We start from the raw sequence: 144179 nt of genomic DNA on the forward strand, positions 1-144179 counted from the left end.
TTCTGAGCGACCACTATGTATTTACCAGCAGGTCTGTTATGCATTGGGGACCCACTTTCTGAGTAGTTTAGTAAAATTATGTAAAATTGTTTAGAAAGTGGCTGAATATCGCTGTGTGTGTAGGGCCCATACAGCAGACATTATGGACCTTATTCTTGTCCATTCGCAGCAAGCATTTGCTCGCACAGGGACCGATGTTTGGTGTATGCACATGTGCAGCCGCATTTCTGTGCATGCGCATACGACAGGTGTGTGCGACCCCGGTGGGATGGGCTGGGGAGGAGTGGGGTGGCAGTGGATAGTCGTGCCCATGTGAACGGCCAGCGTTTCATGGATTTTCCCATGTAAGCTGAGCATTTCCATGGTAATCGGTCCATGACATCAGTGCTGGACAGCTGACAACACCAGATGTCACCTGCCTACTTCCTCCTGCGGGTGCATGCAAATCTAAGTTACCTGATAATCACTTAGATATGCGTGTACGTTCCACATCATTTGATGGACGGCAACCATCGAATGATGTGGGTGTTCCCCCACAGCCTGCGAATGGATGTTTATGTTAAAGATCCATTCGCAGGCCCTGCGTGCGAACACACGCTGCGAGGGGGGCGGGCATACCACCATTTGCAGGGCAGGTTCCGGTTGACTCGCAAGGGTGTGAATTCACAACAGGGTTAATAGTCTCGCCCGGGGTTAAACTAACAACCCCTATATGCCGGTATGAGCAGTAGCTTATCAGGTATTTGTTTCAAATGCTGCAGATTAGCGAAAACACACAGGTTTCACTGAACTTGTATGTTTTCGACTGAAGCTGGTATTTTTTTTCCATCAGGCAATCCAATAGAATATCCCAATAAAAAAAAATGTCGAAATGTTGGGAAAAGAGCAAAAAACTGACAATTTTCACTCCCACTTAGTCTGTGCATATATAGCAATTTCAAGCATTGATACAGTACCACACAAGATGTTGATAAATAAAATGGAGGACCTCGGATTAGGGGCATACATTTGTAGATGGGTAGGGAACTGGCTGTGTAATAGAGAACAAAGAGTGGTTGTGAACAGTGCTGTATCAAATATGTCACCAGTACTAAGTGGAGTGCCACAGGGTTCGGTATTAGGGCTCATCTTATTTAACATATATATTAACGATATTGGGATGGGGTTACTCAGCAATGTATCCATCTTTGCTGATGATACAAAATTGAGTAGAGTTATTAAATCAGCAGAGGATGTCATCGCACTTCAAAGTGATTTTAACAATCTAGAGGAGTGGGCTAAAAGGTGGAAGATGAGGTTCAATGTGGATAAATGCAAGGTTATGCACCTTGGGAGGCATAACCAGTGTGCTAGTTATAACTTAATTGGGGAAGGCATTGGGTATTTCAGTACTTGAAAATGATCTTGGAGTCCAAATTGATAACAAACTAGGGTGTAGTGCTCAATGTCACATACAACAAAAAAGGCCAACAGAATTCTAGCATGTATTAAAAGGAGCATGGATACTAGGGACTCAAAAGTAATTATGCCGCTGTACAAGGCATTGGTTAGACCTCACCTTGAATATGGAGTACAGTTCTGGGCCCCACACTATAAAAAGGATACTGTATCATAGAATTCGAAAAAAAAACAAAGAAGAGCAACTAAGCTTATTAGGGGAATGGAGCATTTAAGCTACGAGGAGAGATTGAGCACTTTGGGACTATTTACATTAGAGAAGAGACGTTTAAGGGGGGACATGCTCAACATGTATAAATACATTAGGGACCAATATAAGGAACTGTCAAGCACATTTTTTTACTGCAAGAAAATAATCTAGGACGTGTGGGGACGAGTTTAGATTATAAACATAATGATTTTATCTAATTTATATATTGGGATGTTGCTAAATAAAATTGCATTTTAAACATATATTATCAATTAGCTAGTTTATCGATGTGTATCAATGTTTTTGCGAAATCAATGTTTTTAGTCAAATTTTAGTCTTTTACTATTTATTTTATATGGACAATTAGTGTTGTATCATCATAAACACATATTTATTGTACACTGTTTACTGACAAGGTATAATATATTTAGAGGTTTACACTATATTGTATGTAAGAGCCGGGTTCCATAGGTTTCAGGTGTGATACGTGATTGGTGAAAACCTGATCACGTGACACCGCCGCCGGGTATAAATCCCAAATTGAGAAGGATAGCAGCACGTCTTGAAAAAGGAGCAATCCGAAACGCGTTGACGTCAGTGCTGTCTGCTGGCGCACCTCACTCCAGCGTGTCTTACAAGGAGAACGGGAACCGTCTGCGTATTCATCCGTCCTAGCGTCTGCAGCGCCGAAGACGGGAGAACAAACTTTCCATCTCGCAGCAGTGTCCCGACCTCTCCTTTTTAACTTTTTACCTTTTGTGTGTATACTGTTCCTGTAATAAATACCTGTGACTTTACACCGGAGGCTGGACCGTGATTTTGAAAGATACCTTTATGGGAACGCGGGTCAGAAATAGAAAGTAAGTTACATCCCATATGTATTTGTCTGCAATTTATATTAGAAGAACAAAGATACCTTTCAGTGTACTCGTGAGAGAAAACTGAAGTAAGTGTCCATCTAAGTGGGGAGAGGATTAGACTTTCCTGTTGAAAGAAACTGTTATGTGAACACGAGACAGAACATTAAAGTAAGTGTGGTTTATTAGCCCACTGCCGCAATCAGCTGTTCTCTGATCTCCTGCTCACAAGCAAGTCTCTACCCAAGCGCTGGTTATACCTCCATTTGTGTTTGTCCACGAGGTTAGATTAGAAGAAAAAAGATTTTGTTCCCTCAAAATAAAAAATTCTTTACGATCAGAGCAGTCAAACTGTGGAACTCTCTTCCTGGAGAGGTGGTGTCGGCGGACAAAATAAATACATTTAAATTAAGGTTGGACAAACATTTATTGGATAAAAACATCCAAGGGTACTAATTTGAATCATATTCTGTCTTTAAAAATGACTCATATTCTGTCTTTTTACAAGGGATAAGCTATTAAAACCCAGGTTGAACTCGATGGACGCAAGTCTTTATTCATCCTTATCTACTATGTAACTATACATCTTGTGATATACAGTACAGGAATTTTCATTAACAGGTAAGACTAGTACAAAATCTTCACTAATGTTTCCATGTGGTGTGATAGGGAGGATGGTACATGAGATACTACAGCGGGTAACACAAACCCAGGTAATGTGAAGCAATTTACATTTGGATTAGTAGCAGTAGCGGCTCTTACCTCTGGCTGCCTCGGGGTGCTGCGGAACGGGCCCACTTCGCTGCTGCTGCTGCCACCGCCACTGCATTCCAGGTCCCCTCCAGCTGCCGCATATTAGCCTAGGCCGCCAGTCCCGCTCCTCCGTCGTGCATGGAGTGTAGCTTCTTCGGTACTGTGCATGCGCTGGCCCCCAGCCTCTATGAGCTGCTTTTGCCCTGGGAGGCATTTTTTAAGGGTCCTAGGTCCGGCGCAGTATTGTCCCCCAATGTGACTGCCTTGGGTGACTGGCAAGTCGGACTTCCAATAGGAAGTCACTGCCAGTCACAGTGAGGCCAGTGCAGTCTCACAGACTGCATCTGGCTTCACTTAGTCAGAGACAGTGGCGGATTTTACCTGGGGGTCTGCAGCCCTTAGGTAAAAACCACCACTGATTAGTAGTGTTAAAACATTCAGCTTATATGGTTCTTTCTACACTAACCGATTGACGAAATATATTTTAATATATAAAGACTATACAGCAGCATGGCAACAGTAGACTATAACCCTCCTGTATAACCTAGTACCAAGGTTGCTCATTCTCCCTGCTGCTTCATGTCCTTGCCATCCTTACCATGCTCACTTCTTGCCTTCATGCCTCCTTGCCTGCTCCTCATGTCACCTGTCTGCCTCCCCCTCCCTTTAGATCAGGAATGGGGAACCTTTGGCACTCCAGCTGTTGTTGAACTGCACATACAGTACCAGCATGCCCTGCTACAGTTTTGCTATTTGGCTATGCTAAAACTGTTGCATGCTGGGATGTGTAGTTCAATAGCAGCTGAAGTGCTAAAGGTTCCCCATCCCTGCTCTAGACCTCTTCTTGCATTTCAATTTTTTAACCTACCATTTATATTGCATCTCTTCCACGGGTAAAACACCTGCCTTCTGTGACCCTTGCATGTGCTCCCTTGTCATTTCTGCCATAGCTCTTGTAGCGGAGGACCAGGGCTTTTCAACAAGCCCAGTCTCTCATTGCTTGCCCCCAGGAAACTAGAGATACCACCGGGCAAACCTGAAACATTTTCCCCATAGGATAACATAGGACCCGCTAATTCTGACCCCCATCCTGATCCGACAGCTGCTGGTTCCCCCACCCCCACCCGGCATCACAGAAGCTCATGGTTGATCTCATTCGAACCCAAATCACCAGGCCATTAATCTGATACCTAGTCCATGTGGGTCAACTGGTTCTAGAGCTATTTCGGGTAAACCAATTGTTTTATTTCTGAAATGTAATTTCATGGCTGTTCATTTTCTCTGAGGGCATATTTCTCTGGAACCAAATTGCCCAGTATTACAGGACCAGTATCAATCAAAGCCCACTAAAAAAGTTATTTTATATGACACTGGCCTCATGCAGGGCCGGATTATAATGGGGGCACAAGGGGTCAGTGTCCCTGGGCCCCCCTCTAGCTAGGGGCCCCTGTGGTTGTGTTTTTTTTTTTTTTTTGCATTTTATTTATTTATTAACAGTTTCTTATATAGCGCAGCATATTCCGTTGCGGTTTACATAGGGGACAGTGATACAACAAAACAGGGTATTTACAGACAGTCAAAATGTAGGAGGGCCCTGCTAGCAAGCTTACAATCTATAGGGAAATAGGTATTGATACATAAGGATGGAAGTGGGGTAGTGCTGCAGCTTCACCTATCTGCCAATGTGACAATGATGAGCATTGGGAGCCAAGTGTGCAGTGCATTACTGGGAGTTGACTAAGTCCTATGACACTTTGCACCAGAGGGCAGAGACATTTGTGCTGAGCTCTGGTTGGTGGAGCTCATTACATGCTTCTCAGGCCCATGGATAACAGCAGCAGCAGCAGCCTAGTCATGGGAGGGTTTTTAATCAGAGGCAGCAGTGGGATTGTGAGGTCTCCCACAGAGTAAGGTGCAGAGGGACAAACACAGGCTTTTTATGTGGTATGTATATGTGTGTGTGTGTGTGTGTGTGTATGTATGTATGTATGTGTATATATATATATATATATATATATCCCCTAAAGTTACCCATTGACCAAGTTTATACTGCCTTTACTCTGTGTTTTGACAGTGTAATATTCCTCCATGCAGTTTGCGGCCAGTAATGACAAGTGCCCCGGGCCCCCCGAAGGCTTACTGGCCTCATGTACAGTAAATGAGTCAATTGGTATTGAAGATATAGCCGGTTAAGCAATATAGCTGGTTAAAGGGGGGTGGTCTTCTCTCCCCATGACGCCAGAAAATGCAGGGACTCAACTGGTGGGAAAGGTGCTGCATGCAATAGACTTGCAGTACTCGGGACAGGGCTGCGGTGTCTCCCGGCTGCTTGTTCCCCCAGCCCCGGTGTCACGCTGCCTGGTTGCCCAGCAACCAGGGACGCCGGAGGACGAGGCGGCCAGGCGCAGCTTCCACCCACGGCAGCTCTGTTGCTAAGCAACCGGTGCCGCCGCCAGGAGCAGCAACAGGAGGCGCATAGATAGGGCCGGGCAGCAGGCAGATCTCAAGTGTCCAGGCCGCAGCTGAGCTTAATGGAGCTGGACTGGCCTTTCATAGGGATTGGCCACAGTATCCCATTTAAGGAAGCCAGCCCATTACAGCCCCGCCGGTGATAGCTTCAGTTACTGAGCAATCCACCTGCCTCCGTTCTCCAGTGCCTGTCTGTTCCAGGGAGGTGCTTCTCTGTGGTGTTCCAGTCTTGTTAAGCTGTTTCAGGTCCCATGAGTACCCCTGCTAGGGGCTTGCTTTATCATTTGTTACTTGTGGCTCTCCTGAGCACATCTTTAGGTTTGCACTCTCTACCAGGTGAGCAAGGGTGTCTTTTCAGTAGTACACTGTTTGCTTTTGTCGGTGGGCCGCTTCCGGCACCTTATTCTGTGTTCCGTGTGTATTGTTCGTTGTGTGCTTTTTGGTGTGGTGTTTATTATTCTTGTGCATGCGACGCGGTTGCTGGTGGTTGGCGACTAGGTCGCGGGCACAATTAGTTGCGTAGTTAGTTTTGGCAAGTTGCCTTTTTTTCCTTAATTTTCAGTTAGGCCTCCGTAGTTAGTTTGCCCTTTTGGCCGTACCCTGAGGGGGTTCCCGGTTCTTTGTCCTTACATAACACCTGGCTACACCGGAGCTAGGGCGGGCTTAACTCGCCCTTTCAAACGTGGCGGCTACAGGCGAAGCCTAGTTCCGACAAGAACCGGTCACCCAACTTGGGGGCTCAACAGAGTTAGTATAGGGTTCTGCCGTGGCTGTCCTATACAGCAGTCCCGGCTGCGGGTTCACACCCAAAAAAGGGCTTTCCCTGCATGATCCAGGGACCATATTCTCGAGTAATACCCTGCAATTTCTGGTTTGAAAGGCGTATTATTTAAAATAGCCGGGACCTGCAGTGCTCTGAATACAGCCGGGTAGCTCCCCCCGGTCTCTGCCCGATGGCGGTTGTCCCCCAGTTTTCCGAGAGCCGGCAGAGAGGGACTCCATCAGACTGGGACACATGGGCGTCCCAGTCTATCGGCGGCTGGGCAGCGGGACCCTGCCTGTCTCCGCTTCAGGGAGACGGGCAGGGTTAGGGGGGTCGGGGCGGAGAGGGGGACCGTCGTTGGTGGTGGGGAGCTCCGTTGCCACAGGGCACGTGAGCGTTTCTGGGGTGCACGCAGGCAGCTGGCGGGGGCTGCCGATAGAATCACCAGCTCCTGCAAAGATGACAGCGGCTACATCTGTATGTAGCATAATTTTTAATAGGCATTACAGTGTGTGGCATAATACATAATGGACATTATGGTGTGTACCTTAATGTGTAATGGGCATTATGGTGTAAATTTTTGACAAGTGCCTTTGGAGCACAATGTCCCTGTTTATTAAGCATATTGTGAATTTTGGATTAATCCGTGTAACATTATGTGAATTTTGACTCAATACATGTGGCATTATGGCCCTTATTCTGATCGGTGTGGATATATCCGCGTGCGTTCGGGCCGCCGATGTTTTGTGTCTGCGCATGTGCAGAGGCGTCTCTGCGCATGTGTGAGTGGGGCGTACGGCCAAATCCCGCATGATCTGTGAACACTCCGAACAGGGGGTGGAGAGGGGCGTGAAGGGCTATTTGGGCTCATTACCATATGCATACGCCCCGCGTTTCATGGGCGTTCCCATGCAAACGCTGGGCGTACGTATGGTAATGCAGTCGTGACGCACGTGTAGGGGCGGACATATGACATCGCCGGATGTCAGCTGCCCGCCCAGATCCCTGCTTTTGCACGGAAACATGTCCGTGTGGTCTGAGGTTGCGGGAGCTGGTGGAGCATTCGGTCCTGCATTCTGCGACCATCGAATGATGGGGGAGGTTCCCTTAGATGGAGGAGGCGTATTCCGTGTAAAACACACGTGCGGTCCGTTCGGCCAGCTTTTTACCGCATACGGACGGAGTTGGCGATCCGTATGGATGGCGGGGTTTCGCACGCACGGTCCTGGCCGCATAATCGGCTCCGGCCGCACCAATCAGAATAAGGGCCTATGTGATTTTTGGCTTAATCCGTGTGGCATTATGTGAATTTTGGCTCAATCCATGTGGAAATCCAGCAATCTAGACCCCTGGAACCTGGAGGTGTGCACTTTCTGACGCTCACACCACCTGATATAAATTTTCCAGACTTGATGATAATTTGCAGCAGACACCGGCTTACGAGCCCTTAGCATTGACTGAATAACTGCATCGGACAATACTTTTTTTGTCAATAAGGTGGTTTCATAAGCCAGGCCGTCAAATTGAGCCGAGCTAGGTCCAGGTGTAGAAATGGCCCTTGCCTTAGAAGATCTTGTCGAAGAGGAAGAGGGCAAGAGTCCATTGACAATCTCAGAATGTCTGAATACCACGACCTCTTGGGCCAGTCTGGTGCAATCAGAATGGCTTGCACTTGCTGAGACTTCACTCTATTCAGCACCTGTGGTATCATCGGGAATGGGGTAAAAATGTAAACCAGGTGAAAGTGCCACGGAACGGTCATGGCATCCACCGCCCAAGCGGCTGGGTCCCTGGTCCAAGAACAAAATCTCGGAACCTGACAGTTGTTCCTGGATGCCATTAGATCAACTTCTGGGAGCCCCCAGCGACTCCCAATCTCCTGGAATACCTCCTGATGTAAAGACCATTCCCCCTCCAGCAGGTCCTCCCTGCTGAGGAAATCCACCTCTACATTCCGGATCCCCGTAATGAATACAGCTGACAGAATAGGAATGTTGATTTCTGCCCAACTGAAAATCCGCGAGGCTTCCTGCATCACCATCCTGCTTCGGGTCCCGCCCTGATGATTCAGGTAAGCCACCACCAAATTTTTTCCAAACCGCTCAAAGTTCCAATATATTTATTGGCAGTTTGGATTTGTGCCTGGACCATAGACCCTGCAATCATAGGAGAAGGGCCACTGCCCCCTGACCCCTGAGACTGGCGTCGGTTGTGATCACCACCAAGTCCCAAGAGCGAAGGGAACACCACAGCTGCAACAAAGGATTCCTTTGTCTCCTGAGATAGGAGTTATCTAGCTTGTTTCGTGGTTTTCGCATTCCCTGACCAACAGGAAAGGATGTTCCATTGAAATGTCCTCGAAGGAAACCTGGCAAACTGGAGTGTCTCGAATGTCGCCACCATTTTGCTGAGAAGTTTTACCCCCTGCCAAACTGTAGGACTTGTTGCCTGCAAGATCATCAATACCAGTTGACTGATGTCTCTTGCTTTGGACTGTGGTAGGAATACCCAATGTAAATGGGTGTACAAAATTACCCCCAGAAACAGCAATCTCTGTGTGGAATCAAATGAGACTTGGGAAGATTTAGAACCCATCCCATGTCCTGTAAGAACCATGTTGCCACTGTTAGGTGTTCTTGAAGTCTTTCCTCTGATTCTGCTTTGAATAGCAGATCGTCTAAGTAGGGAATAATCACTATCCCTCCCAGTCTGAGGGCCGCTGCACTGACAGCCATCACCTTTGTGAAGGCTCTTGGAGCCGTCGCCAGACCAAAGGGTAGGGCCTGGAACTGTAAATGCGTCTCCCCTATCGCAAAGCGAAGTAACGACTGATGTTCCTTGCATATGGGTATATGAAGATACGCATCCTGAATATCCACTGATGCTAGCTATTCCCCTGGTTCTATGCTGCAAAGCACTGAATGCAGAGACTCCATGCCGAAATGATCCACCCAAAGATGCTGATTTAAAGACTTTAAATTTAGAATGGGTCTGACAGACCCGTCTGGTTTGGGTACCAAGAAGAGGATTGAATAAAATCCTTTCCTTTGTTCCTCCTGAGGAACCGGGACCACCCCCCCCTTCTTTCTGAGAGCCAATGCTGCCCCATTAGGGCAGTACGTGAGCTGGCTTCCCTCGGCAAAGGAGTGGTGAGAAATCTCCATGGGGGACCACCCCTGAGATTTATCGCTATCTGCTTCCCAGGCTTTAAGCCAAAGCACTCTCCTGGCAAAATTTGAGAACGCTGGAAAGCATCATAACTGCTTCCTCTCATGCTTTGCAGGTGTATTCTACTGCTGCTTTGAGCATCTCAGCACATGCGAAATCCTCAGTATCAGCCTGTAAATTGGTAGCAAGGGTATTTGCCCACATTATCATGGCCTTTGACACCCAAGCTGAAGCGATGATGGGTCTGAGTGCGAGACCCACCCCTTCAAATGTGGCCTTTAAACAGCCTTCCAGTTTCTTGCCCACTGGATCCTTGAAAGCCCCCCCCCCTTCCCCCCCTTGAACAGGAAGGATGGCGGCTTTTGAAAATCTAGCCACTGAAGCATCGACTATAGGAACTTTTTCCCATAATTTGACATGATCCTCAGGCATGGGGTAAAGATTAAGGAACCTTTTAGGGCATATAATCTTTTTATCTGGGGTTTTCCAAGCCCCACTTAGCAACTCTTGCATTCCCTCATCTGAAGGAAAGGTGACTGCCTCTTTACGCTGGCGTTTGAAAACTGCTTGAGTCTGAGTTTTATCCTCCACTGCCAGGTTTAAGGCCTGTTTTACTGCCAGGATTAAATCCTCCATGCCTGGTGCCGGAGTTTCGGCCCCTCCCCCAAAATCCTTTGGGACACATTCTCCCTCTTCCTCAGAATCCACATTTAGGATAGGGAAAGAGGTTACTGAATGTCTGGAGGAGAAGTCGGGACTGGACAACTGTTCCATGAGGGTGTTAAAATTTTTCATGCCCTGTGCTATGTCCTGCATGACTTGCAACAGGGCTGGTTCCCCTTGTGATAAAGGAATGGAACCTATTTTTGTGAGATGAGGTTGCTCTCAGGTGAATATTGGTTACCAGGCCGTGTTGATTCGTGAAAGAGTAAAAAGAATAAACAATAATTAAAATCTGTGTATGTGTCTTATTATAAACACTCCAGTGAGTGGTATTATAAATGCTGAGATGAGTTGAGTTCCGCAGGCGTACCAAGACTCACGTTGGTTTTGGATGTTTCCCTCTTATAAAGGTTTCTTTAGGCACAGTCTCGGGGAGCTCAGCCTCTCAGCATCAGTGGGCATATTCTCATTTGTGACGTAATTTCACACGTGCTCAAAAGAAGGAAATGGGGTCTCAGATTGCAGAGTGACTATTAATTAGGTAAGTGGGGGGCTGTACAAAAATAGTATATCTTGACAGCATACCTCACTTACATTTTAATCAGATAGAGAACACATATAAAGGTTTCTTTTTGTTGAATTTATAGAAAGCGTACCCCTACTCACGGTGTGTTTTGGGGTTTTCAAACCTATAAAGGTTTATTTTTTACATGTGTTCCTCACTGGTGCAACAGACTAGGTGCTTGTAAAAACCGGATGTGCATCTGCTGGCCTGGTAGCTCCAATATTCCGAGGTATATAAAACATAAAAGGTTTTGCCAATGTAATTGGGTGTAACAAGTTATGCCTTATATAACAGGTCTATCCACCATACGAAATGGCGTACCTTACTCACCCCTTTTAGAGGGGGGCAAAAGCCCGTAGCGATTTCTTTTCCTATCAATTGTCAATCGATGGTGTTTTACAGGAATAGAGCCAGAGATTCAATTGGATAAAAAATCCTCCACAAAATTTAATCCATACAAAATATTTTACACATGTCCCATGAACAGACCATGCGGACAGGATCCTGTCAGAGGAAAGTGAGCAGCCACACTCCTGGATGTATGTAAGTTTTATTCATGTTTTAAAGCCTTTTTGATCCTTTTGGACGTTTTTGTTTTATGTAGGGTACACACCAGGACGACCACCGACGTATACGACCGATAGACGACCATGGAACGATTTCCCTTGGACTTCCCGGGAGCTCCCAGGCAGTCCCCAGCAAATGATTAGCAAAAAATTTGTTTTTTTTGCGGAACGATCTAGATCCGATCCCGATGCGCCCGCGATGGTCGTTAAGACGGTCAGATCGCTGGTTTTTGTTTTTTTGCAAGAACACATGCGACCGTCGTCAGATTGGCCTTTGAAATTTGAATGAAGGGGCTGGACTAGCAGAGGGGGATAGGAATAGCAGCAGCCATTTTAAACCAGTGTATTTCTGCTTTGTTACTAGTGAGGCTTGGTTTATACCTGCTGAACGCTGGACATAGCTATTTACACATTACTTTGTTTTGCCTGCCATTACAAAGTGTCTTTTAACCCTGCACTATGGAGAATGCAGTGATGGGTAGTCACCAGCAACAGTACCTGCTCTATTATGCAGTGCTGAAGCTCAGGCGTCAGAGAGCCCAGCGCAGGAGAGAAAGATCATGCTGGACAAAGCAGTGGCTACTTCAGCGTCAGACTCGTTCGCACATGCCACTGCTCAGGGACATCAGGGAAAATAACCCAGACGATTTTCGTAACTTCTTGAGGATGGATGATGCCACATTCCAGGAATTGCTGCGTCTGGTGACTCCCCAAATCGAGAAGCAGGATACCAAGTATCGCATGGCTATCCCTGCTGAGGAACGGCTTGTGGTGACCCTGAGGTTTCTGGTGACAGGACGGTCTCTTGCTGACCTAAAGTTTGGATCCCTCATCTCCCCGCAAGCTTTGGGCCTCATCATCCCGGAGACCTGCAAAGCCATTGTGAAGGTGCTACAGTACCAGTATTGCAAGGTAAGGATGAAAAATACACCGTACACTTTATTGTGCAAACAAAATATTTTTATTTATAATTTAGGCCTAGGACAGAAACAGGTTTTTTAGGCCTTTCATATGTAAAACATGTAAAATAGTAAATAGATTTATTGTGTCAACACAAATATATTATAATACCATATATAAAAGATATTGTACAAAAACACACACTATATATAAACATTTAAGTATGTATGACCCAGTTTAAACTTTCCCAATAAGTACGGGCTACTGTGTGGCAGAGGATGTCTGCCACAGATATGTAAAGGCTGCGGCCCACATGGCGCATGGCGCAGATGCAATGGTCCCGGCCCCATTGATGTGCGCCATACGACATGTGAGCAGTGGCCATCACATACCTGCAGCTGAGACCATAGGCCTTGTTCTAGTTCACTCTTTCTGACAAAATCCTTCTTAGATGGACAAAACCATGTGCACTGCAGGGGGGCAGATGTAAAATGTGCAGAGAGAATTCGATTTGGGGGAGATATTTTGTTTCTGTGCAGGGTAAATAATGGCTGCTTTATTTTTACACTGCAATATAGATCTCACTTTGAAGTAAAACCCCACCCAAATCTAATTCTCTCTTCACAAGTAACATCTGCCCCACCTGCAGTGCACATGGTTTTGTCCATCTGAGAAGGATTTTGTCAGAAAGAGTGAACTAGAATAAGGCCCCATGTCTGCCGCACAGTACCCCATACTATTGGCAAAGAAAAAAGGGCAATAAATGGAGTTTGCTCTCCAGATTGAGGAGAATCCTGTTCTCCCTCTGGTAATGCAGGTACAGGTAGCAGCATATAAAAAGAAAAAAAAGACACTCTGGTAACTTCTGAAACAGGCCCTTACAACAGTAGGGATAAAGTACTGTGTGGCAGAGGATGTCTGCTGCAGATATGTAAAGGCTGCGGCCCGCATGGCGCAGATGCAATGGCCACGTCCCCATTGATGTGCGCCATACGCCATGTGAGCAGTGGCCATCACATACCTGCAGCTGAAACCATGTCTGCCGCACAGTACCCCATACTATTGGCAAAGACAAAAGGGCAATAAATGGAGTTTGCTCTCCAGATTGAGGAGAATCCTGTTCTCCCTCTGGTAATGCAGGTACAGGTAGCAGCATATACGTAGAAAAAAAAGACACTCTGGTAATTTACGAAACAGGCCCTTGTGTGGCAGAGGATGTCTGCTGCAGATATGTAAAGGCTGTGGCCCACATGGCGCATGGCGCAGATGCAATGGCCCCGTCCCCATTGATGTGCACCATACGCCATGTGAGCAGTGGCCATCACATACCTGCAGCTGAGACCATGTCTGCCGCACAGTACCCCATACTATTGGCAAAGACAAAAGGGCAATAAATGGAGTTTGCTCTCCAGATTGAGGAGAATCCTGTTCTCCCTCTGGTAATGCAGGTACAGGTAGCATCATATACGTAGAAAACCAAGAAAAAAACACTCTGGTAACTTCTGAAACAGGCCCTTACAACAGTAGGGATAAAGTACTGTGTGGCAGAGGATGTCTGCTGCAGATATGTAAAGGCTGCGGCCCACATGGCGCAGATGCAATGGTCCCGGCCCCATTGATGTGCGCCATATGCCATGTGAGCAGTGGCCATCACATACCTGCAGCTGAAACCATGTCTGCCGCACAGTACCCCATACTATTGGCAAAGACAAAAGGGCAATAAATGGAGTTTGCTCTCCAGATTGAGGAGAATCCTGTTCTCCCTCTGGTAATGCAGGTACAGGTAGCAGCATATAAAAAAAAAAAAAGACACTGTGGCCCTTGTGTGGCAGAGGATGTCTGCTGCAGATATGTAAAGGCTGCGGCCCACATGGCGCAGATGCAATGGTCCCGGCCCCATTGATGTGCGCCATACGCCATGTGAGCAGTGGCCATCACATACCTGCAGCTGAAACCATGTCGATGGTAAATGATAAAATAGCCTATTTTTTAAGACAGATCCTCAAAAACAGGAGACTCTGGATCTTCTATCAGTAAAGAACTGTAGAATTGACGGTACTGGGGGGGTTGAGAAGGCTGTGTAGGTGTTGACTGGGTATGTGTTGGAAGTGTGCTCGACTGGCCTGGTACGGTGGTAGGTGGTATGGTGGCAGGCGGAGTAGGCACTGGTGATTCTAATGACAGTGGTGTGTCTGGTGCACTACCCATGCCAACTATTTTAGTGCCACTGTTGAGATACCCTAAACTGCCATTATACACCAACTCCATGCATAACTTTTCAAAAGTAAGTTGCTGGTCCGGAGCCATGTTGCGAACACACTCTGCCACATAAGTGAAGTAGTTGTCATGTTTGTCCGGGTTTCTTTGCAGGACTCGCTGTGCCCGCATCATAAATTCTTCATGTGCTGCTGCTTCTCCTTTTTTTCCTTTTCCACGCATTTTTTTTGCACGGGGAGTGGTGGAGTGGGTTCCTGGGTGGGTGGCGGAGTGCGTGCCGGAGTAGGAGCTTCGCTCGATGTGCATGCATTATCAGATAGGACAGATTGGTCTGGGGTTGCAGATGGGTAGTCACCAAGCTGTAAAAAAATTGAACATGTTTACTAATCAATTCTATTTACTTCTAATTTCAGTTCCCTACCAGCGTGAATGAATGGAAAGTCATCGCAGAGGAGTTTGAACAGCGATGGAACTTTCCAAATTGCGGTGGAGCCATTGATGGCAAACATGTCCGCATAGCCCAGCCTATCAATAGTGGTTCCTACTACTTTAACCCCTTCCCGACATTTGACGTATATATACGTCATGGCCGGGATGTACTTCCCGACACATGACGTATATATACGTCATGACTTTAAACTGTCACCGCGTCTATAGACGCGGTGACAGTTTAAACATGTCTGCTGTCCCTGACAGCAGACATGTCCCAGCATGCCCAGGGGGGGCGGCGATGCCTCCCCCCCGTCGGCGATCGCTGCGATTGGCTGTTCAATGTGAACAGCCAATCGCAGCGTTTTCCTGTGTTACCGGCGAATCAGACGCTCGGTAACACAGGGATCAATCACCGCCGGGTGTGAGGGGGCGTGAGGTGGTCACCGGTGATGACCACACCTCACCCCACCTGCCCTCAAGGCTGTGATTGGTCCGTCGGACCGACGGACCAATCACAGCCATGGCGCGTGATTTAAACTAACGGTGACTGCGCTGCAGACGCCATTCCGGTCTGGAATTGCGTGCAGAGCGGTCACCATGCCAATCTGTCGTGATATACTGACCTGATCCTTGCCTGATACTTACCTGATCACCGCTGGTAGCGTGCTGCCAGCAGCTGGATGCTTCCTGGATCTTGTGACTTCCTGTGTGCTGCTGCTGCAGTGTCATAGAGTGACAGATAGTGAGAGATAGTGAGAGATAGTGAGAGATAGTGACAGAGAGTGATAGAGAGTGCTATATTTTGTGTCTGCTGCCCCCCCTTTTGTGCTGATCAGTATATCTGTGCTGATCAGCAACTTTTTGGGGGTGCAGGTTTTTTTTTTTTTATATATATACCTGTCAGTTGCACCCACAGTTGTGTGCCTGCTGCCCCTTACTGCTAATCAGTGTTGCATCACTGCATCACTGATCTGCAGTTTTTTTTTTTGGAGAGTGCAGTGGGGTTTTGTTTTTACACCCACGTTGCTTTTGTGGGTGTCCTGTGGCCGCTGAGCGCTGATCAGTGACGTACATCACTGAACAGCATTTTTGGCACAGGGTTGATATAATTTTTTTTCTGCAGTTTTTTTAAATTGTTTTTTTTTTGGAAAGTGCTGGGGTTTATTTTTTTTAAATTGTTTTTACACCCACGTTGCTTTTGTGGGTGTCCTGTGGCCACTGAGCGCTGATCAGTGACGTACATCACTGAACAGCATTTTTGGCACAGGGTTGATATAATTTTTTTTCTGCAGTTTTTTTAAATTGTTTTTTTTTTGGAGAGTGCTGTGGTTTATTTTTTTTAAATAGTTTTTACACCCACGTTGCTTTTGTGGGTGTCCTGTGGCCGCTGAGCGCTGATCAGTGACGTACATCACTTATCAGCATTTTCGGCACAGGGTTGATCTATTATTTTTTTTTTGGGATCAAATTCCTGTTGCCTTTGAGCGCTGTTCAGTGACGGACGTTACTGACCAACATCTGTGCTCAATTTTTGGCGCAGGACCTTTTTCTTTTTTTTTTTTAACCCCTTCAAGGTTGTACCAAAAGCTGCCTTGAAGTTGCTGAGTGACGTACATCACAGATCAGCATTTTTGCCACAGGGTTGATCTATTTTTTTTTTTTTTTATTGGGATCAAATTCCTGTATAAAGTATTTTTTTTTCTGCACTACATACACACTACACACTACATACCCCCCGTGTTGAAATAAAGTTTGTACCCCCCCTACACTATACACGTGTTGAAACATTACACTTACAGAAACACAAAAATAAAAATGGCATCCCAAATGTCATCCCAGTCATCCAGAAGAATGTATTCAGCTGAGGAGGCATATGCCATGCTTCCCTCTGACTCTGACACAGCCAGTGATGCAAGCGGGGAATTTGAAGGATTCGTCTTAAGCTCCTCTTCCTCCTCTAGTGATGAGGGACCCCCTCAAAGACGCCCCCGTAGAGCAGCTGAGACCCCCCCCCCCAATGATTGATCTCGTATGGACCCCACCACCAGACAATTTTGAGCCCCAGGTTCCTGAGTTTTTGGCCATCCCAGGAATCCAATTTGATTCAACAGGTCTCAGAGAAATTGACTTTTTCAAATTATTTTTCTCTGATGATTTTATAAATTTAATGGTGGACCAAAGTAATTTATATGCCCAGCAGTTTATTGCTCAAAACCCCACGTCATCATTTGCTAGGTGGACCCCTGTAGATGCAGTAGAGATGATGACGTTTTGGGGTCTGGTGTTACATATGGGCATAGTAAAAAAGCCAGAAATTAGGCAATATTGGAGTACAGATGTTCTGTACAGCACCCCACTTTACCGTATGGCCATGACTCGGACTCGTTTTGAGACAATCCTTAAATTTTTACATTACACCGATAATGCACAGTGCCCACCCAGAGATGATCCCACCTTTGACCGGCTATTCAAAGTCAGGCCGGTCATTGATCATTTCAGTGCCAAATTTGCAGAGATGTACATCCCTGAAAAATTTATTTGTATCATTGAGTCCCTTATACATTTTAAAGGAAGGGTTAAATTCCGCCAGTACCTTCCCAGTAAGAGGGCAAGGTATGGCATAAAAATGTATAAACTGTGTGAAAGCACCTCAGGGTACACCCACAGGTTTAGGGTATATGAAGGGAAGGATTCAAGAATTGAACCGCCAGAATGCCCCCCCTCCCTCGTAGGTGTTAGTGGAAAAATTGTCTGGGATTTAGTGCACCCCTTCCTGAATAAAGGTTATCACCTCTATGTGGATAACTTTTACACTAGCATCCCCCTGTTTAAGGCCCTTGGTTCAAGAGGTACAGCAGCTTGCGGTACTGTGCGCAAGAACCAAAGAGGCCTCCCAAAAACGCACATTGCCCAAGTACTGAGAAGGGGTGAAAGCAGGGCACAATCCACCGAAAATATGTTGTTGGTCAAATATAAGGACAAGAGGGATGTCCTTATACTGACAACAATTCATGGAGACAGTACCACCTCCGTCCAATTCAGGCGGGAACACCCGAGCCGGCTCGGATCTGGCCCGGATCCCCGATATTCGGATCTGTCGGATCTCGGGGATCCGGGATCTCATCTCTAGTTTTAAGTATTTAAAATGTTAATAAACTTTTATGAAAACCACTATACATTTTATTGTGCAGAATTCTATTCACACACACAGGTGAATGGGGCCTAGCAGAGAGGAGTGCATGGAATACTGCAATGGTGGACAATGGTTATATGTATATATCTATATATACACAAACACACACACACACACACACACACACACACAGGTGAATGGGGCCTAGCAGAGAGGAGTGCATGGAATACTGCAATGGTGGACAATGGTTATATGTATATATCTATATATACACAAACACACACACAGGTGAATGGGGCCTAGCAGAGAGGAGTGCATGGAATACTGCAATGGTGGACAATGGTTATATGTATATATCTATATATACACAAACACACACACACACAGGTGAATGGGGCCTAGCAGAGAGGAGTGCATGGAATACTGCAATGGTGGACAATGGTTATATGTATATATCAATATATACACAAACACACACACACACAGGTGAATGGGGCCTAGCAGAGAGGAGTGCATGGAATACTGCAATGGTGGACAATGGTTATATGTATATATCTATATATATACACAAACACAGGTGAATGGGGCCTAGCAGAGAGGAGTGCATGGAATACTGCAATGGTGGACAATGGTTATATGTATACACACACACATGGGGCCCACCCGAGCAAACAGTGACATGGTCGGGTGCACGGTTGCCAAAACAGTGCTCTATACACACTATATACATTGGTGGCAACAGTGGGCATGCATAGGAGAGCATTGGGAGTGCAAACATACCAGGTTGTTGTGAAGGGAGATGAGACAAGAAGGAGAGTCCAACTGCTGCGCCAGCACTGTTTGCTATGTGGAAAAACATGGCGCCGGGGAAGTGGTTAGGAAATGCCACTCAAATAGGCTGGATCAAACGACGGACGCACCGACGGACGGACGACGGAGGCGGCAAAAAACAATCACGATCTGCATACGATTGACGGTCGGTCGGCCTGGGATTGCCGGATCCTACCTGCAGCACGTAGGACCAAAGATGCGATCAAACGAGTGGCGTGTACGCGCATTGGATCGGAACAAATAAATGACAAAAACACACAAAAGTACATACAATCTGCATACAACCGGTCGGAATTGGATCTAAATTGACAGAATCGTGCCCTAGTCGTCCTGGTGTGTACCCAGCATTATGTCTGCATGATCTGTTCATGGGACATGTGTAAAATACCACTCACTGGAGTGTTTATAATAAGACACATACACAGATTTTAATTATTGTTTATTTTTTTTATTCTTTCACGAATCAACACGGCTAGGGTGGCCAATCCCGGGATCGGGATCGGCGGGATCCCGGGATTTGGCCCCCAAAACGCCGGGATTTCAATCCCGGGATTGGAATTTCCAATCCCGGGATTTCGGGATTAAACTGCGCATGCGCAGTTTAATGCCGGGCAGCGTCTGAGCACTCAGACGCTGCCCGGCTTCCCCATACCCCGCAGTGCGCAGCGTGACGAGGTCACGCTGCGCAGGGCACACGGCACAGCCGCACATCCACGGCTGCCCGCCCGCCCGCCCAGCGCTCCCGGCCACCCAGCGCTGACGGCCACCCGCCCTCCCACCCAGCACTCACGGCCGGCCACCCGCCCGCCCACCCACCCAGCGCTAAAGGGCACCCAGCGCTCCGTAACAACCACCCACCCAGCGGTTCCTGACAACCACCCACCCCCCCCACCCACCGGTCCCTGACAACCACCCACCCCCCCCACCCACCCATCGGTCCCTGACAACCACCCGCCCACCCACCCAGCGGTCCCTGACACCCGCCCACCCACCCAGCGCTCGGGCAGCCAGGGTGTTTTTTATTATTAGGGACGCCAATCCCGGGATCCCGGGAATCCCGGGATTGAGCATTTTTCAATCCCGTATCCCGTGATTGAAAAAATGCCCCGGGATTGGCATCCCTAAACACGGCCTGGTAACCAATATTCACCTGAGAGCAACCTCATCTCACAAAAAGAGGAGTTTGAACAGAAAAACTTCAAGTATTTTCTTTATTTGCGCCATTTTGTCTATATCCCATTCTTTTCCTACCTAACACAACAGCCCACTGAGGCTCTGGCTGATCCCCTCTCTGAGCCTGTGCTTAACTGGGTCCAGCATTACAAACAGGGCATACAGTATGTCACCTTTAGCCATCTGTCCTGGTGTTAAATCGAAGCCACAAACTCTGCAGCAAGATCCCAGGGCGACTGCTTTGTCCCCCACACCAGCAGACTGCCTATCTGTCATGATAACCACTCACAGTGCAAAATGACAGGCGATATTACTGAGTAAAAGTATGCTGTGTACTTAGCTGTCTGCCTCAGCGATCCTCCGATTAGCGGGGGTAGCATGGCTCTGCCAGGAAACCTTCAGCTCCGCGTTCAGTGCTTTCCAAAGGTGCCAAAATGCACGTTGAAGGAAGAGACCAAAAGTCCCTGCCACAGCGGGGTCTGTAGCTTTTGGCGCCAACTTCCCCCTGTAGGCCGCTCCTATGTGCTGCCTCTCCTCCTCCAAGTGCCTCCCCCTCTGCCGGGGATCACTTGGGACGTTCCTGTGACAGGCTGCGCCCTCCATTAGGAGTCCAGCCTGTAAGCCCATTTCCAAGATGACGTCCGTCATCGCTGGAACCCCGTCCCCTACGATCCCCACCTGTGGGGAGCCGGTTCAGGGATCCCCCAGGCCCAGGAGACTTCACCGCTGTGGAAGTCTGAAGCGCTGCGCAGGGAGACCAGATAGTGTCTCCCTGCGAACAGGATGCTGACAGGACGCGCCTTTGTCAGCTCCTGCTGCGCTCTCAGTGTGAGGATTCTCATAGAATCCTCACACTGTGCCTGCCTAACAGCTAATGTAAAAGTTTAAAATAAAAAACTCCTAACTGTCTCCATACCCTCCAACATCTGAAGGGCAGGAATCTGTACACATTCGGGAAGGGGGTGTGGCCATGTGTGAAGTAGGCGTGGCCACAGGGGAAGTGGGCATGTTCACACCCTCTTTCCAAATGTGTACTGTGCATTTTTTTTTATTCCATGCTCCTTGCCTGGCTGCCCCATCCCCGTATCCCCTGCTCAGCATGATTTGATATTCTAACCATGCCGCCCTAACCCCGGGGAGGACTCACCAGTGCTCCACTCCCCAGCACCCAGACCTGGTCACCGCACATCAGGTGCGGGGCGGCCCTCACACCCGACCAGGAAGCCGCTAGTATGTCAAGGTATCAGCGAGAAGCTGGCGCAGGGCACTGGCATCTCATCCAGCTCTTTAGCCATGTCCCGTATCCGCCTGCACAGACCGATACACCCGGCGCAAAGTCACAGTGTGCGATACTCGGCTGTTGTCACCAAGTCTCACACGCGCCCACGCAGCCTACAACCAGTGGTGTAGCTAGGTGCCACTGTGCCCGGAGCAAGGGCATGTTTCGCGCCCCCCCCCCCCCCCCCGATTTATAGTAGGCGGGGCTCTTGCACAGCAAACAGGGTCAGGGCCTAACATTATAAATCACATTGTAACGCCCATTGCACATTGGGGGGACACGGACCTGCAAACAGCAGAGCAGCAGACAGCAAAAAAAAACCAGATAATAAGCGCTAAAAAACACACACACACACACACACACACACACACACACACACATTATACGCACACACACATCTATCACATTATTGGCACATACACACACCTCTATCACATTATAGGCACACACACACACGCACATCTATCACATTATACGCACACACACATCTATCACATTATACGCACACACACATCTATCACATTATACGCGCACACACCTATCACATTATACGCGCACACACATGCACATCTATCACATTATACGCACATCTATCACATTATACGCACACACATCTATCACATTATACGCGCAGACACATGCACATCTATCACATTATACGCACATCTATCACATTATACGCACACACACATCTATCACATTATACGCGCACACACACGCACATCTATCACATTATACGCACATACACATCTATCACATACGCACACACACATCTATCACATTATACGCACACACACATCTATCACATTATAGTATAATGTGATAGATGTGTGTGTGCGTATAATGATTATACGCACACACACATCTATCACATTATACGTGCACACACACACATCTACCGCCTATGCTAACCCCTCCCCCTCCCCCGCAGTCTTACCTATTGCGCTGGTCCCGGCGGCTCCGTTCTTCTGCTGAGGACCACCACAAAATGGCCGCCCCCATACAGCAGACAGTTTCAGAGAACAGTGTGCTATATGGGGGCGGCCATTTTGTGGTGGTCCTCATCAGAAGAACGGAGCCGCCGGGACCAGCGAGATACGTAAGTCTGCCGGGGATTGGGGGGGGGTAACTATAGCACCGCAGCCCCCGGCGCCCCCACATGTACAGCGCCCCCCCCCCCCCCCGCGGTGGCGGGGGCTGCGGTGCTATAGTTACGCCCCTGCCTATCACATTATACGCACACATACACACGCACATCTATCACATACGCACATACACATCACATTATATGCACACACATGCGCACATCTATCACATTATATGCACACACGCGCGCACATCTATCACATTATACGCACACACATCTATCACATTATACGCACATACACATCTATCACATTATACGCACACACACACACACACGCACATCTATCACATTATACACACGCACACATCTATCACTTAATATACACGCATAGCACTATATATGTGCACACACACTTCTTTCCCCTCAATCACTTAAAAAATGTGCTTGATGCTCATAAACAAAATTAACAAACACAAAGAGACCTACTCACATTTATTACAGATAGCCCCCACCCCCACTCTGAGATGATGTCAACTTTTATTTTAGTGGGGGCAGACTGGGGGTTGGGGTGCCCAGTGCTCAGCCCTCAGCAGCATCAACCTCCCCAGCAGTTAGCTGCAGCCTTCCTCCTCCTAAGCAATAGTAGTGCAGCACTCCACATACCCAAGCCCTTAGGAGTACCTCACCTCACCTCACCTGCAAAGAGTCCGCCGCCACACCAGATGCTCCGTGAGTTCCTCCTCCCCTCGCTCCCGCCGTGGAATGACAAAAGCGGCAGCTCTTCCTCTCCTCCCTCCCTCACTATCTCCCTCCCCCCCCCCCTTCCCTTTGATCAATGCGTTGCAGCGGAGCGTACCTCCCGGCAAGCGGCAGTGTGCCCAGGGGACTGCTGTTGCCGGGATACATACAGCTGGCTGACAGTGGTGGCTGGGTTTTATGAGGAGCCAGGCCAGAAGCCGACTAACTCCCCCCACACCGCACACATACAGCTTCTGCTCCCGCTGAAGCCGGCTCCTGGGTGAGTTCAGTTGCCTGATGCGACTTCGGCAGCCAGCCCCAGCATTACTGAGCAGGCATCAGCGGGAGCAGAAGCGGTATGTGTGCGGTGTGGGGGGAGCGAGTCAGCTTCTGCGGGGGGAGGGAGGAGAAGGGACAGCCAGGGAGAAGCTGTCACTTTCTCCCTGGCTGGCGGCGGCTGTCTGGTCACAGCCTGCCGCCCATGATAGGTGCCCTAGAAATCCGGCCCTGACGGGGAGCGGGCAGGGGAGAGAGCAGGGAGCGGGGTTCACGGCTCCGGCGCCAGTTGCTGTCTCTGCGCCTGGAGCACGTGCTCCACCGGCTCCGCCCTCCCTACGCCTCTGCCTACAACTAGCCGCTTCATTGGCTGCAGCTCAAATCACTCTTCCCAGCACAGCCCTCATTGGTCAAGTCGCTCGCACTTTCAGTGGCTCACTGTAGCATCCTCACTCTGATTGGATGCTGACAGTTTCCAAAACTACAGCTCCCAGAGGCGCTGGCTACAAAAAAAATCGGTACATTCGGTACAGTTAGATTTAGCCAGTACAGACCATTAAAAAACGGTTGGAGGGTATGTGTCTCTACCTGGGCCTCCGGCAGCCTGTTCAGCATAGCACCCACTCCAGTGGGCACCTAAACAAAACTGAAGCATGATGGGATGTGGAGGGGAGGAGCCAGCCCCCTGAAAAGTTTAGCATAGGTGCCTGGCTCCTGTGGAGCCTCCCACATCCCAAGGTTGAGCTGCATCACCAGGATAGATGATAGAGAAATATACATTGATGGCATGGGCCAGCAATGTATATATTACTGGCTAATATAGACATTGGTGGCAGTGTTATATATTTGGGTGCTGCTGCGTGCGGGGGAGCTGGTGCTGCCACGGGCAGGGGAACGGAAGACCCGTTCCGTGCAACGGAAGAAAAGGCTCCCTGCTCTGTGTGACACCCTGCGCCCGACGATCTCCCTGAGAGAGACACATTCTCCCAGCTCTATGTGGCGGCGGACAGATAACCTGCGCCGGGCAGACTCCAGTCCCTACACTATTAAGCATAAATATACAGAGCAGGGGGATGGAGCAGAGGGAGGGAGAAGGGGAGGCAGCGGGGCGGTCCACCGGGCTGAAAGTGGCTAATCTTTCAGCCCGGCGGCTGTGGCAGCGTACACACCTAGCGATGATGGATGGAAACCAGAGATGGTCGCTGATGAAAGGGAACCTCTGCTGGGGGAGACGCAGAGGGAATCAGCTGGTCGCAGGAGCAAGCTCCTGCGACCATAAGGGGGATAAAAATGGGAGCGCGCACACTCCAGTCGCTGGCAATATGGTCACTCAGCAACCATATTGGCAGCGATTTTTTCCCCGTGTGTACGCACCTTCTATGTATGATTACCATCACCTGTTTTGAACATGTTATCTAATAAGAAAGGTACTTCAACTCAGGTGTTGGCAATCATAAATTAAGAGGGAAGTCAATGAACAGAGCATTGTGTCCCTCCTGGAGAGGGGGTCATGTTGGGATGTATGCGAATGCTCGTGTCGAACAAAAGCCATGTTGACCTAGAACCATGTCGACCTAAATGTGTCGACCAACATGCTGTAGACCAAATTATCCCAACCCGTCAAAAGGGCCCTAAAGAGTGCCCACTTTAAAGGGATAATGCAATAAGCCTAGATAGACAGAAATATATTCTCACCACACTATCCCTTTAAACCTGTGTAATTCATACGTGTCTTTGTCTAGAGCAGGCATTCCCAACCACGGTCCTCAAGGCACACTAACAGCGCAGGTTTTAGTGATATCCAGGCTTGAGGGCACAGGTGACTTAATTAGTACCTTAGTGATTCTGATTAAACCATCTGTGCTGAAGCCTGAATATCACTAAAACTTACACTGTTGGTGTGCCTTGAGGACCGTGGTTGGGAATACCTGGTCTAAAGGGTAATCTTATATATAACTCATGGTTGCCTACCTGACCCTCTGCTTCAGGGAGAAAATGAGGGACTAAGTAAAAACCGGACCCGGATAAGACACCGGAACGCCGGACCAGACATCAAACTCTGCATTCCGGAGCTTATAGTGTCTGGTCCGAGGGGTGTCCCATGCGGGGGGTGTCTTGTCCGGGGGGATGCCTGTGATTGCTCACACCAGGGACATGGGGAAGGGGAGATTACAGCCTCCCCGTGTGGTCTGGACCGTTCCAGTTTTTATTACACCCCCGGACCATGCGGTGAGGCTGTATTCTCCCCCCTCTCCTCTCCCAGGTGACAGGTGCGAGAGCAGCCTCATCAGATGGAGCACCCCCGGACAGGACACCCCCGGACCGGATACTACAAGCTCCGGAATGCAGAGTTTGATGTCCAGTCCGGCATTCCGGTGTCTTATCCGATTCCGGATTTTACCCATACCCAGAAAATGATCTGTTCCTGGACTTCCTTGGTAATGTATGATTTCCATCACCTGTGGGGAGCTAAGTAATTGATAAGAAAGGCGTTTCACCACAGGTGATGGCAATCATACATTACCAGGGAAGTCCAGGAACAGAGCATTTTCCCCCTGAAGGAGAGGGTCAGGTAGGCAACCCTGATATAGCTATAGATACGTAATGTTATGAAGTATATGAACGTTTCAAAATAACATCACGACGTCGCATTTCAAATTTGGCGCTCAAACAGCAACCCGCGCTCCTGTGTCTAGTAGTAATCTACAGTATATAGAGGAGGTTTCAGACTACAACTCCCGGCAGCCTCTGTCCCCGCCCCAGTCGCGCATGCGCTCTGCCTACTGATGCCGCCATTTTGTGAAGCAGGGCTCGGAGTGATTAAACGGTGAGCTGGTTCCCATCGGGCGCCTCCGGTCCCGTTTCCTGCTGGTAGTCTGAACTGGATCACTGGAATCTGCCTGAAAAGCAGAAAAAAACAGAGAAAAAGCCGCACGGGGGAGGTAAGGAGAAAGAAAAAGGAGATTTTGCAGGAGCTTTCTCCGGCCTCTAGGTGTCACGATGGGGCTCCGGTGCGGGCGGCTGACGGGGGTGTTTGTCTCCCTCTATCGTTATTGGAATTTGGCAGCACAAAAAAAAAAAAAAAAAAGATCTGTAGTTGGGGCCTGTAAGACTCCGTCCCTGTCCCAGTGTGATTATGCATACCGCCGCGCTGGCAATGGCAGCGGGCTTCTTCGGGCGGGATATTTCGGAGTTGGCCGTAGCGTTAGGCCTGTCCTCCATTTTCTTTCCAGTCGCTGCGTCTCTGGATCCATGGCGGGCTAGCTGCCCTTAACAGCCATCTGTGTGTATCATACCAGCCTGGCGAACCAATACTACTTTAACCCGCTTACTTCCAGCTGACGCTACTGGTAGACGTGGTACCGATTCCCGGCGCCTTATTCTACACTGGCTGGTACATTTCGCCTATCCGTAACTATTACACGTCTCTGGGTGTGCGGGTGGCGGTTGATAAAACTCGCGGCTGGTAAAGCCACGGCTTTTGGCACCGCTGTCCTAGTTGATGGCTAAGCTCCCTGTTGTGTGCGATTGGCACCTGAGCAGTATGTGGTTAAATATTTCTTCCTTCACCCGCTACCAGTCAATGCTTAGGCGACCAGGCTTCCTCCCATCGACCGCGGCGCGCAACAGCTCAGACAGCTCTATCGCTTTGCTTTAAGACAGGCAGGGGGGATGACTTTAACTAGGGATAAAGTAGCTGGGAAGAGCTCCCTCTGTGTTCCCCAGTCCACAATAGCTATGTAATATACAGATTTAAATTGGGCAGGCTGTAATTACACAATGTATACATTTCTTCACAATTTCTTCACAATGTATACAATTCTTCCATTCAAAAGAGTATTGGAAGGAAACAACCAAAAGTGTATTCATCTGCGTTATAGTGCTGCCTATTAAATTTGGAAGCAAATTTTAAACAAAGTTCAGCGATTTATGGGTTTCCCAGTCAGCACTCTGTTTTGTGTGAGTTTCTAAAGTACTTAGGAAGTTTAAAGATATGGTTGTAATGTGTGGATCTAAAATTATACATGTGCTGCTGGCACTGCAAACTTGTGACATAGAGGTGCGACAAAACTTGTGCTACTGTAAATGGACTTTATCCCAGTGGCATATTTTTTAATTGAGTCCCACGCCCTTCAATATTGAGGTATTGAATAAAGTGAAAGAACTTAAAGTACAAAATAAAAACAAATCATGAAATATAAGAAAATAATAGGGCTAAAATCGCTTGATGCATAGGCCCCATTTGTAAGCGTTCTTGCTAGAAATTAAGCACGGATCACTCCCTGTGTATACCTTGTAGAGATGGCATGCGTTTCTACATCACCTGACTGGATGAATACTGCATGCAGTATCTAGTAATATTGCCAGTGTAGTCACAAGAGAACAATGGACAGCATAGATCGCTTACACCCCTTTCACACTGCAAATGTCGTGTCACACGCAAGATTTGGACACGGGTCTGTCCCAGGAGCAATCTGGCAGTAAGCTCGGTTGCTGACTTAGAAAGGGGGTGGAACAGCGGCACATAATCAGGGGGCAGGGAGGAGGAATCACTTGGAGCTGATGCTGCATCCTCCATTAATACCACTTTCACATTGCACAAATAACTTGATTCCGACCCATGTTGTTACCTGGTTGATGTTCGTTGTGAAATTGCATTCTCAAATTACCCAGGTCCAGCTATCTGGCATTCTGACGCGGATTAAAAGGGTTAAGGTGCATACACACTGTACAATTTTTTGACCAATTTTGTTGAAAGATATTTCCATTGAACCCATGTCCTGGACGAAAGATGATGCGCATACCCGCCAGTTGTTTATCAAGATTGTTCGTCAACTGTGCATGCAGCTCAATTTGGATATCTTTCAAAAAGAGTCTATAAACTGTAGTTAGATCTGTTGTCAATATCTTTCATCAACCTCTTTCGTCCAGGACACTGGGTTCAAGGGAAATGTCTTTCAAGGAAATTGGTCCAGTGTAATTGTACAGTGTGTATGCACCTTTAATGCAGTGTGAATAGGTAACCTGGGTTGAGCGCCCCAGCTCCCAGTCACACTAGACAGAAGGCAGCATCTGCTCCATATGCTGCTTTCTCCCGTTTCCTCTTTTTGACATCAGCTTATTGCGAGGTCGCTTTGGGGGGGACTATCATGGCAAATGCAGTGTTGCTCCCAGGATGCACTCGTGTCCAAATCCCGGGTGCAATGTGAAAGGGGTAATAGAGTGAACAGGGTACTGCACAGCAACCCAGGGGGTGGGAGGGGGCTTCTGTGGATACTGCTGATAAACCGATAATCTGGAATATCTGTCAGTGTCACATTATCTGGTGTACTTGTGTATGTATTTCAGTACTTGTATGCCGTGCACAGGCATCCATTCACCTCCTCCGCTGCTGCTGTCTGCAGGGTATAGCAGACAGCAGCGCAGGCTGTCTGTGTCCCACGTCTAACCTGCGGTCGATGCGGTCCGCAGGTTGCACGTCCCCCATTGGTGTAAATGGGAGCCGGGTCATCCGACCCGGCGTACCCATTTACACCGCCCTCTACCCAGATCCTGGCCGTGTTCTTCCTAGGTCAGGACCTGGGTAGAAGTCCCGTGTAAAGGGACACTGCGTGTCCCACTTACACCGCCGATGATCCGGGTCTGACCCGGGAATTTTTCGGCAGTGTAAAAGGGGTATTTCTCCTTCATTCACAGGGGACACTGAATGCTGCATACGGTGGGGATAGAGTGGTTGTTAGGAGTCAGCACTTTCATTGTTTTTGGAGTGTGACAGGCTCCTCCCCTCTATCCCCCCTCCCAGACCTCAGTCTTAGAAAAGTGCCGGAGGACTCGGCTCCCCGGAACTGGGTCTCCTTAGGAAGCTTTTATATTTTTTATACTTTTATATTTTCTTTTTTTGACAGGCAGACAGGGAGCTGCTGTCTGCCTGCATCGCTTGATTCCCTGAGGTGTAAAGTCGACACAGCTTGCGGTGTTCCTCTGGACCACAGTCATCAGTGCCACCGCGCTGAAGGGTCACCGTCGCAGCCGCACGCGGCTTGCCTCGGGTTCCGCGGCTGACAGCCACACCGCTCAGGGAGGATTTTGGCCACAGCGATGCGGCACTGTGGCGCCAGTTGGAGTAGCGATGACCGTCAAGAAACGGTTAGATGTCTGGGCTGCCGTAGCCAGCCCAGACATCTAACCCGGAAGAAGCTACTGCGCTGAACCCAGGTGCCGTCTTACCCCACGAGGCAGCTTCAGAGACTGGACGGCTCTTGAGGTGTTCCAGGACCTGCGCTATTTCAACACCACAAAACCGTGAGTGCTGCGGGTGTAGTGTGTTGTGGAACAAGTTCGGTGGGGTCAGGGCTCATTGTGGGACGGAAGGCTCCTATCCCCTATCTGCCTGTCTTTTTCTTGTGCATTCCTGCTCTCCTGCACTATTCTATACTGCAATGTGGTTGGTTTTGTCAGTATATCCTCCAAGGGTACCTCTTCAAAGGGCTCACAGAAGCTTTTTATATGTAAGCGCTGTGAAACCCAGTTTACCCAGCATAAACAAGGGGTAAATCTGTGTGAACTTTGTTACAGAGTCACCATGGGCTGAAGGGATTCCAGCAGGGTCGGAGACACCTGCAGTGGATATGGCATCCATTATGTCAGCTTTTTCTCGCAGAGACAGAGGTTTTATAATCACATGGCTTATGTCTCGTCAGCTGAACCCTCATGGGCCAGGGCTCTGGTCCAGTCTGTGGATTCACTGGTAAAAACTGTTAAGGTGCCAAAAGCACAACAAATGGCGCCTTTACTAGGCTTGCCAAAGAGGTTTTTTTCTCCTGTTACACCACCTGTCTGAGGGGGAGGGGGAGGAGGTACACTTACAAGTAGACCGTGATGTCTATTTGCAGGATCCAGACCCTGATATACAGGTAGTGGAGGATCAGGATTCAGGGGAGCTTCAGGGTATTGAGGCTTAAGCAGTTAAGATTACTTTGAATATTGAGGAGAATGATTCCCTTGCACAAGTATCCTTGTTTAGTAGGAAGGTAAAGTCGTCAATTACCTTTCCATTTTCAGAGGAGTTGGAATATCCTCTACTAAAAGCATGGAAGACACCTGATAAAAAAATCTCAGATGTCAAAACGCTTCAATATCTCTTATCCGTTTCCACAGGACTCACGGGTTAAGTGGGAAACACCTCCCCCAGCGTATACGTCTGTTTCCCGTCTATCAAAAAAGACGACTTTGCCTGTACCAACGGCAGTGGCGTTGAAGGAGCCCTATGACCGTAGGTTAGAGGCTACTCTCAAATCTATTTACACCACTGGCTCGTGGGTTAACAGGGCAGTAGAGGTATGGGCCGAGGAATTGGTCCAGGGGCTTCAATCAAATCGGCCAAGGTCAGAACTAATTCCTTTAGCTGAACATATTAAGGAATCTGCTACTTATCTAGAAGAAGCAGCAGCCAGGGATTCAGCAGAGTTAGCAGCAAAGATCTCGGCTTCTTCTATCTCAGCAAGACGCACCTTATGGCTTAGGTCTTGGCAGGCCGAAGCCGAAATAAAAAAGGCAGTGGAGGCCTTGCCTTTTGCTGGTGATTTTTTTGTTTAGCCAGGAGCTAGACAAGTTAATAGCCCAGGCTACGGGGGGGGGGGGTCGGTCCACTTTTCTTCCCTCAGCTCCGCCTCCTCCGAAGAGGACTTTCTCTGATCCCTCCTTTCGGTCCTTTCAAGGCACCTCTAGATTTAGGGGAAAAACCAGAGGCGCTTCTGCCTCAGCCAGAGGCAGAGCCATGTCCTCCTTTGCCTTGTCTTCCACAACGGCCTCTCGCCGTCCCGAGAACAAGCCAGCAGACAAGCCCTTGGCATGACGGCTTTCAGCCCACCTGGGGGACCCCAGGGTAGGTGGTCGTTTACAGGCATTTCGAGAACAATAGCTTCAGACTTGCAGGGACAATGGGTACGAAATATCATGATTTGAGAATACGCCTTGGAATTCGCTTTCCCTCCACCAAATCTTTTTTTCACTACAGGGTTGCCAGTGGAGCCTGCAAAGAGAGAGAGAATTCAGAAGGCAGTGATTCCCTATCTAGACGACCTCTTACTGAAGGCAACTTCAGTGGAGCAGCTCTGAAGGGATGCGTTCCAGACTTGTCAGTTTCTTGTTTAGCACGGCTGGAATTTAAACTTCAAGAAATCACAGTTGGTTCCATCCCAGAGATTGATATTTCTGGGCCTTATCCTGGACACAGTGCAAAACAAGGTTTTCCTTCCTTTAGACAAGATCTTGTCCATGCATGATATGGTCAGGAAGATACTCCAACAACAACAGGTGTCGGCCCACCTGTGTATCAGGCTGCTAGGAAAAATGGCGGTATCTTTCGGCCGATTTAATTCAGACTTTTCAGCTGGATCTGCTGTCTCAGATTCCTGGCCTCTGTCTCCTCTCCGGCACAGTTTTCTAAGACTGAGGTCTGGGAGGGGGGATAGAGGGAGGAGCCTGTCACACTCCAAAAACAATTAAAGTGCCGACTCCTCCTAACACCCACTCTATCCCCAGCGTAAGCAGTATTCAGTGTCCTCTGTGAACTCTGAGAAAAGGAATTATCGGTAAGTACCAAATTCTTAGTGCAAATAGCTTAGTGCCCTATTCAGCGTAGTGAGATCGCAGCGCATGCAATTTGCGTGCGATGGTACTAGTTCATTTTCACTGCACCCCTGGCCGCAGATCGCATCGCATGCAATGCGAGTTAGCACACCCCCACTATCCACGTCACCCCGAAGCGTGGCGAGCGCACGTGGAATGCGTCCTACCGACCTTTTCATACCCCCACTATCCATGTCGGCGTGGAATTAATTTTATAAAGTGTGGCGAGCAGCCGCGAAAAACGAGCCAGAAGCGTGGCAAGCGGACGCGGATTACTTGACCTGTATTCTGCGTCCCTTCGTGGGGCTCGCCATGCTTTGGGCTCATTTTCTGCAAGGCTCGCTGCGCTCACCACACTTTATAAAATCAACTCCACCCCGGCGTGGATAGTGGGGGTATGAAAAGGTCGGGAGGATGCGTTCCGCATCCCCTCGCGTGGCGCGCTGGGCTCGCCACGCTTCAGGGTAACGAGGATAGTGGGGGTGTGCTAAATCGCATGTGATTCGATCCGCGGCCAGGGGTGCAGTGAAAATGAACTAGTACCATTGCATTACGTAGTTAAATTGGCCACCGTGATAATACATAAGTACCGATTGTTCCTATTAACCCTTTTCAGTGCCAAAATCTCAGTGATTTGCAAAATATCCCCGAGAAATTCTATCATCACTCACTTGCTAAATTCAAATAAAAAATGTTGTGTTAAAAGATATTAAGGGTTAAGTTCCATACATACAAAGTGATATTTTAAAACATTTCATTCATTTTACCCTTCTGAGCAATATTTAAAATGGGCCTGGGGATCCTTTGATCCTCCAGCTCGTCATTGAACTATACATCCCAGCATGCCCTTTTACAGTTTTGCTATTTGGCCAAGCTAAAACTGTTGCAGGACATACTGGAATGCATAGTTCAACAACCGCTGGAGGGCCAAAGGTTCCTCATCCCTGGTTTTAAAATGTCATTGGTGTATGCAAAGGATTTCCTCAGCATATACACAGAAGACAGAGTACATTGATCACTTTTTATAGTTTAACTTTTCTTTCTCTATCGTCCATCCTGGTGACACAGCTCAACCTTGGAATGTAATGGGGTTCGCAGGAGCCAGGCACCTATGCTGCTACTTTAAGAGGCAGGCTCCTCCCCTGCTGCATATGCTATGGGCTGCATCTTGCAGCCGTTTTATGAGTTAGCTAGGATTTTTTTTTTATTAATATTTTCGGTACTTGTTTCCTAGCACGGCGCCCGTCGTATGCCATCGCATACCATTAGTTAAGGTATGCGATGGGACCCGATATTAGGGTTTTAAGAGTGCACTGTACAATTTTAATATTGCGTCGCATCGCATGTTATTATAATGGCATGCGATGCGATCAGACCTGATTTTACATTGTACAGCCACCCTGATGGGTGATTACTATGTTAAATGCACCCCCATTCTTAACGCCACCCCCACTATCAACGCCAACCCGAAGCGTGGCGAGCGGCGGCGGTACGCGTCCTCCAACCTTTTCATACCCCCACTATCCACATCGGCATGGAGTTGATTTTATATAGTGTGGTGAGCGCAGCGAGCCACCGAAGCGTAGCGAGCGGATGCGGAATACATGTGAAGTTACCACGTCCCCTCCCAGGGCTTGGCCACGCTTCGCACTCGGTGGCTCGCTGCGCTCGCCACACTATATAAAATCATCTCCACGCCGACGTGTATAGTGGGGGTATGAAAAGGTCGGAGGACGTATACCGCCACCCATCGCAGGCTCGCTGTGCTAGTCACGCTTTGGGTTGACGTTGATAGTGGGGGTGGCGTTAACAATGGGGATGCATTTAACATAGTAATCACCCATCAGGGTGGCTGTACAATTAAAAATGCGATTCGATGCGACCCGATGCATAAGATAAAAATCGTGGGCGCCGTGCTAGGAAACCAGTATATTTTCTTAGCTAGTGCAGCCTACAGTGTGATGTTTCCTGGGGAAACTTCTTTACACTGTGAAAGCGCAGCAGAGGCTGACAGAAACATTTCGTAATCAGAACTCTGTGTGCTGGGGAGATAAAACTGCTTTCGCCGAGCACCAAAATTTGGGGGTGAGCTCTCCTAGGTCCTGGGGAGAGACCTAGTCCGGCTCTCTGAGGGAGATCATGGGTGACAGCCCCCCCACTATAGTGCCACCATTTTAAAAGCACTTACAGGCAAACTCCATTTTTGGAGAGGAAGCCTGTAACTGTAGCCCTGCAAAGCAGGGCACTTCCAAGTAATTCCTTCTCAAGGGTAGACACTGGGAGCCTTAAGAAACAGCAGATGGGAGCGGCTGAAGGGGGAGGGCACCAAAAGGCTTTCCCTCCCCACTGGAGCATGTACTTGGTTTCTTCCTCATTGTAGTCTGACGCCCTTTTCGCCACACTGTGTGGAGCTGAAAAGGAGTTTTCTCACTGCAGGCTACTGTGAAAGTTTCTTCTGGGCAGTGCTTCTCCAGTGAGGGTCTATTACAACAGCAGCTGACAGAAGTACACTGGTTACATTATTCTGTATAGCGCCTGACATTTGCACTGTGATTTTTAAGAAATGACAGAAAGGTGTAATTCTGCCGTTGTGGAGATGGGAGCTTCTGCCATGTTAATATACTGCAGATTTTGCGGTGTCAATTAACTTATGAACAGATGGACCCGGGGTATTTGTGCACTGCATGCAATTCTGTTTCAAGTGGGACTCAAATATAGATGTCTGAGCAGCCTTAACCGGCGTGGGTGGCTGCCCTAGGGAGATCAATTGCTGACTTAGTGCAAGCTCTTAATAGGCAGAGGGATGATCTCAGTAGGTCCACAAGGCTTTTCCCATCCATACAGCCCTCTTGAGTCCTCTTACACCCTCACAATGGGACGCAGAGTTGCTACAGGCTATGCAACACTCTGCACAGGGTGTGCAGAAAATGAGTGCCTTTATGGAGCAGTTTATTAAGGTACTTGAGGATACCACTCCCAGACACCACTTATCTACCCCACCTCCACTTAATGTTGACTGAGGAGGAAGGATGAGAATGTCCGTAGGACATGTTTTGGAGACAGGATTTTGAAGCCTCTACCTCTGGGGTTGAGGATTTGATATTGGCTCTAAAACAAGCATTGAGTCTTGCTGATGTGGATAGAGTGCAGCAAGAAGGTGTTTTTAAGAAGCAGCGCAGAGATGCGGTGACTTTTTTCCCTGTAATGAATGAAGGAGCTTTTGGGGGAAGCATGGAAAACACCTGATAAAAGACTATGCCTAAGTGGTTTGCAAATTTGTATCCCATGCCAAAGGAGCATGCAAAACTATGGGAAAAGGTTCTGTTGGTAGATGCCAGGTTGTCTAAAGCCACACCGTTGCCTGTTCAGGGGGGTGCTGCTTACAAAGACCCAGTTGATAAAAAGATTGAAGGTTGCCACCCGGTTATTGCGTCAGCCTGGGTCTCCAACTTTGTGTGCTCAGCTTCAGCCTGATACTGCTGCGTCTTCCTTAGCGGAAAAATTGAAGTGTGCAGCTGAGTATGTCTGTGAAGCTGGTGAAGAAGGCATTACAATGGCGTCTTAAGGTGTCGGACATTTCTGTGGCTGCTAGGAGAGCTCTCTGGCTAAAGGCATGGGAGGCAGATAGCGAGTCCAAAAAGTCACATGCAAGGTTTCACTCAAGGATGTTCCAATGGAACATTCTTACCAGTTAGTTAGGGGATCCAAAGACCATGGCAGAAGGAAAAGCTTGTCCTGACTCAGGAGAAAAGGGAATCCTTAAGGTGCGTACACACGGGCTATAATCGCTGGCAATATGGTCGCTGAGCGACCATATTGCCAGCGATTGGAGTGTGCACTAACGATGAATCTCTGGGTGCACGCTCCCATTTTTAGCCCCCTTAATCGCCAGCAACCAGCTGATTCCTTCTGCGGCTCCCCAGGCAGAGGTTCCCTTTTAATCAGCGACTATCTCTGGTAGCTGATGAAGAGGAGCACTATATATCACAGCTTTAGTCTAGTGCATGGGTCCTCAAACTGCGGCCCTCCAGATGTTGTGAAACTACAAATCCCAGCATGCCTTGCCACAGTTTTGCTATAAGGGAGTGTTAAAACGGTGGCAAGGCATGCTGGGATTTGTAGTTTCACAACATCTGGAGGGCCGCAGTTTGAGGACCCATGGTCTAGTCCATGGGTCTTCAACCTGTGGCCCTCCAGATGTTGTGAAACTACATGTCCCAGCATGCATTGCCCCGTTTTTTCCTATGAGAGCATGCCAAAACTGTCAGGGACATGTAGTTCTACAACATCTGGAGGGCCACAGGTTGAAGACATGTGGTCTAGTGGATGGATCTGGAAATGCTCCAGCTGAGTCGCTTTCTGCTAACGTGAGAGTGGTTTGTAGTCGCGACTGATGCGTCTTGGGATGGGGAGCAGTAGCTCTACATCTCAGGCTGCAGGGGCTGTGGTCCAGCACAGAATAGGCCTGGACAATAAATATATTGGAACTCTGTGCAGTGGAGGAGTTGCAGATGGGGTTACTGATAAGGATATTGTCAGACAATATCTCAACTATCAAGGGGGGGGGCACCCATAGCAAGATGGCGATGCAATGTCTCGGATTTTTCAGTGGGTGGAATCTTGTGTTCCGGCCCTGTCAGCTGTGTTTATTCCAGGCATCTGGAATGTGGAAGCAGACTTTCTCAGCAGATCGGATTTGCTGGGAGGGGAATTGGCATTGGACCTGGAGGTGTTTCAGGACATTGTGGCTCTCTGGGATGGACTTAATGGCAGAGGTGGACTTGGTGGCATCCAGACACAATTGTTAGGTGGCCAGATTTTGTACATGAACCAGGGACCCAACAGCGTGGGCAGTGGATGCCATGACTGTTCCTTGGAACTTCAACCTGGCTTATGTCTTTTCTCCTTTTCCCATGATTGCTTGGGTCCTTAAACGTGAGGGCACAGAGGTAGTGTCATTCTGGTAGCACCAGATTGGCCCAGGATGGTCCTGGTGTTTGGACATGCTGAGGTTGTCCGTGGCTTCACTGTGACCTCTTCGTCCAGACCTGCCCTGGCAATTTCCATTTCTTCATCAGGAGCTAGCTTGTCTCCGTTTGTTTTAACTTGCTGATTGTTGCATGTGTATAGCAGTGTTCGCGAAAACCACCCAAAAAAACAGGGACACTGCGCGCTAAAAATTTAGGGCATGTTTTTTTGGGGGAAGTGGTGTGGTCACATAGTAGTACCAATTCACATTACAGTACACACAGTTATACCCAGTACACATTCCAGCACCGTAATGCCCAGTACATTCCAGCACACACCGTAATGCCCAGTACACATTACAGCGCACACCGTAATGCCCAGTACACATTACAGCGTACACCGTAATGCCCAGTACACATTACAGCGTACACCGTAATGCCCAGTACACATTACAGCGTACACCGTAATGCCCAGTACACATTACAGTAGTAAAATCTACAGTGATTGGCTGCCAGGCGGCCACTGTTCAATGATTGGGCCCCGGCGGCCGCTGCAGTGATTGGCTCGCGGCGGCAGCTCAGGGCCCCCTTTAGTTTTAAAACCTGAGTCCCCGGGGACTGTTTTGGGGTAAAATACGTGCTATAGCGCGTTTCTGCGAACCCAGCATATATATATCTATAATTGTATTTCAATCACAGTTAGCATGGCAGCCGCCCCAAACACAGGACTGCTTGGGCCTAGCATCTCATTGACGTCATGTCACGCCTGTCCTCTGAGCTTAAAGCTTCACTTATACCCCATGCCGATTTTAAATGGGTTTAAAACGTTTCTAGCTGTAATGTGAAAGGTCCAGAGAGAATTTACTGGTTTCAAAATACCAGTAATTCAAAACGGGTTAAAAGCAGAGTCATGAGCAAGTCACAGAGGGTGACAGGCTATCTCCCTTGTGATCTCACCAGGAACAGGCAGGAAGTAAAGAGCAGAGAGCGGAGACTTTTTAACCCAATGCATACTGTGCAGGTGTTGGGATCATTTGGTCAACAGTCCTTAAAAAATAAAGATAAAAATTAAATAAATAAAAGAAAAATGAATAAAAATAAATACAATTCCTTTGTGGGAATGGGTAAGGAGGATAACAGTCCAGCTAGTCTAACTCACCCTAGCTAGTCCTGCCTGGGGTCCGTTTTAATAGTCGCTCCGGGCTGGACTGTTATCCTCCCTACCCATTCCCACAAAGGAATTGTAAACATGCTGCAATAGTTATTCTCTTTATTTATTTTTATTCATTTTTCATTTATTTATTTAATTTTTATATTTATTTTATTCCATTATTACTCTTCTTTCTTGCAGTAACACTTGTTTTGTTTAACCCTTTCTAATTTTCACCCACTATTCTCAAACAACTTATTCACTCTACTTTATCTCTCACCTCTACCACTCTGCAGCAAAAAAAATCCCCATTTTTGCCACAATTTGCTCTATTTTTTACAAGCGCCCGATATACTCTGCAAATATTTCAGGTCTGAATTGCGCCCATATTGCTTATCACATCCTCCAAAAGGTGCTGAACAATGCAGTGTTACACCTCAGCCTTAAAGCTGTTTCGAGCTCCACTTTCCTCCATTTTGTGTGTGTGAATTTTATTTCATTCCTTTTTCTTCTAGTTCTTTATAATGGAAGGGGAAATAGCAGAAGCCATTGTTGAAGATTCTGAGTCCTTTATGAAAAGGAAAGAAACAAAAACTTACCAGAGACGTCGAGAGGGAGGTGGAGATGAAGATGGCTGTGTTATAGTGCAAAGTCAGGCTGAAGTGAGTGATGTTAATAGCAATGTTCAAATGGTTATGATGGAACAGCTTGATCCAACAATCCTGCAGATGAAAACTGAGGTACTTGAAGGTGTTGTTCCCCAAGATGGAGATTCTACTGTGGATGATACACAGATTATAACTTTGCAAGTTGTTAATATGGAGGAACAGCCAATTAATTTGGGAGAACTTCAACTTGTGCAGGTGCCTGTAGCTGTTCCTGTTTCTGCCACATCTGTGGGGGAGCTTCATGCAGCTTATGAGAATGAAATATCCAAAGAAGGCATTCCAGAAGGGGAGCCAATGATATGTCACACATTGCCTCTACCAGAGGGCTTCCAGGTTGTTAAGGTTGGGGCAAATGGTGAAGTGGAAACATTAGAACAAGCAGAGCTTCATTCACCAGAAGAATCTACATGGCAGAAGGATCCTGATTACGCACCACCTGTCAAAAAGATGAAAAAGACTAAAAAGAGTAAATTGCGCTACACAGAAGAAGGGAAGGATGTAGATGTGTCAGTGTATGACTTTGAAGAGGAGCAGCACGAAGGATTGCTTTCTGATGTTAATGCAGAAAAAGTGGTTGGAAACATGAAGCCTCCAAAACCAACAAAAATTAAAAAGAAAGGTAAATTGTAGGTCTCACATTTTTAGACAATTTAATGTGAACTCCCTATATGTGTGTGTGTGTGTGTGTGTGTGTGTGTGTGTGTGTGTGTGTGTGTGTGTGTGTGTGTGTGTGTGTGTGTGTGTGTGTGAAATATATATTTTATTATTATTATTATATAACCTCAATGGTACAAGATAGCTAGCTTTCATGTTTAAATATGTAGATGTAGTTGCACATTGATGTCGGTCTGTTTTGTTTTTCTTTTATCTTTTGGGGAGTCCTATTTTTATGATAGCAAAATGTATTTAACAAAAACATGAACTTTTCCTGTGAATGGTACAGGAGGTCTTGTACAAGATTCATTAGTTTATTTTTTTTCTACCATACTGCAATTGGTAGTGCAGCAGGATGTAGACAAAATTAATCTTTTACTACGCTTTTTCTTAAGTTTTTGTTTATGAAATGATCAATTAGTAGATATTTCTTTATTTTGTGGATGAATCTTGCAGCTGTAACTAACTTGATATTTTTCGTTTAGGAGTGAAGAAGACTTTCCAATGTGAGCTTTGTAGTTACACTTGTCCCAGACGGTCAAACCTTGATCGTCATATGAAGAGTCACACTGATGAACGACCTCACAAATGCCATCTGTGTGGTAGAGCATTTAGAACAGTTACTTTGCTTAGGAATCACCTCAATACTCACACAGGTTTGTTTTCCACTTGTGAAATGTTGACATTTCCCATTTAAAATTATGGATGTTACATTTTTTAAATATACAGATTATAAATGTTAATATTTTGACACCTGCATTTGTTGAAAAATAATTTTGTGGACATTGGAACACTAGTGAAGCAGCTGTCTTCGCTTTCATTGGTTCTGAGATGAACCTTGCTAGGCTATCATTGCCATTTAAGATGGTCACTATTTTACAAACCAGAAATGCCACTCCCTTCTGCCGCAGGTGATACTTTGGGGCAATCATGTGTCCAATGGCAAGCCTGCCTAAAGTGGCTCTAGGAACATCAGCAAGGTGTGACGGACAAGCTGTTGATTCCAGAGTGTGCTAGGTCCAATGCTCAAGTTATTGATGAGTTTTCAGAGCAGACTGCCAAACTGAGGTCTTTGTGGGTCAGTAACATAGACACTTTGGGAAAAATCAAGGCCTCTCTATTGACCCGCATTCTAGTTTTCACTGTCTCTGTGAGGAGATCTTTTGGGTCAGTTCTTGGGAGGCAGAGGTTTCTCAGGCTAGCTCTTTAGGCATAAAAAGTAGCAGTTACCAACCTTTTCACTTCTTGCCTGGCATTCCCCATTTCTGAAATTTCAGGTAGGGATGGCAGCACTCTCTGGGAGGTCCCACCCCAAGTTGAGCCCCCCCCCCCCCAATAGTCAGGTTGGCCAATGCCTCCATTATTCTTACTGTACAATGTGTACATTTTTAAAGATCTACAGGAATTGTGAGGTCCTCCATACATCTTTGTCTTTTCAGGTGCTTCTTTGCCCCATTTTAGAATTTTTTTGGGGGTTGACAAGATCGCTGCAGGACCCCCAAACAAACAGTTAGTAGGGAACAGCTTGCCTTACTGGATCAGGTCTGTTCCACTTCTCTCTATTGACCCACATTTTTTTTTTTTTAGCTGTCTCTGGGAGGAGATCTTTAGGTCAGATTTTGGGAAGCTGGTACGGAATCAAAACATGTGAAGGCAGTGCCCTTTTTGTGGGAGAAATTCTCTCAACTGAATTTTCTAATGGTGCCCATACACTGTGTGTTTGCACCATGCGATGTGCGATCCCGCTGCACATACATTGCATCTCACCCAAATCACATGCTATTCGATCCAGGCTATAACGGGTGCGGGCACCTTAAGATAATCTCTTTGGCTACTGGGGGGGGTGTGCCTGTTGAAACTGGGGTTGCACAGCCTGCCACCGTCCTTACAGGGTGTTGGCATAGATTAAAACTGGTTTCAGTCCCGCCCTCAGGTGTAGCATGGGCTCATTTACTCAAATTGCAGAGTTTCCATCTCAACTAAAATTGAGCTCTCTGTGTAATAGGGTTTTTTTTCCCCCAGGGGATCAATTCCTAGATTTGGACACTCATGACCCTCTTGACAGAGATGTGTTGTTTTTTTTTTCCCAGTAGGTTATTCTATTCTAGATGTCATTATTCCGCTACCTTTACACCAAACAAGTGGAGGTTCTACTCCAACATGTTTGTGATGGACTAGTCCAGTGGTAGCCAACCCTAGCCTACGAGAGCTACCAACAGTTCACATTTCCAGACAACTTAGCTGCTGCACAGCTGCACTCATTAATCACTGACACATTTTAAAAGATACACAGATGGAGCTTATTAGCTCACTTGTGATTCTGTGAGGAGTCCTGCAAAACATGCACTGTTGGTAGCTCTCGAGGACTAGGGTTGGCTACCCCAGGACTAGTCCTTTCCTCTAATCAATGTAAAGCGGCTGAATCCTCATCGGTTACTTGCAAAATTTATTAAGGAGTTCCTGCGCTCGGTAGTCAGTGCAATGGAAGGCAAGGTGTTTCTAGTGTCCATAGACATCAAGGATGTTTATTTGCATTTCTCTTTCGTCCAGTCCGGTGACACAGCTTATGATGGGATGTACGAGGGTCCACCAGGAGCCCAGGCACCTATGCTTCTAATTCTTTGGGAGCAGGCTCCTCCCTACTGCATCCCATAATGCTTCAGTTAGTTTTAGGTGCCCACAGGAGTGGGTGCTATGCTTTGCAGCTGCGTTTTTTTCTTTAGATTGGATGGATGCTAGGTGACAGTCCCTGGGCCACCAGGGCAGTTCCAATGAAAAGCGCTGTTCAGGTGGGCGATACTGACAGCCGGCGCCAGTATAAATATTAGCATAAACCCAGTGCCATTGCAGAGGCGGGGCTTGCTCAGAGAGGGAACAGAGAGCTCTGTGGGGGCAAACACTGCTTCCTGCTTCTCCCTGCGGCGCCATTATTGTCTCCAGACAAGATCCTATCAAGGCTGATGGACTTCCTGGGAATCAAAACTGCACATCAATGTCTTGGAATTAAGAAAAAAGGTCCTGACGTCACACTGACTAATTTACAGAAGTCCTCCTTGACACCGACAAAGCGTCTTCTCTTTTTGGGAATACTGGACACAAAACCTGAGTGTTTCTTCCCCAGGAGAAAGCAGAGGACATTCGAACTCTGGTTCTGGCACTCTTAGCCAAGCCTCAGGTGTCGGTTCACCAGTGCATCCAGTTACTGGGAAAAATGGTAGCCACGTTTGAAGCCCTCCAGTTTGGAAGGTTCCGATCCAGACCCTTCCAGTTAGACCAGGGCTGGGCAACACCGGCCCTCCAGATGTTAATGAACTACACATCCCAGGATGCTTTGCATTAGTTTTGCTATGTGGCCATGCTGAATCTGATGCAAGGCATGCTGGGATGTGTAGTTCATCAACATCTGGAGGGCCGGTGTTGCCCAGCCCTGAGTTCGACATTCTGAGAAAGTGGTCAGGCTCACATCTTCTCCTGCACAAGAGGATTTTCTTGCCCAATCGAGCCAGACAGTCCTTACTTTGTGGACCCATGCTCCGAACCTGCTCGCAGGACTGAGATTCGGGGCAATTTCTTATGCGATACTCCAGGCTCCGACAATGCCACAACGGTGGCATATGTCAACCTCCAGGGGGGGGACAAAGAGCAACTCCTGTGTGAGGGAGGCTACAAAGATTCTGATTTGGGCGGAGTTGAATGTCGACATTGTCAGTCATCTTCCCTCTACCTCCCCATGGCAGCTCACTAATGGGTTAAGTCCCGAAGGGCAGTACACTGGAAGGAAACAAAAACAAACACTGGCCCCTATATAAGCCCCGCTTCCATAGGCTTCAGTGTCTTTTTTTTTTTTCTTCAAGGGTAGTGGATGGGCTTACCCTGAGCTGCAGCCCTCTCCACTGTCTAGAGCAGTTGGGGTTGAGGCAGGATTCTTATGGAAACAGGTCCCTGCTGTCGAGGGCAGTAAGGGGAACCTAAGGTCTGCTGTATAGACTCCAGAGGGTCCCAGGAGCAGCGAAGGCGGCATGAAGATCCGAGCGCAAGTGCTGCACGTGGAGACGCGGGGCGCCCTCCGGGCGGAAAGTCTGGTTCTATGTGCGGCCGGCGTCTGACGTAACGGGAGGCCGCAGCTGGGGGGAGCGGCCGCATCAGAAAGGCGCGACTGAGCCGACTTAAAGGCCGAGCAGTAAGGAGGAATGTGTCTGTCATCGGCAGACACGGCGCTGTATTACAGGCACCAGGACCAGTCGCTACAGGCAGACACTTAATAAAAGAAGTACAGCAGACCTGGTAAGACTCCGTAGATAGCATGGTGCTGGAGGAGTATTCACTTTGCTTATATATGTGGGATTGTTTTTAGCCTCAAGTGGTTAAAGCACATAGCATTATGGTTGAAGAGAAAAGGCAGCAGAAGAAATCAGGGTAAGCCAGGAATATTGAAGCAATTAAGAATATAGGAGGATGAATTGTGGAGAATTATATACTTGTGTATACTATTTTAGGTCTGACACCAGTAAGGGGAAAGCAGAAGCTAAGACTAAACATAAGAAGCATCATCCAGCAAAATGCAGTCTATGTGACAAAAATGTATCGGAGAAATGCACAAGGCTCTACGTGTGATGCATATAAAGTTTTTCAGAAAATGTCCATGCCACAGATGTCTGAATTGGTAACAATGCTTAAGAACGCCTTGGCAGATACATTTATTACTAAGGATGACTTGGAAAAAATATCGCCAAAAAGAAGCAGGGCTGAGTGTTCAGGGGGGTCACAAAACTCCGGGGAAGGACCAGCCTTTAGAGAAGAGGAAGTAGAAGAGGGAGAGATTACGCAAGACAACCCTGGTGCGGATTTTAATCCTGTATTACTTGAAAATCTATTAGCCCTCATACACAAATCTCTAAAAATAGAGGAGACCCAGGAGGAGGAAAAGCTGCAGGACCTTCTTTTCCAGGATAAAAAGAAGAAAGGAAAAACATTCCCTTTATCAAAAACTCTAAAGGAAGTGGTAGAGGAAGAGTGGCGTCACCCGCATAAGAGGGTAAGATAAGTAAAATACTGGGATGAAGCTCCGAGAGTAGATGCCGCCATCGCAAGGATTTCTAAAAAAACTACACTTCCATTAGAGGACGCCAACATCTTCAAAGATGCTATGGAAAGGAAGATTGAGGTTAACCTCAGGAAGCAGCACATTACGGCGGGAGCAGCTATTAAAGCGTCTTCGTCCATGGCAGTCACGTCCAGGGTGTTGAGATCTTGGGTCCAGGATCTGGAGTCAGATACTCTGGATGGTATTAAAAGAACGGAGCTGATCAAATTAATACAGAATATTCAAATTGCTGTAGAGTTTCTATGTGACGCTTCAATGGATGCAGTTTTGGCGGCTAGGTCAAGCGCAACCATTGCTGTAGCCAGAAGAGCGCTGTGGCTGAAGCCGTGGGCAGCTGATAGTCAAAACAAAAGTTATTGTCTTTACCTTTTCAGGGGCAGTACCTATTTGGTACGAAACTGGAAGACATCACGAAAATTTCCGGAGGGAAGTCGGTCTGGCTACCCTTAGGACAAAGGTAAAAAAACTATATTTATTTAATAGGCCATTTAAATATCAGTCAACTGAGTTCAAAGAAGCGAGAACATACAGGCCCGGAAGAAACTTCAGAAGATACTGGGCAGGGAATCAGAGTTTTTTTTCGTGGCCAAAGGGGCAGAGAGGGTAGCTATCCCTCAAGACAGTTTAATCAATTACGCCAAGAGGACAGTTGGGGGCAGGCTGCTGCAATACGGGCACGTCTGGTCCCAATCTGTCAAAGACAGATGGGTATTGGAGATAGTGGAGTCCGGATACAAAATAGAGTTTGCAAAGTATCCAGGTCATTGGAGAACAGAATTTCGTATTCCGCAGGATCCGGTGGAGAAATCTGCTTTACTCGTCAGTCTTCAGAAAATGATCGCATCTAGGCTGGCATTCCAGATTCTTTATAGTAAATAAGCTGTCTGGGGGCTTCAGAACCATCCTGGACCTGAGAAAATTGAACACTTACATTATAGTGAAGAAATTCAAGATGCAGTCCTTAAGGTCAATACTTACGGATATCAAGGAAGGAACGTTCCTAACAACAATAGACTTACAGGACGCATATTTACACGTACCCATATGTACAGGGCATTACAGGTTTCTCCGGTTCCGTTTAGGGGTCATTACTTATCAGTTTGTCGCCCTGCCATTTGGCCTGGCTACTTCGCCAAGAACATTTACAAAGGTATTAATAGTGTTCATCGCCAATCTAAGGCAGCAGGGTATCTCCATGTGGCCTTACCTGGACGACATACTTATCATGGCAAGAACAAGGTCGGAGGCGGAAAGATGCACTCAGGTCAAGCAATACTTGGAGAAACCTGATTGGTTGATCAATCAAGAGACGAGCCAACTGCGGCCGTCTCGAACAGTAAGATATCTGGATCTATGGGTAGACACAGCCTCTTTGACAATAAAGTTAACAGGAAAAAGGAGAGAGAGATTGGTGAGAGAAGTGCTGAGGATTCGGGACAAGAGAATAGTACTCAGGAGACTGTATGAAGGTTCTCTGCTTAATATCCGCCGCACTGTATGCCGTTCCTTTGGGACAATTTCACATACGGGTAGCGCAAAACTGGGTACTCTTTACCTAGCACGGCGCCCATCGCGACCATCACATGCACTAAAAACCGGGTGCGATGCCGGCGATTTTCCCATAGAGACCAATGTTAAAAGTCAGATTGGTCGCGATTTTTACATAGGAAACAATGTTAAATGGGCCACAGAGCCCTAATAGTCCCCCTGAAGTCTTAACCCCTTCCCGACATTTGACGTACATTTACGTCATGGTCGGGAAGTACTTCCCGACACATGGCATAAATGTACGTCATGGATTTAAACTGTCACCGCGTCTATAGACGCGGTGACAGTTTGGAAATGTCTGCTGTCCCTGACAGCAGACATCCCCCCTCGCTGCCCAGGGGGGGCAGGGATGCCCCCCCCCGGTCGGCGATCGCTGTGATTGGCTGTTCAAATGTGAACAGTCAATCACAGCGTTTCCTGTGTTACCGGCGGCTAAGCCGCTTGGTAACACAGTGATCGGTGCTGTTAAGTACAGCACCGATCGCCAGCCCACCCTCCCACCCACCCGGCAGCTCACGGCAGTCCCTGCAGTCCCGGCAGCCGCAGCGCTCCCCCCCTCCCACTCCCCCGCCAGCCGCAGCACAAATAAAATAAATAAAAGGACATGTAATGTAATGAAAAATATATATATATATATATATATATATATATATATATATATATATATATATATATATATATATATATATATATATATATATATATATATATATATATATATTCCCGACATATGACGTGTATATATACGTCATGGTCGGGAGGTACTTCCCGACCGAAGACGTATATATACGTCATGGTTTTAAACTGTCACCGCGTCTATAGACGCGGTGACAGTTTGGAGATGTCTGCTGTCCCTGACAGCAGACATCCCCCCTCGCGGCGATCGCTGCGATTGGCTGTTCAAATGTGAACAGCCAATTGCAGCGTTTTCTGTGTTACCGACGGCTAAGCCGCTCGGTAACACAGTGATCGGTGGTGATCGGTGCTGTTAAGTACAGCACCGATCACCACCGATCGCCAGCCCCCCCCCCCGGCAGCCCCCCCTCCCTCCCACCCACCCGGCTGCCGCAGCGTCAGCACCCCTCCCACCCCCCCACCAGCCGCAGCGCCAGCCCCCCTCCCAAAGCTGGTGAGCAAAATGGGGTCACATGTGGGGGGGTTCCACTGTATTGGTGCTTCGGGGGTCTTGCTAATGCGACATAGCACCCACCATTCATTCCACCACCAAAAATCACTCCTTCCCTTCTGAGTCCTGCCATGCACCCAAATGGTATTTTTGGGTCACATATGAGGCATTGCCGTACTCGGGAGAAATTGGGGCACATATTTTGGGGTGCTTTGTCTCCTTCATTCCTTGCGAAAATGAAAAATTTTGAGCCAGAACTGCATTTTTGTGTAAAAAATTACGTTTTTTTACACAAAAATGCAGATCTGGCTCAAAATTTTTCATTTTCACAAGGAATGAAGGAGACAAAGCACCCCAAAATCTGTGCCCCAATTTCTCCCGAGTATGGCAATGCCTCACATGTGACCAAAAAATACCAGTTGGGTGCATGGCAGGACTCAGAAGGGAAGGAGTGATTTTTGGATTTTGCAGCACAGATTCTGGTTGAATGACCCCTGAAGCACCCATACAGTGGAACCCCCCCACAAGTGACCCCATTTTGCAAACTACACCCTTCAGGGAATTCATCAGGGGGTATAGTGTACATTTCAAACCCCCAGGGGTTTCACCAATTTTGATACAACTGAGCTGTGAAAATGAAAAATTTAATTTTTTCATTTTCACAGCCCAGTTGTATCAAAATTGGTGAAACCCCTGGGGGTTTGAAATGTACACTATACCCCTAAATGAATTCCCTGAAGGGTGTAGTTTGCAAAATGGGGTGACTTGTGGGGGAGGTTCCTAACTTTTAGCACTTATAGTGCCTAGAAACCTACATGGTGCCTAAAAAAAATCTCATAAAAAGGAGGCTCCAAAATCAAGTAGGTGCTCCTATTATGAAGCCTGTGGTTTGGTCAACGTGCACACTAGGGCCACATATAGGATATTTATGAAAACAAAAGAATTGGGGGAATCAATTTTTAGTCACATTTCTCTAGTAAAATCTACTGTATTCGTTAGAAAAATGTATTAAAATTGAAACTCTGCAAAAAAAAAGAAATTTTGAAATTTCACCTACACTTTGTTTTAATTCCTGTGAAACACATAAAGGGTTAACAAACTTCCAAAATGCTGTTTTGAATACTGTGAGGGGTGCAGTTTTTGAAATGGCATCATTTATGGGGGTGTCTCACATACAAGTCCCTCAAAGTCACATCAGAACTGAACTGGTCCCTAAAAAAAATCAGTGTTTGAAATTTTCTTGAAAATTTGAGAATTTGCTATTCATATTTGAAGCCTCCTAGTGTCCAAAAAAATGAAAAGGAGGTTGAAATAATGATTGCAACATAAAGTAGACATATGGTCTTTGTTAGTTATTAACTATTTTGAGTGGTATGTTTATTTGTCTCACAAGCAGAAAATGTGACATTTTGCAAATTGCAAAATTTTCCATTTTTTCACGACATTTTGGTATTTTTCACAAAAAAACACAGACTGTATCGACCCAAATTTACCACTAACTTGAAGTACAATGTGTCACGAGAAAACAATCTCAAAATCACTGGGATAAGTAAAAGCAAAAAAAAGTTATCCCCACTTAAGTGAAACATGTCAGATTTGAAAAAAATGGCTCTGTCAGGAATGCAAAAACTGGCTGTGTCAGGAAGGGGTTAAATGGCCCCCACAATTTTTAACGCCACCCCACGATCAACGTAAACCCGAAGCGTGGCGAGCGGCTGCGGTACACGTCCTCCGACCTTTTCATACCCCCACTATCCACGTCGGCGTGGAGTTGAGAATAGAATAGTGTGGCGAGCCCCGCGAGGGGACGCGGATACCTTCACAGGTAAACGCGTCCCCTCGCGGGCTTCACAGGTGTCCGCGTCGCCACGGACACCTGTGAAGCCCGCGAGGGGACGCGTATAACTGTGAAGGTATCCGCGTCCCCTCGCGGGGCTCGCTGCGCTCGCCACGCTTCGGGCTCGGTGGCTCGCTGCGCTCGCCACACTATTCTATTCTCAACTCCACGCCGACGTGGATAGTGGGGGTATGAAAAGGTCGGAGGACGCCTACCGCCGCTCCTCGCGGGCTCGCTGCGCTCGCCACGCTTCGGGTTCACGTTGATCGTGGGGTGGCGTTAAAAATTGTGGGGGCCATTTAAGACTTCAGGGGGACTATTAGGGCTCTGTGGCCCATTTAACATTGTTTCCAAGTAAAAATCGCGGGCATTGAGGCATTTAACGCTAAAATCGCGACCAATCTGACTTTTAACATTGATCCCTATGGGAAAATCGCTGGCATCGCGTCGCACCCGTTTTTTATGTACCCGTGATGCCCGTGATTTTTTACCCCCGACGCCCGCGATTGTAATTGCCGTTCTAGGTAAAGAGTACCCAAAACTGTTTTCTGATGCAGTGGGACGGCGATGGAAAAAACAAGCCAGCCTATTCGCCTGTCAGAGAAAGCACGTCAGGATCTAACCTGGTGGTCTCTCAGAGAAAGACAGGGAAGAGTGTTTGTGGTGGCAAAACAAGTGGTGGTAACTACCGACGCCAGCCAGACAGGTTGGGGGGCCATCTATGGGGACTACATTGCCCAAGGAGTCTGGTCCAAAGAAACAAGTACAAACACTCTAATGTCCGAGAGATGAGATCGGTCTTGATGGCCTGCAGACATATACAGAGTTCACGGGTGGGAAAGGACGTCATCATAAGGTCCGACAATCAGAACATAGTAGCCTATATAAACAGGCAAGGTGGAACAAGAAGCCGGGAACTCATGTCGGAAGTGGCAAAAGTAATGAATTGGGCGGAAGGTCAAGTGTCCAGCCTTACAGCAGTATTTGTAGCAGGAAAGGAGAATTTGCAGGCAGACAGCCTCAGCAGACACAAGATGTTGCCACGAGAGTGGGAGCTGTCTCCAGACATATTCAAACATCTGGTGGATATGTGGGGGTTACCCCAGGTGGACTTAATGGCCATGGGGAAGAACACAAAACTTCGGAGGTTCTTCTCGAGGCATTGGGATCCTCAGGCAGAACAGCAGGATGCATTGACTGCAGTATGGGAAGCAGACCTAGTGTATGTGTTCCCTCCCTCTCCGATTATAGCAAGATTGCTGTCAGAAATCCAGCAGGAGAAAGCAACAGTAATTGCGATACTGCCTTGCTGGCCAAGAAGAGATGTCAGTGGGGGAACCGTGGACATTGCCGGATCAAGTCCAATCTTGCTCAGCCGCCTAGCTGGAAGTTGACGGTGTGGCTACTGAGACCAAAATGCTAGAAAGAAAAGGTTTTTCTATTCAAGTAGTCCTTACCCTTTTAAAGGCTAGGAAGAGCTCTACATCTCTGACTTGCCATAGAATTTGGAGGAGATTCGTGATTTTCTGTAGATCAAAAAATAAAAGAACAAATGATTTGTCCACAGTGCTGGATTTTCTGCAGACAGGATTGGATAAGAACTTGTCAATCAGCTCTATTAAGGTCCAAATCTCGGCCTTATCAGCTATGCTAGAATGGAAGCTAGCGGAAGATAAGTACATACAAAGGTTCGGACAAGCAGCAAAACATATAAAACCTTCTTTCCATAGTCCATTGGCACCTTGGGACCTTAATTTAGTGCTTAATACGATAGTGGAGGCTCCATTTGAACCTCTGCATGAAATATCCTTAAAGTGGTTAACGGTCAAAGTGGTCTTTCTAGTAGCTATTACCTCGGCCAGGAGAGTGTCCGAAATTCAAGCACTGTGGGGCAGGTCAACACTTTCTTAATTTTTTTCAGGACGAAGTAGTGTTGAGAACTAACCGGCAATTTCTTCCAAAAGTGGTTTCAAGTTTTCACAGTAACCAAGAAATCGTTCTTCCTTCTTTCTGCTAAAATCCGGTCAATTCCAAGGAGGAAAGATTACATAAATTGGATATAGTGAGAGCACTGAGAATTTATCTGGATAGAACAAAGCCTCATAGGAAGACAGAAAGATTATTTGTCTTGACTGAGGGGAAGAACAAGGGGCTAGTAAAGCCACAATTTCTAGGTGGATTAAGACTTGTATCCTGGAAGCATACAAAATCAGAGTACAACAACCACCTATTGGCTTTAAAAGCCATGTCGACCAGGGCAATGTCAGCCTCCTGGGCAGAGAAGGAGGCAGCTTTAGTACAAGAACTTTGTAAAGCAACTTGCTGGTCTTCTGTTCACACATTTACCAAACATTATAGAGTTGACTTCGCGGCATCAGGGGTGCGAGATTTGGTAGAAAAGTATTGAGTGCTGTGATTTGAAGTAGAAAAAAAAGAAAAATATACAAAAAATAAAAATGTTGTCTTCGTTAAACATAAGGTGAGGTAACCTCTTTTCTTATCGTTTCTCCCCACCCACTGTGTAAAACTGCTCGGGCATTACCCATTAGTGAGCTGCCATGGGGAGGTAGAGGAAAGTACAGATTCCTACCTGTTAATATGCTTTCCTCTACTCCACCATGGCAGCATTATCCCTCCCGATTTGTATTTGAACGTATTGTGTGTGTGTGTGTGTGTGTTGAATTTAGTATACGGATGCTTTATAATCAAGACACTGTAGCCTATGGAGGCGAGGCTTATATAGGGGCCAGTGTTTGTTTTTGTTTCCTTCCAGTGTACTGCCCTTTGGGACTTAACCCATTAGTGAGCTGCCATGGTGGAGTAGAGAAAAGCATATTAACAGGTAGGAATCTGTACTTTATCCCGGGTGTAGACGATTGGGACGCAGACTTTCTCAGTCGCCACGACCTACACCCAGGGGAATGGAGCCTCAACCCACAAGTTTTTGCCAGCATTGTGGATCGATGGGGATGCCCGCAAATCGATCTGATGGCATCCAAGTTCAACAAGGTGCCCTGATATTGCTCGAGAACCAGGGACGGAGGCTGTGGATGCCCTGATGGCGGCCTGGTCATATGCCCTGGTGTACCTGTTCCCTCCTCTCCCGCTACTGGCAAAGGTACTCAAAAGAGTAATAAACCAAAGAGTGGAAGCCATCTTAGTGGTACCAGACTGGCCAAGAAGGGCATGGTATGCAAATCTTCAAGTCCTGTTGTTGGAAGACCCGTGACGTCTTCCTCTCAGAAGCGACCTGCTCACCCATGGTCCCTGTGTCTACCAAGACTTAGGGCGGCTTTGTTTAACGGCCTGGAAGTTGAGCGGCAAATTTTTAGCACACAAGGGCTTGCATGCTTCAGTCATTACAACTGACACAGGCCAGGAAACCGGTTACAGCTAAGCACTACCACCATATTTGGAGAAAATATGTGGGGTGGTGTGAAAGATATGATTTTCCTCCTGCCTAATTTAACCTTAACAGGTTTTTTAGATTCCTACAGGCGGGAATGGATTTAGGGCTCCGTCCTGACTCTTTAAAAGTCCAGATCTCAGCCTTGTCGATATTCTTTCAAAAGAAGTTACCTGTGTTACCAGAGGTACAGGCGTTTCTGCAGGGATTTCATCATATTCAACACCCCTTTTGTGCCACCAACAGCTCCATGGAGTTTGGATGTGGTCCTGTTGTTTTTGCAGTCCTCCTGGTTTGAACCTTTGTCATCGGTGGAGAATACAAATATTTACTTTTGGCTTTGGCCTCGGCTCGCAGAGTCTCAGAGTTAGGGGCTCTGTCCTGTAAGAGTCCCTACTTTAATATTCCACGAGGATAGAGTGGAATTGAGAACAAATCCACAGGTTTTTTTTCCAAATGTCATTTCCTTTTCACCTGAACCAGCCTATTGTAGTCCCGCCTGCTTTAGGTTCTCCTGGACGTCGCTGGACGTGGTCCGTTCCTTGAAAGAGTATGTTCTGAGGACAGAGAGAGTCCGTAAAACTGCTTGCCTCTTTGTGCTGTATGACGCACATAAGATGGGACGCCCAGCTTCGAAACAGTCCATTGCACGATGGATACGTGCGACTATGCAGGCCTATGCAGTGGCTGGATTGACTATGCCTTTAGGATTGAAGGCTCATTCTACAAGGTCCGTGGGAGCATCCTGGGCGGCTGCTCAGGGTGTGTCGACCTTGCAGCTTTGTAGAGGTGCTACCTGGTCGGGGGCAGCATATATTTGCAAAGTTTTACAAATTTGAAGCCCTGCCCAAAGAAGATACCCAGTTTGGACAGGCGGTACTGCATCCGTTTCGGCACGTACCTGCCCTCTCTGGAAGCTTTGGGACTTCCCCAAGGTCTTAAGACATTTCCCAGTATCCCATAAAGATGAAAGTAAAAATAGGAATTTAATATTTACCGGTAATTCCGTTTCACAAATGCTTTATGGGATACTGGGCGCCCGCCGCAGTGCGGAGTCTTACTGCAGTTGATTACTCCGTTGAGTAGTTCATACTGTCCCACTACTGTGGTCCATTTGTTATGTTGTATGAACGGTGTGCTGGTATAAATATCACCACTAATTACACATATGTTGGTTAACATATTGATATTTACATATCCTCTCGTATGTTTCATCCTCCTTCGGGCACGGTTTTTCATTAACTGGTTCGTGGGTGGGGATTCAGAGGGGAGGAGCCAGTACACCCAGTTCAAAGTTTTATATGTGCCTGTCTCCTGCGGATACACTCTACAAGGTCTTAAGACGTTTCCCAGTATCCCATAAAGACTTTGTGAAAGGTAGAATTATACTCACCGATAATTCCTTTTCTTCCTAGAGATCCCATGGCAGCCAAGACCTTGGGATTTCATCCCTCTCCCTTCAGATAGACAGGCTGTTTTTTTCTAGGACCTCCCCCTTCCTGCATAAATGGGTGCACCTCCCCTCTCTCCTTGTCTTTTTGAGTGTCTCCTTAGCTCTTGGTCCTGGAAAAAACCACAAGGGGAGGGCAAACTAATGGCTGCCATGGGATCTCTAGGAAGAAAAGGAATTATCGGTGAGTATAATTCTACCTTTCTTCTACGATCCCCATGGCAGCCAAGACCTTGGGATAATACCAAAGCAGAAAAAAGGGGGGGACACATAAGTGCTGAATAATAATTTTTTATTCGTTCATGGTGCTATGGAGAATCTTTTCCCCAAAGTTTGATCGTGACACATTCAGTGCGTAATGCCTGGAAAACGTGTGTATCGACTTCCAGGTTGCTGCATTGCAGATATCCTTCACCGACGCCTGTGCCTTCCTTGCCCATGAGGTCGCCATGGCCCGAGTAGAGTGTGCCTTTATGATACCTGGAACTTCTTGTCCTTCTTGTTTGTAGACAAACGAAATGAGCTCGCGGATCCACCTCGACATGGTCTGCTTTGAGGGGGACAACCCCTTCTTTGCCCCGTCTGTGATTATGAATAAGTTCTTTGATTTTCTTATCTCTTTGACTCGATCCATGTGGATCGTGATACTTCTCACTAAGTCAAGGGTATGCCATTCTTCTTCTATTTCTCCCTTTGGTTCAGGGTAGAAAGCTGGAAGAGTTATCTCCTGGTTGAGATGGAAGGTACTTACTACCTTAGGTAGGAAATCGGGATGTGTGCGTAACACCACTCTGTCCGGAAATATTCTTAAGTAAGGCTCTTCAGTGTAAAGAGCTTGTAGCTCACTGATCCTTCTAGCGGAAGTGACCGCCACTAGGAACAATATTTTCCAGTTCATATACTTCATATGTACTTCTTGTAAGGGCTCAAATGGGTCTTTTGTCAAAGCTTTCAATATCATATTGAGGTCCCAGGGAGCTACTAACGACCTTACTGCCGGGCGTAGTCTCTGGACTGCATTGCAGAACTTTCTTATCAGGTCCTCTTCAGCCAGTTTTTTATTGAGTAGGACGCTGAGAGCTGAAATTTGAACTTTCAATGTGGATGTCGCTAAACCTGCATCGAAGCCTAAGTACAGAAACTGCAGAACCTGGGCTGTGGATGACTGTTCTATGTCAATAGCCGACCCTTTCCAACGAATAAAGGCTTGCCAAACTCGGTAATATGCCAACGATGAGACTTCTTTCCTGGCCTTTAATAGTAGACTGACCACTTGGTCCGACAGTCCTCTGCTTTTTAGTAGCCCCCTCTCAATTTCCATGCCTTCAGAGATAATTTTTCTGGATTTTGAAACAGAACTGGACCTTGGTGCAGTAGGTTCGGTATGCTCGGCAGAGTCAGGGGTTCCTGAATGGCTAACTTCAGGACTGTGGAGAACCATGACCTTCTCGGCCAAAATGGCAGGATCACAATGACTGTTACCTGATCCTCTATAATCTTTTTCAGCACCCTGTGAATCAGTGGGAAGGGGGGAAAGACATACCCCAGGCGAAAGTTCCAAGGAACTGAGAGAGCGTCTACTGCAGATGTCTGCTGATGATAATATCTGGAATAGAATATCTCTACCTTTTTGTTGGAGCTCGATGCCATTAGATCTATGTCTGGCTTCCCCAATTTTGCAGTTATGTGTTGGAATACCTTTGCGTCCAACTCCCATTCTCCTGGTGATATTGTGCTTCTGCTCAGGAAATCTGCCAACATGTTGTCTTTCCCTGGAACGAAGACTGCGGTCAGTGAGAGAACATTTTCTTCTGCCCACTTCATTATCTTTGAGATGACTGACATGAGGTCCCTGCTTCTTGTCCCGCCTTGGTGATTTAAATGTGAGACCACTGTGAGGTTGTCTGAAAAAACCCTCAAATGTTTTCCTTGCATTTCCCGGTAGAAGTGCATTATCGTTCTCCAAACCGCTTCCGTCTCTCTCCAGTTGGAAGATTTGAGACTCTCTGCCCTTGTCCATATCCCTTGGGTTGTCTGATGCTCCATGTGAGCACCCCAGCCCGACGAACTGGCATCGGTTGTAACCACTAGGAATTGAGGAAGGGAAAGAGACACCGCTCTCCTCTCCATTTCTGCTTCTTTCCACCACCTGAGCGACTCTTTTACTTTCAGTGACAGTTTTATATTTGTTTCTAGAGCTGTTCTTGCTTTGATATACGGAAGAATGGCCCATTGGAGGGTTCTGAGCCTCCAGTGAGCCCAAGGCACTGTCCCTATGGAAGACATCATCATACCCAGCATCTTTAGACATGTTCTTAGCGGTACATGACTTGATTGTATCAGCTCTTTGGCATTCTGTCTTATCCTTTGACATCTCTCTTCTGACAGTTTGACTTCGAATTTTTTGGAGTCTATTATCAGCCCTAAGAATTGAATGGACCTTGATGGCTGCATCTGGCTCTTTTGGAAGTTTATTATCCAACCGTGCTCTTCTAGTGATGTAATCACTATTGCTAGATCTTCTTTGATCTTTCTTTCCGATGATGCCGCGATTAGTAGATCGTCCAGGTACGGCCAAATACGAATATTCTTCATTCTCAGGGCTGCTATCAAAGTGATCAGGACTTTCGTGAAGACTCGAGGCGACGTTGCCAATCCGAAAGGAAGGCATGTGAACTGGAAATGTTGTTTCATTACACAGAATCTTAGAAACCTCCTGTCTTGATGTCTGACTGGGATGTGGTAATATGCATCCTTTAAGTCCAGTGAGACCATAGTCTCCCATCTCGACCCCTGCTAGTATCGATTTCTGCGTCTCCATCCTGAATTTTTTTACATTCACGTAAGAGTTCAATTTCTTTAGGTCCAGGATGGTACGATATCCTCCTGTACCCTTTTTTACCAGAAAGAGATTCGAGTAGAAGCCTTTCTTCTCCTGCTGTTCTTCTACTGGTTCTATAGCTTTGATGCGTAACAGTTGGGATATAATTTTCCTTAATTCTTTCTTTTCTAATTGATCTTTTGGTTCTCTTGATATCCAAAAACGATCCTTTTTTGGAGTATGTAGGAATTCTATCGCGTATCCATTTTGCAGAATCTTCAGTACCCATCTGTCCTGAATGGTATTTTCCCAAATCCTCGAGAACTGGAACAGACGAGCTCCTACCCAGGGACCACTGTGATTGTCATTGCCTGGGCCCTCTCCTGAAGTTCTGCCGAAAGGACTGCTTGGAAGACTGAAAGGAACCTCTTTGACTATATGGTCTTCCTGGTCTGTAGCCTCTTGCTGCTCTATATTGAAGCTTTGCTGGATTCTGGAACTGAAATTTATTTCTTTTCTCCTGAGGCAATCTGAGAGATTTCCCGCCTGTGATCCTATGTATTAACGCATCTAGTTTTGAACCAAATAGCTGTGATCCCTCGAAAGGAAGAGAGACTAATCTATTTTTTGAGTGTGCATCTGCTGACCATGATCTTAGCCATAATGCTCTTCTTGCTGACACACCTGCCGCCATTGATCTTGCCGCGAACGAAACTGTATCCAGTGATGCCTCACAAATGAAATCTATGGCTTTCTGCATCATTTCTAGATTCTTAAGTAAGTACTGCTTGGAGATCTTGTCTTCAATATCACTATGTAGCGACGCACCCCACAATCTCAAAGCTCTGGCTACTGAGGCCACCGATACTCCTGCTTTTAGCGACACAGCCGCCGAAAAATGTAGTTTTCGGAAGGAACCCTCCATTCTTCTGTCCATGGGGTCCTTGAATGAGGCCCCGTCTTCCAGCGGGATTGTTGTTCTTGAGGTTAGTTCGGCCACCGCCGCGTCCACCTTTGGCAGCTCACACCACTTTAGAAAAATGTCGTCCTTTACTGGGTACATACGGTCTACTCTAGATAATTTACCTTGCCTTTTCTCAATATTGGACCACTCCTTAGATATCAGGTCTTTCATTACCTTGTGGACCGGAAAGTTACGGCCTTTTTTAGATCTGTCTTCGAATAAGATATCTTCTCCTTCTACTGGTGTGACTGACTCTTTAATATTCATGGTTTTATATATGGCTTTAAGTATATTTTCCACATTATCAAAATTAAAGACTCTTGTCTCCTCTTTAATTTCTCCTTCCTCTGCAGATGTATTCTCAATTTCTTCTAATAACTCTTCTGATGAGGCTCCTTCGTCACTGAACCCTGCTTGGTCCCTTGACCTTTTACTGCCCTGGGAATCTATAAACTCTTCTTTTGAGACAAAAGATCTTTTCATCCAATCCATTAAGTCTTGTAATATTTTGGGTTGGTCAGACACAGGTTTAGGTTTAATTTCACATTTTTGACACAGATTCTTTCCTTCAGTTGAAGAAAATATTACATCACAGGCCATGCAGGTCATATTCAGGTGCTTCTTTTTTGCAACTTTCTTTTTTGGGATAGTAGCTGATTCTTTAACAGGCACACTATAAAAACAAAAAATATTCTATCACTGCCTTTTGAAAAACAAACACACTAGCCTGCTTTTGTCAAAAACCATACTAGAGCTTACCTCACAGGGGCACTATCAGGCCTAGGGGGGGAAGGCGTATCCATGTTCTAAATCTGCAGCAGTACACCTGCATGATTTTAATATATATTAATACGTATCAATCCATTCCTGAGCGAATATAATCAATCATATTCAATTTCCAAATCATTTATGAAGTAACCAGCTTCAATACCTTATCCTCCAGACAACGATAGCTTGCAGGCACGCACTCAGCTTCCTCTCAGCAGCAGCAGAATAGATCTGTAACAGCGCCATCTTCACTTGCTGCACCCAGAATATATAGCCCTTTTACAGCTGTAAGCACTTGCTTGTCATTAGCTATTGCCGCCCAGCGCGATCGCTACCACAGTGTATTCTGGTAGCTGTAGTTTACACTAGGGCGTTCGCGCTTGTTTGCGCATTGCATTATGGGCACTGTAGTCCTCTGCCAGGGATTTTCTGTGCTCCGGCGGCCATCTTGCGGAATCCACCGCATGGGATTATGGGACCTGTAGTTTTCCGGCGTCCGCCGCTGGCGTCCCGGAAGTCTGTGTACTGGACACAGAACTTCTTTCTCCCCGCTCACGCATGCTGTAATCAGCCTCCTCTTGCGTGCGGCCAGCATGGAGCTCCCTCCGAAGGCTTCCATTTACCTCTGGGACCCTGGCTCCAATTACCTGAACAGACTCCGTTTTTCAGGCACACTTTCAGGTCAGTTTATGGGCAGGAACCTTGTCAGGTCACACTCCCATGTCGCTCACTTCCCCCAGAGTGAACCCTGTGTTTGAGGCAAGCTCCTAGAAAAAATAAAACAACCTACTCTGCCTAGTCTAACTGTATAACTAGGAGACAGGAAAAAAAGACAAGGAGAGAGGGGAGGTGCACCCATTTATGCAGGAAGGGGGAGGTCCTAGAAAAAAACAGCCTGTCTATCTGAAGGGAGAGGGATGAAATCCCAAGGTCTTGGCTGCCATGGGGATCGTAGAAGTAAAGGAATTACTGGTAGGTATTAAATTCCTATTTTTTTATTCGTCGCCGTTTAACCCCCACTGTAGACGCTGACCCTATTCAATGTGGTGGGGAAATCCTATTCCCCCAAACAGTGAGGCTTGCAGCTAATGCAGGGAGGCCTGCTGAATCTAACTGCGAGCCTCACTGTTTTAGGGTCCGCATACAGTTTCCCCCTCGCTCCATAACCTAGCAAGGGGAAACTGCGTGTGCAGGGGGTCAGTTGACTACTGACCCTGCAAACTGTGACAGTGAGCAGGCAGCACTGCTTGCTGTCACAGCTCGCAGAAAGCATTGAATGCACACACATATATAGATCTCTCTCTCTCATCAAATGCCAGGGCATATCAAAGTCTAATCGAATTCCACATCTAACCGTGTGTGCACACCTCCTAACAACTGCTTTTTGTCAACTTTCTATACCCCATCGTTTGTCACCCAGTGGACTTGTAGTAAATCATTTAAATCCTTTAACAGAAGAACAAAACTCCCACTCCTATTCCAGCCTTATAACTTTTTTTTTATATGTATTTTTATCTAACTTGCACATACTATGGTATTTTGACTTCTGACATGTACAACATTTATATACCGTATATACTCGAGTATAAGCCGAGTTTTTCAGCCCTTTTTATTTGCTGAAAAACCCCCACTCGGCTTATACTCGAGTCAGTGGCTTTAATACTGTAGCCGCGGCTACAGAAACATGGCCGCCGGCCTCCTGCATTGAGGACATGTATGGTGCAGGAGGCCTGGCCATTACAGAGCAGAGGACGGCATCAGCGCGACGAAGTCAGCGGCTGCCGCCGCGCACCCCCCTCCCCACGTGGAGCCTGTCAGCGGCACCCTCTACCTCCCTCTTGAGCACTGCGACCAGGGCAGCGGCGAGCAGGGCAGCGGCGGACACACCAGGAGGACAGCGGCGGCTGTGCACCCTCCTCCCCCCGCCTCTCTGTGGAGCCAGACAGCGCGGCAGCTGCAACCCCCCAGTACAGGGGATGGAGGTCAGTCACACTTTAAGTGAGGCTAAAAGGTCCCTATTGACATTAATGCCAGGTGGTTGCTGTCATGTAATGTGGGTTTGGAGCCAGTGCTTGGAGATGGGATAATCTCTCAGTGCTGGCTATGTCATTGGTGAGAATGGGCCCCGGGTTGCTGTGACCCGGGTCACCCATTTACACTGCACCGTGAGCTGGATTGAACAATGCCTGTGGTGTCCCATGCAGGGGGAGAAACCTGTGGTGTCCCATGCAGAGGGAGAAGCCTGAGGTGTCCTGTTATTATGTAGGGGGAGCAGCCTGTGGTGTCCTGTTATTATGTAGGGGCAGCAGCCTGTGGTGTCCTGTTATTATGTAGGGGGAGCAGCCTGTGGTGTCCTTGTATTATGTAGGGGGAGCAGCCTGTGGTGTCCTTGTATTATTATACAGGGGACTTTACCAGTAGCTGCTGCATTTTCCACCCTCGGCTTATACTCGGGTCACTAAGTTTTCCCAGTTTTTTTAGGTAAAATTAGGTGCCTCGGCTTATATTCGGGTCGGCTTATACTCGAGTATATACGGTAATTTAAAAGTAAATGATCTCTTGTGGCACATAATTTGTGCCAATTAAGGGAATTTTGCTTTACACTTTGTTTTTTGTCCAGCTTGTTTTTTGTCCAGCTTGTACAGTGTTTGGTTTTTAAATATCTTTTTTATCTTAGGTACTAGACCTCACAAATGCCCGGACTGTGACATGGCCTTCGTGACCAGTGGCGAATTGGTCAGACATCGCCGCTACAAACATACACACGAAAAACCTTTTAAGTGTTCAATGTGTGATTATGCGAGTGTTGAAGTAAGTGGTTCTCCTTTTTAGCTCGATTATTCTTATGCCTTTTTCCTATTCATCTTTGAGTTTTTTTTTTTTTTTTATTTATTGTAGTTTGTTTTTAATTAAAGCAAGTGAGGCTACTGTAAAAATCAATGCAAACCATATGAAGTCACATATTGGAATATGCAATATACAGTAATATCTAGCTTTGTTTTATTAGCTAAATTTAATAGTTCTAATCTCATGTACTGTATGCTAGGGGAAAGGCTTCATGTTTGTGGATATTTGGACAATGGGAGTAATCATTGTGTTATTGAATCTTTTTGAATAGGTAAGCAAGCTGAAAAGACACATCCGTTCACACACTGGGGAGCGCCCTTTTCAGTGCAGTTTGTGCAGCTATGCCAGCAGAGACACCTACAAGCTGAAGAGACACATGAGAACGCACTCTGGTAATTCTAATCCACCCCTCTATATAATCAAATCTAACTAATGCACCTGAACGAGGAGGGGGCTGCAGTGCTGGGGGGAAGGATGGTTGGAGGAGATTTTAAACTAGGCAATGGGGGGGGTGGGGATAGCTAGATACTATGGGACCCATAGTGAGAATAGTAGGATTGGGGTCAAGAATCAATTGGGGGAGGAGGGGGGGGGGGGTGACATACTTAAAGGCAATGTCTGGGGTACTAATAAGGGTAATATTGTGGGTAATTCAAAGGGTGCTCTAGGAATATGTAATATTGTGTAATAACAGTAATCTTACCTCATTACAGCTCTTAGGTACAGATGACCTTTGGGTATTGGAAGGAGTTAACGACATAGGAAGAAGTTTTAAAACTGTAAATAGGTCGGACAGTGGGAATGGTGGGGAGGCCTGTAGAGAGTCTACTAAGAGGGAGGTGGGTATGAGGAAGTTAGGAAGAAATACAAATCAGTCCAGAGGAGAAATTCAACACAATGTTAGGGACGCAAATAAACAAATTAAAATGCCTACTGGCAAATGCAAGAAGCTTAGCAGGTAAAATCGGGGAACTTGAAACTGTGGTCACTAGGGACGATTATGACATTATTGGTATTACAGAAACATGGTGTAACGAGTCGCACAATTGGGCATTATGCATGGAGGGATATACACTCTACAGAAAAGACAGGGAAAATAGAAAGGGCGGGGGTGTGTGCCTATATGTAAAATATCTTAACATCGTGTGAGAGAAATGAGCACAGGCACAGAGGAAGACTACACGGAGGCCGTGTGGGCAGAGATAACCGACAATAACAAAAAACCTAATAACAGAATTTTAATAGGGGTATGCTATAGACCACCGAACATAAACGAAGGCTACAAGTCTCTTCTTTTAAACCAAATCAAACAATCATCAGATCAGGGTCAGGTATAAATTATGAGTGATTTTAATTTACCTGATATTGATTGGTAAAATGAAACCTTTAAAACAGCAAGAAGCAGTGGGTTCCTAAGCTTACGTAAAGACCAGTTTATCACACAAACGGTAGGCATTATTGGATTTGGTTTTAACAAATAATATAGATTTAGTTTCAAACACAAAAAGTAATTGAACTCCTAGGGAACAGTGACCACAATATGGTTTCCCTGGAAATCAACTTCAGTAAATTACATCACAAAGGATCGACAAAAATACTAAACTTCAGAAAAGCTAACTTCGAATTATTCAGAGAAGCCCTAAAAAGAATTGTGTGGGAAACAGTTTTTGAGGGGATAAATGCTGAGGAAATGTGGGATACTCTAAAAAAAAATATACTCGAATCATTAACTATTTAATACATTCCTAAAGTAACTAAGGGTAAATTCAATAAAAAAAAGCCACCATGGTTGGACAAAAAAGTTAGGTCAACAATAAAACAAGAGCATTTAAATTCTATAAAAATAACTTAAATGAGGAGGCTTTCACCAAATACAAAGAATCAAACAAAATTTGCAAAGAGGCAATCAAAGTAGCTAAAAGGGATTATGAAGAGCGCATAGCCACTGAAAGTAAAACTAACCCCAAGATTTTTTTCAAATACATAAATAGTAAACGTATAATTAAGGACAACATAGGCCCACTAACCGATATCAATGGAAAAAGTTTTACGGAGGACAAGGGAAAAGCAGAACTGTTAAATTAGTTCTTCTCGTCAGTGTTTACTAAGGGAGAGCAGACTTTGGAATGCACACATACCACAAATGGGACGAACAAGCCAGACCTCAATATTGAATTCTCGGTACTTGTGGATTATCACGGCTCCCATCGCATGCCATATATAGTGGCATGCGATTTTTGCCGTTTTTACCGGGTTTTTTTTACAAAATCGCATGCGATTTTAACAGAAAAGCATCCAAATGCATTGAAATTAGTATGAAACATGTTCAATGGCCCCCAAATGTAAATTTTGAGGCTGTACCACCCCCACTATCTACGCGAACCCGAAGCGTAGCGAGCCCGCGGGGGGCGGCGGTACGCGTCCTACGACCTTTTCATACCTCCACTATCAACGTCGGCGTGGAGTTGAGAATAGAAAGTGTCTGAAGCGTGGTGAGCCCCGTGAGGGGACACTGATACCTTCACAGGTATACGCGTCCCCTCGCGGGCTTCACAGGTGTCAGCATCCGCTCGCCACGCTTTTTTTGTGCGATTTGATTTTATTTTTTCCCCCGTGCGATGGCCATCGTGGGAGCCGTGATACTCCACAAGTACAGAATTCTCTACTAAGGAAATAATATTGAGGCTCGGCAAAATCAAAACAAATAAATCACCTGGGCCAGATGGGATTCATCCTATGGTACTTATGGAATTAAGGGAGGAATTAGTTTCCCCTCTACATTATATCTTTGATAATTCACTATCATCAGGAAAGGTACCAAAAGACTGGAGAATAGCAGAGATAGTGCCATTATTCAAAAAAGGAGGATCCCGCTAATTACAGACCTGTTAGTTTACCCACTATTGATGTTAAACTATTTGAAGGATTTTTAAGAGAGGTTATCCAGGAATATTTAGACCTTCATAGTTTACTCAGTAATAACCAGCATGGGTTCGTGAAAAATCGTTCATGGCAAACTAATCTACTTGGTTTCTATGAAGATGTTAGCAAAAACCTTGATCATGGAAACGCTGTAGATATGATTTTCCGAGTTTTGCTAAAGCCTTTGACACAGTACCACACAAGAGGTTGATAAATAAAATGGAGGACATGGGATTAGGGGCAAATATCTGTAGATGGATAGGGAACTGGCTGTGTAATAGAGAACAAAGAGTGGTCGTGAACAGTGCCGTATCTAATATGATACCAGTACTAAGTGGAGTGCCACCGGGTTCGGTTCTTGGGCCCATTTTATTTAACATTTTTATTAACGATATTGGGATGTAGTTACTCAGCAATGTATCCATCTTTGCCGACGATACAAAACTGAGCTGAGTTATTAAATCATCAGAAGATGTCACCACGCTTCAAAATGATCTTGACAATCTAGATGAGTGGGCAAAAAAGTGGAAGATGAGGTTCAATGTGAACAAATGCAAGGTCATGCACCTTGGGAGACATAACCAGTGTGCTCGTTATAACCTAAGTGGGGATGAATTGGGTAAATCAGTACTCTAAAAGGATCTAGGAGTCCAAATAGACAACAAACTGGGGTGTAGTGCTCAATGTAATATAGCAACAAAAAAGGCTAACAAAATTCTCGCATGTATTAAAAGGGGCATGGAAACTAGGGACTCAAAATTAATTATGCCTCTGTACAAATCATTGGTTAGACCGCACCTTGAATACGCAGTGCAGTTCTGGGCCCCGCACTATAAAAAGGACATCATAGAATTAGAAAAAATCCAAAGAGCAACAAAGCTTATAAGGGGAATGGAGAATTTAAACTATTAGGAAAGATTAAACAATTTGGGACTATTTACACTAGAGAAAAGACGTTTAAGGGGGGATATGCTCAACATGTATAAATATATTAGGGGCCAATATAAGGAACTGTCAAACACCCTTTTTTCTACTAGAAAGGAATCTAGGACGCGAGGGCACGAGTTTAGATTAGAAGAAAAAAGATTTTGTTCATCTATAAGAAAAAAATTCGGTACTTCTGTAGTTTCATGGCGCCGTGCTACTTCCGGGTTCTACGCTCGCCACGAAATATGTCAAAAAAAGTAACAACTCCATGCCAACATGGATAGTTCATACCCCCACTATCCATGTTGGCATGGAGTTGATTTTAAATAGCGTGGCGAGCGTAGCTCGCCTCCGAGCCCGCAGCGTGGGAGAGCGAAGCGAGCCCCGCAAGGGTACTCAGACGCCATACTGGCGCCGTGAAACTACGGAAGTACCAAAAATTCTTTACAGTCAGAGCAGTCAAACTTTGGAACTCTCTTCCTGGAGAAGTGGTGTCGGCAGACACTATAAATATGTTTAAAATAAGGTTGGATAAACATTTATTGGTTAAAAACATCCATGGGTACGAATAAGTAACAAAATCTGTCTTTAAAATATCAGAACATACTAAACAACAAGGGATAAGCTACTATAAACCTATTCAAACTAGATGGATGCAAGTCTTTATTCAGCCTCACCTACTATGTAACTGTAATGGCTCCTATCACAGAATGACAAATTGTTTTCACATAGCCGTATGATCATCCATAAATTTGGTTGATGGAGCTGGAATCCTTCATTTGGCATCTTGTCAGTTTGAATTGTTGGCATGGGATCATTGTATTGATATACATAAAGTCTCCAAAATTTTTTTATTTTTTTTGTGCCGAATGTTGACATAGACACTAAAAACCTGCACTGCGTCCCCTCGCATGGTGTGATACGCACGCCATGCTTCCGACACGGTGCCTCGCTATGCATGGCACACTATTTTATTCTCCCACCACGGCATAGTGGATGGTAGGGCATGACATGCCTATCTGCTCAACTTAAAAAGTGAAAAGGCCCATGTCGAGCTTCCGCATGTCAATCTAATGACCTGACTACATTCCGTCCTGGCGACCTAGCTAACTTATCCCCAATTGTTGGTCTGCTAGTGCAAAATGCATTTAGCTGTTGTGTGTTGCAAGCTTTGTTTGCTAGTATTGATGTTTTGAATTTTTTTTTTTAACCTGCTTTTGTGGCTGAAGAATTGAAAATTGAAAATTTTTGCTGAACTTATCTTGGTTTGCAATTTACTTCCATTTTTTTTAGGTGAAAAACCTTATGAGTGTTACATTTGCCATGCGCGATTTACTCAGAGTGGGACTATGAAAATGCATATATTGCAAAAGCACACGGAAAATGTGGCTAAATTTCACTGTCCACATTGTGATACAGTTATTGCAAGAAAGAGTGATTTGGGTAAGTACTTATATATATTTTGTGAATTACAACTTTTTTGAAACCTATGGTGTGTACACACGGTGAGATTCCTTTGCGATTAGATTTTTGCTATTTCAACTTTTGCGAACTCCTGCGGTTTATTTGCGGTTTTGTCTTGCTGTACTTTCGATTCCCATGCGATTTTGATTATTCGATTTTTACTTTGCTGTAAATTTTTATAAAAGTTTGTTGCCTGTGTGCGGCAGATCGCGTTGGGATCGTATCGCAAGGCATCAAAACAGCATTCAATTCGTACAATCTACATTCGATATGCACTAAATAGTCTTGGCTGCACGGTCTACTTCGCTATTCGATTTCTGCTGAACTGGAGCATGCAGCGGAATTGAATCGGGATGAAAAGGTTAAAAGACTTGTTCGATCTCCATTTGATGTATATGCAATCCTGATACGATTTGACTATATAGTCAAAATCTAATGTCGAATTGTACCCTGTGTGCACTCCCATTATTTATTGTACTGCTGTTTTGATACTATTATAAAAACATGAGGTGAATGGCCAGTTTTAGAGAAGTCAGTTAAGTTGGAGTGAGAATCTAGTAATGTTCAGCAACAAGTGACCATTGTGTTTACAGCTAGGGGTCGATCCTATTAGATGCGGATGATTCACAAGTGCGAATCATGACCTGCACGCACTGTACGGTGGGCTGAATTCACTTCGGTAGGGGTGCAAGCAATTTTAAGCAAATTCGTCCTTGTGAAGGGTGCAAAATAAGCTTAATTCGGGTGCCGTTATCAGCATTAAAACTGCACACTTTGGCGATAATGGGATCAACCCCATTGAATTGTTTGGTTGATTTGTCATTCCTTTTTTTTTTTTGTTTACAACCAGTTAAGCTAGGTACACACTGGAGCAGCAAGTCGTTAAGACATTAGAAAAATTCCCGTCAGCTCTGATTGTGTTTATTTCACACTGGCATGTTTATGAAGGACTGAAGATTTACTGTTCTGTCCTTCATTGGCATGCATCATGTTCCTAGCGATATCACTCATATTTTTATGTAAATCCTATTTAAAAAAAATAAAATGCAACATTTATTTTAGCCCTTATTATTCCTAATGCATGTAAATATATGTGGCTAGACTAGACCCTCAAAATAGGTGTGAAAATTGCCAAGCAAACTGTAAAATGTACCTTTTTTTTATATGGGAAATTATTCTTTAGGCGGCCAGTGGTGGATGCTGGGAATAGTGGGGTATTCCAGGGTTGGAGGATCGGGCACCAAGAAGTAGAAACTTTTTGAGCTAGTGCAGCCCGTGGCTCTGCCCCCTAATACCCCTTCCTGTCCTCAAAGTCCATTTTTTTTCCTTGGTGCTCTGAGGAACAGGAGTTAACTTCATTATTTTTTCTTTTTAACTTTGGGGTGTCGGCTTCGCAGCTGCAGCTGACCGCCTCCACACTCCTCCTGGTGGACAGACCTTGCGGCCGCTAACACCGGTCACTTCTGGGCACTTGGAGGGAGCCGCTGCTGAGGAGGAGGTCAGGTAAGGGGGGCACCACAGGAGGCCTGGCAGTGGTACCCAGCTCATGTTGAGAAACTGCTAAACCACCAGGGATTTTTTAATATTTCACTGCTGCAGGAGACTTAACAGGGCATAGCCCATATCAACACCTGTAGTTCCAGGATGGGGTGGTTTTGGCGGTACTTGTGTAGTTTCATGGCACCAGCACGCGCCACTCTGTCTTTGAAACTTGGCTGCTTCAACAGGCGCTACGTTATCAGCGCAACGTTATCAGCGCAGTGCCTGTTTGAATCCTGGCAGCATGCCAGCTGCTTTACATCGGTCACTGTTCCCTAGATGTTCAATTACTTTTCTGTTTGAAACTAGATCTATGTTATTTGTTAATACCAAATCCAATAATGCCTTATTACGAGTTGGAACTTCTACCGTTTGTGTGATAAACTGGTCTTTAAGTAAGCTTAGAAAACCCTCTGCTTCTTGCTGTTTTTCCAATCAATGTCAGGTAAATTAAAATCCCCCCCATAATTAATACCTGACCATGATGTGATTGTTTGATTTGGTTTAAAAGAAGAGACTCGTCCCTTTCGTTTATGTTCGGAGGTCTATAGCATACCCCTATTAAAATTTTATTAGGTTACATTCTTATGGGATTCAGGGAAGTCGTTAAAGACTATGGGGAAAAGAGGGTATCCGCAGGAGACAGGCACATATAAAACTTTATACCGGGTGTACTGGCTCCTCCCCTCCCATCTAGCCAGTTTAAGAAAATGTGCCTCAAAAGAAGCACGCATCAGGAAGAGCTCCAGAGTTTTTTTTCTTCTGTTTATTTTCTTTTATTATTTTGGGACTGCTTTTTTGGACTTAACAGCAGCCCTGCGTCGTGGGAGACTGGGGGGAAGGGTTCAGCTGCAGACCACTTTATGGTACCGAGCTGTCCCTGCCACAGGACCACCGGCCTGCGTGGGTGATGTTACCGCGGGCATTGCGCTGCAGCGCGCACACCCCTGGCATGCCGCACACCCCTAGTCCAGTCTGAAGACGTCATGTGGTGAGTACTACCCCGGGGTCCCCCGCCATGGGGTCCCCGGGTTACTGTGCGGCAAGATGGCGACGGCGGTGCCCTGCACAGGGACCATGCTGCCTACACTGGGACAGGGTACTGCCTTCTGTTCTGGCCAGGGCAGTTTACCAATGGGTTGGACATTTTTCAATGTCAGTCCCAGTATAAAAATAATGGTAAGCTCCGGCGCCATTACGCTGGGCGGAGCTTACCCAGAGCGGGACCAGAGCTCTGTAAGTGCGCCAAAACCTGCTTCTTCCCTGGCTGCTGGAAATGCCATTATACTGCTCCAGACACTCCTCAGCGTTTGGAACAAAGGGAATCTGCTAGCAGCGACAGCATCAGGTTTTCAGCGCTTGTCTACCTTGTGCACTTGCCTGCATACACTTAAAGTACTGTTAACTGTACTGTATTACCAGCTCTTACAATTGGAGAGCTAAGGTTGTGGTGTATTGGTCCCCTCCATTACCCTCTGTACACTACCCCACTGGCTTGTTAAGCTACAGACTTTACAGATAGTGCTGCACATAGTAATTATCTGTGTCTTATTCACATTGCAAATCCACTGTGTTTTGCTCTGTGTGTGTGTGGGGAGATTGTTTGTCACAATGGTGAGGAAACTTACATGTATGGTGTGCAGTGATAAGTTTGTGCCTGCTTCTTCCTCACAAGTTACTCGTGGGCCGTGCATGTCCCCTCAAAGTAGTGGGGTCCCCCCACAGCTTACAGGGCAGCAAAGTAGCACACAGGACAGCTCACAGGAGCCTGCCTGGGCAGCAGGGATTAAATCCGTGCTGGAAACTGTGACTACACAGTTAGCTACCACTGCAGCACAGACCCAGAGAGTGAAGAGATAGCTTGCTATCTTATCTGCTATAGTTGATATTATAACTCCTACTCCTGGGGTGTCTCGTAAGAGAGGTGCACCCTCCCAAACCCCCTAGTCTGGTGCAGAGAGGGGGGGGGGGGGGGATGAAGAGGAGGGTGAGGAGCCTGATGCTTCAGTCACTACTCCGGGCATGGAGCCATTAATTATGGCAATCAGGTAGGTACTTGACCTTCCCTTAGCTGAGTCCTCTGAAGGGGTTCTTTCTTTGCCACTCAGAAAAAGCAGCAGGTTGTTTTTCTCCTTCGGGAGACATCAGGGGCCACAGCTTTACTTTGGGTAATAGGAGTGGGAGTGAGCTCCAGCACCCTAGAGGATAACTTTAACTGCCTCCCAGGCAGTCAGGCTCCTCCCCTCCTATACCCCGCCTCCAGGCCACGGACCTCAGTTTTTCTAGGGTGCTGGCAGGAGCCAGATGCACCCAAAAGAGGGGCTGCTATTTAGCAGCCATAACTTTAATTTTTTTTTTATTATTTTTGATCAGAGCAGCAGCGCTGGAGGTCTGAATAGACCCCTGCACTGCTGGCTCCAACACCCGGGTCCGGCGCTGCCTCGCCACCCGCGGGTGGGGACCAGCAGCGGCCCCCGGGCACTGGGGAGCCTGCAGCCGGACGCCGGGGACCACAGGAGCCCGCTTCAGAAGAACCGGGACGGCACTGTGAGTAATACACGCTCCCCGCCGGGAGCGTGTGCGATAGCGCAGCGAGGCGCATAGAGATGGCTGCTACAGCCGGCGAGGGGTGACCGCCGGCTGTGCTAGCAAGCGGTCGGCCGGCTCGCCGCCCGTCCCGCTGGACCACCAGGGAAACTAGTTTGTGGGCAGCAGCGCTGGTATGCGGGGCCGCCCGGCGCGCGCCGGATCCCCGCCATTTTACCAGCGCTGCATGTGGACACCTTCCCTGGGGCCATTTGTTAGCAGGGGGAGGAGGCTCCCCCCACATCAGCCCCTCCCCCAGGGACAGTAGGCAGGGAACTGTGCTTGGCGCACAGAGAGTTCCCGCCACTGACATCCCTTTCCTGTCTGCCTGGCTGCACGTGAGGAGGGACACTGAGAAGCTCCAGTGCCACCCGAGGTTCCACTCTTTCACTGCCAGGAGGCTTGGGCAAGTCCCCCCCTGTACCTCTCCTGCGGGACACAGGTCACAGTTATTGAGTGCTCCAGTCAGCCATAGCTGCTGCAAGAGCCTAGTGCCATTGACTTTCTATTTGCATTGTATGCCTCTGTATGCTTGCTGTATATGTGTACTTATTAACCCAATAGCTGCTGCAGTGTATTTGGTGTCTTTTTGTACTCAGCCCTCCTGTACTTACAGTAGTTATGCCGAAGAGCAAGTCCAAAAAGGGGGACGCCCCAGCATTGCTGTCATGCACAGCCTGTAATGCGGGCCTATCTCCCCTGGACTATGTACAGGACGGCGTATGCGCAGGCTGCTACAATGCGCAGGCGCTGCCCACGCCTACGGCCTCCTCTCAGGAGCCTGCTTGGGCCTCATCCCTTGTGCAGATGATGGCGCAGCTAGTTGATAAAGTCTCGGCTGCGCTGCCCCAGCGGTCCATGCCGTCCTCATCGGCAGCGAGTGCAGCCCCCCCAGCATTGGATGCCCAGGGGGAGGGTCCACTGCCCGCAGATACACGCAGGCTTTTAGTTAGAAGACCGTCGCCACTCCGCCCCCTCCTCGGGCAGGATACTGACGATGAGGAGGAGGAGGAGCAAGACGATGTCGATGATGATGACTATGTGGAGGAGGCAGTCGATGACGCCATTGACGTCGCCGCTGACATAGGGGATGCCTGTGTTGGAGAGGACCCCCCTTCTCATAGAGACCCCCCGTCTCGCCTTGATGTACCAGGCCTGATTACAGCGGTTAAGAAGGTCCTGCTAGTAGACGACCAGGCTGACCCGCCTGCGGAGTCGGGCCCTATCTTTAAGCGCCCTAAACGCTCCTTCAGTCGCTTTCCCAAGTCCGATAACCTGGACTCGGTCATTAAGGAAGCTTGGGAGGTCCCTAATAGGAAGTTTATCATTCACAAACGTTTCTCCTTCCTCTATCCTCTCCCCCAGGAGGACAGGATCCCCTGGGAGACAGCCCCCAGGGTAGACGCTCATGTGGCAAAACTGGTTAAAGCCTCCTTGTTGCCCATACCTACAGTGTCTCTTAAGGATACGGCGGATAGGAAGTTGGAAAACTTCCTGAAGCTGATATACACCACGGCAGGGGCAGCGGGCAGGCTGGCCCTGGCGTCAGCCTGGGTGGCTATGGCTCTAACTAAATGGGCCGCTGCCCTCACAACAGGGGTGTCTGAGGGGGCCCCAGCAGATACCCTTCTGCCGACTATAGAATTGATACATCAGGCTGCCCTCTACTTAGGCGAAGCGGCGCTTGATTCCGCTACTCTCTCCTCCAGGGTGTCAGCTTCAGCAGTGGCTGCTCGCAGATCACTTTGGTTGCGCTCCTGGAAGGCGGACACGGATTCGAAGAGGGCCTTGGAAGCCCTTCCATTCGATGGTTCCCTCTTGTTTGGTCCTGAGCTGGACAGGATGGTGGCTACGGTGGCAGCATCAAAGACTGCCTTTCTACCATCCACCCCGACTACACGGCCCCGGCCGGCCTTTCAGTCCTTTCGGTTTCAGGGCCGTGGTAGAGGACAGTCCTTCTCCTCCAGATCTTCCCAGGGAGGCAGATCCTCCCGTGCTAGGGGCAGAGGTCCCTGGGCCACAAGACGCCCTGACCCAAAGCCGGCGGACAAGCCCGCTGCATGACAGGGGGGGCCCCCACCGGGAGGACCCCAGGGTGGGCGGTCGCCTGTTGGAGTTTTCCCCCATCTGGTTGGAATCCACCACAGACGCGTGGGTTTAGGAGGTGGTCTCTCGGGGCTACTCCTTAACTTTTTGGCATCGCCCACCAACATCGTTCTTTTCCACAAGTCTTCCATCAGACCCGGAAAAGCGCAAAGCGCTAGAACAGGCAGTCCAACGTTTGCTTCAAACAGGGGTCATCATACCCGTCCCCTTGTCCCAAAGGGGTTCGGGGTTTTACGCCAGCCTCTTCTTGGTCAGGAAACCAAACGGTTCCTACAGGCCCATTCTCAACCTAAAGAAGCTAAACAAGTTTGTACGGGTCCCAAAATTCAGGATGGAGACTCTGCGCTCCATTGTCCTGGCCCTTCAGCCAGGAGACTTCATGGCATCCCTGGACATTCAGGATGCGTACTTACACATCCCCATTCGCCCAGAACACCAGCGGTTCCTGCGCTTTGCCATCCTGGACCAACATTTCCAGTTCCGAGCCCTACCATTTGGTCTATCCACTGCTCCCCGGGTGTTCACAAAGGTGATGGCAGTAATGGGCAGCAGTCTGCGCAACCAGGGGATCCGGATACTCCCATATCTGGACGACCTGTTGATTCTTGCTCCGTCTGCAGAACTTCTCCAGGACCACCTGAGGGTGGTAATACAGCTTCTGGAGCGACACGGCTGGATCATCAATTGGGACAAGTCCTCATTGATTCCGGCACAGTCGATGGTTCACCTAGGGGCCAGGTTGGACACCATCCATCAGAGGATCTACCTGCCGGAGGACCGTCGTCTGATTCTACAGTCCAGAGTCCGTCGGCTCCTCCATCCTCGACGGGTGTCCATACATGCCTGCATGAAGGTACTGGGTTCCATGGTGTCGACTTTCGACATGGCAGAATATGCCCAGTTCCATTCCCGCCCCCTTCAGAAGGAGATCCTCTCCAAGTGGTCGGGATCCTACCTCTCTCTCCGATCTCAGGTGATAACCTTATCACCGACAACCCGTCTCTCTCTTTCGTGGTGGCTCCTAGACCAGAACCTCACGTTGGGACGCCCATTCTGGATCCATCAGTGGACCCTTCTCACTACGGACGCCAGTCTCCGCGGGTGGGGAGCGGTCACTTGCCAGAGGTCTTTCCAGGGCCTTTGGTCTACATCGGAGGCCAAGCTCCAAATCAATGTCCTCGAACTGAGGGCGGTCTTCCCAACCCCTTTGCCTGGCAGAACCCTGGCTGAGGGGTCGTCCGGTGCAGGTCCAGTCGGACAATTCCACCACAGTGGCTTATATCAACCACCAGGGTGGCACCCGCAGCAGGGCGGCAATGATGGAAACATCCCGCATCTTTCAGTGGGCGGAGAAGAAGATTCCAGCTCTATCGGCGGTCTTTATTCCGGGAGTCCAGAATTGGGAAGCGGACTACCTAAGCCGTCAAACACTGAATGCCGGCGAATGGTCCCTCCATCAGGAGGTTTTCCAGATGCTGGTACATCGGTGGGGCTTACCCGAGGTGGACTTGATGGCCTCTCAACACAACCACAAGGTTCCCTCTTACGGAGCCAGGGCCCGCGACCCGGCCGCCATCTTGGTGGACGCTCTGTCCGCTCCGTGGCCGTTCAGGCTGATGTATGCCTTCCCGCCATTCTCCCTCCTCTTGCGACTGATTCGCAAGCTGAAGGCGGAGGGAGGCACATTGATCCTCGTGGCCCCGTATTGGCCCAGGCGAGTCTGGTTCTCAGACCTCCAGGCTCTGTCGGTGGCCCCCCCGATCCGCTTGCCTCTGCGTCGGGACCTTCTCTCTCAGGGTCCGTGTCTGCATCCAGACCTGAGGCGTCTGGCTTTGACGGGGTGGCTGTTGAGACCTCCCTCTTGAGATCTAGGGGGTTTAATGCTCGAGTAATTTCCACTATGCTTAGAGCAAGAAAGGCTTCCTCTGCGAGAGCTTATCATCGGGTTTGGAGGGCTTGCTTCGTTTGGTGTAGGACTCGCCACTTCAATTCAAGTCTTACCGCCTGGCTCGGATTCTATCCTTCTTACAGAAGGGCCTGGAGGCTGGATTGCGCTTATCTACCTTGAAGGTTCAAGTCTCGGCTTTGTCCATCTTGTTTCGCCGACTATTAGCACTGTTGCGGGATGTCCGCACATTCATGCAGGGGGTTCTGCGTATCCAGCCTCCCTTTGTCCCCCCGGTTGCTCCGTGGGACCTTTCCCTTGTGCTATCTGCACTCCAGAAACCACCGTTTGAGCCTTTGCGGTCAGTGGACCTGTGTTGGCTCACCTGGAAAACTGTTTTCTTATTGGCAATAGCATCAGCTCGGAGGGTGTCCGATCTGTCTGCCCTGTCTTGTAAGTCCCCCTTCCTGGTCTTACACAATGACCGGGCGGTTCTTCGTACTGTCCCTTCTCACTTACCAAAAGTGGTGTCCAGTTTCCACGTTAACCAGGAAATCGTGGTTCCGGCCTTTCAAGGGCCAGATGCATCTTTGGATCAATCATCCTTGGATGTTGTACGGGCGCTGCGCATCTATGTGCGCCGCTCCCGGTCCTTTCGCAAGACGGACTCCCTCTTTGTGCTGTATGGCTTTCAAAAGAGGGGATGGCCGGCCACTAAACAGACTATTGCCCGCTGGCTTCGTTCTGTCATCCGGCAGGCATACCTGGGTGCCTCTCTCCCGGTTCCGGCTGGTATCCGGGCACATTCCACTAGGTCTGTGGGAGCGTCTTGGGCTGTTCGGGGCGGTGCTACAGCTGAGCAAGTTTGCAGAGCTGCGACATGGTCGTCAGCTGCTACTTTTGTGCGTTTTTACGCTTTTGATACATTTGCCTCCCAGGACTCTGCCTTCGGGCAGAGCGTGTTGGCTGCGGCGCAGGCGCGTCCCCACCCATAGGTGGCTGCTTTAGGACGTCCCAAAGTAAAGCTGTGGCCCCTGATGTCTCCCGAAGGAGAAAATGAGATTTATGTCTTACCTGGTAAATCTTTCTTCGAGGACATCAGGGGCCACAGGGATCCCTCCCTGCCGCGCCTGCTTCAGTTCCGTTACAAGTTACGTTTCACTGGTTATATATATTACTCCTCTGTTGAGGGTACTAACATGTTTCAGAATGTGTCTCTGTGTGGTGCTTCTCTTCCTTCTCTCCTGTCTCCTGCCATGGCTTGTTAAAAAACTGAGGTCCGTGTCCTGGAGGCGGGGTATAGGAGGGGAGGAGCCTGACTGCCTGGGAGGCAGTTAAAGTTATCCTCTAGGGTGCTGGAGCTCACGCCCACTCCTATTACCCAAAGTAAAGCTGTGGCCCCTGATGTCCTCGAAGAAAGAGATTTACCAGGTAAGACATAAATCTCATTTTCCTGAGCAGACTGATTTGGGGGTTAGTCGCAGGGAGGTAGATAAAATGGGTGGGGCCCCGATTGAGAATCTCACTCAGTGCATGTTGTGCAAGATGTATGCGCACCTGGAGCAAGAGTCCCAGTGCGAATACATCTGCACGAGATGTGAGCGAACGTCCGCCCTGGAAGCCCAGGTCACTGATCTAGAGCGGACCGTTCAGCGACTGAGGGATATTTCCAATCTTGAGCAAAGCCTAAATAGAATGGTGGAGGAGTTGCAGATGGGGTCACTGGTAGAGGAGGAGGATCAGGTAGCCAGCTGGGTCACGGTTAGAAGGGGAAACAGGAGGGACAGGAACGACATCTCGGATCTATCACACCCGAACAAATTTGCCCGGTTGGACGAAGTTTCGGGGGAGGATAGAGACGAAATGACGGAGCTGGAGGAGACGGCTCCCTCTAGCAACCAGAGGAGCGGTCCCTCTAGCTCAAACGGGATGACAGTTAGTGAGGTACCAAGGCAGATAGTGGTGGTAGGGGATTCCATCATTAGGAGAACAGACAGGGCAATCTGCTATCGGGACCGCGATCGCCGCACGGTTTGTTGCCTCCCGGGTGCTCGGGTACGGCACATCGCGGACCGAGTCGACAGATTGTTGGGAGGGGCTGGGAGCAACCCGGCGGTCTTGGTGCACATCGGCACCAACGACAAAGTCAATGGTAGGTGGGATGTCCTCAAGAAAGAGTATAGGGAATTAGGTAAGAAATTAAAGGCGAGGACATCTAGGGTAATTTTCTCGGAAATATTACCAGTGCCACGTGCTAGCTCAGGGAGGCAGAGGGAGATCAGGGAGGTAAATGTGTGGCTTAAGGATTGGTGTAGGAAAGAGGGATTCGTGTTCATGGAACACTGGGTGGACTTCTCGGTCAGGCGCCATCTTTTTTGCCGTGATGGATTGCACCTGAACGAGGAGGGGGCTGCGGTGCTGGGGGGAAGGATGGTTAGAGGGTTGGAGGAGATTTTAAACTAGGCGACGGGGGGGTGGGGGCAGCAAGACATTATGGGACCATCAGGGAGAGAAGCCGGACTGGGATCAGGAATCATATGGGGGAAGGAGATGGGGGGGGGGGGGGACGGAGACATAGACAAAGTCCTGGGACATAACAAGGGTATAATCGGGGGTAACTCTCAGGGTGCATCAGGAATGTCATGTAATAAAATGTTATGTTGTAACAGTCACGTTACCCCATTACAGTTCTTAGGTACAGATGATCTTAGTATACGGGAAGGAGGGAATGACAGAGGAAGAATTCCCGGAACTATGGAGAGGGCAGGCAGTGTGCATGGTGGAGAGGCCTGTAGAGAGTCTATTGAAGGGGAGAGGGGAAAGAGGGAAGCTAGTAAAGAATTCAAATGGGTCCTGGGGTGAAACTAATCACAATATTAGAGCCATATCTAAAAATAAACATAAATTAAAATGCTTACTGGCTAATGCAAGAAGCTTAGTGAGTAAAATCGGGGAACTTGAAACGGTGATCAGTAGGGATGACTACGACATCATTGGTATTACAGAAACATGGTGTAATGAGTCGCATGACTGGGCATTAAACATGGAGGGATATACACTCTACAGGAAAGACAGGGAAAATAGAAGGGGCGGGGGTGTGTGCCTATATGTAAATAATAACTTAACATCATGTGAGAAAAATATGAGCACAGACCTGGAAGACGACAACTCGGAGACAGTGTGGGCAGAGATAACCGACAATAATAAGAAACCAAAAAACAAATTTATAATAGGGGTATGCTATAGACCACCAAATATAAATGAAAGGGAAGAGTCTCTTCTTTTAAACCAAATCAAACAAGCATCAAATCAGGGTCAGGTATTAATTATGGGGGATTTTAATTTACCCGACATTGATTGGGAAAACGAAACAGGTAAATCAGCAAGAAGCAATGGGTTCTTAAGCTTACTTAAAGACCAGTTTATTACACAAACGGTAGAAACTCCAACTCGTGAGGAGGCGCTCTTGGACTTAGTATATAAATAACACAGACTTAGTTTCAAACACAAAAGTAATTGAACAATTAGGGAATAGTGATCACAATATGGTTTCACTGGAAATCAACTTCAGTAAATTACATCAAAAAGGATCTGCAAAAATACTAAACTTCAGAAAAGCGAACTTTGAATTATTCAGGGAAGCCCTAACAGGAATTGGGTGGGAAACGGTTATGGAGGGAAAAAATGCAGAGGAAATGTGGGATACTCTAAAAAAGGTGCTTGATTCACTAACTATTGAATACATTCCTAAAGTAACTAAAGGTAAATTCAACAAAAAAAGCCACCATGGTTGGACAAAGAAGTAAGGTCAGCTATCAACAATAAAACCAGAGCCTTTAAATTCTATAAAAATAACTTGAATGGGGAGGCGTTCGCAAAATACAAAGAATCAAACAAAACTTGTAAAGGGGTAATCAAAGCAGCTAAAAGATTATATGAAGAGTGCATAGCCACTGAAAGCAAAACCAACCCAAAGAAGTTTTTTAAATACAAAAATAGTAAACGTTTAATTAAGGAAAACATAGGCCCACTAACTGATACTAGTGGAAAAAGTGTTACTGAGGACAAGGGAAAAGCAAAACTGTTAAATGAGTTCTTCTCATCAGTATTTACTAAGGGAGAGCAGACTGTGGAACGAACATTTACCACAAACGGGACAAATAAGCCAGATCTCATTGTGGATTTCACGCCGAAGGAAATAATACTGAGGCTAAGCAAACTCAAAACAAATAAATCACCAGGGCCAGATGGGATTCATCCGAGAGTATTAATGGAATTAAGGGATGAACTAGCTACCCCCCTACATTATATCTTTAGCAAGTCACTATCGTCAGGTATAGTACCAAAAGATTGGAGAATAGCAGAGGTAGTGCCAATATTCAAAAAAGGAAGATCCCGCTAATTACAGACCCGTTAGTTTAACATCAATTGTGGGTAAACTATTTGAAGGATTTTTAAGGGATGGTATCCAGGAATATTTAGATCATCACCGTCTACTCAGTACTAACCAACATGGGTTCGTGAAAAATCGTTCATGCCAAACTAATCTACTAGGGTTCTATGAAGAGGTTAGCAAAAACCTCGATAATGGAAATGCTGTAGATGTGATTTTCCTAGATTTCGCTAAAGCATTTGATACTGTCCCACACAAGAGATTGATTAATAAAATGGAGAACCTAGGATTGGGTGAAAATATCTGCAGATGGGTAGGGAATTGGCTATGTAATAGAGAACAAAGAGTGGTTGTGAATGGTGCCGTATCAGATATGATACCGGTACTAAGTGGAGTGCCCCAGGGTTCGGTTTTGGGGCCCATTTTGTTTAACATTTTTATTAACGATATTGGGATAGAGTTACTCAGCAATGTATCCATCTTTGCGGACGATACAAAACTTAGCAAAGTCATCAAATCACCAGAAGATGTCACCATGCTTCAAAATGATCTTGCAATTCTAGATGAGTGGGCAAAAAAATGGAAGATGAGGTTCAATGTAGATAAATGTAAGGTTATGCACCTTGGGAGACACAACCAGTGTGCAAGTTACAACCTTAGCGGAGAGGAACTGGGTAATTCCATACTTGAAAAGGATCTAGGAGTCCAAATAGACAGCAATCTAGGATGTAGTGCCCATTGTAATGTAGCTACAAAAAAGGCCAACAAAATTCTGGCATGTATTAAGAGGGGAATGGAAACTAGGGACTCAAGGGTAATTATGCCACTATATAAAGCATTGGTGAGACCTCACCTAGAGTACGGAGTACAGTTCTGGGCCCCACACTATAAAAAGGACATCATAGAATTAGAAAAAGTCCAAAGGCGTGCAACAAAGCTTATTAGGGGAATGGAGAATTTAAGCTACGGGGAGAGATTAAGCAATTTGGGACTATTTACATTAGAAAAGAGACGTTTAAGGGGGGACATGCTCAACATGTACAAGTATATCAAGGGCCAATATAAGGAACTGTCACACACCCTATTTTCTACTAGAAAGGAATCTAGGACGCAAGGGCATGAGTATAGATTAGAAGAAAAAAGATTTCATTCAGCTAGTAGAAAGAATTTCTTTACGGTCAGAACAGTCAAACTCTGGAACTCTCTTCCCAGAGAGGTGGTAACGGCTGGCTCATTAAATGCGTTCAAGGCAAAGTTGGACAAACATTTACTGGAGAAAAACATCCATGGGTACAAATAAGAAATATAATTTGTCTGTAAAATACCAGAACCTACCAAATCAGCAATGGATATCTATACCAGGTTGAACTAGATGGACGCAAGTCTTTTTTCAGCCTTACCTACTATGTAACTATGGAAAATACATTTAAGTCGGCGTGGAAAAATCCAGAGATGAGGTTTAAAGTTGGTAAGAGATTTAAAGCCACTTCCTTTTGATCCTGCGGGACGGAAAGTGTGGAAGGAGCCACCTGCGGTGGATTCCTCGGTGTCTCTGTTAGCAAAAAAGATTGTGCTCCCAGTGCCAGGGTCTTCCTCTCTGAAAGACACCACTGACTGAAAGGTTGAAAACACCCTTAAGTCCATTTTCACTGCTAGTGGAGCTTGCCAACATCCAGTGTTAACAAGTTGTTATATGGCTAAGTCTATATTCACATGGGCCTCCCAGATTCAGGAGGGCCTCTTGGGTGATAGGACAGTGGCACAGGTGTCTGAAAAATTACACCACATTCAGGACACCGCTAAAGAAAGAGTTAGGGCCATTAACGGCCGTAACTCAGCCATGGCGGTATCGGGTCGCAGATCCCTCTTGTTCCGGCAATGGATGGCTGACGCTGACTTCAAACGAAGTGTAGAAAACCTTCCCTTCACGGGTGAACGGTTGTTTGGCAGTGATTTAGATGAGTTAATCTCAAAAGCCACAGCAGGGAAGTCCACCTTCCTTCCCTCGACCCCACAGGTGCCCAAGCGTCCTTTTCCTACTCACACCCAGCAGTCCTTTCGGACCGGTAAATTCCGCCCAAAAGCCAGGGGTGGTTCCAATGCAGCTAGAGGCTCCCGAGGTAAATTCAGGAAACCTTCTGCTTCGGCCACCACAGAGCGGCCATCCGGGGCAGCTGCAAGTAACAAACTAGTTGGATATAACCAAGCGCAGGGCACTAATTATAGACCCAGCTGCCGTTTATAAGGGATACTCAACCCTTAGAATGATCAAGAAAATAAACAAAAAAGTAAACAGCGCTAATAGACTATAACACAAGTATCCAAAAATACAAATGTTTTATTTAAACAAGATAATTTAAATCACAATGCCACCGGCCGGTGAGACTATTTTATAAGCTTTGTACACAGAGATTTTTAATATCACATAACATATAATTAAAAAACGAATTCCTAACCTATAACATAAAAGACCAAGTACATTAGCTGATCAGCCTACAATATACACCCACTTGGGCTTTGGCAATAACAGAGGCTTGATATTTGTTAATATGGCTGTAGATAATCTACTCAAGGGCACTATGTTGAACCGCCCCTGTATTTGGGGATAGGTCACCCAAAGTCACTCCAATGCGCAGGTTTAGTAATTATTAGTATAACTCAAAATGTCGCTGTTTTAAATTGCCCCTGTAAGTGGGGATAAATCACCCAAAATCACACCAATGCGCAGGGTTAGTAATGTTATGCTTAGAAGCAGATTAATCAATCATACCATAGCTTGATTCCTTAGAGCTGCAAATGCTCATTCATTCAGGCACTGCTGTAAACAAAAAGACTTTGCACAAATACTTGGGCTTCCGTTTGGATGTAGCGGCTTTGCCTTATTGTAATCCACTTGTAGGTGAGATTTTGCTTGCCTGGAGCGGGTCCCCGGCTGCTGGTCCTCCCGATAGCACAGCCTTTTCTAGGACTCCCTGCTCCGGCGTGTATCTCCCAGGCTCTAGTGGTGGTGACGGCAGTTAGTGATGACGCGTTTCCCCGCCTCTCCCCTCGTCAGCGGCTTCATCAGATAGTTTACTATTCTCCATCTTTTTATTTGCACAGTTACTGCCCACATGGGCGTGTGTTGTATCCATAGCCAGCGTCACTGGCTATCGTATTCTATTGTGCACAAACTCTCTGCATGTTTTGTACCAAACCTCGTTTTGACCTCCGTTTTCCATTTTACTCATATATGAGTTATCAGCATTCTATATGAAGTCAAGCCTCGGTTTCAACATTTATCAACAAACTTTATTACGTTCATGCCAACACTGCATATACTAGGTTTTATTTATATTGACCTTTATACACAGAGTCCTGATACTTTGTTTCACTTAGTCGCCATGTCTCAATTTCTCCAAAAAACAATCCTAATACTAATAACCATAATAAAATAAATTAACTAAACATATATATATATATATATATATATATATATATATATATATATATATATATATATATATATATATATATATATATATATATATATATATATATATATATATATATAGTGTGTGTGTATCGTGGATCCTTGCTGTGTGTGATCCCAATAAAGATATCTTTTAATGCACCATGAAGCGCCCTCTCATTCCATCCCCTCTAGATAGACACATACATACATACATACATACATACATACATACATACATACATACATACATAAAAAAAAAATGAAGCGCACCAATCAGCAACAGGTAAATATGCAATTTTACTGATGTAGAGCTGACAAACATAAGTACCTGGTCTCGCTGTACCGCCTGTCCATATGGGAAGTTTTTTACCCTTTACCTTATGTTTGTCAGCTGTATATCAGTAAAATTGTATATTTACCTGTTGCTGATTGGTGTGCTTCATTTTCTTTTTTTCTTGCAAGCATACTTCGTTGGAGCTGTGGTTGGATCCCTTAATGAAGCTGCACACAACGGGAACTATTGGACTTAGCCACGATACTGAACACTGTGGGACTTATTTGATACTTGTGTTCTAGTCCATTAGTGCCGTTTACTTTTTTGTTTATTCAACTGCAAGTAAACCTGCAGCATGACGGTGGGGCTCCACCACTAGCTCCTGTCGAGGTAAGTGCCCGACTGGCGTTCTTCGGCCATATTTGGGAAGCCTCGTACCTAAATTCTTGGGTACGGGGTCTTCTTTTGCACGGCTACAAGCTGGAGTTTGCAAAACAACTACCTCACAGGTTTTTCAAATCAGGCCTTCCAGCGTCTCCAGTGGATCGACTGGTATTGCAGCAAGCAATCCAAAAGCTGGTGCAGGCCAAAGTAATAACCCCGGTCCCTCCCCTAGAAAGGGGGGAGGGTTATTATTCAAACTTATTTGTAGTCCCAAAACCGGACAGGTCGGTTCGCCCGATACTGAACCTAAAATCCCTGAACCCATTCTTGACTAACCAAGTTCAAGATGGAGTCCTTGCGGGCCGTGATAGGATGCCGTGAAGGATGCCTATTTTCACATCCCAATTTGGCCACCATCAAAAATTCCTGAGGTCTGCGTTGCAGAATGATCACTATCAGTTCCGCGCACTGCCATTCGGCCTGTCCTCAGCCCCGCCCTTATTCACCAAGGTGATGGCGGAGATGATGGTGGTTCTCTGAAAACAGGGGATCTGTGTCAAACCATACTTGGAAGACCTGCTTGTAAAAGCTCGGTAGTCAGAGGATTTAAAGGTGGCCTTATAGATTATCATGCAGACCCTGTCGGGTCACAGATGGCTCCTGAATTTGTCAAAGTCCTCTCTGATCCCTTCTCAGAGACTCCTGTTCCTGGGGATTGTGTTGGACACGGCTCTCATGAGAGTGTTCCTTCCACAAGAAAAGATTGTGGCCATTCAACAACTTGTCACAGACTTGCTTGGGAGTCCCCAGGTATCGGTGCATCAGTGCATTGTGCTGCTAGGGAAGATGGTGGCCTCTGTCGAGGCCTTCCAATTCGGGAGGTTTCACAGCAGGATTTTCCAGCTTGATCTCCTGAGAAAATGGTCCGGTTCACATCTTCAGATGCATCGGAAGATTGTGTTGTAGTCTCGGACAAGACGGTCACTCCAGTGGTGGCTCCACACGCCCCACCTGCTGGCAGGGTGAAGGATTGGCATCCAGAATTGGGTCCTAGTCACCACGGATGGGGGCCTCCTGGGATGAAGTGCTGTAACGATGGGTCAGTCCTTCCAGGGCAAATGGACCCTCTGGGAAACACGTCTCCATATCAACAACCTGGAGTTACGTGCTGTGTCCGCATCCAATCGGACAATGCCACTACAGTGGCATTTCTGAACAGGCAAGGCGGGACCAAAAACAGGTCCTGCATGCGAGAAGCAACAAATATCCTGTCCTGGGCAGAGAGTCACTGTCAGGCTCTATCTGCCATTTTCATACCCGGGGTGGACAACTGGGAAGCAGACTTCCTCAGTCGCCACGAGCTTCACCACGAGGTGTTCAATGCTCTGGTGGCCCGGTGGGGGACCCCACTGGTAGACATGATGGCATCGAGACACAATTGGAAGGTGTCCAGATACTTCTCCAGGGTGAGACCCACAATCGGAGAGGGTGGACGCCCTCTCGATGCCGTGGGAGTTCAGCCTGATGTACATCTTCCCGCCGATCCCCCTCATGGGTCGGGTGCTAAGGAAGATAAGGAGAGACTGAGCCGAGGTCATTCTAGTGGCTCCAGACTCGCTAAAAAGAACGTGGTATCCCGATTTTCTAAGTCTCCAAAGGGACACGTGGAGTCTCCCTCTGCGAAGAGACCTGCTCATGCAAGGTCCATGCCTCTTCCAGGCCTTAGAGCAGCTTCGTTTGGCGGCCTGGAGGTTGAGCGGCAGATCCGAACGGAGAAGGGATTTCACACATCTGTCATCTAGACCATGAAGAGTGCTAGGAAGCCGGTCACGGCAGCACATTATCACCATATTTGGAGGAGATATGTGGGATGGTGTGAGCAATGGAAGTTTGCTCCAGCGGAGTTCAAACTTGAAAGATTCCTCAGATTTTTACAGTCTGGCTTGGATCTGGACCTACGTTTAGGCTCCTTAAAGGTGCAGGTATCAGCCCTGTCTGTCTTTTTCCAAAAGAAGCTGGCTAATATCCCTGAAGTGCAGACGTTTCTTCAAGGCGTCTTGCACATACAGCCTCCTTTTGTAGCTCCTACTCCACCATGGGACTTGGATGTCGTCCTGACGTTTCTGCGATCCTCCTGGTTCGAACCGTTGGATGAAATAGCTTTGAAACATCTCACGTGGAAGACGGTGGTCTTATTAGCACTAGCCTCGGCTAGGCGGGTCTCTGAACTAGGGGCGTTAACCTGCAAGAGCCCTTACCTGATCTTCTATGAAGATAGGGCGGAAATTACGCACTAATCCGCGTTTTCTTCCGAAGATGGTGACGTCATTCCACTTGAACCAGCCAATCGTGGTTCCTGCTAGTGGCCCTCAGTCTGAGGTTCCGGCATCTTTGGATGTAGTTCGGGTTCTCCGTATGTATGTCCGGAGAACGGCAAGAATTCGTAAGACAGAAGGACTTTTTGTCTTCTATGATGCTCAAAAAATCGGACGTCCTGCTTCTAAGCAGTCTATTGCACGCTGGATCCGTGCAACTATTAAGCAGGCTTATGTGGTGGCAAAGCTTCCAACACCTGCTGGGGTAAAAGCCCACTCTACTCGTTCAGTGGGGACCTCCTGGGCGGCTGCTCGAGGAGTCTTGGCCTTACAATTGTGTAGGGCCGCTACATGGTCTGGTCAACATACTTTTGTAAAGTTTTACAAATGTGACGCTTTGGCCACTGAGGATACTCCGTTTGGGCAGGCGGTGCTGCGGCAATCTCCGCACAATCCCACCCGTTCTGGTGTCCCTGGTTCTGGTATATCCCCATCGTCTTGAACGACTTCCCTGTATCCCATAAGAATGTAAGAGAAAATAGGATTTTAATACCTACCGGTAAATCCTTTTTTCTGAGTGCTTATGAGATACAGGGCGCCCGCCTCTGTGCGGAGTTTCTGTGTGTCTCACCAAGGTGAGCTAGGGTCACTAACGTGTCCTTCAGTTGCCCTGTGTTCCTTCAGTGGTCACAAGGGTAGAGGTTATCTAGGTGACCTTTTATCTTTCACCTTGTGTCTCTCAGTTGCTCACGAGTGTGTGTCACTTTGGTGACATTTCTTTATTAAGTTGTCCCTTTTGTGGGACAAATATTTCACAAAAGTTGTTTAGTTGACATAGTCTGTTATGGCACTGAGGCTTCCACGTGTTCTGTGGTCGCTACAGTTGCCTCGGTATTGTTGAAAGTTATGTTTGGGTGTGCTGGATGAATCTCACCACATTAAATATTACACATATTCCTCTCATATTGTTCTTCTCCTTCGGCACAGTTTCCTATTAACTGGCTAGAGGGGAGGAGCCAGTACACCCGGTATAAAGTTTTATATGTGCCTGTCTCCTGCGGATACCCTCTTTTCCCCATCGTCTTGAACGACTTCCCTGTATCCCATAAGAACTCTGAGAAAAGGATTTACCGGTAGGTATTAAAATCCTATTTTTGTTATTGTCGGTTATCTCTGCCCAAACGGCCTCAGTGTAATCTTCCTCTGTACTTGTGCTCATTTCTTTCTCACACGATGTTAAGTTGTTTTTTACATATAGGCACACACCCCCGCCCTTTCTATTTTCCCTATCTTTTCTGTAGAGTGTATATCCCTCCATGCTTAATGCCCAGTAGTGCGACTCGTTACACCATGTTTCTGTAATACCAATAATGTCTTGATCGTCCCTAGTGACCACAGTTTCTAGTTCCCCGATTTTACCTGCTAAGCTTCTTGCATTTGCCAGTAGGCATTTTAATTTATGTTTATTTTTATTTGCATCCCTAACATTGTGTTTAATTTCTCCTCTGGACTTATTTGTATTCCTTATTAACTTCCTCGTACCCACCTTCCCATCAGACTCTCTACAGCCCTCCCCAACATGCCCATTGCCTGACTTATGTACAGTTTTGAAACTTCGTCCTATGTTGTTTACTCCTTCCCATACCCTAAGGTCATCTGTACCTGAGAGCTGTAATGAGGTAAGATTGCTGTTATTACATAATATTCCTGCAGCAACCTGGGAATTACCCACGCTATTACCCTTATTCGTACCCCGGACATTGTCTGTAGCTATGTCTTCCCCCTCCCAAATTGATTCTTGACCCCAATCCTACTATTCTCACTACGGGACCCATAGTATCTAGCTACCCCCACCCCCGCATCGCCTAGTTTAAAATCTCCGCCCAGTGTTCGATGAACACAAATCCCTCCTTCCTACACCAGTCCTTTAGCCACACGTTTACCTCATTGATCTCCCTGCCTCCCTGGGCTAGCGTGTGGCACTGGTAATAATTCTGAGATTAGCCTAGATGTCCTCACCTTTAATTTCTTTCCTAATTCCCTATACTCTTTCTTGAGGACATCCCAGCTACCTATAACTTTGTCGTTGGTACCGATGTGCACCAAGACCGCCGGGTTGCTCCCAGCCCCTCCCAACAATCTGTCCACTCGTCACGATAGCAGATTGCCCTTTCTGTTCTCCTGAATCCCCTACCACCACTGTCTGACTTGGTACCTCACTGACTGTCATCCTGTTTGAGCTAGAGGGACCGCTCCTCTGGTTGCTAGAGGGAACAGTCTCGTCCAGCTCTGTCATTTTGTCGCTATCATCCGCGGAAACTTCGTCCAACCAGCAAATTTATTCGGGTGTGATAGACTTGAGATGTCGTGCCTATCCCTCCTGACCCTCTTGTTTCTCCTTCTGACTGTGTGATCCAGCTGGCTACCTGATCCTCCTCATCTACCGGTGCCCCCAACTGCAACTCCTCCGCTGTTCTATCTAGGCTTTGCACAATTTCTGGTGACAAACTTCCAAAACAGTTTGTCAGACCTTACAATTAGAGGATACTTCAGTCTGAGTCGGCTTCTCTTAAGAGAGAGAGAAAAAGCAAGTATGTATTTTGCTCATTTTGATGAATAATTAATATCCTGGCTGAAGCCTGATGCAAAGGTTCAGGTTCCCTGAAAATGTAAATATATCCTTTTAAATAAGTGGATACAAGGTTGTGGGGAGGTACCACCAAAAGTGGATGCTCCGATCAGAAGACAGGCTTGTGAATGAAGAGCTACATAATTTGGTTGCTTACATTGGTTATTGTGTTCGGTGATTTTAACAGAGCAAATCTCAGCCAGAAGTTACCAAAGTATAAGCAGCATGTTAAGTTCCATTCCAGGGATGGCTAACTGTTACACCACATTTTAAAGGTCGCTTCTTGGTATATGCCTCTTTCAGTATTGGGTTTCTCAGATCACTGTTTAGCTCATCTGCTACTGACTTATGTACAAAAGTTGATCTGTAAAGCAATTGACTAATGAGGCGAAGTTGGACTGTGGTGTCTTTGAGGCCTTGGTAGCAGGTCTGGATGATTTGTCCAATAATTTTCGTAATAACAAACCGTGGATTAATACTTTTGCTTAGGCAGCTCCATCATGCTAATGAGGGGTCTTATAGCAGTGGGGTGGAATATCAGAGTGACCAAGAAAATTTATGACTATACTATGAGCCAGAAATTATTCTGTTTCACTCTTAGATGGACAAATCCAGGTGCACTGCAGGTGGGGTAGATGTTACTTTTGCCAAGAGAGTTAGATTTGGGTGGGGTTTTACTTCAAAGTGAGGTCTATATTGCAGTGTAAAAATAAAGCAGTCAGTATTTTCCCTGCACAGAAACAAAATAACTCACCCACAATCTAATTATCTCTGCACACTTTACATTTGCCCCCCTGCAGTGCACATGGTTTTGTCCATCTAAGAAAGAATTTGCCATAAGAGTGCAGTCTGACAATGACACAGCAGTGGGGCTGTCGTGCGGCAATGAAGGTGCTCTGCCAAATTCTGCTTTGGGCTCAGGATCAAGCTGAGATCATATCCGCTGTCTTCATTCCTGACATGGACAATTGGGAGGCCGACTGCCTAAGTTGTCAGGGGGTGCATCAAAGAGTAGTGTCTGCATTCTCAGATCTTTCAGAACTTGATGAGACGATAATGTAGTACTCTGATCGACCTGATTGGGTCTCGCTGCAATCCTCAATTGTCCCTGTACTGTGCTTGGACAAAGGATCAAGTGGCTGTGTATGCTCTCTCGAATTCCTTGTCTTAGCAGTTTGTTTGACTCTTTCCCCCATTCCCACTTTTGCCTTGCGTACTGCAGCGCATACAGAGGGAACAAGTCACAGTGCTGTACACCAATTTAATGTCTCTACTAATAGACGAGCCATGGTCTCTACCTCTTCAGGACGACCTACTTTCTCAAGGCCCTTTAGTCTATCCGGACTTAAGGTGACATCTGCACATTACTATCGAATATGGAAAGCCTGGTGTGAAGGTCAGAGTTTCTCCAAGATGTCACAACTTCTCCTTTTCATAGAAGTAGGACTTACCTTCAAAGACTGGAGGAGACCTGATGTAAGTGTCCACTCTTTCCATCTCCTTTTGCATTATTACCGCAGGTGCAAACTTTTTTTTTTTTCCCAGGGGTTGTTGGGATTTCAACCTCCTTTTCAGGACTCCCACAGCTCCGTGGGATTTGGATCTGTTCTGTCCTACAATCTTTTATTATTATTGGCCTTGGCCAGGCCTGTTTCTGACTTAGCCTTGTTTGTTTTTTGTACAGCTCAGAAAGACTTGGTTGGCTAACATCCAAGCAAACTCTGGCCAGGTGGATACGCATTACTATCTGGCAAGCCTTTGTTGCGGCTTCTGCCTCCTATTTTGCACATTCCACACACTCTTTAAGACCTCGGTGAGCAGCTGCCCATGAGGTTTCCATTCTGCAGCTTTGTCGTGCTGCCACTTGGTTGGGGCTAGAAGACTTCTGCAAAATGTTACGGCTTCTCCATTGCAGTTTGGCTGCTTGGTTTTACGGGGATCTCAGCGCTGTCCTCTCTGTGATCCGAGTTCTGTGACTCCCCTACAGTAAACTCCAGTGTCACCTAGTGGATGAAGGAGAAAACAGGATTTTTTTACTTAATATGAAATCCTTTTCTCCGATTCCACAGCTGACCCTTAACTGATTAAAATTTTAACATGCCCATGCTTCTGGTAGTCGCCCTTCTACTCCCCACTGTAAACTCCTGTGTCACCGGTGGGGTAGTGGGAGTACAAAATTCATTGGGAGATATCTGTCATATTGCAGCCAAGCCAGGCAGGCATATAGTTCCCGTTTGGCTCAAGGGGGGGTCGTGGGCGACTTTAGTATGGTCAGCTAAAGAGAGGGAGCAGGGGATAGTGAAAGAGGAGAGAAAGGTGGTAAGGAAATAGGTGACGGAGTGGGGGGAGAGAGCACGGTAGTGTGAAAAACAGGAGAAAGAAATGGGACCATGGATCGTATGTGATGTCATACACCTGCATTTTGGGCCAATTTAACCTTATTTCTCCGCCCTATCCATTGAAATCGGACCAAAATCGCAGTGTATGGGAGCAATTATAAAGCCTGTTCTGTTTTTAAAATTCGTTCTTTGCATTTTAACCTGCTCGTGGCTGCTGAGTGATACCATATTGGAAATGTTTAGTAACTCTTGCTTTATTTTCAGGTTTATTTTTAGCTTTTTTTATACACCATATTAAGTAATGTTACAATGTCATTAATGTGTTTTGGTTCCATTATCATAAAGGTGTTCATCTAAGAAAGCAACATTCCTACATTGAACAAGGCAAGAAGTGCCGCTATTGTGAGACTGTCTTCCATGAGCGTTATGCCCTGATTCAGCACCAGAAGTCTCACAAAAATGAAAAGAGATTCAAGTGTGACCAGTGTGAATATGCTTGCAGACAGGTATGGTCCACTAGCCTTTTGTATTAAACCTTTAACTTGTATATGTTTGTTCTGCCGATAGCAATCACTGGGGAAAAAGGGATTTGACATTCTCTGATTTTCCTTCCAGCTAGAATAACTGATTGTTGTATTTGTGTTGTATGCAAATGATTGGGCATACGGTCATTGTGTCACCAGCATGATGGTCAACCTGCCTTAAGGTCGACTGGGTCATTAGGTCAACTGGGTCATTAGGACGGCATGGTTTTTTTTTCCTTCTTACTGTTTTTTGAGCAAAAATGTGCCAACAGGCAGTATTTCATGCCCTACCGTCCACTAGGACGTGGTGGGAGAATAAAATAGTATGCCGAGCGGACGCGGTTCTACGTTTTGGTCTCCATGTCGACACGACATGTGCTGCCAGACGGTATTTCATGCCCTACCATCCACTAGGGCAGGGGTGGCCAACCGGTCAGAGGTAAAGAGCCGAAAAATATCGGTAGTCAAGCTAAAGAGCCGACATCATGCGTGCGCCGAAGGCGCATGCGCCCAAAAAAGGGGCGTAGTCTATTTTGACCCCTTAGGTGGGTGTGATACAAATATGCCTCCAATAGTGCAGTGCCAGATACACATATGCCCCCCACGGTGCCAGGTATGCACCACACTGTGCCGTGTATGCCCCCACAGTGCCACAAACTGCTATGCCCCCACAGTGCCACAAACTGCAATGCCCCCACAGTGCATATTTCCCAGCAGCAGCACTCACTGTTGTTGTTGCTGCTGCCAGGCGGGGAGAGGGACAGTCTGGTGCCCCCCTGCAGTCCTCCTGTCATGTCACCGATGGGAGGAGAGCACAGCACACCGCGCGTCTCCTTCCCCCTCACTTCCCTGTGACTGGGCCCCCACCAATCAAAGCTCGCTGGCCCACGAGCTCTGATTGGCGGACGGCCCAGTCACAAGGATGCACAGTAAGGGGTAGGAGAGATGCGCGATGCGCGCTCTCCTCCCCTCAGAAGGGATTCAGGGAACCAGCGGCAGAGGGGACTGGGACAGACGGTGGGCGGCAGGCAGCTGTGGGAGCAGGAGCCACACTTTACAAGGGGGAGAGCCGCATGAGGCTCAAGAGCCACAGGTTGGCCACCACTGCACTAGGGCGTCGTGGGAGAATAAAGTAGTGTGCCAAGCGTATCGAGGCACTGTTCCCGAAGCATTGCAAGCACAGCGCTACATTTTAGTGTTTGACTGTTTTGACATTACAGTTAAAAATAAAAAAACGGTCGGCCGCACCGCATGATCTATACCCAATGATTGTCATATGCAACCGATTAGATACTAAAACCATTGTTCTCATACTGTGGGTCATGTCCCCAAAATGCCTGCTGAAAATCCTCATCATGGGGTTCCAACTCCATGTTACTGACATTCACTGGTATAGAGATCCAAGGAGTCATCGACAGCTGCCACCAACGAGTTGTGCTCTGGAATTCCTTATCTAAATGTCAATATTCACAGGGGCACACAACTGTCAGGGTGGTCTCTTACGTCCTGGGACTTCTGAGTTGTAGGACACTTAGACAAAATGGCCAGTGGGGGGGTGGATGGATGTCCACGGGCACTAGAAAGGGTGGTTCCCACTATTCAGCAGCAGTGAAGTATATGAGGGAAGCAAAGACCAGAATTTATGGTGTTTGGGTGTGGAGGGGGGAAATGGGAAAACTCATTTGGTAAACACTAGCTCCCCATCACATTAGCGGTCACTTAACTTGTTTTTGTGCCTCTGCAATTCTACTTTGCATGTGTGATCTGCTGACCACATGTGATGGCCATTCTGTGGTAAATTGCTCTTTTCTTGTTTTTTATTGTCTTAAGCGGTCCCAGAGCAAAATAGTTTGATAACTACTGTACTAGAAAACTGAAAAAAAAAGTTATTAAAAAAGAAATTAAAATTATTTAAACAATTTGCCATTTTTAAAAATAAACAAATGTCCCTAAAACATCAGATTTTTATTAGTGTCTGTAGTGGATGTGCTTTGTACAAATGGGGAATCTTTGGCTCACCCCTTAAGTAAATGCTATAAAGCTGTGTCCTTCCATTAAAAGAGAAATTACTATAGTCTTAGTTTCTCTCTTCTCTTATTCAGGAGCGTCACATGATTATGCACAAAAGAACCCATACTGGCGAGAAACCCTATGCCTGCAGTCATTGTGATAAAACCTTTCGCCAGAAACAACTCCTGGATATGCACTTCAAAAGATACCATGATCCTAGTTTTGTTCCTGCAGCGTTTGTTTGTTCCAAGTGTGGGAAAACGTTCACACGAAGGGTGAGTTGGACTTGTGGCTATGGCTTGTATAGATCATCACCAGGAGAGGGTGCTTATTTGTAATACGCTATGTTAGATTGTGTGTTTTTGTTTTTTTCTTTAAATACTGACCTGTAGAACAAAAATATCATGGCAGTCATAGGGGGGGTATTCAATGTTTCCTGTTATATCTGATTTTTAGAAATAATATTTCTAAAAATCCTGGCAGTTTTTTTGCCCAAACGATGGCCGTGATTTGTGTCTGCGGATTAGTCTCTTTTCATAAACCAGAATTGCTTTCGCTGAAACTGGCAGTACATTTTTGAATTAGCTGCAGTTTCTGTGTAAGAAGATATAAATTTCCGGTATCCAATTTTCCGATTAATTCTGCATATTGGAATTTTTTAAAAACATTGAATAGGTGGAATTCTAATTCCACCTATACTTTTACAAAAATTGTCACTATTTCCCCATTTTGTCATGGATTGGCAACAATGAATTACACACCACACCCCACCCCCCCCCCCCCCCACACCCCCCCATATAATGTTCACTTCTATTTGGGTGCTTCTGAGAAAAATTCTTATACTAGAGACGTACTTTTGCATATTCCATTGTTAGTGATGAGTCTAGGTGAAACCGATAATATGCACCAAGTCTAGCCTGCACTTGACTGTTTTTTTGTTTTCATTGTTTTGTTTAACGGTTTTTCCTTTCAGCCTATGGTGGATGCTGGTACTATGGGTGTGATGGGTTCTGGAAGGACCTGGACACCAACTACTTTAGTGAAGTGCAGCCTGTGGCTCCTCTCTCATATCCTCCCATGTCCTCACGACCTTGTGTAACAGGGCACCTTTTTTTAAGGAGAGGGCTTGTTTCAGCACTATTTTTTTTTTTTTAAGTTTTACTACTTTTTTCACTTTTTATAGCTGTTGCCTTGCATTGCTGCTGCTGACAGCTCCGACACTGGTGGATGGACCTGTCGCCGCTCTAACCACCTCCTGGCACTTGGAAGAAGCCGGTAAACAGGCCTCCATTTGCGGAGACCTGGTAATCGCAGCTCACACCTCTGGCTAACCTGTGTAATTGGCAGCCTTTTAGCAAGGTTTAGTTCTCTAACAGGGTTTTTTATACCGCTAAAACTGCCATAATGGCGGTAGCCCTATAGCTCCCAGGAGGGAGACAGCACTGAGCTCTGTGGCCCCACCTCCATCTGCACTCCGATGTCCTGTCCTTCGTTTCCCTCCTGGGAGTGACCTCTCCCTCCCTCCCTCCTGACTTCAGAGGCAATCTTGCTGCATATACTGCCTGCCTGCACAGCAGACTGAAGAAACTGTATCGGCCTCCCACTGCCACACCTCACTTGTCTGTGTTGGTGTCTGGTATAAAGTGCCTCCTACTGTAGAAGTCTTTGTACTTGGTTCTGCTCCTGTTTTATGTATTTCACTGTATGCTTCCTGCCTAAAGTGTATTGCTAGCTTCATTAACTTGCAGTTCTGACAGTCTGTTAAATATTCTGTGATAACACTATAGCTTAGTGAATAGACATACTGTTTAGACTGCTGGCCCTTGCTTGTTACAAAGAGCCTCTAGTACCCCTTTTCACATTGCGTAAATAACATGGGTCGATCTCGGGTTGTTGCTGGATCGATGTGCGGTGTGAGAGGTCCTACTGAAAATACCTGGGTCCAGCAACCCGGCATTCTGACCCAGGTTAAAAGAAGGATTAATCCCGGTAACGTCATCTCATTACCGAGTCACTGTGACGGACCTTGCATTGTAAATGCCGGGACGGACCGGTGTCCAAATGCCAGTTGCGACCTGGCATTTGTGATGTGAGAGAAGTATAGGTTGTTTGTTATTTTTCAGAACATACAGATGGTGCTGCTCTCTTTAGAGCTGCTCCCGACGAAGCCATCGCTGTCCTCTCTCACTGCCCGCTTTGCATGCCCATCTCCACTTCAGGGAGACAGACAATCACCCTGTCCCCACTCCCTGCTGATTGGGATGTGCGAGTGACACGCTCTCATGTCCCTGTCATCCGCCAGCTCCATGGCAAGCTGGCTGAGAGGGGGCTCCATCTGGCTCCTGCAGCAGCCTGCTACGTTGGTTATTTCTCCTTCATCCAAGGGGACACTTAAGTCACTACGCTGGGGATAGAGTGGTGCATTGGAGGAGTCTGCACTTTAAGAAAGTGTGGCATGGCTCCTCCCCCTTTATCCTCCCCTCAGACCTCAGTCTTGGTTAAGTGCCCGGAGGAGTCAGATCCCTGGGCTAGGGCTCCTCATAAAGGGGTTCTAAATAGTTTTTATTTTAGCTTGAAGTGTGTTCAGGTAGCCAGGGGACCATGCTGGCTGCCTGCTCTGTGGGATGTCCTCCGGTGGGGTCAGAGTGACACTGCCTGCGGCGCACGCGTCTGACCCAGGCCACCAGTGCATCAGTGCTGGGGACCCACTGCAGCCGCCCGCGGCCAGCGTTATGGGTCCGTGGCCACGTCACCCGCCGGAGGTACAGGGGCTAATCCAGGGGTGACGGCTGGACCAGAGTCCGCGCTGGTCCAGCGTGGAGGACAGATGTCACGCAACGCCGCTGTTCACAGCGCGCGCTAAGTGGATCGACGGAAGGGGGCGGAGTTTCTCCCTTCTCCTGCACTGAGGTGCCATTTTACAGCCCACGCTGCCTCTCCTGCTGATGCGCCTCAACGGAACTCCTGAACAGCCGGTTCACTGCCCTGGGTGAGTGACTGGGATCCCCTTTGGAGTGATATCTTTTGTTGTAGGCTTAATTCGGGGAAGGCAGGCTTCTCTCCCCCTATTACTTCTTTCTCTCCCTCACTGCTACCTGTTCTTGTGTGTGTGACAGTCTAAGGTGCTGTAAGATTTCACAGCAGAACTAGCTGCTTCCAGCAGGGACAGGGAGGTTTTACACTCCCACCTCGGCTCCACCTCCAAAAAAGCCTTACCAAGGCCCCTCTTTCCGTTCCTTTCGTGGAGCACCAAAATTTAGAGGGAAACCTAGAGGCTTCTTTGCCCCTTCCTGAGGGTTCGGAGGCGCGGCAACTACCTCAACCGCAGGAGCCCGCCGTCCTCACACTAAACCAGAAAAACCCGCAGCATGACTGTCTGCCATCTTATCTGGGGGATCCCAGAGTGGGAGGACGGTTACGGGATTTTCAACAACACTGGATTATGTCCTGTACAGACAAATAGGTTCTCTCAATTGTGGCGGAGGGTTACAAGCTGGAATTTGCTTGCAGACCTCCCCTTCAATTTTTCCCAACGGGTCTCCCTCATGTCGAAAAGGACCGCTTACTGCTGATACAGGCCATTCAAAAACTTTTGCCGGCACTACCGGTCCCGGCAGCCAACTGCACAGAAGGCTTTTATTCGCCTCTTTCTGGTACCGAAGCCAGACTGGACAGTTCGCCCAATTTTGAATTTAAAAACCTTGAACAGGTACATAGCCTACCACAAGTTCAAGATGGAATCGCTAAGATCAGTAGTGGCCGGTCTGGAACCAATGGCATTTTTGGTGCCTCTGGACATAAAAGATGCCTATTTACATGTCCCAATACATGAGTATCACCAACAGTTCCTTCGCTTTGCAATCAAGGAAGAACACTTCGTTTCGGGCAATGCCCTTTGGCCTTTCATCCGCTCCATTCCTCTTCACAAAAATCATGGCGGTGATGGTATCCTTACTACACACAAAGGGGGTGAATGTTGTCCCTTACTTTGACAATCTTTTAATTAAGGCCCCGTCCAAGGAGGTGCTACTTCAGAGCATTCATGTTTGTTGTCAAGTATTACTACAACATGGGTGGGTTCTGAATTACAAAAAGTCCCAACTGACACTCTTCTTGGGTCTTATTATGGACACATCCTTACAGAAAATCTTCCTTCCGTTGGACAAGATTCTCTCTCTTCAGGAATTGACCAAACAGGTTCTCAGTCCTTACAGAGTGTCAGTACATCTGCGCACCCGCTTGTTAGGCAAAATGGTCACCTCCTTCGAGGCACTTCCCTCCGGCCATTTTCATTCCCGGACTTTCAAACTAGATCTGCTCAAACAGTGGTCCGGTTCATATGCACACATGCACAGGCGGATTATCCTGACCCCATGCAGTCTTTCTCTGCAATGGTGGCTCCATACACCAAATCTATTGGAAGGACGCCATTTTGGGGTCTGGGAATGGACCATAGTCACCACGGACGCCAGCCTCAGGGGTTGGGGTGCTGTGGTGATGGAACATAATTTCCAAGGTCGTTGGTCTCCACAAGAGGCGAAGCTCCCGATAAACATCCTGGAGCGTCGGGCGATTCGTCCGCCTTTACTCAATGCGGACCTTCTACTGCTGGGACTGTAAGGATCGCGCTGTAAGGATCCAATCGGACAATGCCACGGCTGTGTATATATGTGTGTGTGTGTCTGTCTGTATATGTGTGTGTGTATGTATATTTATTTATTTTCATTCATATTCTGAGCAAGAATGGGCGGCACTCCGGGGAAACTTTCAAAGGCTTTATATTGTGAGAAAACAACAAACGTTTCAGGGTGCAGAAACCCCTTTGTCAAGGTGCTCAAGTGAATCAATGTGCAAAAACAAAACGTCTTACCTAAATAGGTGAGTGACACCCATTCTTGCTCAGCTATCCATTACATCCAGGGAGAGCACCGGGGCGCATTGAACATCAAGGAGAGTGCCGGGCCGCCAGTAGGGTGTGTGTGTGTGTGTGTGTATGTATATATATATATCTGAATTGTGCTTAATATTGTGCAGCACCACCTGTTAGTGAGGAACAGTATACAAATACAACAAAAAAAGGGAACGATTGGGGTGCGCTACCTAATACATACAATGTACCTTCCAATTTATATTATAATAAACTCAGATACCTTCTAGAGTTAATTTCCTTGTATTCAATGTTGATTATGTTCGCAATTATTATGCACAGTCCATTTCGAGATGAATAGTCTTTTTATTATTGCAAGATGCATCATCTAAACCACACTTTCATACAATTGTAATAGAATGCAGGTTTTGCAGTTTGCATTCATATAAATGCTTATTTTTTATGTACCATTGAAATAATATAAGTTAACAGAACATATGATGTATCGTTTAAAGCCAAATTTAGATACAATTATACCATGTTTAATGGACCGCAGGTTTTACTACATGCATCATATAAATTATTCAGGAAATTAGGTCTAAAATAGATTAAAAATTGATGTCTGTAATTAAGTATGGGATAATATTATTGAATCAGACTTAAATTTTTTAGAAAGTCCAAATATCAAAATGCCATAGGCTATCTACATAAAGAGCACTATACAATGGACACCATTTCATACAAAATGGACATATCTGCTAAGTTTGCAGTAAGACCTAACAAAAGCATACTGTTCTGTTCTTGTACATTAATTCTATTTTGCACGGATTGATAAAATACCTCAGAAGTTCACTTTCATTATAACAACCAGAACTACCCCAAACTGGTCGATTATATCCAAAATACCATATTAGCAGAATTAAAATCTCCATCAGACCTTTTTGCTAGCTCCTCCCTCCTCCTTTATTATAGACTAATTTTTATTATTACTATTTTAGATGTGTTTTTATAATGTTGACTAAAAAACTACAATGATCAGCAAAGATTCTCGCTAGGACCAGCTTCTCATATAATATTCCGATTGGGTATGTGATACAATACACCAACAAATTAATGTTTTATAACATTTGGAATTTATTATGAATTTAGAAGTTCCCCTCTTCTTTGATGAAGTCTTAGTGAAAAAGATCGTCATGTTTTTTCTTGCAATAATAAAGACCATTCATCTTGAAATGGACTATGCATAATTATTGCGAACATAAGATAGATATATATATAATTTCATTCTATCTCTTGTTGGGCATCAACGGTTACTTGGGGGGGGGGGGGTAGTGTCATAAGATGAGACCGAGAAGGCATGATCTGAGTTCTTCCTCCGGTGCAGCCCTGGTACTGCGCCAACTACAGGGGGCTCCTTTTGAGCCGTATGGAAAACCTTTTTCCCGACAGCCATTGCATCATTCTGCAGGGTATTTGACTTAGGGGTCTTGTCTCATTGTTCACCGTTTCTGGTGTTCTCTGATGACAGGGCGGTGTTATGCACTAGGTTGGATTTCCTGCTGAAGGTGGTGTTAGGATTCATGTCAACTGGGGAGATGATTGTGCCGGCACACATAGCCTGAAAGGAAAAAAGGCCATGGTAGATGCTGGGTGCTCACCCTAACACACCTTCTCGGGACAAGGTTTCCTAGGAACACTGTTAGCGAATGTGATGCTTGTGCTGAGTGTGTGTTTCTCTTCTGTCTTCCTCATGTTACTCTTGGCTTGTTAAAATATCTTCTGAGGGCAGGGGAGGGTATGAAGGAGTTCCCATGGGCTGCACTTCTCTAAAGAAGATAACTTCTTGGTGCCCATGTCCTTCCTGAACCCATCATACCCATAGTCTCAGCATCAGCCATGGCTTCAGGAAAAAATTTTTTTACAGGTAAGACCAAAAATCCCCCTTTTCTTTCAATTTCATAGTGGAATAAAAGTGTTTTTAAGGTTTTCGTGTGATAAATGTACTTGTGGGTATTTTACAGGTAAGACCAAAATTACCCCTTTTCTTTGAATTTCATAGTGGAATAAAAGTGTTTTTAAGGTTTTCGTGTGATAAATGTACTTGTGGGTATTTTACAGGTAAGACCAAAATTACCCCTTTTCTTTGAATTTCATAGTGGAATAAAAGTGTTTTTAAGGTTTTCGTGTGATAAATGTACTTGTGGGTATTTTACTTAACTGGGCAAATCTTTAAAATTATTTTTTGTTTTTTTTATCATTTGTACCTCTTTTATGTAGGAAGTAAGAGTAATCTATATAACCATTTGTCACCATAGAATACAATGTCTAGACATGCTGATAACTGCACCGGCCCTGATGGTACGGATGGTGAAAATGGAGGAGATGGAGAACCAGTACACAAAAAAGGGAAGCGTGGACGTAAAAGAAAGATGCGTTCTAAAAAAGAAGGATCAACTGATAGTGGTAAGAACACCAATGCAGAGCAAATGTGTGTGTTCAGTAGTTGTAGTAGATAACTGACTTGGCGCCATGAGTAGACTGCATTTGTTGTTCACTACTAAAAGGCCACATGTATGTTTCTTTGTCACTTAATTTCTAGCTGTATAATTCTTCTGTGAGGTTAGGCAGTGGTACAAGAAATATCATGGTTCACAGTCACTGCTCAGTTCGATGGAGTTGCGGTCAGTACTCTGCACATTTGGAGGAAAAAATAAGGTACTTGTGTACTAGCACGGCGCCCCGATAATTAGTCGGCCAATTTTTTAATCGCATGCCATACACCCGATGGCATGCGATGCGATTTTAACGCATATACGATATTAAATTGTATAAGCACCCTAATGGGTGCTTTTAAGCACCCTAATGGGTGCTTACAATGCTTAAATGCACCCCCCAAGTATAAACGTGAACCCGAAGCGTGGCGAGCGGCGGCGGTACGCGTCCTACGACCTTTTCATACCCCCACTATGCCATTGTACAACATCGGCCGATGTCGCATTGCATGCAATATGGTCTGCGATGCGATGGGCGCCGTGATAGTACACAAGTACCAACAATAATCTAAGACTGCAAACTAGAAAAAAGTTCCTGCTCTGTGCATAGGAGACTGAATAAGGGCCTTCCTCAAACTTTAGCCACAAGAACAGAAGCACACACTGCTTCAGGTCCAGGCTAGTCATCTCCACCTTTTGACAGCTGCCAACGGTTTACGTTTGCAGACCAATTAACCTGGTCCATAGGTGTAGTGTACTTACTGACACACATAAAAAGATCCACAGATGGAGCGAATTCACTTGTGATTCTGTAAGAAGACCTGGAAAATGTTAACGGTTCATAGCTCTCCAGGAATAGAGTAGCCTACCTCTGCTATAGGTCATTGCATGCTTATTTAACTTTTACTAGCATTGCGAACATTTGCTTCCTGAAGCCATTTATGGAGTCCCCCAACAGGACAGACTAAATATGCATTTCATAATTTTGGTTTCTTTTTTATGTGTGACCTACTGCTTCTCAGTTGTGCTGCAATTACTCTTCCACTTCACCTTATCAGCATTTAAAGGTGATTGTAGCAGTTAATTTGTTGGAATGGTGGCATTTTCTGACTGCCATGTTGAGTCTCTTCAGTACTAATAGTTGTCAATGGTCTCAGTGAAAAAATATGTTGGTCCCGGGGACCCCTCCTGCCCTGTCGGCTGCCGGACGGGGTCCCGACAGTCGGGTTCCCGACAGTCATTAACCCGATGTCGGGATCCCTACTGTTAAAACACTGACGGCCTGGTTCCCGACGGCCGTCAGCTATTTTCCCTCGTGGGGGTCCACGACCCCCATAGAGGGAGAATAGAATCGCCACCGTGCCCGCAGCGTGGCGAGCGCAGCGAGCCTTCAAGGGTCTTTGTTGCGCTGGCCACGCTGTCTGAGACCAGGCAGTCAGGATCCCGACGTCTGGATAATGACTGTCGTGATCCCGACTGTCGGTGAATCATACCGCACTCGCCCTGTCTTTGTCCTAACGCTCATAAATAAGTCAGTTCAGACTGACTTTTATTTGCGATGGCAGGAGAAATCATTCGATGCTCAGCGACCGTGAAATGATTTCTCCTACTGGCTGCATGCAAGGTGACGTGTTGTACACATCCCCTTGCATGTTACCGAGGGGATTCGAGGACGAGCGTTCGACCGGGCGGCATCTAGCTGCTTGCTATGCAGCATACATGCGGGGTGATTTCAGCCCCATTTCTAAGTGAGATGACTAGGCTTAAAAATGCAGTACAGATCGCTCCATGTGTATGTGGGACGGTGGTGCACGGTTCGCTCCATATGTATGTGCGACGACGGAGCGTCTCTATCGCCTAACTTGATTTTTACTGCATGCTGTCAGAATTTAGGTATTACCAGTGTTACCTCTATTCAGAACACGGAGAGTGACCGTAGCATTGCTGGTGCAGTGCGAGTGATCTGTGCTTAACTAGATCACTCAGTACAAAGCTCCTGTCTTGTGTGTACAGGACACAGGTTAGATCAGGGCTGGGCAATTGCGGCCCTCCAGTTGTTGAAGAACTACACATCCCAGGATGCTTTGCTTTAGTTTTGCTATGTGGCCATGCTGAAACTGATGCAAGGCATGCTGGGATGTGTAGTTCCTCAACATCTGGAGGGCCGCAATTGCCCAGCCCTGGGTTAGATGGTGGTAGATTGGACAGGGGAGGGAAAGGGGAGAGCGGATGACAAGGCAGGGTTGGGGAAATAGCACAGTAGAGTGGGCGAGATGCAGAAAAGGTAAAAATGCGACCAATCCTCGGAGGTTCGGCCACAGTCTCCAATACAGTACATTCCGGTTCTTGGATGCGGTGGTAAACACTAGTTTCAAATCCGCATTGCCCATATACTGCTATGGTCTTCCTTCACTGTTTTTCTTCTTTCCCAGGTTAGTTTGTAAATCTGAGTCGCTGTGCCGCAATTTAGTTTAAAATACGTAGTGTAGCACGTGTTTGCGATCAATGGGTCTGAGTCCAAAAGCGTCTTTTTTTGTTTTTTTTAATTTCCAGTTTAAATTTATCTTTGTTTTAGAGATTCCATTCTAGTCCTATTTGCATACCACTGTGTGTATACTGTATAAAGACTCCACTCTACTATTCACAAATCAACAATGTATTTAAAATGTAGAAGAACTGTTAACAGTTGGTAAATGTCAGAGAATAGAGGCCAAAAGCTCCTGGTTCTGATCTTTAAATACAGATGGAGCTGGTCCCAGCTTTGCAGGGGATGGCGGAAGAATCGCCAACCGCCATCTGATCTGCGAAAGGGGACGCGCACGAGATGCGCGCGCGTCCCCTTCTGACGGCGCTTCCCCCGGGTCCCTGCCGGCTTGCTGGCGGTCACCCGGGGTCCCCACCGCCTCCCCGCTCTTCCACTTAACCCTGTCCATCTCCCTGAAGCGGAGACGGACAGGGTTCCCGCCGCCTGGAAACTTAGTCAGATGGAGCGCCTCGCAGATTGCCAGCGGAGACAATCTGGCGATTCGCCAGCAAGAGGGAGGCTGGCTCCATCTGTAGGCCAAATATCTGTTGTGACAGTGAAAAATGAATACTACTACATAGTTAACGTCTATGAAATTCTTTATATGTCTTAAATTGAGTTATTCGTTTGTAAGGTGTGGAGTTTGAACATGGAAAGAGGAAAGCAATGTAGTCTGGCAGCAATCCCTAATATCAGTATTAACTTCTAATTTTCAGAGGACAATGCTGAACCCGATCTGGAGGAGGATGATGAGGATGACGACGATGAAGAGGATGAGGATGACCTTCCAATTGAGATAGAAGCTGAGCATGAGCCGGAACAGCCCTTAGCTCCAATTCCGCCTCCTGCTAAGAAACGCAGGGGAAGACCACCTGGAAAAGCAAATCAACAAAAGCAAAGTAAGCTGTTAAGACCCTTTATGCACTTTTCATTTACACATGAAGACCTTTTCTTTGAAACCCCATTCAGTCTCACTGCAGCAATGTATATTTTAACATTTCTTCCCATCCATTTACCCTTCAGCTTCAGCTGTCATTCAAGTGGAGGATCAAAATACTGGAGCCATTGAAAACATCATAGTTCAAGTAAAGAAAGAGTCTGATATGGAAGCAGAGGAGGTAGTAGAGGCTCCACCACCTCCCCCTACAATGGATGCTCCAAATGGAGACCTTACTCCAGAAATGATCCTGAGCATGATGGACCGGTGATGATGGGCTAATTCAGTTTTCGAATTGTACGGACTCGGGCTGTGTTTAAGTGACTTCTATTTTATGGGAAATGTTTTAAAACCCCTCCCCACCCCCATCCCTATTTGACTTAATTTTAAGGACTGTTTTTACCATACGCATACAGGGGAGAAAGGATGCAAAGCACATTGGCTGACCAAGGTTAACTTCTTAAATGTCTGGAGATGGAAAATTATGGACCTAATAAAGCTGCATGTAGATTTAGTTGCATTTATACAGATTTAATTCAAGGAGGACTAACTACTTTCACTTAATTATTCTGTTATGTATTTACAGTGAAATTTCAAGTGATTTTCCGAATTTAAAAACTGCAGAAAGTTTTCCTTTTCAGCAAATCATTTATTTTTAAAATAGGAATAGGCATGTAAAAGAAAACAAGCTGCCGATTTCTTTTTCCATAAAGTGTTGTATTATTTGCATTATGGAACATTGAATTCTATGAAACAACTACACTTTTTATTGTAAGACCATTATGATTTACAAAACTACTAGATTGTTCCAGATTAACACCTGAGTGCAATAGAAAGGGATCTGGACTATGTCGACATGATTTAGAGCGACATGGATAATAGGTTGGTATAATAAAAAGGTTGGCATGGTAATGGTCACCACATAAAAATGTTGACATGCATTTTTCGTGATATTTTCCATTTTTTAACTTTCGTACTTCACCATCCATCGACTACTTTTTGTAACGGTAAAGTGGTCTGCGAGCCATCAGATGATACGCAATACTCCCAATTGGAGCGCCACATACTTAAGTGTACAGATTTTTTCGCACGAAAAGTAAAAGGGCATGTTTACTTCATGTGTCATTCTTTTTCCCATGTCGACCTTACCATTGTCTACCTTTTTGGGTCAATCTAGACACTGTAGACTGTATGATCCACACCCCAATAGAACATTGTTGTCCACCGTTAGTGTGTGTGTGTGTGTATAGATATATCTATCTAAGTCCAATCATTCCTCTGCAGGAGTGGGGGGGATTTGAACACTTTCCTTATAAACACGATAGTCACTGGTTTTGTGTAAAATCACAATGGTTTCATTTATTTCAGCATGTCATATCCCATCATGCCCCGACGTTTTGGTCCATACCCGGACCTTTATCAAGGAGCTTTTAGGATGGATCATCAGCGTATCATATGGCTTTCACCTCAGCCCTGGAGGAGACAGGAACAGCCACATGGCAAAACGTCGGGGCATGATGGGATATGACATGCTGAAATAAATTTAAGCCATTGTGATTTTACACAAAACCAGTGACTCGATCGTGTTTATAAGGAGAGTGTTCAAATCTCCCCCCCCCCATACTTCTGCGGAGGATTGATTGGACTATAATTGAGGGGCATGGTCACACATGTTAACCTCTTTTGAACCCCCCATGAAGTTATCTTTGATAAAGTGTGAGTGCGGTCTACCCCTGTTCTATATATATATCTATATAGATATATATATATATCTGTCTATATCTAGATAGATATATCTATATCTATGTATCTCATGTTTAAAGTTTTATTTTTGTTCTTTCCAAGCTCTTGCTTTGTTGTGCAAAACATGACTTTGTAAATAACTTTTTTTTATATATATATTTTAATCTTTTTCTATCAAGAAATTTGAATAACTGTGGAACGATGTAGTGGTCAAAGTAATTTTAATTACAGACATGGGAAAATCAAAATATTTAGGAAACTCCTATATTAGACTTCAATTATGGTTGTTTTCAATTATGGTTGTTTTCAATTATGAGCTGATCTTTGTCACCCAAATGTTTCTAAGCTAAAGAAAAAAAAATAATTTTCATGATCCATCAGCTTTAAAGTATTTGTCTTGACCAGAAGTTCAGTGATGGTGTTTTTTTTTTTTTTATGATTATACACACCTCTTCCCCATTTTTTATTTTTTTTATTTTGTATTTAACAACTTTAGATTCACATTGGATTCATACATAGATTGTGAAAGTATGTACATTATATCATGTTTAAAAGACCAATCCATTCCTTCTATCTGTAATTTTCCCACTATGTACTGCTTTTCAAGAGTTATAAGTTTAGATATTTGAATAGCCTAAAATGTGGGGTTTTTCCCCCTCTTGCTGTCCTGTGTGAATTTTTTTTTCATTATATGATGAGGCCAACATTCATAAATTGTTAAAAATATTGTGATAAGCAAAAAAGTAGAGGATTTTTGAAATGCAAATGTACTACTGTACAGCTAATAAATGATTCATGTAGGATTGTGTGTGGTGTCCTTTCATAACTAATCCTGCTATGATGGTTCTAGCAATCATTAGAGATAATTTTATACAGGTGCAGTCTGCACATATCTTTATCACCATAGGTAATATTAAAGAAAAATGGTGAGCGAAATACATTTCTTCTTCTTACTTCATGGCAGCCCGACAATGGTTTCATCCCTCTCTCCCCTCTTATTCAGACCGGTAGTTTTTCCCTAGGACACTCCCCCTTCTTCCACCTGTATATTAGCCAGCACCTTCCCAAATGCCTCCAGTCTTTTTCCTGTCTCCTAAAGCTAGACAGGGTAGTATAGGTTTATTATTTTTCTTTTCTACTTACTGGTAGGCGTTATGCTGCCAGTCCTGGGCAGCATAGGGATGGCGGTGCCGGTTCCCTTGAGTATGTCCTGGCTGGTGGCGTGGACTGATATGCACAATCCCCTTGTGGCATTAATTATGGTTCCCGGGGTCAACGTCCGCGGTGATGGCATGGCAGCCTGGCAGGCACCCTGCAGCAGTAGTGTCCGCCGGAGGGATCACGCTGGTGACTTCCGGCGGAAGTTCGATGCGGTCCAGCGGCATGCGTTCCAGCGCGTCCTCTTTTGGATGACGCGCACTATACCGGCGCCTGGCCGGAAGTCCTGCCCGGCGTGCGTTCCAGCGCATCCTCTTCGGATGACGCGCACTATGCCCGTCACCGGGCCGGAAGTACTGCGTTCTGGCCCGGCGTGCGTCCAGCTGGGGGCGGAAGTAGCCTATATTATGTGCTTCCCGAGTTTGTGCTCTAAGATCAAGGGCTGTGTGCTGTCAGCACCTTGTATCAAATGATGGACGCAGAGGAAGCCTCTCAGAAAGTTTCTGCATTTCTGCCCAGGTAAGTCCTCTTAGAGGACTGTTTGTGCTTATTTTAGTTTTGTGTAGCTTAGTGATTGTCATCTGTTCAATTGTAGTGTGCCTGTGGTGACTAAGAAGAAGCTTGCTAAGAAGAAGCATGTTAATAAAACCTGCATTGGCTGTGATAAAGTCTTCACTGGTGAAAAGTCCATGTGTCAGGGGTGTTCACAGGATGCTGCTGCTAGTATTGGTACCGTATCTCAAATTAGTGAGTTAATGACATGGATGAAGGAAAATTTTGTTTCCAAAAAGGAATTCCAAGGTAAAAGGTCCAGGTCACAGACCAGTTTGGACCAAGAGTGTGATGTGATACCCACTGTTGTGGATACTGACGACGATATGGGGTCTGGAGTCTCTGGTGCAGAGTCCGGCGAATTAGTCGAGGAGGAGCGCTCATTCAATTTGGAGCTCAATGAGCTTTCCTCTACTCCACCATGGCAGCATTTTTCCCACCTCTAGGAATATAAATATGAGTGTGTAGTAAGCTGTATAACAGACACTGTGGCTTCCGGGGGAGGGGCTTATATAGGGCTCAGTGTCCTTATTTTGTGTTTCCTTTCCAGATACTACCCTGCCGGAATTAACCCATTAGTGGCTACCATGGTGGAGTAGAGGAAAGCATATTAACAGGTAGGAATCTGTTCTTTAAGCAATTCTAGGTTAGAAACGTATAACTTGATACTGCTTCATAGAGACCTATTTGTGGATCTCTAAATCAGGTACAGGGTTTTTCAGGATACACCACCCTAAAATTAACGGGTATGCTTTACTTTGACATAGGGCCCAAGAACTTCTACTACCTCAATGTCACTTAATACCCAGATTCCAGGTTACACAGTATAAATACACCAACGCAATTCTTTTTTGTTGTTGTTGAGTAATCGGACTTGTAAGAAATGCGACAAATCTGTCTCTGCTATGCCATGCTATCAAAAATACAACTTCTGGTGGGATGACAAATCTGGTTACTACTGGCAAGAGGGATGTAGATCTCCTTAAATGCTCTTGCAGCAACAACATAGACCCGGTGTAGCCAACCTGTGGCTCTCCAGCAGTTGTGAAACTACATGTCCCAGCATGCCATGCCACAGTTTTAGAACTCAAGCAAACAAAAAAGGATTGTAGAATTTGGAGAGCAATAAATTTAGGAAAGTGCACCCCACTATAACATGTGTGAAGGGGGCTACACCATCTCCCAGAAGATGAACAAAAGCAGCAAATTATGTTGTGTGGCACACCCTTTCTAAAAGATGTTAATAAAAACAATGTCATTTTTAACTGTTTTTTTTTTATATTAAAAACAATAAAGCAGAAGAAATGGTGAAATACTTATATGGAACGTTTCTTCATGTCCTGGGTACAAACAATAAATATAAGATGGATATCTCACCCTTATCAGTACTGCGACGGGCTGAACTTATAGAATAAAGTCTGTGGTACCACCGCCGTAAGCTTGTTCTGGTCTGCTCACAGGGTCAGAAAGTGCAAGTGTGTCCCAATAAAGTGCATCCAGTAAAAGTGTCTAAGTGCCAAGGTGTCTTGTATATGAAAGTGCAGTGGCGTAGATATTAGTAGCAACACGTTTCGGAGATCCAAACAGTCTCCTTTTTCAAGCTCTGTTTTAGAACACCCTAATGGTAAGAATGTGACAACACATGCTGGGACTTGTAGTTTTGCAACAGCTGGAGAGCCACAGGTTGCCTACACCTGACATAGACCAAGGTAAGGTACCCATCATTCAGGGTTGCTGCAGACCACAAAACACAAATATTTGTGGAATAGATCTAAGTAAAGGTTTCCATACACTGTACAATTGTTGGGTGCGATGAGACGCGCTCTCCTGCACATATCACACCGCTCAAAAATGTTGAACACCCACTATATATTCTAACACGTCATAATGCTCATTACCACTCACCATGATGCACATTACATATAATATCACATGCCGTCATGCCTATTACACCACATAAGTTCTGCTTACCTACATGCTTGTTGCTATGGGTTTCTTGCTTGTTGTCAGGGGTTTCATGCTTAATACCAGGAATTCGTACGAATCTGGGTAACTTGAAATATCAGTGCTTCTGCCCGATGCGTCAGATGTACTGGGACGATGGGCTAATGTTAGTGCTGTCATTTAATTTTCTAGCTAGCATCATCTGCCTTGAGAACACACAGAGCAGGCAACCTGACTGGCAGAATCTTGTCGTTAGGTGCTTGGGCTCAGCAGCCAGACCAGCAGCATCCGGGGCTTGTCAGTGCCCATTGAGGACAATGGAATGGCTGGATTAAATGTGGTCAACAGGGAGCTGCCCCCACCCTGCTTGCCGCTGCCTAAGCCATAGGTTCCTAAACACAGTCCTCAAGACACCCTAACGGTCCAGGTTTAAAGGAGCCCACACGCACCGATTCCGGCGTGCGTTGTGGGCTTAACTAGCACGCATCGCATCGTATCGTATGCCTTGTGCATGCGATGCGATGCTGTGCTAGAAAAAGCTAGTACAAAAAGTATGTGCAGCACATACTTTTTGTACTGTACGATGAGGTGCCGCGGGAGCGTGCATCCCATCGTACAGCATCGCACCGCCCACATCGGTGCGTGTGTGGCCTCCTTAAGGTATATCTATGGCTCAGCACAGATGGTTAAATCAGACTGACTAAATTACTAATTAAGTCACCTGTGGCCAAGCATGGATATACTTAATACCTGGACCGTTGGGGTGCCTTGAGGACCGCGTTTGGGAACCTATGGCCTAAGCGTTATAGCATAACTCCTATACATGCGGATGAAAAACATGAGTGTGCGGGGCTCCTGTGTTTGACTGACAGTAGGCGGGGTCTGGGAACCATAAACACCACATTGGGCTGCACTCACGCCGCTCAGTCCAGTTCTCTCCACTTTACCTGCATTCCCGAAGCAGAGGCCAGAAACCTTCTCGCTGGGGCAGAAGCAGGAAGGGTCTTCCGATTTGCAGATATAGACCTCGCAGGTACTTCCGCCATGAGTGGGAAATGCATCTGCCCATAGCGTGAACTGCTCTGATATAGGTATGGGCCTGGTGGGTTGTGGACTGCTCTGCCTGGCTGAGCCACCACACTGCCCGGCACAATCAGCTTCCTGGCAAATCTGGTCGCCATAGCAACCGGGTTTTGTCAAGCCCTGGTGTATGGGCACCTTAACCGAACCATACTGTTTTTCTACATGGCAAATAAATAGAGCAGTACAATAAAGGCACTGGTTATCTCCTGCACCGCATTAGGAGAACAAGACTATTTTGTCCATATTTGTCATTCCAATGATGGGACATTTTATTACAGCAAATACCAAAGTACAGTATGACACATTACATTTGCTAGTTGTATATCTTGTAATACTTGCTGTTTAACAATATGTACATACAGGATGGGTAGTTTTTTAATATGTATTTTATCAAAATGCTTTTGATCTTTATACATTTTTTCAAAACAGTAATTTCTTCTATGATCCCCATGGCAGCCATAACACTGAAACAACCGATTAGAAGAAGTCGGAAAAAAAAGATAGATCATCTCTAATAAACAACACTAAAAAACAGGAGTTATGGTAAAACCAACCTTCGGATAACTCCCTTTCTTCCTGGGCCCACAGAGATCACATCTGGGGTTGTAGGCGGATCCAGGGGACCGGGCACCAACTCTCAGCTTTCAGGCTTCCCATCATGCCTATAATAGATATGTGCCGACTTCCGGGCCTGAATCAGAGAACCTTTCCTTTTTAAGACGGCTGTCTCAAGAGCCACGCCGTCAAAGCGAACCTCTTCAGGTACGGGTGCAGAAAAGGACCTTGACTGAGCAGGTCCTATCGCAGTGGTAACAGAAACGGAGGCGCAGCTGACAGATGAACTGGATCTGAAAACCAATGTCTCCTGGGCCACCAGGATTAGGCTTCCCCCTTCCTGTTTAAACTTCCAGAGAATCCGAGGAAGAAGTGATACTGGCAGATAAGTGTATGGAAGATGAAAGTTCCACTGTATGGACAGAGCATTTGTGAATGCCGTCTGTGGATCCCTGGCTCTGAAGCCGAACAGCGGCACCTTATTGTGTCGAGATGCCATCAGGTCGATGTCTGGAGTGCCCCATCTTGGCTATTTGAAGAAACACTGCGGAATGTAGTGACCACTCACCTGAGTGAACATCCTGTCGACTTATACCCCTTTAATGCAGAGACCGACCTGGAAATTAAATTCCAGGGACAAGCAGGGACATTCCCGGGTTGGGACCCATTCACACATGCTTTTGAAGCAGGGACAACCCGGGTCGGCACCTTTCACACTTAACCCGGGATGACCCTGCATTTCTATTCTGTTGTGCCACAGAGTTTGCACAGTGTCTTCCTGTATGCTGTGTGATTGCCAATGCAGACATTCTTGGCTTTCAGGCTGTCAGGGGTTAAAATGCACTTCTGGGGTCTGTGGTGCCACAGAATATGCAGTGTGTCTCCCTGCACACTGTATGCTGCCTCTGGGTGTGTCTGTGAGCGTCCACTACAACAGGAAGTTGCCCTGCTAGCAAATCAGCATTAGCAGAGGCAACACGGGAAGCAGGGACATGTCCCTTCACCTTTCACACCAGCCAGTAGTCCGGGAAGGACCCGGGAGCAACCCTGCTACCTAGCAGGGTTGAATTGCCGGCAAATTAGCCTGGGAATTTGTCCCTGGAACTTTTCACACCAGTGCTAGTCCCGTGTTTTTCCTGGACCCAACCCGGGAATTTAGGCTGGTGTGAAAGGGGTATTAGAAAGTCAGCCTCCCAATTCAGAATTCCTGGGAGGAGCACCGCTGAGATGGCTTGCACATGGCACTCAGCTCATGGGAGGACCTCCCTCGTGGCCTTTATACTTTTCGTGCCTCCTTGATGGTTTATGTAACCACTGTGCCTGACTGGATCTGAACTGGTCTGCCCTGCAACAGATCCTGTGTCAGCTGGAGCGCATTGAAGACTGCTCTTAGCTCCAAGATATTTATTGGCAATCTGGATTCCATCTGGGACCATTTTCCATCTGGGACCAAAGAACAACTCCTTAATTGGGGGTCTATTCCATTTGGACAACCGCATGTGAAATTGTTGCTTCCTACAATAAGTGGACAATTTGATTTCAAAGAAGTGTGATTGACTTGGCGTTACATTGTGTTGTTTAAGTGTTCCCTTTATTTTTTTGAGCAGTGTATTTACTCTGAACAGGTGCAATATATATACGATGCATCACTTTGAAGTATACCTCATAGAGGTAGGGGTATTGTAGAATTTTCATACTCTTTGAGAAGTGGGTAAAAAGGTTTCCTGAGAAGGTAATTCCTGGGATATCACTCTTCTATGAATTAAAAAGGAGTAGGTGGTTATTTAGGAGAGCAGAGTGGAGAGTGTCATAAAGGCAGGACGTTTTATAATCCTGGTGCTGTAGCATCGTGAACGGGTATAAGAGGGGCTCTGGGTGTTGTGGGGAAGTAATATGGGGTGTTAGCGGTTGTAAATAGTGTCTTGTCTGTAGATGCATATAGAAGTGTGTACTGGATATTTTATATCTGCTATGCATAGTGGAAAACGTGAATATAGTTCCACCTTGGTCAAATAATTTTCTTGCTAGATCTAGTTCTTTGCATCGCCAGTCATTGTATGCTGTGTTTAGAAGAGAAGGAGGGAAGTTAGAGTTAACCCCATATAGGTAAAAACGGAGGTGATTCTGGGTTCCTGCTCAATTTTTTTTATTTGTCTGTATCCACGCATCATATGTATACCTGAAAAGAATAAGTCTGAAGGAATCTGTTTAATTGGGGTGTGTAGGAATGCACTGGGGGAGTACAGGTGGAATAAGGATCTGTCCAAGGAATCATCAGTGTAGGTAGATTTATTGTAGAACCAGTCAGAAATATAGAGAAAGTGAATAAACTAAGCCTGAGCTTTGAAATCTGGGATTTTTAGACTACCTTTATTTGAGGGGTGAATCAGTTTAGACAAGGACAGTTTGGTCAATTCCTGCACCAAAGAAACCTGAACATATGCTTACTCAATGTTAAAAGGTCTATGTTGGGTACAAGGTATCATTGAAGTATATAAAATATTTTGAGAAATATGGTGCTTTTTAGATCTGCTGCCCAACTAGACTGCTCCAGCAGTCTAGTTGGGCACTTATCTTAAGTAGTAATGGGATGATGTTGGTTATATACATTTGGAGAAGATTTGGAGTTATAAGTACACCTATCAAAAATACTAAACTTCAGAAAAGCGAACTTTGAATTATTCAGGGAAGCCCTAACAGGAATTGGGTGGGAAACGGTTATGGAGGGAAAAAATGCAGAGGAAATGTGGGATACTCTAAAAAAGGTGCTTGATTCACTAACTATTGAATACATTCCTAAAGTAACTAAAGGTAAATTCAACAAAAAAAAGCCACCATGGTTGGACAAAGAAGTAAGGTCAGCTATCAACAATAAAACCAGAGCCTTTAAATTCTATAAAAATAACTTGAATGAGGAGGCGTTCGCAAAATAAAAAGAATCAAACAAAACTTGTAAAGGGGTAATCAAAGCAGCTAAAATATTATATGAAGAGTGCATTTTTAAATACATAAATAGTAAACGTTTAATTAAGGAAAACATAGGCCCACTAACTGATACTAGTGGAAAAAGTGTTACTGAGGACAAGGGAAAAGCAAAACTGTTAAATGAGTTCTTCTCATCAGTATTTACTAAGGGAGAGCAGACTGTGGAACGAACATTTACCACAAACGGGACAAATAAGCCAGATCTCATTGTGGATTTCACGCCGAAGGAAATAATACTGAGGCTAAGCAAACTCAAAACAAATAAATCACCAGGGCCAGATGGGATTCATCCGAGGGTATTAATGGAATTAAGGGATGAACTAGCTACCCCCCTACATTATATCTTTAGCAAGTCACTATCGTCAGGTATAGTACCAAAAGATTGGAGAATAGCAGAGGTAGTGCCAATATTCAAAAAAGGGAGATCCCGCTTATTACAGACCCGTTAGTTTAACATCAATTGTGGGTAAACTATTTGAAGGATTTTTAAGGGATGGTATCCAGGAATATTTAGATCATCGCCGTCTACTCAGTACTAACCAACATGGGTTCGTGAAAAATCGTTCATGCCAAACTAATCTACTAGGGTTCTATTAAGAGGTTAGCAAAAACCTCGATAATGGAAATGCTGTAGATGTGATTTTCCTAGATTTCGCTAAAGCATTTGATACTGTCCCACACAAGAGATTGATTAATAAAATGGAGAACCTAGGATTGGGTGAAAATATCTGCAGATGGGTAGGGAATTGGCTATGTAATAGAGAACAAAGAGTGGTTGTGAATGGTGCCGTATCAGATATGATACCGGTACTAAGTGGAGTGCCCCAGGGTTCGGTTTTGGGGCCCATTTTGTTTAACATTTTTACTAACGATATTGGGATAGGGTTACTCAGTATGTATCCATCTTTGCGGACGATACAAAACTTAGCAAAGTCATCAAATCATCAGAAGATGTCACCATGCTTCAAAATGATCTTGCAATTCTAGATGAGTGGGCCAAAAAATGGAAGATGAGGTTCAATGTAGATAAATGTAAGGTTATGCACCTTGGGAGACACAACCAGTGTGTGCAAGTTACAACCTTAGCGGAGAGGAACTGGGTAATTCCATACTTGAAAAGGATCTAGGAGTCCAAATAGACAGCAAACTGGGATGTAGTGCCCATTGTAATGTAGCTACAAAAAAGGCCAACAAAATTCTGGCATGTATTAAGAGGGGAATGGAAACTAGGGACTCAAGGGTAATTATGCCACCGTATAAAGCATTGGTGAGACCTCACCTCGAGTACGGAGTGCAGTTCTGGGCCCCACACTATAAAAAGGACATCATAGAATTAGAAAAAGTCCAAAGGCGAGCAACAAAGCTTATTAGGGGAATGGAGAATTGCAATTTAGGACTATTTACATTAGAAAAGAGACGTTTAAGGGGGGACATGCTCAACATGTACAAGTATATCAAGGGCCATTAAAAGGAACTGTCACACACCCTCTTTTCTACTAGAAAGGAATCTAGGACACGAGGGCATGAGTATAGATTAGAAGAAAAAAGATTTCATTCGGCTAGTAGAAAGAATTTCTTAACGGTCAGAACAGTCAAACTCTGGAACTCTCTTCCCAGAGAGGTGGTAACGGCTGGCTCATTAAATACGTTCAAGGCAAAGTTGGATAAACATTTACTGGAGAAAAACATCCATGGTTACAAATAATAAATATAATTTGTCTGTAAAATGTCAGAACCTACCAAATCAGCAATGGATATCTATACCAGGTTGAATTAGATGGACGCAAGTCTTTTTTCAGCCTTACCTACTATGTAACCTGACTGCTTTGTAATTTCCCCTCCGGAACACGACTTTGCATACGACTGTTTCAGTCGTATGCAAAGTCGTGTTCCGGAGGGGAAATTACAAAGCAGTCAGATACGACTGCTTTGTAACCCTCCGATGGTGTAATGATTCGTATTAGCTGGCCATATATACGGCCGCTAATACGAATTCGTACAGGCAGTCTGCACGGATCAGTCAGATCCGTGCAGGCTGCAAGGTGTAAAAAAAATAGAAAAAAAAAAAAAAAACAGCGTGGGGTCCCCCCCACAGCTGTAACCAGCACTAGGCTGAAGGAGCCGGGGCCGGTAATTAAAAATCAGGAAACCCGACAAATAGGGGTTCCCTGATTTTTAACAACCAGCTCCAGGTCCGGGGCTGGTTCCCAAAATACGGGGGACAAAATGACTAGGGGTCCCCCGTATTTTAAGAACCAGGCCAAACCAGCCAGCAGGTTAATGTCACAGCCGGGGGACACTTATGATATAAGGTCCCGCGGCCAAAACATTAACCCCCTGACCGGTCAGCCTGGCCAGGGGCCCTGGGGGAGTGGGGACCCCCCCAATGAAGGGGTCCCCCCCCCCCCTCCAGGACTTACCTGACCAGGCTGAAGCCTGGTGCTGTCCTCGATGCCCCTGGGCGGTGGGCATCGAGCTGATAGTGGTGTAAAAAAATAGAATAATATATTGTCTAATACTGGGGCACTATGAGTCCCAGCAAGCCTCCCCCGCAAGCTGGGACTTGGAGAACCACAAGTCCCAGCCTGCGGGGCATTAAAGGGCCCGCTGGGTCTTGTAGTGCCACAGTATTAAAAATAGTAAAATAAAACACACTGACACACACTTAAAATAAAACTTTAATACATACAAAGCCCACACATACTAATACTTACCTATCTTCTTCCCGTAGGTAGCCCTGGTCCTGATGTCCTGCAGTCCTGTGTCGGCGTTCTTCATGTCGACGTCGCTGTCGGCGATGGTGTCCGGAGTCCGACGAAATCCATGGAGGAAGCTGTGGAAGGAAACCATACTCACCTGTCCCAGGGCGACGTAGTCCAGGTAAGGGGTCTTTGCAAAAAAACAAACCAAGTACGCGAAACCAGACGAACAGCAGAGAGCCGCATGGTGTTTGTGTACATCGTGCGGCTCCGCCTCCCGAATGCCGCTATTGGCCGCCTTGCGGCCTAGCGGCTCCTGATGGGCCGCTAGGCCGCAAGGCGGCCAATAGCGGCATTCGGGAGGCGGAGCCGCACGATGTACACAAACACCGTGCGGCTCAGCTGTCCGGCTGGTTTCGTGTTCTCGTTTTTTTTTTTTGCAAAGACCCTTACCTGGACTACGTCGCCCCGGGACAGGTGAGTATGGTTTCCTTCCTCAGCTTCCTCCATGGATTTCGTCGGACTCCGGACGCCATCGCCGACGGCGACGTCGACATGAAGAAGAATGCCGACACAGGACTGCAGGACATCAGGACCAGGGCTACCTACGGGAAGAAGATAGGTAAGTATCAGTATGTAAGGGCTTTGTATGTATTAAAGTTTTATTTTAAGTGTGTGTCAGTGTGTTTATTTTACTATTTTTAATACTGTGGCACTACAAGACCCAGCGGGCCCTTTAATGCCCCGCAGGCTGGGACTTGTGGTTCTCCAAGTCCCAGCTTGCGGGGGAGGCTTGCTGGGACTCATAGTGCCCCAGTATTAGACAATAGATTATTCTATTTTTTTTACACCACTATCAGCTTGATGCCCACCGCCCAGGGGCATCGAGGACAGCACCAGGCTTCAGCCTGGTCAGGTAAGTCCTGGAGGGGGGGACCCCTTCATTGGGGGGGTCCCCACTCCCCCAGGGCCCCTGGCCAGGCTGACTGGTCGGTAGGGTTAATGTTTTGGCCGTGGGACCTTATATCATAAGTGTCCCCCAGCTGACATTACCCTGCTGGCTGGTTTGGCCTGGGGCTGGTTCTTAAAATACGGGGGACCCCTAGTCATTTTGTCCCCCGTATTTTGGGAACCAGCCCGGGACCTGGAGCCTGGGGCTGGTTGTTAAAAATCGGGGAACCCCTATTTGTCGGGTTCCCTGATTTTTAATTACCGGCCCCGGCTCCGTCAGCCTGGTGCTGGTTACAGCTGTGGGGGGGACCCCACGCTGTTTTTTTTTTTATTTATTTAATTTTTCTATTTTTTTACACTAAAGCCTGCACGGATCTGACTGATCCGTGCAGGCTTAAAGTAAATACGACAGGCAAAGCAAGGTGTATTTTCCTGTCATATTTGCGTGGGTGTTTCACACCACTTAGCCGTATTATTAGTACGGGTGCTTAGTAAATCAGGAACCACCATTCTTTTGAATGGTGATTTCTGTCGTATTCTATCGATGGTGTAGACATTCGTATTTGTAAATACAAATACGAATGTTCCATCTTTAGGAATACGAATTGTTGTATTTTCAGGATTGTAAATCCCAAAAACACAAATGTGTAAAAAATAGGTGTATTTCTGCCTACGAATACACCTATTTTTTACGAATCCATTTTGGTAAATGTCCCCCTATGTATCTCTTATATATTTAGCCAGATCTGTCAATCATCCCCTGTGTATATAACGTTCCCACCAGCGGGATACACAAACCCGCCCCCCCCCCTATGGAAAAGACCAGTGTTCTATGTGTAGAACGTTTTGATGTGTAGAACGTTCCACCCCCTCGACATCACCTCCCCCCAGCCAGGGCTACAGTACACGCCCACCATCCACCATTACTCCCGCACCCCCCGACGGCCCTCCGCGACACACCTCCCGCGATTTGCGGGACCCCCGCGACATCCCCCCCCCTCCCGTGATTCGCGGGACCCCTGCGACCCCTCCCGCGATTAGCGGGACCCCCTCTCCCGCGATACGTGGGACCCCCGCGACCCCTCCCGCCATTCGCGGGACTCCTGCGACTTCCCACGATTTGCGGACCCCCTCCCGCGATTCACAGCACCCCCTTCCTGCGATTTGTGACCCCCCTCCTGCAATTTCCGCCCCTCCTCCCGCGATTCTCCACACCCCCCCCCCAGTGTTTGCAAACCCCCGCCCCCTCCCGCAATTCACGGAACCCCCCGTAGCACCCCCCTCCCGCGATTCGCACCCCCCGCTGCGATTCACACACCCCCTTCCGCAATTTGCAGACCCCCTCCCGTGATTCGCGGACCCCCCTCATGCAATTTACGGCCTCCTCACGCCATTCACGGCACCCCCCTCCTGCGATTTGCGGGCCCCCTCGGCACCTCCCGCGCCCCCACTCCCGCGATTCGCACCCCCCGCTGTTTTTCACACACCCCATCCCGCAATTTGCAGACCCGCGATTCGCGGACCCCCCTCACGCAATTCACGGGCTCCTCACGCAATTCACGGCACCCCCCTCCTGCGATTCGCAGCCCCCCACGACCCCTCCTCCCACGATTCACGGACCCCCGCGCCACCCCCTTTGCGCGCCCCTCTCTTGATTCACGGCACCCCCGCGCCCCTCCCGTGATTCACAGACCCCGACAACCCCCCTCCCGCAATTTGCGGACCCCCATTCCCGCGATTCAAGCCCCCCGCTCATGATATGCGGACCCCCTCCCGCTAACCGCGGATCATCGCACACACCCCCCCTCCCGCAATTTGCAGAACCCGCTGACCGCATTCCGGCAATTGCACCCTCCAGCGGACCACGCCGACCCCGCTCCCGCATTTCACGTACCCCCGTGACAATGGGGGATCCTGTACCGCCACAAGCAGGTGCCGCCCCTAGGTGGGAAATCCGGCCCTGGCTGCCGAACTGCGGGTTCCCACACTGCCAGAGGTGTCCACACGGTCCTCTGCACCAGCGCCACAACTTTTATCAATGGCTTGCCCACATACCACTATTATACAGCCTCCTGCACTCATGCACCCTCCCTCACTCCCTACCAGTGGGAGAAGACGCTCACCCACTGCCGGGAGCTGCATACTGTCCCCCACCCTCCTCTAGTTCTAGGGATGCCCATCGACCTTCAATGATTTCAAATACTCGATGGTTTATGGCCGATGTTGAATACTTTTGCCATCGATGTGGGAGGACCAGATGGTTTCCCTACATCGATGGCAAAGGAGAACCGATCAAGTTAAAACATTTTTTAAGGTGCCGGGACACGGAGCATAGCTCCGCCCCCCACACCCGGAAGTCCCGCCGCAGTTCTGATTGATCCATGGCCTATTCACTCAGATATAATGGATGACCATCGATAGCTACAACAATCAATGGTTATCCAAGTAATATGGCAGGGTGCAAAATCGCCATCGATGGCGTCTGCACCAATGCCTATCCCTACTCAGCAACAGCCAAAAACCCCTCATGCCCACACACCTCTATCACTGCCCTGCCTCCTGTTCTCCTGCACCGTAACTTCCTGTTCTCCTGCACCGTAACTTCCGCCAGTGGGGACCTGCTCACCCTGTGTTGCCCACATTCCCCTATCATGCTTTACCACCCAGCCTCCTGCTCTCATGCACCCTAACTGACTCAGGGGCACCGTCCTGTGCTGCCACGCTGGACCCTCACCCACTGGCAGAAGCTGCACAGTGTCCCCCACCCTCCTCTTTAGTCCCCCGTATGCCCACACACCCCTATCACTACCCAGCTTCCTGCTTTCCTGAACCGTAACTTCCACCACTGGGGAGTCGCTGACGCTGTGTTGCCCACATACCCCTATCATGCCTCATAGCCCAGCCTCCTGCTCTCATGCACCCTAACTCCCACCCAGTAGTAGGAGACACTGACTCAGGGCCACCGTCCTGTACTCTTGTGCTGCCACACTTGACCCTCACCCACTGGCAGAAGCTGCACAGTGTCCCCCACCCTCCTCTTTAGTCCCCCTTATGCCCACATACCCCTATCACTACCCAGCCTCCTGTTTTCCTGTGTCGTGACCTCTGCCAGTGGGAAGCCGCTGACTCAAAAACACCCTACTATACTATTGCACACACACACCTAAACAACACACACACCCTCCCACACCCACAAATGTCACTGTACCCTCCACACTATCAATGTACATCTTACTCTTTATCCACTTTTTAATTAAACAAAACAACACACACCCCTTTCAAATCATATGCTCTCTATTTAACACATTTCACCTATAACTCAAGTTGCAATACAGGCATCTTACATACAATTCTAACCATATTTCTGACAATACAAATGTTCACAAATTAAGGGGGCGCAGCCCCTTACGCCGGTGTGAAGAGCGCCCGTAGGGCGCGATGAATCACCTAGTAAATACAGTATTTAATGTGTGTTCCTGATAGAATATTGGCTAAGATCAGGTTGGGGGTCGGGGGGGACGGGGACGACAGGTGAGATGTGGAGAATTTCAGTGTTGCTGATGTTCACTTAGTAGCTGGAGAAGGTGCTGAAGTTTATAACCTCCATGATGAACGGGATAGATGTTAGCGGATTGGAAACACACAGAATCATGTCATCAGTGAATAACGCTAATTTAAATTCTATGGTGCTGATTTATGCCTGTGTACTCTGGGTTAGTTCTAAGTGCGATTGCCAGGGATTCAAGAGGGGGGAGAGTGGCCATCCTTGCTGAGTGCCTCTCTGGATGGGGAAAGGAAGGAAGAGGAAGCCATTGCATGAAATTTGGGATGATGGGGTAGTATAGATGACTTTAACGAAGTTAATCTAGGCTTGGGGGATACTGAATTTAAGCATAGTCTGGAACAAATGAGGGCAAAGCACTAAGTCGAAGGCTTTTTCTGCATCTATTGCGAGTAATAAATCGTTTATGTTGGCCTTTTTATGGGTATGCAGGGATTGCATGGCAGCCCAAATTTTGGAACATTCCGGACTGAGTGTCTGCCTTTAATAAAGCCAGTCTGGTCCTGGTGGATTATGCAGGGTCTGCCAGGATTTTTGTCAGAATAGTTGCTATTTTATTTCACAGAAACCTTAGATATCAAATCCTTGATTAAGTGGAGGATTCGGAATGCCATTTTTTGCTCCTGGATGTGGAGATAGAAGGAATACATTTTACCCTGCTGAATCTATACGCCCCTAATGTCTCACCTGAGAAATTTCTGTCCAAGATCTCCCAGATTCTGGTGGGCCGCACAGTTTATAAATTGCTTATAGGTGGTGACTTTAATTCAATAGATAGTCCCACATTGGATCCCTATCAGCCTCTTGGTACCATATTCAGGCTTTAAAAACCAATGTTCAGCTGAGTGACCCCTGGCGTTTGCTCCATGATACAGAGAAATCTTTCATGCATCTATCTAGGGCACTGTGCAGATGCACACTCCATATTATTAATCAATAATAGAGGTTATTGGTATATTTATTGGCCAAGAAAAATTTGCCCACCAACCAGCTTCACGGTGACCTCATTTCTGATGGGTCCCTAATACTAAGTTTGAATCTGGGGCGCGGAACCCCATAAAGGTTGGCATAGGCCAGTCACCCCAGGGCAGCACACAAGTGAAAAACTAAGCTAAAAGTGTATTAATAAGAAAGAAGCAGAAGCTAGAGGTTAAAAAGTGAAGTGCTAGAAAGTATAATATATTAGTGGAAAATAAATAGTGCTAAATAAATATTTGGGTGTGCTACCCCGAAAGCAACTCAGCCACACCAACCCAAGGGGAGCCGCTCCCCAAGACTAGCAATTAATGTCAATTTTAGGTCTTACCTACATTGTGCCTCCAGTTTGCAATTTGCTTCTATTGACTATTTAGGTATACACCTCCCAAAACATGGCTCCGATTTATACAGAATTAACATTAACTGAGGCAATTCAGACAACAGCCAGGGAACTGGACGGTTGGAAACGGGATGCATTTAAAATCCCGGCGTTCAGAATCCCGACGCCGGAACCCCGACCGCCGAAATCCCGACACATTCTACCTCCGTGGGTGTCCACGACACCCCTGGAGGGAGAATAATTTAGTGTAGCGAGGCACCGGGCCCGCTGCATGGCAAACGCAGCGAGCCGGCAAGGGGGGGGCGATCCACGTCCCCCGCCTTGTCGGCATTTCGGCTGTCGGGATTCCGGCGTCAGGATTCTGAACGCCGGGATCCCGACCGCCGGGATTCAGTACTGAATCCTTGGAAACACTTGAAACGGTCCTACATAGGCAAGACCAATCTTATTAAAATGGGGACCTTCCCTCGTTTGTTATATTTCAGGCCTTACCACTGTTATTAATGCAGAAGGACTTGCGATTGCTGGACTCATATTTTAGGAAATTCATTTATAATGGGGGTATAAACTTCCCGAATTCCGCTTTCTCAGGGATAGGCTGCATGGTCGAGAAGTGTATGCTAATTCACATGATGAGCTGGCCTTCTTGGTTAATTGTGGATTGGTGGGCTTCCTGCATATACACGCAGGGTATGGCACATCCTGAAAAACAGGTTAAATTTAAATGCTCATAAATCCCTATTTTACCATTTTTCCCAACCCAGAATTCCAAGAAGGTTTAGCTGGCCAACCATTTATTAGTCTAAGGTCCGAGGGTCTGTCCTCTGCATTTGCATCAACCAATCAGATTGTCTCATTTCTAAACAAATTTGCATAAGGGCTTTATTTGCTCTCGATAACATATTAAGCTGCTCGACATAGATTTGAAAAAGCCATTGTCATATGACAAGGCAATATGACATCTTTTGGGAGGTACCCTCTGGCCTATATACAGACCTATATAAAACATGCAGATAGACAAACGTGACTATAACAACAACAAATATTTACAATTTAGTAAGAAAGCAGTGAAATATTAGGGCTTTCTGAATATATGGTATCTCAGGATATCCTGGGATACCATATAACAAATATTTGATGTTTTCCTGCTCTAGATACAATTCTAACAGTCTGGAATCAAAGTATGATGTTAGTGTGAGGATTGATAACGCTTAGATATGATTGATAACACAGTTTTCATTTAACCCTTTAATGTAACGTTGAAATGAATTCACTCAACACCAAAATATAGAAAAATGCTTTACTTGAAGAATAATGAAAGATAATAAAAGATAACTTGATTACATGTATTGCAAAGGCCAAAGCAAACTTAACACACTAATATTAATGGACTAATTCCTTAATAAAAAACCTTAACCCAAGAACAGAAGACGGGGACAGAATCAGCCAGTACCTCAGGGATAATTACCTACACCTCCAGCTCCAATCACGTGTGCCCTGAACTACCTCCTCAATTGCTTAGCTACTCCCTCTTTATGCCTAATATTTATACTTTATTCAGCTCAGTTACTTCATTATTCATATGGGCTAAAATGTGATTGGACATGTTAGTATTAAATTAATTATATTAATGATATTATAATCAGTCACGTCATTTTGGAACTGGTAACTAGGAAGAGAAATGTCGAGGTCTCTTTGACCTGGAGGCCTTGGGGTCTACGCATGCATACCCCGTTATCTGTTAGTTCTCATTACTTGTAGACAAAACTGTGCAGACTGACTGTCTGCCCTTGTCCTGTTCTATCAATATTGCATTCTTAGACCCAGAAAACCAAAACATTTATTCATAAGAAATTACTTCTTTCAGCAGTACTCAGGCTCCTTACGCCATTTTGTAATACATTATGCAAGCCATAACTGACAAGATGGTTTCTGCTTCTGACAAACACATGCTGCTTCGCGCAAAGGGAAGGCCTCATACGCCGTGGCTAGTATCTTGTGCAACAAGCTAACGCCACCTGCAGCAATAAATAACAGTATTTGAGAAAACAGAGTATAACAAAAGCATAGAATTATTGATACGTTATTTCTGTTTTAACAGTTCTTAGTTACTTTTATGTTATTACTCATATATTTATTTTAAACCTTCTAATTAGTTTAACATATTGGCTATCAGTATATTTTACCATCCTCTGATGCAAACCGAAACCTAGGAGCATCAGTAGTATGATGTATATGTGTGTCTGTTATGATTATTACTATATTTGTGGGATTCAATTTAAAAATCAGAAGTAGAATCCACCACCATGACTCTAGCAATACCTCTTTCATAACTATACACACTGTCCTTGCCAGCAACCAATTCACTACTATAAAAGATGGAAACTTAAAAAAACAAAAATGACTTCTTCAGTTAGTGAGTGTATGGGAAACTTGGTCACTCATGGGAATCCTTCTTTTACACCTTTTCCACAACCCGCAGGGACACCACTAAGGATGCCCCCCTGTTCTGTGGACCTTGTCTTGGTCTATGTGGGGGCCCTGGACAGGCCCATCATCAAATTAGTTTATTAAGTTAAAATCATAGTCACAATATTTATCTGCATCAGTATCTTTTTCCTTCAACTGATATCACCACCGGGTCGGAAACCTTCTTGCAGTGAGATGCATGAATTCAATCGGTTTGTTTCACAGGGACGGGTCTTGCCTTTGATCTACGAGACATTTAATTGTAAGAAATTTCTCACCATTGCATAGTCTCCAGGCTGGACTTTATAACAATGTCCCTTCATAAGCTTGTTTGCTTTTCTGGTAAAGTCTTTAGATGCTGTGAGAATTAGAGTGACAGGTCTGGATGTTGAATAGGGTTTGATGGTCTCCCAAAAAAATGTATATATCAATTAAAATAATGATCTTATAAGAGGACAGGTTCAGTGGTAGCTGAGGAGTAGTGTGAATGTTATACAAAACCGGAGACAAAACCTCAAGTCAACTCGTGGTAATTTCCACACCCATCCTAAATAACGTGTTCTCAATGTGCATTTGTTAACATGTTCAATTTTGACTAAAACCTTTTAGTGAGTGGTGAGTGCAACCAACCTTTAATACCATATATTGACTTATTCCTTAGAATACCTTTTCTGTTGAATATGTACCTCTATGATGTTTTAATAACACATGGGACAACATATCTAACCACAATTTTTCCATAGGTGATCATACGAAGGATTCTAGATCTATATTTGCATTCAACCCCAGAGGTGTTAATGTCTGTAATTGGAAAATCCAGAATGCTTCTTTTTCTGCCAGGTCCCTATACCTATCTCCCCCCCTGGTGGTTTTTCTAACACGATGTACCCCCAAAAAATTTAACCCCATCCATGTTACCTTCATGACATTCCGCTATATGTCGAGAGACACTGTGTTGTTGAAATTTTTTCAAAATATTTAGTCTATGTTCCCTAAATCTATCTTTAAGTTTTCGTGTGGTGCTGCCCACATATTGTAGACCGCACACACACTGTAGGACATAGATATAGTAGGTAGAGTTACAGTTTATAAAACTAGTAATCTCCAACCTTTTTTTGTTTACATGTGACTCTATTACTGTGGTTTTCCTAGGTACATATTTACAAGTGATGCACCTATTTTGATTACATCTGTAACTTCCTTTGGGAATTTTGCTTTTTATCCAGGATTCCTTGTTTTTATCCAGATTTATTGTCTTTTCTGTTCTCATATTACTTGGTGCTATTATGGATTTTATGTTGGTATTTTTCTTAAATACTATTCTCAGTTTTGGGTCAATGACTTTGTTCAAGATCGGGTTTTGTTCTATTATAGAGAAATTTTTCTTTATAATTGTTCTAATTTTATCTGATTTAGAGTTGTATATTGATACAAACACCATAGTGGTTTTTGGATTTTCTGTTGTTTGTTTTAATATACAGTTTCTATTTTTTCTTTTGGAACCAATAACTTTTTCCTTTCCACATTTAAGCTTTTATTATATGATTTTTCCAGAAGCTTTCTAGGATATCCTCTGCTTTCAAAGTCTCTACACATTTGTTCTGCTTGTTCTTTATAAGTATCTAAATTTGAGCAGTTTCTGCGTAGTCGATTCAGCTGACTCTGTGGTATATTAGTTAGCCATGGTTTATAATGGGCACTTGAAAAGTGTAGAAAGTTATTGGTATCCACTTTCGGTACTTATGTAGTATCTGGACGCCCGATTTTGAAATCGGGTCGATCGCATCTCAACGGACCAAATCGCATGCGATGCGATGCGATCGACCCGATTTTCCATAGGATTCATTGTAAAAATGGTCTTGTTCATTTCCCTACTATCCAAGTGGGCATGGAGTTGGATATAAACTTGTGGCGAGCGAAGCGTGCCCCGCGAGGGGACGTGGATTATTTTGGTGACATGGAATACATTTTAAATAATCTGCGTCCCCTCGCAGGGCTCGCCACGCTTCGGGCTCGGTGGCTCGCTTCGCTCGCCACAGGTTTATATCCAACTCCATGCCCACTTGGATAGTAGGGAAATGAACAAGACCATTTTTACAATGAATCCTATGAAAAATCGGGTCGATCGCATTGCATGCAATTTGGTTGCATGCAATGCGATTATCACATCGCATCGCATCTGATTAAGTTAAGTTAAGGTATACAATCAAAAAATCGGGCGTCCAGATACTACATAAGTACCCCACTTTCTTTTTATAGTTTGAAGTCACATTTGTTTTAGTGAGGCTCTCCGTGGAGATGGTCAAATCAAGGAAATTAACGGTGTGGTGATCAAAACAAGAAGTGAAAGTGAGATTGTAATCATTTGTGTTTAAAAATGTAACAAATTCTTGTGCTCTATTTAAATCCCCTTTCCAAATTATAATCAAGTCATCTATATAACGGCCATAGAATACCAGATCCGTGCCAAACGGCCCATTCCAGATGTATTCCTCCTCAAATTTCCCCATGTGCAAATTGGCAAAGCTTGGCGCGAATCTGGTACCCATGGCCGTCCCTAACACCTGAAGAAAAAAGGGTACTTATGTATTATCTGGGCTCCCATGTGAAATGCACCCCATTTTTTCATACCCCTACTATCCAACTACGCATGGAGTTGATTTTATATAGTGTGGCGAGCGCAGCGAGCCACCATGCCCGAAGCGTGGCGAGCGCACGCGGTCTCATAAGAAAAACAGGAGCCCAGATATTACATAAGTACTGAAGTGCTCATCAAATAAAAAATAATTGTGAGTTAGGATGAAGGTGATCGAGTCCAAAATAAAAGATTTTAATTTATCTGAAATAGAAGTATCTGTGTTCAAAAAACTTGCTACTGTCTCCACTCCCTTTCCATCAGCATAGGCGAATCTAGGGGGTGGTCCGGGGGTGCACAGGACCACCCATTAGCCTATTTTGTAGCTGAGGGATGGGGCTTTCCAATGAGCCCAGCCCCATGTCTCTAGCCCCCTGGGAACCGGAGATACTGCCAGGCAAAGCTGGAATGTTTTCCCTATAGGATAACATGGGAGCCGCTAATTCCGACCCCCACCCAGTTCAACGGCTGCCAGTTCCCCCTTCGGCATCACTGAAGCTTGAGGTTGATCTCAGTCGAACCCAAATCGCTGGGCCTTCAATCTGATACCAGGCTGGATCCATATGGGTTAATTAGTTCCAGGGATATTGAGGTTAAACCGTTTTTTTCTTTTCATTTCTTAAATGTAATTTCATGACTCTTTATGTTCTTTGAGGGCAGATTTCTCTGGAACCAAACAGCCCAGTTTCACGGGACCAAAATCATTCGAAGCCAACTCAAAAGTACTTCAATATGATACTGGTCTCATGTAAATGGGTCAGTTGGTTCCAAAGATATAGCTGGTTGGTTAAAGGGGGGTAGGGAGAGGGGAGTTATTGTCTCTCCCCCTCACACCAGAAAATGCATGGATCCTGGGACCATATTCCCGGGTCAATCCCTGCATTTTCTGTTGTGAAAGGGGTATTATTTCAAACAGCCGTGACCTGCAGTGCTCTGAATACAGCTGGGCAACCTCCTGCTCTCTGCCCAGCTGTCAATGACTTTGACCCCTGCTGCTTCCGCTCCAATTCTTTCAGCCCGCCTCCCCCCCCATTAATCATCCCCCGACGTCACGCACAACAACAGCGTGCACAATATTTCAAATGTTCACTCGGCTAGAGGGGACACCAGGAGGGGAGTGGGAGCGTGCTCTGTGCTGTGCTCTGCTCCTCTCCCCATAGATGCAGCTGCACCGCTCTCCATCTTTCCCTGCAGCAGCAGCGAAGGCTCATATAAAAATGTACAGTACGTGGCACTTTTGGGGGCATTGCTTAAGGGACGCTACAAGTGGCGGTATGTGGGGGCATTACGCATAATGTGTGGCATAATGTGTAAGGGGCATTACGGTTTGCAGCATCATGTGGAAGGGGCATTATGTGTGCAGCATCATGTGGAAGGGGCATTATGTGTGCAGCATCATGTGTAAGGGACATTATGTGTGCAGCATCATTTGTAATGGGTACTATGGTGCGCGGCATCATGTGTAATGGGTACTATAGTGTGCGGCATCATGTGTAATGGGTACTATGGTGTGTGGTATCATGTGTAATGGGTACTATGGTGTGCGGCATCATGTGTAATGGGTACTATGGTGCCATCAAGCAAGAACCCCCTAGCAATGAGCACGTAGGTAAGCAGCACTTATGTGGCAAATATGTAATGGGCATTACGGTTTGTTATATAGTATGTAATGGGCATCATGATGTGTGGCACAATGTGTAATGGGCATTATTGTGTTTGGCCTTATGTGTAATTGGCATTACAGCGTGTGGCTTTATGTGTAATGGGTATTACGGAGTTTGCTAAAATGTGTAATGGGCATTACTGTGTATGGTCTAAAGTGTAATACCACACCCCTTTTTGTGATGCCACGCCTCCTTCCCATGAGGCCACACCCCCTTTTTGCAGTGCAAAGGTCCCCCTACTGTTGTGTCAAGATCTGGGACCACCCATCAGGGGTGCCGAGAGAGGGGGGGAGCAGGTACAATTTACCCGGGCCCGGGCCTGTCAGGGGGGCCCTGTTCTGGACACACAGGTTTTTTTTTAGGTACAAAATGCTCTGTTCCTGGACTTCCCTGCCAGTGGTAGTTACAGAGGTTGGACTCCAGCACAGTCCAAAATTCAAAGAGGGGCAGTCACATCAACTGCCAGTGAGTCCAGGACAGTGATGCTTGGGGTGGCAGTATATATGACCCCCCCTTTTTGAATATTGGACTGTGCTGCAGGCTCACACCTGTAACTGCCACTGGCACGGAAGTCCAGGAACAGAGCATTTTGTAACTAATGGAATGGGCCATGTTGGAGGGTATGTGTAAATCCTTTGCAAAGAGCATGTAACCCCAGGCAGAGCATGTTAACCCCTGGCAGAGCATGTAAATCAGGGCAGACAGGTTAATCCCTGGCAGAGAATGCTAACCCCTGGCAGAGCATGTTAACCCCTTAATATGCAATGAGCATTACGGTGTGTGGCATAACGTGTAATGAGCATTATGGCATGTGGTATAATATGTAATGGGTGTGTGACATGTGTAATAGGCATTACAGTATAAATTGTTGTACGTGTATCCACCTTGGAAGCAGTGGCGTAACAACGGGTCCATAGAGTGTGCGGGAGCTCCTTCCATGGGGGCCCCAGGAAGTTGTTGTACCGGGGCCCAGGATTTCTCTTGGCGGCCCTGCCACCCATTACCATAATTCTAGATTTGCCTATGTCCATCAGGGATATGAGTGTATAATGCACTTATGTCCAACAAAATAAATGAATAATTAGATTGCCACTCGATCCCCTCCATCCTATTCAAAATATGCATGGTGTCCCGAATGTGCGATTTTAAACTAACAACATATTTTTGTAAAAAGTGATCAATAAACTGTGACAAATTAGACGTGAGAACCCCTATTCCCGAAATTATAGGTCTCCCAGGTGGTGCTTCCAGTGTTTTGTGAATCTTGGGTATGTGGTAAAAAATAGGTGTGATAGGGTATTTAATAAATAAGAAATTATATTCATCCTTGGTTATTACATTGCCAAGGAGAGCCTCATCAAACATATTTTTAATCTCCGCTTGATATATTTGAGTGGGATCAGTTTTTAAACTTCTGTAGAATTTTTTATCATGTAGTTGCCTATACTGTATGCCTCTTCGACATAATAGGCCCAATCTAAAAGGACTACCCCCCCCCCCCTTGTCTGCACTCTTTACTATAAGGGAGGTGTCCTGTTTCAGGGTCATCAGAGCCGTTTGTACTCTTTTAGTTAGGTTGCTCCATTTTTACTTTTTTGAGCATACATTTTGTAGTTCTAATGTTTTTTTATAGAAATAAACAATTGTGTTTGATTTATGTTGATCTGGATAAAAACTAGATTTTTTCTTAAAGTGGCCTTTTTTTCAGATAGATCATATACTTTTTGGAAAGATGTTTTTGCCATGTCTAAGGTATCATTTTCACTCCACATTTCCTCTAATAGGGTCAAAGTTTCTATATCTGTTCTATCAAGAAGAATTGGTTCTTTTTCTTTATTTAGTAATTTTTTCTAAGCAAAATAACGCTGTCTACATAGACCACGGACAAATTGATTCAACTCCACAAACAGGTCAACAAATTTGGTTCTTTTGTGGGGGCAAAATTTAGACCCTTTTGTAAAACTCTGATCTGTTCATTGCTCAAAGTTTTGGACGTAAGATTAAAAATTCCTATTTCCTCTAATTGTATCTTTGTCTTCTTCCTAAGTTTTCTTCCTCCCCTAGTTCCTCTGGGTCTCTGCTTCTTTTTGGTGTATTTATTCTGATTGGGGCATATCGATTTGGGTGAGGAAGAATTTCGTTCCTCTGGGTGTTCCCTAAAAAAACTTTGGGGGGTGATTTAGTATCTCTCGTATTTATTTTTTCTATTTTACATTTTTATTTCAGTTTTTGGTACTTATGTATTATCTGGACTCCCATGTTAAATGCACCCCATTTTTTCATACCCCTACTATCCAACTACGCATGGAGTTGATTTTATATAGTTTGGCGAGCGCAGCGAGCCACCGTGGGGGAAGCGTGGTGAGCGCAGCGAGCCCCTCGAGGGGACGCGGTCTCATAAGAAAAACGGGAGTCCAGATATTACATAAGTACCCATACATACATATCAAGACGACATACAATTCTCGAGAGTCAAGCTTTACTGTGTTAATAGTATCTTCAATCTATAATACAGCGGGAGGGAGAGGGATAGGATAATTAGGGCTCTTAAATCTGGACTCCTCTTAAGGTTTCTCTTAATGTCTATCTATATTCTTCCCCAGTGATTATACTAGTATCTGGAGCTTCTCCCACTCTCTCCATAGTTTACATATTTTAGAGTTTCCTGGACTGTTCAACGTTTCCATCTTAAAGTTAAACTTTATTTTGTTTATTACCATCTGTAGGGTAGGGGGCTGGTCTTGTTTCCATAGCTGAGCTATGGTTGTTATGATGGCGCTGAGGATTTGGTTCAACAGGTAGTTCTTTGCCTGTGCAAAACTAGATACCCCGGTGTGTAAGAGAACCATTGGGGCGGTTAGGCTCAGTATGTCTCGTATTTCTAAATGTATAATTCTCCCTATATTGGTGTACATATGGACGTTCATAGTTTGATCTATATGGAGATCTATCTTGATGGTCATAATTTTGCCACCTTTGTTTTGGTCTCACTATTACTTTTTCCTGATTTAACTTTTCTCCTCCTTTTGGCAAAGTGGGCACCGTTGTGTCTCTTTCTCTGTATACAGAGTTTATTCTTTTCCTATAGGTGCGCACGTTGCCTTCCCTAAAGTCCATATTATCCCTATGTAATTTTCTTTTTTTGTTATCAACAAGTTCTTTTTCAAACGCTTCTACTTTTTTGTTTGTTAATGTATCTCTTTCTTTGAAGGCATTTGAATCTTTATGAACTAGTAGTGTCTTTTTGGTTTCTTCTATTTTTTGGGTAATGTCTTCTACCTTTTTCTCCCTGTACTTAATAAGTAGTTCCATTAATTGGAATGAACACTCGTCCAAAATGTTGTGCCAGTTGGCATCTAATAATGGGTCATCCTGTATTTACAGTGCTTTAAAAATTCTTAAGCCTCTCGGGATTTGTTTATTATTTATATATTTTTTGAGAGAGACACTGTCCCACCAGTGTCTCATTTCATCTTTTAATAGGGTTTCTAGTCTGTTGAATCCTTTTATCAAATCATTATCTGGGGATTCAATAGCTATATCTATCTCTTGGTTATCAGATTGTATATATTGTTCCCTTCTAGTCAATCTTTTACTGAAACATGTGAACTCAGCCATGGCGTAAGAGCGCTAAAAAAAAAAATATATATGTTATTGTTGGTATAGTATTAAATAGCCTTATATATAATTAAATTTATGGTCGAGCTGCCCAATCCACAACACTATAGAACACAGATGAAAAAATAAATATACCCCCTGAACAGCAGAGGGGGATTTGGGCGCTAATTGACCACACAAAAAAAGGAAAATATCTATATATAATTGGATGATGTATATATTATTTATATATGTGTAAAAAAAGCTGCAGTTCTCAACAATTACACTAGTGTCAGTGCAAAAAATTGTATACACCCACACGTCAGATCACTAGATCACTGACTGTGAAAATATACAAGGGAAAATACTGTATTCCAAAAGGAATAGGAGACTGCGCTATTTCAATAAAATAACCTCTCCCGTGCCATGGATGAGTTTAGATGATCAGAAACAATGGAGACTGTTTGTATTTAAAAGCAAATAATTAGCAATTTATTATATAAACATTAAATATAGACAATATATCTACATAGGCGGCCACCTAGAGCAATATATGTACTCCCGTAATATCTGGGCTCCCGTTTTTCTTATGAGACCACGTCCGCTCACCACGCTTCGGGCACGGTAGCTCGCTGCGCTCGCCACACTATATAAAATCAACTCCATGCGTAGTTGGATAGTAGGGGTATGAATAAATGGGGTACATTTAACATGGGAGCCCAGATAATACATAAGTACCGAAAAATATTGAAAAATAATGTAAACACTTTGAATAATGGAAAATGAAAAAGAGCCACGTGACTTCCAGCAGATATTTTGTATACTCCGTATTGGATGTTTTATCATTTCAAGAGAGCTGGTTTTAGCCCAATAATTGCAGGTGTGGCCATTTGACTCCCATCTGCAATTATTGGGCTAAAACCAGCTCTCTTGAAATTATAAAACCTCCAATACGGAGTATACAAATATCTGCTGGAAGTCACGAGGCTCTTTTTCATTATCCATTATTCAAAGTGTTTACATTATTTTTCTATATATTTTTTTGTATTTTTATGCATTTTTTCTAATGCGTTTTGTGTACACATATTGATACAATGTACTAGTACATATATTGCTCTAGGTGACCGCCTATGTAGATATTTTGTCTATATTTAATGTTTATATAATAAATTGCAAGTTATTTGCTTTTAAATACAAACAGTCTCCATTGTTTCTGATCATTTGAACTCATCCATGGCACGGGAGAGGTTATTTTATTGAAACAGCGCAGTCTCCTATTCCCTCTGGAATACAGTACTTACAGGCTCATTATCTATCAGACTTGTGTCAGAAGGTGCTGGCCCCCAGAGCGGTGTCCGATGTGTACTTCCCTGAAACCGCATCTGATGTTTTGACCGCAGGAGGGGCGCATCCCAAGGAGGGTTAGCCAATGCCTCAGCCGATGGCATGTCCCCAGGAGGGGTGACCAATGCTGCAGCCAGTGGCGTGTTCCCAGGAGGGTTGGCCAATGCTTCAGCTGATGGCATAGCCCCAGTAGGGGGTCCTGTCTGTCTAGTCCCAGGAGGGGGTCCTGTCTGTCTAGCCCAGGAGGAGGTTCTGTCTAGTCCTAGGAGGGGTCCTGTACAGCTCCAGGAGGGGGTTCCATTTGTTACGGTTTTGTGTGTGATCCCACAGCCGGGACCGCTGTTTAGAACGGCCATGGCAAAACCTACAATAACTCTATTGTCCTCCTCGGACAGGTGACCGTAGTCTGCAGGGGGCTAGGCTTCTCCTGTACTCGCCACATTCGAAGGAGTGAGTTAGGCCCACTAAAACCCCGATGCAACCAGGTTTTGAGATGAGACAAGACTACGGTGACCGTCAGAGCTAGTGAGAAGAGGAGGTCTAACTAACTGGCGCTATCTGGGAGGAACACCCTGCCTAGCAGCACCAGACCAAGGACAGGGAGTGCCACCCAGTCACAGACACCAGACGCAACAGAACTGGGGTGCCTCTAACCTAAAACACGCCAAAGTAAATAATGAGTACACAAACACACAATACCCCAAAACAAGCATACTGTGTACCCACTTCCGTGGGCCTCTCCACACATGGAAGAGCTGGACCAAAGGAACTTCAGACAATACTGAACAACAAAGGATTTATGGCAGCTTGCCAGAACTGTATAAATGAAAAAAGAACAAAACCAGGCTCCACTGGAGAACTTACGTGACCTGGAATAGGCACAGCAGGACCACAGGACATCCAGCAGCTCTGGATGGTAACGAGCAGGCTGGGACAGACTGGAGCAGACAGAGAGGATTCTGGAACTGAATGTAAGCAGGCTGGAACTGCCAAAGACCAGGAAGGCTGCACTCGGCTAAATGCAGCGAGAAACAGACAAAGTACCAGCAGATGGCTGGTAAGCTCCAAACAGGGTCATCTAAACGTTTGGGCTTACTGGGAAGCTGCTTTAGGGCCCCACAATTCTAGGGGCCCTCAAGCATGGGTTTGCTGGTGCCTCTGTGAGGCTAGTAAAGATTGCTACCTAGCTGCTTTGATTGTGAATTAGATAAATCAGAGCTGCCAGGAAACATTCTCTCCAGCCAAACATTTACAGGCTGTAAGCATGCTAATTGCTGGGTGGCTGAAAGCAGGTAGAGAGACACCGCAGGAAGTTATGATTTTTTAACTTAAGTAGGAGCCCCCAGTGCATTGCTTTGCCTAGGGCCCACGATGCAGTTAAGATGGTCCTGAATAGAGCAGTACCCAGACAGGCGATCAGCTGTGGACCGTAAATTGTAGCTACCTGCAAAGGGAACAGGAAACTAGAACCAGGAACTAGAAACTATATATGGCAGAGCAGTGCTGGAGAGACTGCCCTATGAAGGGCTCAAGTGATTAATTTCACCTGGGAGAGATCCAGACAGCTCCAGGTTGTGATAACCAGCTCCCTACCTCTCAAATGTATCCATAAATTAAGCGCACAGAGCTGAAAATGCACAACCTCACCACCGGAGGCCACCAGAGTAAAAACCCAAACAGACTGAAAACAACTCATAGAAGAGACATGACAGAACTGAGCCATGAAGCATGGCTCCTGACACCATTTGCCTTGGCCTCTGCGTCAGAGGACGCTAATGCCCTAGCCTCTGGGTCAGAGGACGCTGTGGCCTCCGGGACTGAGTCTGTTGCCTCCGTGGCCTCCGAGCCTGAGTCTGTGGCCTCTGTTGCCTCCGTGGCCTCCCGGCCTGAGTCTGTTGCCTCTGTGGCCTCCGGGCCTGAGTCTGTGGCCTCCGTGGCCTCCCGACCTTAGTCTGTTGCCTCTGTGGCCTCCTGGCCTGAGTCTTTTGCCTCCATGGCCTCCGGGCCTGAGTCTGTTGCCTTCGGGCCTGAGTCTGTTATCTCTGGGCCTAGGTCTGTTGCCTCTGGGCCTGAGTCTGTTGCCTTCGTGGCCTTCGGGCCTGAGTGTGTTGCCTTCATGGCCTTCAGGCCTGAGTCTGTTGCCTCCGGGCCTGAGTCTGTTGCCTCCGTGGCCTCCAGGCCTGAGTCTGTTGCCTCCGTGGCCTCCAGGCCTGAGTCTGTTGCCTCTGTGGCCTCCAGGCCTGAGTCTGTTGCCTCCGGGCCTGAGTCTGTTGCCCCTGTGGCCTCCGGGCCTGAGTCTGTTGCCTCAGTGTCCTCTGGGCCTGAGTCTGTTGCCTCCGTGGCCTCCGGGCCTGAGTCTGTTGCCTCCGTGGCCTCCGGGCCTGAGTCTGTTGCCTCTGTGGCCTTCGGGCCTGAGTCTATTATCTCTGGGCCTAACTCTGTGGCCTCCAGGCCTGAGTCTGTTGCCTCCGTGGCCTCTGGGCCTGAGTCTGTTGCCTCTGTGGCCTTCGGGCCTGAGTCTTTTGCCTCTGGGCCTGAGTCTGTTGCCTCCTTGGCCTTACGGGCCTGAGTATGTCGTCTCAGGGCCAGAGTCTGTTATCCGTAACCAGCACCAGGCTGAAAGAGCCGGGGCTGGTATTAATAAATCAGGAAACCCGGCAAATAGGGGCTTCGCTGATTTTTTAAAACCAGCCCCAGGCTCCAGGGCCGGGGCTGGTTCCCAAAATACGGGGGACAAATTGTCTAGGGGTCCCCCGTATTTTAAGAACCAGCCCCAGGCCCAACCAGCCAGCAGGGTAATGCCACAGCAGGGGGGTAGACTTTTGAAACCCCCCCGGCCAAAGCATTCAGCCCTCTGACCGGTCAGCCTGGCCAGAGGTCCTGGCTGAAGCATGGCTCCTGACACCATTTGCCTTGGCCTCTGCGTCAGAGGACGCTAATGCCCTAGCCTCTGGGTCAGAGGACGCTGTGGCCTCCGGGACTGAGTCTGTTGCCTCCGTGGCCTCCGAGCCTGAGTCTGTGGCCTCTGTTGCCTCCGTGGCCTCCCGGCCTGAGTCTGTTGCCTCTGTGGCCTCCGGGCCTGAGTCTGTGGCCTCCGTGGCCTCCCGACCTTAGTCTGTTGCCTCTGTGGCCTCCTGGCCTGAGTCTTTTGCCTCCATGGCCTCCGGGCCTGAGTCTGTTGCCTTCGGGCCTGAGTCTGTTATCTCTGGGCCTAGGTCTGTTGCCTCTGGGCCTGAGTCTGTTGCCTTCGTGGCCTTCGGGCCTGAGTGTGTTGCCTTCATGGCCTTCAGGCCTGAGTCTGTTGCCTCCGGGCCTGAGTCTGTTGCCTCCGTGGCCTCCAGGCCTGAGTCTGTTGCCTCCGTGGCCTCCAGGCCTGAGTCTGTTGCCTCCGGGCCTGAGTCTGTTGCCCCTGTGGCCTCCGGGCCTGAGTCTGTTGCCTCAGTGTCCTCTGAGCCTGAGTCTGTTGCCTCCGTGGCCTCCGGGCCTGAGTCTGTTGCCTCCGTGGCCTCCGGGCCTGAGTCTGTTGCCTCTGTGGCCTTCGGGCCTGAGTCTATTATCTCTGGGCCTAACTCTGTGGCCTCCAGGCCTGAGTCTGTTGCCTCCGTGGCCTCTGGGCCTGAGTCTGTTGCCTCTGTGGCCTTCGGGCCTGAGTCTTTTGCCTCTGGGCCTGAGTCTGTTGCCTCCTTGGCCTTACGGGCCTGAGTATGTCGTCTCAGGGCCAGAGTCTGTTATCCGTAACCAGCACCAGGCTGAAAGAGCCGGGGCTGGTATTAATAAATCAGGAAACCCGGCAAATAGGGGCTTCGCTGATTTTTTAAAACCAGCCCCAGGCTCCAGGGCCGGGGCTGGTTCCCAAAATACGGGGGACAAATTGTCTAGGGGTCCCCCGTATTTTAAGAACCAGCCCCAGGCCCAACCAGCCAGCAGGGTAATGCCACAGCAGGGGGGTAGACTTTTGAAACCCCCCCAGCCAAAGCATTCAGCCCTCTGACCGGTCAGCCTGGCCAGAGGTCCTGGGGAAGTGGGGACCCCCCCAATAAAGGGGTCCCCCCCCCTCCAGGACTGGGCTGATAAAGTGTAAAAAAAAGATGATAAACTATTGTCTTTTACCGTGGAACTATGAGTCCCAGCAAGCCTCCCCCGCATGCTGGGACTTGGAGAACCACAAGTCCCAGCATGCAGGGCATTAAAGGGCCCGCTGGCACTTGTAGTTCTACAGTAAAAGAAATAGTTAAATAAACACACTGACAACCCAGAAAAATAAAAGTTTAATACATACATTACACAAACACACTGATACTGACCTATCTTGAGCACGTAGGTAGGTCCCTGGGTCCGGGGTCCAGTGCTCCAGGGTCCATGGTCCTGTTCCGGCAGTACGAGAAACCCATGGACTGAGCAGGAGCTGCACGTGTCTTTGTTTATATCGTGCGGTTCCGCCCCCGAATACCGCTATTGGCTGGCTTGAGGCCTAACGGCTCCTGATTGGCCGCTAGGCCGCAAGCCGGCCAATAGCGGTATTTGGGGGCGGAGCCGCACTATGTAAACCTGCTGCGGCTCCTGCTCAGTCAGGGTTTCACTTACTGCCGGTTTATTTTTTTTGCCAAGTCCCAGGGATGCTACTGGAAAAAAGATGTGATATTTGCCGGAGGACACTTGTAAGTATAATTTCCTTCCACAGGTACCCGATTGGATTGCGTCGGACACTGGACCCCCGGACCAGGACACCGGACCCCCAGACCATGGACCCTGGTGCACCGGATCCTGGAGCGCTGGACCCCGTACCCAGGGACCTACGTGCTCAAGATAGGTCAGTATCAGTGTGTTTGTGTAATGTGTGTATTAAACTTTTATTTTTCTGGGTTGTCAGTGTGTTTATTTAACTATTTATTTTACTGTAGAATTACAAGTGCCAGCGCATGCTGGGACTTGTGGTTCTAAAAGTCCCAGCATGCGGGGGAGGCTTGCTGGGACAATAGTTTATCATCTAATTTTTACACTTTATCAGCCCGGTGACCACCGCTCCAGGGTCACCGGGGACAGCACCAGGTTTCAGCCTGGCCAGGTAAGTCCTGGAGGGGGGGGCCTTTATTGGGGGGTCCCTACTTCCCCAGGACCCCTGGCCAGGCTGACCGGTAAGAGGGCTGAATGCTTTGGCCGGGGGGACGTATAAAAAGTCTCCCCCCGGTTGTGGCATTACCCTGCTGGCTGGTTGGGCCTGGGGCTGGTTCTTAAAATACGTGAGACCCTTAGTCATTTTGTCCCCCATATTTTGGGAACCAGCCCTGGCCCTGGAGCCTGGGACTGGTTTAAAAAAAATCAGTGAAGCCCAAACCCCCTTTTTTTCCTACTATGGTTAAGATTATATCACTGAATGTCAAGGATTTAAATTCCTTTTTTTTTTTTCAATAATAGATTTTTATTAGGTCTTCAAAGAAAAGAATACAAAATACAGATAGAAATATAAGAAACATGAGTGATACATTAGAACAGCAATGTAAATAGAGTAAGCATCTTGAGCATTACAACAGCTATCACATTTAGACAATACAATAGGGATGCATACCCAATCCAGACCTAAAGTTTTGAAATTATATTTAAGAGGTGCAAACATAGAAGACAGCAAACACATAGATTAAATTGGGGGGGGGGGGGGGAAGAAGACGGGCACATAGGGGAAAAGTAAAAGACGCAGAGCATAAAGACACAGTGATAGCATAGTAACTGCGCCCCGTCTGTGAGAGAACCACTGCACAGAATAGGAAAACATATCATAAATGATTTGAGACATGAATCCTAAGTATGTGGAGGAGAATTAAAGGCCTGGGAGTCCCACCTATCATCATTAAACAAAGAAAGATTCTGCGATTCTCTATACTCACACCATTTAAACCACTTAAGGTGGATCGATGAGGCCACAGAGGAGTATTGAACATTCGCAGTTTCAAAGAAGAAATGGCTATGAACCTTATTAACAACATGTCTAACTGAGGGTATATCCGCAGATATCCAGCGATGGCCAATAGCTGCTTTAGTAAGATATGTCTAAAAACATATAAATCTTCCCCTGGCCAAAGTTCCTGGGGAAGTGGGGACCCCTCGGCACAATTTCTCCAGCATAGGTCAGAGACATTTGGCCATATGGCATGTAGTCTCCTGGGAGTAAAATATGTCCTATGACAGAGTTTATAGAACATTTCAGCATGTTGTGAGCATTTAGACATTTTAAAACCTGAGAAAAGGATAGAATCCCATGTCTCTTCGCTAAAGGAAGTATTGAGGTCCAGGTCACACTTTAATTGAGCAGGTAGCTTCCCCTGCTTACTTTTAGTTAATAGGAAGTTATACCACCTAGAGATGCCGCCTTTATGAGTCTGAGGTGACAACTTAGAAGTGAGAGTCTTAGGGGTATGGAGCACTACTACAGGTCCTATATTAGTAGCGGAAAGCCAATGTCGAATTTGCAAGTATTTCTAAAAATCATTCCTATGTAACCCGTATTTCTCCTGAAGTGAGGAAAATTGCAATAGGTGCCCCCCCCCCCCCCCTGCACTAATTGGCCCAAGGATGAGATGCCCGCCGCAGCCCAAGATTAAGCAATAACTCCGCACTTGGCAGGGATAATTCTTTAGTATTAATGATCATCCCGCACCACACTTCTAGGGTTGCCTTGACAGCCAGGCCCAGTCCCGATCAATTTGGAATAGATCGGGCAGGAAGCTACCAAAGGTCTACTAGTGGGATGATTGGGGAGAGGGAACGTTCCAGAACCACCCAAGGCTTCGGGGCTCTAGGTTCAAACCAATCTCTGGCTTGACTTAACAGGCAAGCTATATGATATTTTTCAATATCCGAATACCCAATTCCCCCCAAACACTTCGGTAATGCCATTATTTTCCTAGACAATCTGGGCCTAGCCCCTTTCCAGATATATTTAGAGAATTTATTATTGATTTTATGAATTAAAGACCTGGGAGGTCTGATAGGAATTGGTCGAAAGAGATAGATTAGTTTAGGCAGAAGAATCATTTTAGAGGCCGCCACCCTGCCCAACCAAGAAATTTCATGGGTGGACCATTCCGCCATTTCAATTTCTCAAAGGATTTGAAAAGAGGCAAAAAGTTGCATTCATTTAAATGCGCATCTCTAGTTACAAACACTCCCAAGTATTTAATTGATCTCATTTGCCACGCGTATCTATAATTATCCTTTATGCGGGCTACCTCCTCTACAGAAATGTTCAATGTAAGCCTCCGTCTTGGAGGTATCTGACCTAATTTTTTCGGCTAACGTCTCCATGGCTAACACAAATATAAGCGGGGACAGGGGGCACCCCTGTCTGGTGCCATTGGATATAGAAAAGCCAGATGAAAGGCAACCATTTACAAACACCCTCGTGGAAGGGCATGAATATAAGGCAAAAATGGAGTCCAAGAATCTCCCCTCGAAACCAAAATGCAGCAGAACCTCCCTCAGGTACCCCCAATGTAGCCTATCGAATGCTTTTTCAGCGTCTAATGAGAGTAGCAATAATGGGGTCTTATTACAGTTACACACCTCTAATACATCGAAGACTCTTTGCGTATTGTCTGGGGCCTGTCTTCCCGGCACAAACACCACCTGGTCAGCCGCAACCAGCAGGGGGAGTAGAGGGGCCAGTCTGTTAGCTATCAACTTAGCATAAAGGGGGAAATTTACTAAAGGAAATTTGTAAAAAAATAGGTGTATTTGTATCCAGAAATACACTTATTTTTGACATTTATTATCCCAAAAATACGGCAATTCGTATTCGTATTGATGTGCTATCAATACGAATTGCCGTATTTTCGGGATAGTAAATGTCAAAAATAAGTGTATTTCTGGATACAAATACACCTATTTTTTACAAATTTCCTTTAGTAAATTTCCCCCAAAGTTTCAAATCTGTATTTAATAAGGCTATAGGTCGGTAATTCTGAACCAAAGTGGGAGGCTTACCAGGCTTAGGTATAGTAACTATGCGAGCTTCAAGCAATTATTTTGGAAAGCTTTTAGATAAAGAAGCTTCATTGAAGACTCTAGTTAACGTTGGGCCCAACTCCGCTTTAAAGCATTTATAAAAGTTGGATGGAAAACCATCCGGGCCAGGCGCTTTATCATTTGGCAGTCCATCGATTGCTGTTTCAACCTCAGCCAATGACCATGGGGTGCACAGGGACTGACAGGCCTCGGGGTCTAACGTAGGTAAATTGATACTATCTAGGAAAGCATCTACTGTATATCAGCTTTCGAGGGTTGAGGTGTGTGCTGAACCATATTGAGGCTATATAGCTTAGAATAGTATTCCGCGAAGGTGTCTGCAATCTGAAAGGGGTCAGTCACCTTAGTGCCACTTGAGTTAATTAAAAGGTTCACTTTTGCTCTAGCTCTCCTTCCCCTTAATTTTCTAGCCAGGAGCCGACCAGCCTTATTACCAAGTACATAAAAACGTTGGTTTAATTTGGCAATATTTTTTTGCACTTCCCGAAATGCGAAAGCGTTAACCTTATCCCTAGTTTGAGCCAGTGACGTATAGAGAGATGTATCCGAGGGATTGGCCTTATGAGCCGCCTCTAACCTAGAGAGCTCCTCCTCCGCCTCCTTAAGGGTCCTAGCTTCAGTCCTCTTCAATCTGGCTGCTGCCTGAATTGCGGACCCCTCACTACTGCCTTCAATGCGCACCAATGAGTAAAAACACCTGTGTCCCCAGGGTCGTTGGTAGACAAGTATGAGGAAAGGGTCTCTTGTATGGCCTGCTTGGACTCCAAATGTGACAGGGCTAACCTCCCCAATTTCCATGGTCCCGGGGGGGCACGAAATGTTTCCAGATCCCAAACCAGACGCAACGGGGAGTGGTCAGACCACGTAATGGGTAGGATCTCAGCTTTACGAAGAGAAGCCAGAGTCCATTTGTCGGTTAATGCTAAATCGATCCTCGAATACATCTGGTGAGGGTGCGAGAAGAAGGTGTAGTCACGCTGCCCAGGTTGCTTTGCATGCTGTGCATCATAGAGGTTGTATTCATTGATAGTCTGTCTAAATCTACGGGAATGATCCGGGACATGACAGCCCTTGTGACTGCGGGGATGAGATCTATCTATAACCGAATCTAAGACCATATTAAATTCCCTCAAATTAGAAGGGCACCTTTAGCGTATTTCTGCACCGTTAGAAGAAGCTTCCTACAAAAGGGAACTTGCTTTGTGTTAGGGGCATAACAGGTAACTAGGGTGCCTAACAGGTTAGGGGCATAACAGGTAACTCCCTCCAACCGGCCAGCTAAAATCAAAAATCTCCCCTCGGGGTCGGCATGTTGTGAGGATACTGTGAAGGAGCAGTCAGCAGACATTAGTATCGCTACCCCCGCTTTCTTAGAGGGACCATTCACTGTAAAACAATGCGGATACCTGTTGTCACAAAATTTAGGGGTTGCTGACTTGATAAAATGTGTTTCCTGGACAGCTACAATGTGGGCCTTCAGTTTATAGAAGGAGGATAATGCTAATTTCCTCTTCTGTGGGGAATTCAAACCTTTTACATTCATAGAAATGATATTAGCCATTGTCTGAATTTAGAGTGACTGGCAAAGAATCGCTGTACAGTGCGTTATTCAATATAAGATTACAATCAGTCTCACCGAATAAGGCTGCATGACATATAGACAGGGGAATGATACAGAAGGGAAAGACACAGAAAGACAAAAAGAAAAGAAAAAGTAGAAGAGAGAAAAGCGACTCCAAATAGAGTCGTAGTGAGGAACCGAGCAAAGGGCTCCTCAACCATATTGTTGGGGGGGTAGTGGACTATCACCCCATGTTCATCTGATAGCAAATATAATATTACCCTCTACTGAACAGGGCTTTACTTTGGCT

General features: G+C 46.3%; 1 protein-coding gene across 2 annotated transcripts; it reads left to right on the top strand.

Annotated features, from left to right (window-relative positions):
* Window positions 1–26274: 26274 nt before the first annotated feature.
* On the top strand, window positions 26275–106576 carry CTCF (CCCTC-binding factor). 2 transcript variants are annotated; one of them, XM_083164790.1, is made up of 11 exons: window positions 26275–26460; window positions 38782–39553; window positions 40074–40244; window positions 61290–61423; window positions 61731–61851; window positions 66602–66751; window positions 91022–91182; window positions 93303–93485; window positions 100393–100540; window positions 103810–103992; window positions 104117–106576. In XM_083164790.1, exons 2-11 carry the CDS (start codon window positions 38791–38793, stop codon window positions 104299–104301), a joined length of 2199 nt encoding a protein of 732 aa, XP_083020916.1. In that variant the 5' UTR covers window positions 26275–26460; window positions 38782–38790; the 3' UTR covers window positions 104302–106576. The 2 variants fall into 2 exon arrangements, with proteins under 2 accessions (XP_083020916.1, XP_083020917.1); XM_083164791.1 differs by lacking the exon at window positions 26275–26460 and adding an exon at window positions 26696–26912.
* Window positions 106577–144179: the final 37603 nt, after the last annotated feature.

Source organism: Crinia signifera, chromosome 11, assembly GCF_055691185.1.
Source record: "Crinia signifera chromosome 11, ASM5569118v1, whole genome shotgun sequence".
Classification (NCBI taxonomy): Eukaryota; Metazoa; Chordata; class Amphibia; order Anura; family Myobatrachidae; genus Crinia; species Crinia signifera.

What these genes read in the sequence shown, in the direction of transcription:
- CTCF (XM_083164790.1), top strand. Translation starts at nt 38,791, where the DNA reads ATGGAAGGGGAAATAGCAGAAGCCATTGTTGAAGATTCTGAGTCCTTT. An exon ending in TGCAAGAAAGAGTGATTTGG is followed by an intron (nt 66,752 to 91,021) that starts GTAAGTACTTAT and finishes ATTATCATAAAG; the next exon opens with GTGTTCATCTAAGAAAGCAA. An exon ending in GTGAATATGCTTGCAGACAG is followed by an intron (nt 91,183 to 93,302) that starts GTATGGTCCACT and finishes TCTCTTATTCAG; the next exon opens with GAGCGTCACATGATTATGCA.